This window comes from Alligator mississippiensis, chromosome 6 (assembly GCF_030867095.1).
Source record: "Alligator mississippiensis isolate rAllMis1 chromosome 6, rAllMis1, whole genome shotgun sequence".
Taxonomy (NCBI): Eukaryota; Metazoa; Chordata; order Crocodylia; family Alligatoridae; genus Alligator; species Alligator mississippiensis.
In genome coordinates, this window is record NC_081829.1 from 1,892,643 (window position 1) to 2,002,454 (window position 109,812).

Sequence of the window (109,812 nt, forward strand, 5' to 3'; positions counted from 1 at the left end):
GCAACTCTAACCATGGTCATACACAAGGGGGCTGGGAAAAGGATTTCTCCAAACCTAGCTAAATGTCAGAGCAGAAGAGACAAAAGCCAAAAAACACAGGGTTTTTGGGTCTGTTGCAAAAAAAAAAAAAAAAAAAAAAAAGAGGTGAACCCCCTCCCCCCACACTGGGACCTGGGCACCTCTGGAGTAAATTGGTTTTGCGGGCAGAAGTAATGCACTCAGGTGCCCATGTCTCCACCCCCACCCTGAAATAATACAGCATTCACAGAAATAGCAAGCAAGGGATTTTTTTCAAATCATTCCTAGGCTAGGGGAGAAAACCAAGTGGCATTTACCATTGTCATCATAGGCCATAACGTTATTTCCAGAGCAGACTGCTCTCCCTGGCAAAGAATCGAGTCCAAAATCATTCTCACTGGGGATGCAGGTCTGTGCCCCTGGACGGGCAACCAGGTAGGCGACTGCCCCATCCCCTTGCCCACAGGCTTGCAAATAAAGAATTTTTTTTGCAAATATCTAGTTTGTGTAATAAAAGGCATCACCTCTGTCACCAGTTCTGATTCCTTCTCCCTGTGCCTACCTGTACCCCGTCACCTTGGTGCAGTTTGCTAGGCAAGGTGCACAGAGACCTGTACAGTGTCCCTTTTCCTCTCCCCTTCCTTTAAGGGCTGGCGTCTCCCCTGGGATTGCACCCCGCTGACTCCCAGCTGAGTGGCTTCTGCGTTAGCCCTGGTGCTGGAGCGGATCAGACCCCAGCTCTCCTGATTTTGCCCTGGTGCTGGAGCAGATCAGACCCCAGCTCTCCTGCGTTTGCCCTGGTGCTGGAGCGGATCAGACCCCAGCTCTCCTGATTTTGCCCTGGTGCTGGAGCGGATCAGACCCCAGCTCTCCTGCGTTTGCCCTGGTGCTGGAGTGGATCAGACCCCAGCTCTCCTGATTTTGCCCTGGTGCTGGAGCGGATCAGACCCCTGCTCTCCTGCGTTTGCCCTGGTGCTGGAGCAGATCAGACCCCAGCTCTCCTGCGTTTGCCCTGGTGCTGGAGCAGATCAGACCCCAGCTCCCTGGTCTGCTCTGGAGCCCCTAAACTTTCTGAACTCAGTTCATTGCTTCCAACATTACAACCCCTCCCCTTTTATTCCTGTTTCCTATAAAATAAGTCTCTACACCCCCCTTCTCCCCTACACACACACACACACACACTCCCTAAATGTTTCCACAGTCACAGTTGCTGACCCAAATCTGTTTTCTCCATCGTAACCTCAGCTTTACCGCAATTAATTTTTTTTTTCTGGTCACAAGATAATTCCTGACGCCAGAAAGTCTGGAGGTCATATGAGCAGCAAATTGAGGAACAAGGCGGCACTAATTTCTTACAAGACCCCCCTTCAAAAAAAAAGTTTAAAAAATCCCTCTCTGCTGCTGGGGGAATTTATGGGCTCTGGAGCTGGCGGGGCTGCAGCCGGCTCGGGGCTTTTCTGGGCAGCCTTGGCCATCTCAAGCTGCTTTCCCCAGGAGGGGGGAGCACTTTTTCGCAACGCATTGCCCATGTGCATGGGGCTTTGCACCGGGGGGGCTGCTTTTGAAGCGGGGCCCTCCTCATCCGTGATCAGCGCTTCCTCATTCCTTTCATGTTCTCGCTTTGGTGTCAGCCCAAGCCGATGCAAGGCTGCTTTGCCATTGAACCATCTTGTAAAGGCTCCGGCCAACATTTCCCCGGCATGTCATCGCGGGGAGAGAAATTGGGGAGGGGGAGATTTGCATAAAAAGGGGTGGAGCCGCCCTGCTCCGCTGCGGTATATAAGGGGCGGCGGCGTGCAGCTGCGCCGCATAAGAGCAGCGCGGGGCGTGCGGAGGCGGAGCGGAGCAGGGGTGCAGCCGTCGGGGTGCGTGCGGCCGCCGTCGGGGTGCCCGGGGCTGCGCGGCCCGCCGCCGGAGCATGAAGGCCATCAGCCCGGTGCGCTCCGTGCGGAGCTGCTACGAGGCGGTGTGCTGCCTGTCGGAGCAGAGCCTGGCCATCGCCCGCGGCAGCAGCAACAAGAGCCCGGCGCTGGAGGAGCCCATGAGCCTGCTCTACGACATGAACGACTGCTACTCCAAGCTGCGCGAGCTGGTGCCGGGCATCCCGCCGGGCCGGCAGGTGAGCCAGGTGGAGATCCTGCAGCATGTCATCGACTACATCTTCGACCTCCAGATCGTGCTGGAGGAGCAGGCGCAGCGCCCGGCGCCGGCCCCCGAGCCCTCGCTGCTGGCCCTCAAGGTGCGGCCCCTGCTTGCCTCCCTCCCTCCCTCCTCTGCCCCCGAGCCCCTCTCCCGCCCGCCCGCCCGGCCTGACTCTCCCTTCTCTCCGCAGGCCGCCGAGCTGTGCTCCAAAGACGAGAGGAGTTTGTGCCACTGATGCCTCCCTCCGCGTGCGGTAAGCGGCTCGGGGCAGCCTCCTCCTCCTCCTCCCCGCCGGCAGGAAGGGCACAGTGCCGCCACTACAGCCCAGCCTGCCCTGCCTCCACCGGCCCTTGGCAGGGGGGCAAGCCGCGGGGGTTGGGGGGTTTCTTTTCCCCCTTTTTCCAAGCTGCTGAAGGCACTGGCACGCGTTGCTCCCCTTCCTACTTGCATCACTTGCGATCCCTCACGTCCTCCCTGCTGTAATCATTTAAGATCCCTTTGCAAGGCAGTTGGAGACAAGGGGGTGCCGTTTTGAGATGCCTTGCCGAGGCAGTTGCAAACGAGAGTGTCCCTTATACTCATTGGAGATCCCTTTGCAAGGCAGTTGCAAACGAGAGTCCCTTACAATCATTGGAGATCCCTTTGCAAGGCAATTGCAAACAAGGGGGTGCCGCTTGATCTCAAATGCTTATCTTTGCAAGGGAGCTAGGAGAAGGGGTTGCCTTTCCCTTGAGATCCATCTGCAAGGGAGTTGGAAACAAGGGGGTCTCCTTTAATCAGTTGAGATCCCCTGTGTAAGGGAGTTGGAAACAAGGGGTCAGTTCGGATCCCTTTGCAAGCGAGGGAAAACAGAAGGGGTTGTGCTTTGAGCTCCTTCTGCAAAGGAGCTGGAAACAAGGGGTGCCCATTTGAGATGTTTTTGGCAAGGGAGGTGGAAGCAGAAGGGGATGTCTTTTATTGGAGATCCCGGTGCAGGGGAGTTGGAAAGAAGGGGCTGGCCCCTTCCCCCTCCCTTTTGGTGCCAATTAGCAAACACCCAGCCGAGTGTTGGTTCCTGATTCGTTATCAGCTGGAGGTAAATACAAGTTTCCTCTCTGGCGCCAGGCTGTCTGCAGACCTGCCTCTGATCTGCTCTGGAGCTGACATGTCTCTTTCCTTCTCATCCCCCCCCTTCCCCTCCACCCTATTCAGGCTGCAGGTGTGGGATCACAACACTTGGAGAGAGGAGGGAGAGAGCAGACTTTAACCCCCTGCTTCCAATCCTGGAGAGCCCTCAGCCTTTATCTTCCAGCTACCACGTCTGTGCAACGCGTCTCACCAAGCATTGGAGGCTGCATTTGAATTTTCTAGCAACTCTGTCCATTCCACCCCCATGCCCCCGTTTTTTGTTTCATATTTTTCCCCTTTCCTCCTTACCTGCTTTGAAAAATAAAACTACACACAAGGAGCAAGGCTTCGGCTTCTTCCTCCCAAGCTGAAACGGAACTGGAGTCTGCATTTGAACTGCCTCGCTGCACAAGGACTCAAGGAAAACTGAGGCTTGGACTGTTCCCTCCTGAACATCAAGTTACCTGCACTGCAAGCTCGGGGTTATGTTAGTTAAAAGAAAAAAAAAAAGCTCAACTATACTAGACTTTCCCACTCATTGCATATATATATCTATTTTTTAATGTGGATGGACATAAATGAGACAATTCTTTTAATAGACTTGCAGAGATGAAGCTGTATGTATATTTTGGATTATAGCGTGGTTTTTTTTTTTAAGTCCTTTTTTAAAAGGGGGGTGGAAGGGGGAAGCAATGGGTGTCTGATGCCTTCAAGAATACAAAACTGAGCTGTTTTGGGGCTGTGGCCTCATGTTTATTGTTGAACTCTATAATAGAGTATGACTTTTGTACCTTTTTTGCAGGAAGGTGAATTTCTGCAGTCATGCATTGTACTTGCTTTATAAACTTTTTATAAAAGTTAAAAATTTTTACGGAATAAAATGTTAAGGTTTGTTCTTTTTTTGTTTTTGTTTTTTTTCTTTTGTTTGCTTTTTTAAAAATTCAGTCTGTTCCCTCCAAGAGGAAAAGCCAGTTGGGCATGTTTGGTGGTGGTTTCTATTTATTTCTCTATTACAAACTTTGGGGAGGGAAAAAGATAAATCAGTAGGCCCCAGGAATGAGACCAATCAATATTGTCAGGAGTTGAGTTGTTCTGTCCCTTTCAAACCGCCTGAAGCGGATGGGTGACACTGAAATACTGAGGCTAAGGGACCCAAATGGTTGCATAGCACCAAATACTACTCTTTCTAGCACCAAATATTACTGTTTGTCCCTACAATGTTAAATGATGTAAGAATTGAGCCCATGTTGCTCCATTTCCTGGGGCAGAAGCTCGACAGGCATTTCTTGGGCTGTGTTCTAGCAAATACAATGAAGAAAAGGCTTTCTGTTGGGCATAAGACTGCTACACAGAGGAGCAGCTGAGCTGGGTTGTGCCCTAGGTTAGTTCCAGCAGGATAAGCCATCACCCAGTGAGGCCTGAGGCAAGAGTGCGAACTATTTTAATTAACCCCTTGAGGTTTGTGGGTTTGGAGGAGGGGAAAAATGACACTTGAGATTTAGAAGACTTAAGGGGAACTCCCTCTAAAAAAATAAAGCCTTGTCTAGGACAGTGCTGGCCTTGTATTAGAAAATCCAGCCTGCTCCAGAAATGACTGCTCCATTGCTAAGGTCCAAGGGCAATCCTCGCTGTGCCCTGTAGGGTAGTCCCCCAGCCTGGGAAATCGCGTCTAATCCTGCCTCCTGCCTGAGCCCAGCTTCTTTCCCACTGAAGCTGTTCAGACTTGCCGCCTTTAGGCTGCTTGAGCCAGCTGGCTTGAAGTGCTACAGTGCTTTCCCTGCCTCCTTTCTTCCACCCCTTGTGATGGCAAAGAAGTCAAGCCCTGCAATCCGGCACGTCTTCGACAGCAGCTGTCACGAGATGCGTGTTCCAGGAAGCCAGTTCCCTCGATGGAACAACTCCGGTTGGGTGCACTGGAGCCAGCAGCGGGAACGTGTTACGGTGCTGCCTGGGTCTCCTGTTGGCCATGTAACGTTGCCCTTTCCTGGAGTAAGGATGCCTTTGGCCCGTTGTATGTTGTAGATTTAAAATGTGTTTCTTAATTAAAAAAAAAAAAATAGCCAAATTACCATGCCACCTGCCGCTAGACCAAGTCTGTGCTCTTGCGGTTCCAGTACGGGGGTATTAATAAAAGCATCCACTACAGGGAAGAAACCTGTGTTTGGGCCCAATTTTCCCAAGTACCTTTGTGCACCTACTTCTGCTTCCCCGTGCTAGTTTTGGAGAGCCTGGCTATCGATACCCTGCCCCTGTAGCAATATGTGGTGGCCTCCGGACTCTTGTGCGGCGCAGCTATGTCTGGTTGCTTTGCCGTCGGTGGATGGAGGCCAGGCAGCTGTCCTTGGAGGCCCAGCTATGGTAGACGGTCCCCAGCCTTTTCAAGGCAGTAGATGCGGGGTTAGTGATGTGTGGGAATTGCACAGCCTTGGAGGAGAGAAGCCTCAGCAGCTCCCTAGGCTGTCTCCAACCCAAACCAAAGGGACGATCTTGTACTATCAGTTGCCTAATTCCAGGGGAGTTTCACACCGCCTCCCTTCTCTGACTTCAGACCCTCTCTCACTTCACTCAGTGACAAGGATGTCTTAGGGTTGATCTCTTTTATTGGACCAACTATGTATATATCCCAGTTACATAGTTGGCCCAATAAAGAATACATCTTTGCCTCTCACATAATTCCTGGACTATCACAGCTCTGACATCACTCTTATACTCTGTGCAAATGAATTCACCGTGTACCCGCTGAAGCTGGGATCTAGGAACAGGGATCAGGGTCGTGCCCCAAGCAGTGGAACTAGCCCTTAAATCCAGGAGCTTGCATTACAATTACAATTATCCCTCCCAAGGTCCCAGAACTGAATACAGCCCGGAGCCTGCTCCAAGCCCTGGCCAGTCATCCCTCCTTGTCCAAATGACGCAAAGCTTCAGCACTCTTTGCAATAGCTGGCCAAGGCGGTGCGGTTTTCACTTGTATAATTTTACAGGTTTCCACTGGCCTTGACAAATGGCCTGTCACCCAATTCAGGTGTGGCCCTGTCAAGGGATGCCAGCTGCACAGGCACGTGGATACAGGCACAGCTGAGCTGTAGCTTGGGCTCAGATGGGTAAAGCTGGGGGCTGGCTAGATGGACAGGGCAGGCATGTGTTTGATGGGAGTGGGGTTGGCCGAGGCCAGTACGGTTGTATAGGGACTTGCATTCATTCACATCGCTGATCCACCAGCTAGTGCTCGCTCCTGCCTTGCCTGGGCTCCCCTCTCATGCTGGTGCCAGCAGGCCCGTGGCAGAATGAAGCCCCTGGCTCTCCTTTGCTTCCTGGGTGCAGCTCTGTTCCCAGCTTCTCAAAGGATGCAGGATGCAGGTAGCTCTGGAAATGCAACGACTGAGGTATTGCAATAGATGGCAGGTGATCTGAGGAGGATAGGAAATGTCTCCTGGCTGTGTTGTTTGGCAGGAGATGGATGTAGGCAACAGTCTTTCTCCTCTGGAGCCATGGTTGAAACATGGCTTGATGGGTCACTGCTGTTTGAGTGGGTTTGTGGGTGTCTGTGCGATGAACTGGGGCTCTTCAGCTGGTTCCCAGTTAGTGATGCTTCTCCAAGGCCTGGGAAAGAGTGTCCTGGCAGGCTGCAAACTGTGTATCCCAGTGGGTTGGGGACTTAGGAGACCTCAGGCTTTACTTTAATCAGTGCTACTGATCTCTCGTGTGACCTTGGGCAAGTTCCCACACCTCTCTGCTTTCCTCCTCTATCCCTTTCTACGGAGCTGGTCAGCTTTCCAGGGCAGGGGCTCCAACAAGCCAGTGCTGCACATCTGCTCAGGTCTTTCCGTTTGGCACCAACCCCAGCCCCTGTTCTCGCTGTCCCTGGGCCACCCAATCTGGTCTCTGGCTCTGCAAACAGCTCATGAGCTGCCCTACGCTTGGGTGGTCTGTGCTGTCTCTGTGTATAGGCCCTTTACTCAGCCCCAGAGCTGCTCTGGTGAGGGGTGACTTGGACATGGGGCTGGGACAGTCTCTGTCTTTACAGCCCACAAAGGGGATGCCTCCTGGTGAAGTCCAAACAGCCTAACTCTCAAACGGGGTCGGTGCTGGGAACACGCAGCCAGCCCAGGGGGAATCCAGTGGGGACCGGCTACTGCATTACACTCGCCAAGGACCAGGAGAGAAATCCAACCAGGGCTTCAGTAATCACTCGACACTCAGCTGGGTCTGGGCACCAAACATACCCCCCTCCCCAAGTCTGCGGTAAGTCTCCTGTGATCTGTAATGAACAGAGGTCTCGAGTTAAGGCCATTTTCTTTTCTAAGTTTTGTGTCTGGGGCCACGCCGGTTCCAAATTCGACCAAGTCCACAAGTCTGCATGGTGCTATCCTGGGTAAGTCTCCTCCTGCCCAGCTATTACATCAGATGCTCCCAAATCCATGGCAGGCATCCTACACGAAGGCCCCAAGCCTGGAGGCCTTGGAGTCCAGATGTGCTCTGGTCTCACTTGCCCTGAGCCAAAAGGCCAGAGGAGCAAGCTATAGGGAAAGCTTGAGAGCAATCCTCCATTGCCGTGAGTTGTGCGCGCCGCGGAGAGCCTCCCGTTGGGAAGCATTTGTAGCCCCTGGCAGGAGTCAGCCTCCAATGCAAGGGACCGGCACTACAGGGAGTCACTCAAGGCCCAGAAGAATGGGATGTCCTCCCCTGCCAGGCCAGCAAAACCACCTCAGGGCACTTTCCCTGCCCAGGACCTGAGCCATTTGCAGGAGGGCCAACCTGTCCATACCACAGCCCCCTGCCTACCTGGTCCAGGGGGAAGATTGCCTCCTCCTGAATTGCCACGTGCCTTTTCCACCCTGCTGCTCAGGGGTCACGCGAGACCCGTGGCGGTAGGTCCAAGGTAACCCCTTGTTCTGCATGAACCGGTTTCCCCTGGGTTTGGGGAAGAAGATGGGAGGATACACGCTCTTCTGACAGCGCTGGCACAGACACGTACCTCATCCCACAGGCTCCATCTCGCTTGTCTTTCTGGCTTCCCCTCCCACACCTTCCTTGCTATCAGCTCGAGCTATGTGGGGGAAGGATGGTGGGTGGAGCTGGAGGGGGTTAGACACAGATCCCTGTGTGTATGAGCCAGATGTCAAGGTGACATCAAGGTCACAGTGGAGGTATTCGAAGCCCAGCGCTTCTCATGCTAGGTTATTGTGTTAGCATTCGTGGCTGATGACGGGAATCCTGGATTGCAGGCCAGCCTCTGCCCCCAACCTGGACTGTAACCTTGGATGAGTCATGCGGGGCAAATTTTTCCAAGCAGGTGCTAGGAGTTAGGCCACTACCAGAGCTGTCTGCTTTCCAGCTCTCACGGGTTTCAGGCAGGCGGAACTGAGATACTCAGATACCGAGCCCGCTGTCTGACCTCAGGGCAAGCGCTTTTTCCTTTATCTCCCTGCGCCCTTCTGCAAAATGCAGGCTGTCGCCCTGACCCCAGCATGCTGGGGACTGGGAGGGGGAATTCGGCCTGGTTTGTGAAGCTCTTGGGCTGGAAGGCGCTAGGGTTATTATTTTGACACCCGTCCCTTTTATCTTCAGTCTGATTCAAGTTACTGGCTCCTGCTGCTCTGGTGCCTTTGGAGGGAAGCGATGGTGAGAAAAACAGCCTCGTGCAGGCCCTTGCATGCCCTCAAGGATGATGATGGTGGGGGCCCTGGGAACACAGACACAGACAGAGGACTGGGCTCACTTCTGTCCACGGCTGGGACTGGGATGTGAGCAAACAGGCGGCTCCTGATGGCTTTGCAGCGAGGCAGACGGCAAACGGGGGGCATTCTTCTGCCTGCTTGGCAAAGCATAGCCAGGGAAGCCCCTTCCTCCCCAGGGCTGGATGCTGTGGACAACATGCAAGCAGAACTCATGGTAGAGGTGATATCTTTAATTAGACCAACTAGAGTTTTGCAAAATAAATAAATAAATTGGACAAAAAGGGGGACAGGGCCTTGTCCCAAGCCGTCCTGCCCCGGAGCTGGAGGAGCCCATGGGATCTCGGCTGGAAGCCGGTCGCAGCGGGCCTTGTCTCTCGCTCTGTGCCCGCTACAACGGGACTTTGATCTCCACCAGGCCCTTGCAGTGCTACTGTCTGGCATGTAATGACAACGCGGCAAAGCAGCTGCGATCAAGCTGTCCTGACCACAGCAATCATTTGAAATGAATTTCTCCCCATCAGTCTCCGGCAGTGTCCTAGCAACGGTGCTGAGGCTGGATCCAGCCGACTCCTGTTGGCGCCTTCCTAACCAGTCCATCTAGTTTCTCACTCGGGCAATGCAGGGCAGGTCGTAAGAACCGCACGAGCCGCTTGCTTACAAGCCCAGGCCCGTGGCTGGGCACGGCAAGGGCACAGCCTGGGATTCCTGGCCCCGGGGGATGTTGTAGGGTTTAATCAGCAGCAAGGACCAGAGCGGGGAGCATGGGGGACGAGGAGCCCTGGCTCCCATGTCTGGTGCACAGCTGGAGGAAGGAGCTGAGATCTTTCGCTCTGCGGTGCTCTGTGCAACCTCAATTTAGTTGCTTCTCCTTTCTGTGCCTCAGTTTCCCCATCAACAGCATCGTTCCCACATGCCTCATGAAGGCCCTGCAGTCTCTGAGCATTGCTGACGTGAAGGGGGGTGGAGGGTGCCTGGCACCTTTGGAAATCCAGCCCTGCCCGCCTGCCCGGAGAGTTTTGATCTTCTCCTGGAACGTGCTGGGACGAAGTCAGGCGCAGCTTGGGGCTGCTTTCGGCACCGTCTATGGGGCAGCCCCAGCCTCGTGAGAGGAGCTCGGTGTGATTCAGTGTTCGTGTGTCCTGGTCCGAGCTGGGCGGTGCAGATGCCCTCCGCACCTTGCCTGTATCCCAGCATCTGCCCATCGCGGCCTGAGCACGGCTTGTTCTTTCCTGCACTTCGCACAGAAGGAAACCAGATCTGGGTGCGAGACGGGAACCGCTCGCTAACCCGTAACCCTGGGCCCAGCCAGGACAGGACGCTCCCTGCCCTCATGCATACTCATGAGCAGCTGAAATTCCCTCTCCTCTAGTTACGCTGCAAACCACGCCGAGGCCAGGGACCCTGCCTTGTTACCGGCCCAGTGCTCACGGCCAGGCTTGGCGGCTGCAGCGTCCAGGGGACCAGCATGGAAGAGACGGGTCAGAAAGGCCCTGGGGGCTTGACCACCCCTAAACCTGGGACGTTTCTCCTCCCTCTGCAGGGGTGCAGCAGCGGAGGGGTAGGGTGGGGAGGGGAGCGGAGGGATGCCAGGAGGCCGGACTTTTTGGGCTACATTTTGCCAGACTGTCTATGGTTCAGTGAAGGATGAGTTTTGGGTGGGTCATGAGACCTGGGTTGTATTCCTAGCCTTGCTGCTGGCTTTGGACTAGTTGCTCCCACACCCCAACTTCTCTCTGTGCCTCAGTTTCCTCCTCTGCAAAAGAGTCTCTCAGCAAAGGGGACCGAGGCCGGGCATCAGATGCAAGGAGTGCAAGGAGATGCACACGGACGCTCAGCAGAGCTCCAGTCCTCTCTGAAGCAGAGCCCCAAAAGGCCAAGGACCTCCAGGCCTCTTCTCTGCTTGCTGGGGGACAACCAAGAAGGAGTTTGGGGCTTGGGGTGACATCAGCTCTCCCTTCCCGCATGCGTGCTAAGCACTTGGAGATGCCCGGATGAAAGGCCCCTGTGCTGCTTGGCCTGGGAATTCAACCCTGCTTAGAAATGAGGTCTCGACCAGGGGGGTTGATCATTATTAGCCTTGGGAGCTATGTCCCACGCTGCACAAATACCTGCAGATGCTCCCTCCGTGCAGACGGTGGGGTGGGAAACATCTGTGCCACTTCTTTCCTTTGAATGGAAAAGAGTAGGATGACTGTCCCTGGCCATCCTGGGGGTGCCCCCTCCAGCGGGGAGCTTGTCTGATCACCGCAGCTCAGCTGGGCTGGGTCCCCGCTTGGGTGCAGAACAAGGGGACCACAGGCAGTGCTCTTCCCTCTGAAGCACTGCAGGGCCAAGGGCTTCAGCATGGTGGCAGGAGGAGCCCGTCCTTCAGACGAGGCCTGCACCCTGAACAGCCACTTCACGTCATGCACCGAGAGCAGGGGCGATAGACACCGCAGCTGGACCAAATCCCAGCTCGGGTATGCAAGCGCATGCAATGGGCCCCTGCACTTCCTAACCCGAGCTGTTGTGCCGGGCAACTGAAACAGCTGCCTGACGCACCCCAGAGGTGGCTGCAATGCTGGGACAGGCAAAGCAACCACCCCGGCCTGTACTGCAAGGTGTTGTGCGACTGACGGCCGGAGGGGTGAATGCGAGGCTGCGTCGCACAGGTCCCACTACAGCGACGGGAGTCTTTAGCACCTTGATCAAAGCCCGTTCTTCTGGTGGCAGGAAGGTGGGGATGGGGGACACTGTCCCCTGTGGACCCCGCTAGGCCGTGCCCTTGGAAGGACAGAGCTGAAGGCAACTGAGTGATCCAGGCCTGTAAAACTCTTCCAGGGCAAGGCCGGGGCTGCGGTCGCCTCCCCCATGCGAGCCGTTCCAGGCCGTTTCCCGGAATCGGGAGAACTCTTTCCAGGCAGTTGCAGCGCTGTGACGGCCTCTGCTCGGTGATGCTGTTGCTTCTCCCTGGCGGGGACGCTGGGAAAGCCGCTGGCTGGAATCCCCGCATCCTCCGCCACGCGTGCGCCCCTGGGACGTGGGCTCGTGGTGCGAAGCCGGGGGGCCTGCCCCCACGGGACACCCCGGCCATGCTTGTCCTCTCCCTCGGAAGCGGCACGACTGGTGCAGAGCAGCTCCCGCTTTGCAAAGAAACCCCAGGGGCAGCTCCGGCTCTGGGGCTCCCCACTCTCCTAGGCCTGCCCCCTCTCCCGGGTGATGGGGGCTGGCTCTTACAGCGAAGCGGGGCTGGCAGGCGGGAGACTCTTACTCTGAAGCCTTCCCCCACCTGTTTTTTAACTCCCCTTTGTGTTGCAGGGGGAAAAAAATATTTAATGCAAAGTTGCTTTAAATTAGCAAAATCCTGACACGGAGAACAACCCCAGCCGGCTGCGCAGGGCCTGCGCCTGCTGCTGCTGGCGGGTCTTGGCAGGGCTGGAAACTGATGCAATCAGCTGTGATTAACAGAGGGGAGAGGTTTGAGATGACAACACTCCCCCACCTGTGTTTGCCATTGTGTTCCTGTTAGCTGTTTGCAGGTGTTTGCTGGCGCCAGGCTGTCTGAGCTCCAGTCCCGGCTCCTTCCCCCTCCCTCCCCTCGCTGCTTTTCCATTTCCAAGTCCACTCTGCAAACAAGCCAGAGACAGGGCGAAGGCAGCCTCCTCCTAACACTTTACAGCCCTGCTCCCTGGGCCATCAATTACCCTTGAAACCAATCTGGGGCAGATTCCTGCTCTGGGCCTTTCTGCGGGGGGAGGGGGCCGCTAATGGATCTTGTTCTTGCTCTTTTTCTGTTTCCCAGAGATCCCCTCTCTCTCTTGCTCCAGTCCAAAGGACTTGCAAACATGAAATAGCTCAGTGAGCTCTTTGATCCGGCTGCAGGTGGGCGGCAGAGACCCAGGCTCCTAGAGGGGTCCACACTGGGGGTTCAGCCCGGGTCCCACGTGTATCGGGATCTCTTTTGGGGGGCTGGGAGTTTTGCAAACATGACATAGCTTAGTGAGGTCTTTGGTCCTCTGGCTGCAGGTGGGTGGTGGAGACCCAGTCTCTTGGAGGGGGACACATTGGGGGTCCCACGTGTATCGGGATCTGTTTTGGGGGGCTGGGACTTTTCCCAGCATGGGGTGGCTGACTCCTAGGAGAAAGGGTTAACGAACCCCCTTTCTTTCCAGGTCTTCCTCCCCAAATGTCTGGGGTCTGGATTTGCGACAGGGGTTTGCTTCCCCCGCGCTCTGGAAACTCCCTGCTCCCCCCAGCCTCCGGCCGGGCTTCCAGCGTGCCCTGGCCTGCTTCCAGCCGGTAATATTCCCTGTGGCATTTTCAAGGGAATACAGGATGCCTCATCCCTTCCTGTCCCGAGCGGTCGTGGGCTGCTGGGACGCAGCTGCTCGGTGCCACCCTCGGATGCCTGACTTCAGGCCCGCGTAACTCGCTCTGCTCGGGAGCCCTGCACGTTGTGGGTCCCGCCTGCTTCCCGGCTCCAGCGCCGGCTTGCTCCGGGCCACTGCCCTGAGCCCTGCTTTGAACGTCCCATGAGCCGCGGCGCGTGCTCGGCTCCAGACGTGCTGCCCTTCTGGAGTTCAGAGAGGGCTTTGTTATCCTCCAGGCTGTCACAGATGCAGCCAGTCAAGCCAATTCCCCGAAGCCCAAAGTTTCACAATCCTTTCCAGGGAAAATAACTGTACTAGGGACTCGTGAGGCCTTGTGCTCCGTCTCTGGAGCGTATGGATGGCGATCTCACACCACCTTCTCTGCCGTGATCCGTTGCCTGCTGTCATCCTCTGGGGAGGGAGGTGTGTCGTTTTGCTGGATGGGGAAACTGAGGCACAGGGCAAGGGAGTGACTTGCCCCCATTTCCCAGCAGGCCTGACTCTCCGTGCCAGCAAATCACCTGGGCTTGATTGAAGGCCTTGTGCAGCCATTGCCTGCGAAAGATGTGCCTCCTTTCTTGCTCCCATGCAACGGGTGAAGTGAAGGCACGCCGTCTCTCCTGCCTCTGAAGGGAAAGAAGAGAGGGGAAGCCAGGCGTGATGCAGAGCGGGGTTTCCCTGCATGGGTGGGATGCAGACCAGCACTCCGGGGGTGAAAGCCCAACCTTGCACTTTGGGCTGACCCCTGCCAGAGTCTGCAAATGCCTCCAAATGGGAGGATCTCGGCTACACAATTTATGGTGATAGGGAACTGCTTTTGGGCTCTCCCTCTAGCTTGCTCTTTTGGAAACGAGACTAAGGCGCATCTGAACCCCAAGGCGTCCGGGCTTGGGGCTTGCATGTAGGAAGCCTACCATGGGTTTGGGAGTATCTGAAGCCTCAGGCTGAAAGGGAGGAGACTTGCTGGCGGCAGTGATTTTTTTCCCCCTGAGTGCTTTGCAGGGGGGCTGGGAGGTGAGCCTCAGGGCCACCCGGACCTGATTCTTGGCCCCATTTCACAGGTGGAGATACTGAGGCACAGAGCAGCCAAGTGATGTTCCCAAGACCCCGCGGCGTGGAGCTGGGAAGGCAACGCAGGAGTCCTGGCACCCTGCCCTGCTTCCTCACCATTTGTCTGGCTTCTGCTCGCCCATGGGGGATTGTCACCGCTCCGCTCTCCTGAGCCCTGGCAGGAAACAAGGGACGCAACAGGTATTTCCATTAACGTGACGGAAATGGCAGGAAACCCTGTTACCCTCCCCGCCGTCTGGGGTCAGCGAAGCGAACCAGCCAGCAGGTTTCTACGTCTCCACCTTCCAACTCGGGGTCCGCTAATAATTGCTATTGATAATCATCACATCCACCTCCGTGGGATTAGGCTGCGCAGAGGGTGCCGCGCAAGGCACGGTGTGGCGAGGGAAGGGGGAGGTGGACCCTGCCCCACAGGAGAAGCTGCAGGTCCCATCGCAAAGCTCTTTGTCAGAGGCTTTGCTCCTTTCCTGTGCAGCGGCTCTAGTTGTTTCACGCCCTCCCCCAGGGTGTCACGATCTTTAGTCCCACTTCACAGACAGAAAAACCGAGGCACAGAGCAGTGGAGATGCAGGGCTGGGCACACCCCCTGCCCCCCGCATCTCAGGCCAGTGGCTCAGTTACAAAACTCAGTCCAACAAGGGGTGCCAACCCAAGCGTGTCTACCCTAGGGTCGGCGACTAGATGGGTGCAGGGTTACAAGGGTGCTGAGCACAATCCCAGCCTGGCCTGGGGGAGACTTCCCTCCCGATGCCCCGTGCAGCCTCTTGCCCTGCCCTTGATCCTGTGATGCAGGCCCGTCCCTCGTTGTCTGGGGCAGAAGCAGCCGGGTGCTGAGATCCGTAGAGCTTGAACCCCCCGTGGAGGTGGGTGCTCCTTACCGTGCATCCCCCTTGCAGCCTGCTCCCCTGCCCGGAGAGCAGCCTGGAGGCCTGGCCCTGGTCGCTCGGGGCGGGTGCGCGGTTCCCAGGCATTGCCGTGCAAGCGAATCCTTGCAGGGATCAGGAAGGAATTCCTCCCCCCGCCCAGCGTGGCTGGCATTGCACAACCGGCCAGGTGCACTGCGTGGGTGGCTGGTGCGAGATTCCCCGGGGCCTTGGGCAGTGCTGGAGATGGGAAAGCCTCCTGGGGCAGCCGGTGCCAACCCCGGTGTGACAACAGGGGTCGGGGTTAGGACCTGGCTTGACCCCCACTACACCTGCCCAAGCCACTGAGCTCTGCTACCACCCTCCATAATAGCTGTGCCAGGGAGATGCTGGTTGTCCCTGTGCTCCATGAGACGTGGGGGCAGCCTGTGCTAGTCCCGCTAGTGCTGTCTCCGCTACTCCCCCGAATACTGCTGGACCGCCCCCCCTCTCCCTTTGGTGCATGTCATGCCTCAAGCATCCAGCATCTGCCTCTCCCGGCTGCTACCCCCGGATGTTGCTGCAGGATAGCACCGGTCCCTGCCCCAGTGAGCAGGGATCCAGCGCTGGAGAGAAGCTGGAAGCCCGGTAACCCCAGCGGGTGTGGGCTTCAGGCAGTGGGGACTGCAGGTACTGGGGCTGGCAGCTCTGGGTTGGACCCAGACCGGGCCTAGCACCAAGGGCAGTATGCAGCTGGGCTGTGGGTGCTGTGTCTGTTGCCCCAGGGACTCTTGCTGGGTGCAGGGCTCCAGCTGGTATCCGTGGGGCACAGCTTTGGAGACTCCCAGCAGCCTGGCACCCAGGTCTGAGCAGGGCCCTCTCCCCCTGTTGCCAGCCCAGGGATCCTGGGGTCTCCTCCCAGCCCCCCGCACACCCGGAGGGACGTTATAGCATCACTAGACACAGCCCCCCCTCCCAGAGCTGCTGCCTGTATCAATCCCGTAACCACGGTTACATGGGCACGACAATTAATTGCCCCTTCAATATGCAGCTGTGGGTCTCGTTAACACAGCCACGGCAGGGGAGGAATTAGCTATAATTATAGGCCTGGGCAGAGTCCCAGCTGCACCGGGGCACGCGCGCCTCGAGCCAACGGTCTGCTGGTATTTACCAGGGTTCGAGCCGCGTCTGCTAAACCTCCGCTTGGGGCTGAGACGTGGAGCCTGTGGCCCGGGGCACTGGGCAGGGGAGCCAGCCCCCGTGGGTAGCTGCTGCCACAGCTGAGGGGTTAGGGTTAGGGTCAGGGTCCCGGGCATGGCCAAAAGGATCGGAGAAGAACCTCCCCTCGCCCCTTCCTTCCTCTGTGCCAATGCAGGTGAATGGAGGCAGCTGGGGGTCCGAGGATGCCAGCTTCCCACAGAGCCCAGGCATCCCAGCGACACCCTCCAGAGTTGAGCAGGGGCCGGTCTCCAGCACTGATTTCCAGAGGCAGCCCCGGACATCTGGGCATCCAGCAAGATCGTGTCGAACCCAGTGTCCCCTGTGTGCCCCAGCCCCTCTCTGCACCCTCGCTGCTCAGGATCAGGCTGCATGCCAACTGGGAATGCTTCACCCCCTCCAGCCTGCTGTGGGAAACTGGATGAACCAGGCCCCTCTCTGCCCAGCGGGACCGGTTCACGCGGTGGGCAGCCTCGTGTGCTCCGATGCTGCCCCCCCGTGGCATCTTGGAGACTCGGAGCCAAGCTGGGAGTTTGGTCTCTCTCTCGCTCGCTCTAGGTTTCATATCCAAACAGGACATGGCAGCTGGCAGAGCCTTTTGGCAGGTAGGGAGTGGAGGTGTGGGGAGGTGAGGTGACTTGACCAGGAGCATGCAGGGGATCAGTGGCAGAGGCATGTTTCTCCTGAGTCCAAGGCTGCTGCTGTGACTACAGGACAGTCCCTGCCTGTGGCAGGGGGCTGGCTTGGAGCCCTTGTTTGTGCTGCTGTGATGGATGAAATGAGCCCACGCTGAGGTTTATCTCCTGCCTGTGTTTTACATCCAGTAGATCAGGTAGGACAAGACCAGTCCGTGGTGGTGCCGGAGCAATGCGGCCGTGGTGGGCTAGGAACGCACTAGAGGCAGGGGGGTTTAGTGGGCCATCTCTCCTTTTGCACCCGCTGCGTGGTCAGGATGAGGCCCTGTCCTGAGGGGGCTCGAAGCCTCCCCGGTCCCCTGCCTGCCCGCTCCCCTAGGGCTGGGGCTGCGAAGCCCTGGGAAGGGGAGTGCAGGTCTGCAGGCATCGCTGATCCGTGCTGCTCTCTGCTGGGCTGCGGAGCCACTACAGCACTGACAGCCCGCGTGCTCCTTGCTGGGAGCAGGGCCCTGGGGAAGAAAGACCCCTTGGGAGGGACAGCAGGCCTAAGTGGTGTGAAGGGCAGGTGGCGCAGTGGTTAGAGCACTGGGGTCAAGGCCTTTCTCTGCCACAGACTTCCTGGGTGGCCTTGGGCAGGTCCCTTAGGGCTGGCTGTGCAGAGAAGCTCAAAATTTTCCACTGGGTGTGCAGTGCTGAAGCACCTTGGGCTGTGGCCACCCCATGCCTCAGTTTCCCCCCTGTGCATAGGGATAGCAGGGCTTCACTCCTTCCTGGGGTTGGGTCCTTGGCGTGGCCTGCATCAGACCCGCAAGTTCACACTTGGCACAAATACACGCTGAAGCATGGACACTTCTGGCTGGTCCTGACCACCCGGGGTGGGTCTCATGCCTGCGGCTCTCCAGGCTCCTCTGTGCTTGGACTTCTGCAGCTTGGAGTCCAGTTCAGTCCCAGGATAAAAGAGCCTGATGCTGGGCTGGGGGTGCGCATGCAGGGCGCTGACCTGGTGCAAGATGGCTTCCTGCGGGTACAGCCGTGCCCACCCCAAGGGCTGGGCTGGATACAACACTAGGAGGGGTTATTGCACCTTCCCCCGTGTGCCGGCCCCGCTGGTGTGTGCCGCAGGCCCCGCGGAGAGCGCACAGGGCCGTCTGTCGGTGGGGTGACCCCAGACTTGGGCCTGTCTGCTGCTCCCCGACCGGGGCAGGGAGCGGTGACCTCACGGCGAGCGGCACAGTGATGACGTGAGCGAGGAAGAGGCTTCTCTGGGGTTAGAACAGTGATGTCACAATGCGGGCAGCCGGCCTGGCGCCAGGAAGCCGGGGCACCGCAGCAGAGCGGAGATGTCTACCCGGCTGGGGACCACCCTGGTGAGGGATGGGGGGCATCGGAGGAATGGAGGAGGTTACCCCAGGAGTGCAGGCCAGGGGATGGGCAGGGCGGCAGGCGTGGGCTCCGAGCCAGGGGAAGCGTGCGGGGCTGGCGTGACCGTGTGTCTCCCCCACGCAGCAGCCGGACTCCCAGCTGCCCAAGGGGAGGAAGGTGAAGAAAGCAGAGATGATGATCAACTGGCGAGACATCATGCGCACCCAGGTAGGCCGACCCCGTGGGAACCTCCACAGGCTCTGGGGGGGAGCCCTCGCCTCGGTGGTCCCTGTGGCACGTGGCTTTGACAAGCCCCCGTTTCCCAGCCAGCTGCACTCTTGGGATGGGTCTGCACCCATTTTGCAGGCAGGCAGACTGAGGCATGGAGGCCTGAGGTTCTCTATCAAGTTGGTGCTGTGGAGCACTCTGCTGTAACCACTGCAGCACGCTGCCTCCTTTGCGCTGCACCCGCAGCAGCTGGCGGGCAGGGTGGTGCTCACGCCGGAGCATCCTGGCTGCCCGCTGGGGTGTGTCGGGGGGTGCCCTGCCCCGCTCCCCTCCGGCCCCGCTGCAGCTCTCGGGTCTCCCCCCCAGGATGACGGGGACATGGAGGAGTATGTCTCCAAGGTGTGCACGGGCCAATTCCTGAACCACTGGGCCTTCAAGCTGATGCTGGCCGGGCTCATCGTGAGCAACGTCCTCACCATCGCCAGCCAGACCGACCCCAAGATCCAGCAGGTACGTCGGCTGGGTCGGATGCGGGCGAAGGCAGCGCGGAGCCCTCTCCACCCCTTGCCAAGTGGAAGCAAAGCCCTGGTCCTCAGGGAAACTGTCCTGGCTTAGCTCTCGCTTCCCACGGGGCGGCGGGGACACGCGTACCCCTTTCCGCCCATCAGGCGTTAAGTCACCTCCTCTCCTTGAGCCTCATGCTCGTCCATGCCCTTAGTTGTGCAGGTAAGAAACCTCCCCTCCGCCCCCTGCCTCTCTGAGGATGGGCTCGTCTGGGCTTCAGCTGCATTGGGGTGATGGAGGGAAAGATCTGCCCCAGCGAGGACGGTGCCCGGGGAGTTTCCACGTGCCGTTCCTCGCGGCTGGGCATACTAAAGCTTGGAGCATGCAACAGCCCCCAGCTAAATACCTTCCAGTTGTATAGGGCATAAAGAAGCCCTACTCCCATGATGCCCTGCCCTCAAGCAGAGGGGTGGTGGTGCATCATGGGATATGTAGTCTGACCAGGGAGGCTGTGGCTGTGTAGCACCCAGGGGGTCGTGTGGCTGTTTCCTGGTCACCGCATTTTTGCCATTTGGGCACCTTCCAAAAAAAAAAAACCCTAATTTTTTTATTCATAGAGCAATGCACCGCCCCGCTGGTTTGCCTGCAGTTTCTTTTCTATTCAGATTCACCTGCTCTCCTTCACCCATTCCCACCCAGGTTTGTCTCCCCTTCGGCATTGTTTCTGAAAAGTACAGCAAATCACTCTTTCTCCAGTGCACCTTTTTGCTCCCTATTCTCTTTTCTCCCTTCAGCCTCCTGCCTTTCCTTTCTGCCTCTATTCCTCTTTTAAGCCTGGGGTCAGCAAAGCATTTTGAATTGGGTGCAAGCACATCTCAGCAGGGCTTGTGCATGCTCCAGAGCGGAATAAGGCCATCGCCCCCCATGCTGCGAGGCAGGACAGATTTGCTGCTAAGGTCCCAGGGGGACGCAGACCCGACGATCGCAGGACGCGAGCCGTGTCCCCTCGGGAGACTTTCTAGTTCTTTTCTTCTATTCTTTATTGTAGAACTACTTTGGGTTGTTCTCTGCCATAGATAACATTGTCCTGACTGTCCTTATCACCGAGGTTCTGCTCAACTGGTACAAAGGATTTTGGGTGTACTGGAAGGTGAGAACTCGACACAGCGGTCTAGGTTTGAAATTCTCTGGGCTCATTGCTGTTGCTGCTTATCGCTTCCACCCTGCTGGACCCTGTCCTCATCCTCTCTGTGACTCTGTTTCCCCATCTCAGCCTGTTTCCCGTGGCCTACATGCAGGGGAGGTTGCATGGCTTGGATGTCCAGCCTCATCTAAGCACAATTTATGACTTGTATTTTAGATGCTCTGCAATCGAATGAAAGCAGAGCGAGGGCCTGGCCCTTTGCTAGAAGTCTGTGCAAATTTTGCCATCTAAGGGGTTAAATGACTCATGCTGAGTGAACATTAGGGAGGTTTAGGTTGGATATTAGGAAAAAACTCACTCACTAGGAGGGTGGTGAAGCATTGGAATAAGTTACCAAACGAGGTGGTGCAATCTCCATCCTTGGAGGTTTTGAAGGCCCAGGTAGACAAAGCCTTGGCTGGGGTGATGGAGTTGGCGCTGATCCTGCTTGGAGCAGGGGTTGGACTAGATGTGCCCTCCTGAGGTCCCTTCCAGCCCTGATCTGTGATTTTTCTTCTGCGATCACAGTTCTCTACAGACGGGAACTGTTCATGAAATCCTTGGGCATTGCCAAGGGCTTCTGGGATGGGGAGTTTCTAAAATCTGCTTTTTGAGGTGCTAGGGGCTGTGTCCCCTGCAGACTTTGACTCGGTCCAAAGGATGCCCCCCACATTGATCCAGCTGGCAATGGCCCCTGCCCTTCGGGCTGGGGAATCAAAGGCAGTCCGCTGTTACTAGCCCCATCGCTCCCGGGCCGGTTGCAGAAACAGGCATGCATCAGTCTTGCTGGGCCGTGACGGGCAGGCCTTGACTTGATTCAAAATGAGCTAATCCAAAGCTAGGGATTCATTTAGCCAGGGCCTGATTGCCCTGCACCGTAGAGTCAACCGCGTCTGTGCAAACACCACAATTAAGCAGGGTTTACATCCATGTCGCCTGGATGCCAATGACTGCGTGAGGGAGAGCCTGCTGGGAAACCTTTAGCCACAGACCTCAGAGCACTCCGTCAAGGCACGGCGGCATCACTAAACCCATCTCACTCGCTGGGGAAACTGAGGCCCAGAGGGAAGAGGAACTTTATGCCATCTCACACAGCTCATCTGTGGGTGAGGTGGGACTAGAGCCTAGGCGTGCTGACACCAGGTCTGTGCTGTCTGCTGCCTCGGGGCAAAGTGGCCAAAAAACACCTTTGACTTTTCAGTTCCTGGACTGGATCCACAGCTGGGGTCAGACCCGGCATTGCACTGATTTCCCTGGAGAGCTGTGCAGCCGGGGGTTTGGCCCTGGCCGTCATTGGTCTCAACTGAGACACCTCTCACACGATGGTGGTTATGATTTGTATCACGGCTGCACCAGGAGGGCCCGTCGGACGAGGGTGTCCGGGGCTAGGCGCCTGACCGTGCTCCCGGACCGGATCCAGGTTTGAAGCCTGTCGAGTGCTGCTCCATAACGGGGCTCATTTCCTTGCAGGATGGCTGGAACATCGCTGACTTCCTCATCGTGCTGTATCTCGTCGTGGGGCCGGCTATCCCTCTGCTGAACGACCAAACGGTCTTTAAAATTCTCCGGTAGGGAAAGAGCTCCTTTATCTTTGGGCCTTTATCAAACCTCCGCGGGGCTGGGCCCATATCCCATTGCTTGGTCCTCATCCCACCGGAGCCACTGGCTGGATCTGTAGCTGCTTTTTGAGTTCGAAGCCACCCTCCCACCCAACCTGAGCAGCTCAGACTATTAGGTTGCACCCAGTTAACCCAGTACTGAATCCAAGAACTTGCATTTGCCTCTGGCATCCTTTACAGAAAAGCACTGAGTCTAGATATGAAACCATCCAGAGAGCCCCCCAACCCCCAGTGTTTTTGCCCCAATGGCAAATTGTCCTCCCTGCTATGAATCCATGCCTTGTATCTAGACGGCTGCAGCTGCCGGGCACGTGAAAGACCCCGCCGGTGCCTTCTCCCTGTGCAGGTTCCTGAATCTCCTTTCCTCTCCTTGTTCTTTGAAAGCAGGGGAGCGGTGTTAGTTGAGCCTCTGGCTGGGAGGTGTTGTCCAGCCCTTCGCTCGCTTCTCCGGCTTTTCCTCTGCTTCTTGCCCCAAGCTCTTAGCATCACTTTTAAACCCGCCGTGGTTGTCAGGGTGACCGGGGGGAGAAATCAAGGAGCCCCTCTCACCGGCGAGCCCAGGCGTCCGTCAGGGTCATCCAGGACCCAGCACCCCCAGGCTGCCTGTGCATCCCTCCCTGTCTGTGTGATGCGTCCCTCTGCCCCTCCCAGGGTGGTGAGGCTGGTGCATGTCTGCACGCTGGTCAAAGGCCTGGCCCGGATGATCCGAGTGATCCTGCGCTCCATCCCAGACATGTTCAACATCATGGTCCTGCTCTTTGTCATCATGCTGGTGAGTGAGCGCACTGGGTGGCTGAGTTTCTCCCTCCTCTGTCCTTTCTCATGGTCCCTGTGCTCTTCCCCTCCTCTCTTATATGGGCGCTTGTACTCTCCACGTGTGTTCCTGCCGCGGCTGACGACATCCCTGAGCTGGCCCCGGGGAGCTGCTATCAGGCACCGCAGCACAGGCATTGACCAAATAGCTTCTTGCGAGGTCGGGGTGCAGCCTGTGCAAGCTCTGCGCTGCCCCAGCTGCATTGCAAGCAGTTCCTGAGTGCGCTGGGCCCAAGCCATGTGTTGTGCCATGTCTTTCCTCCCCTGCTTCTCCTTCCCTTTTGTTGGCTGTGAGGCCTGGGGCCTCCCTGCGAGGCCAAGAGGCTCAAGCAGAGGTGAAGCTATCCCAGTTGGAAATGGCATCACAGAGCCTTCATCTGAGCCTGGGGGGTGGTCTCTGCAGGGACCACGTAGGGTTGCCTGTGGGCTCATCTGGGCATTGGAGGAGGGTCTCCGTGGGTGGGGGATGCCCCAGAGTTTAAGATGATGCCTGGCTTGGAGAGCATCTTGCCTGTCTCTTGAGCCCTCCTCTTCTGGGATGTTGGGAGAGGAGGGGTGTCACAGGCTGGGGCGGGCTTATGGCTGGGGCTGTCTCTCTGCAGGTTTTCTCGGTGTTTGGGGTGATGCTGTTTGGCAACCTGGTCCCAGAGCACTTCGGGAACCTGGGGAAGGCCTTGTACTCCCTCTTCATCTGCCTCACGCAGGACGGGTGGATGAACATCTATGAGGACTTCAAGTGAGTGGACCTGCCCCCTTTTTGCCCCCTGATCCCTGGAACAGACAGCGGCACTCACGTGCAAATGGCTGTGCATGTTGCGCACACGCGTACACCAGCAAGTGACACCACAGCAAAGGTAACCCCTGCTAGGTGTGTGTGGGCCTGGGGTCGCTCCCCCTGAGGGGGTCAAGGGCCCCAGTAGCACTCCTGGAGCTTGGGCCTTCTTAGCTGAGGGCCTGGGGTTCGGATCCTGCAGTGGGCAGCGTCATATCTGCTGACTCCCCGCGAGTCCTGGGAAGTCGGTGCAGTTAGATCGCGGCACTCCAAGTCAAACGGAGAGGGTCCTGAGTGCTAGGGTCCAGAGGATGGGGACGAGAATGACTTGCTTGCCCATGGGTGGAAGGTCCAACCCCAGTTCGGTGGGGACAGAGCTGCTTTTCCTTCCAGCTCGGTGGTCCGAGGGGCATGGGAGCTGTGCCCTGTATTTAGGATGTGGGTGGGATGACTGCCTTTCCTCCTCCTTGGGTGTGAGGCAGGGAGATCTGCCCCCGTGGGTCCCTCTGTGGATGCTGCGGTGGACGGTGCTGTCAGGGACCCTGGTGACCTGCTCCCTCCTATGCCCGCAGGAGCGCAGGGCTGACCTTGAAAGTTGGGGGCACCGTCTACTTCTTCATCTTCCTCACGGGTGGAGCCTTCATCTGCACCAACCTGCTGGTGGCTGTTGTGTCTTCGAACCTGGAGCAGATGCTGGAGGCCTACACCAAGAAGAAAGCCAGAGGCCTCAACCTGGCCATGGACTCGAGCTTGGAGGTGGGTGCTGGGCTCCAGCGGGGGCTAAGTCCTCCAAGCAGCCGAGCCCACGGAGCGGGGGTCAAAACGACGGCTCCCTTGAGACAACGAGCTGCTGAAGAGCAGTGCTTTGCTAACCCTGCAGGCAAATGGAGGGGACGACAACGTGTCCCCAGATGTGAACCTAGTGCATATGAGAGTGGCCGTGAAGGATCCTGTCGTGATGCAGAACCAGGAGCCGTGGACCCATGGCAACTTGGCTAACCTGACCGAAGCCACCTGTGATGATTTCTCCCTTGTCCTCGAAGCCATCCAGGAGAACCTGAAACAGTACAAAGAGATCCGGGATGAGCTGGATGCGTAGGTCCATCCACCCCCTCCACCCTCCCCTCGGCTGGCTTTGGGAGGCCCGTAGTCCTTGGGATGGGTGGGAGCGGCACAGCTGTTCACCAAAGCAAGATGAGCCCTCAACTACGTGTAGGCACATCCCCACCCGAGAGAGAGATTTTGCCTGGAGGCTGTGGAGGGTTTGAGCCCATGATCTTTTGACTTGTCGGGTGAGATTTCTGCATCTCCATTTGATGTGCCCTTGGGTATTAATGACACCCGTGGAAGTACCACATCTTGGGCTCAGTAGCAGAAGAAGAATTTGTTGATGGATGATCTTGACTTTGAAACACAATGAAGAGGGTTGATTGATAATGGGTGAGGCTCATGACCTTGGCCCTGGAAGGGAAAACTGCAGCGGGGGGGGGGGAGGGGGGGGATATTCAGGGATGGTTAAAGACTCGTGGTGAACAGTTTCCTCCAAGGTAAAACGAGGTGGGGTTTTGCCGTCATCATTGGTAACCGCCCGCTGCCCTCTTTCACTGAGGGCCGAACTCCTGTGGTTCAGTTCTCGCATACCGTGGGCACAAAGGACCACTGCCATAATGCCTCCCCTGCTTTTATCCCTCAGCAACTCGGTCATCTGCCTATATGCGAAGACTGGGCTGGTTGCATGTTGTTTAGAGCAGGCATAGCTGGGGGCGAGAAGAAGTTGAGTGAACAGAACTGAACGAGATAACCTCTGCTGATGCTTGATGGGGAAGGCTTGTAGGTCTGGTGCCCCTGGAGCACAACTACTTAGATGACAGCTCTTGGGGGGCAATGATATGAAAGAGGTGATGCCTCAGCCTCTAGCCTGGGGGATAGAGTTTGGCATGAGACTACCGGATCCAAATCCCAATGGAAAGACTTCTCCATGGCTTCCATTGGGTTTGGGGTCATCTCTGCAGTGGTTTAATGTCTGGAACCTACTGTTTTAGGGTCCCAGAAAGGCAATTTGGGGAATGTCATGGGCAGTTTCCTGAGCAAAGAAAATGTGAGGCAGTGATCTTAAACTTCCACGTCCTACTGATGAAAGGGATGGGAGAGCAGAAGACAAGGGCCTCTTGTGGTGGGAGCCCTAGAGAGGAGATTTGGGAATGAAAATCTTGGATGACAAATGCTTATGGCTTTGGGGCTCTGGAAGAATATCTAGGGGTGGATGGATGGATGGATTTGGTGATTTAATCTCATCGCTGCTTCTTTCTGTCTTGCCCCCCACCCCAGAATAGTCCAGGAAATGAGGTCCCTCAGATTCAACCAAGAGCAGGAGCACGAGATGGTGCTACGAAACATCCAGAATGCAAACCTCTCGGATGATCTGCTTGGCAACGAGTTGGTTTCTGGGCAGACTGGGGATATCTTGTCCACGCTGATCACTCTGGATAGGGTATGGTCCTGCCTGGAGACCCTTCCATGTTGGGCTGCGGCCTCGTTCACTGAAGACAAGGGGCCAAGCGTTCACTTTGAGCTGGTGTCTGTCGATATTGGTCCATTTAAGTCAATGGGCCAATCCCTCCCCTGGGGGAAACCAGCATTGCTTCACTGAAGCCTAGGTGCAGACAGCTGAAGTCAAGGGAACAACACTGATTTACCCCAGCCTTAGATGTGGATCGCACACTAGAGTAATGCACTTAGGCACTGACACAGGGACCACGGATCTCCTTAGGGGAGGCTCTCCAGGGTGGCATGGGGCTGAGCCAGCTGTAGACAGCGACCAGCAGTGCAGAGCTGATTAGTAATATCTAGATCCTTGATCTCACTTCCCACAGAAGAACTGCCAGTGCCTCCCAGCCGAGGTGGGCATAGCTATCCTTGTTTTACATGTGGGGACGTGAAAGACTTGTAAAAAGTGCATGCCCGTGTGTAGGCAGCATCTGTTTGGGCTCTAGGCCAGCTCCAGAGGCAGTTGCTGAATTTGCAAGTTCATTCCTCCCCGGAGCAGTGTCCTGCTGCCCGTCACTGTGTGCTTTCCTGGCACTGCCCACATCAAACTGGTAGCAGGAGTAGCGATGTCTAGGGGGAGGAGATGTAAAAGCCTTTGGAGGCAGGGAAGGGACTGCACATGCAAAGGCCGAGTGGTGTCCGGATCCTCACCCTCCTCCTGTATCCCTGTCCTAGGCCAAGATGATTGACTCGGAGCATGGTGTAGGATCAAGACATCACGTAGGGTCCGTGAAGAAGGCCTTCCTGAAGGCACGTCATCAGTCGCAACCAGTACCATAGCCAGGCTGGAGAAGAGCTGCAGAGCTGCTCGCATGAATCTCTCCTGGATTCTCCGACTTCCCCGGGACGATGGATGGGCTCTGACAAGGTGGCATGGCTGCCCCTGGGACAGTGAAGTGTGGATGTGGGTAGCAGGGCTGAGCTGCACGGTGTAGGTACAGGGAGATACGGACTTTCCCAGGGACAGACCCAGGAGAAGCAGGAGGCTGGGCCTGATGCTAGCTCTGTCCCGCTTGTCGGGCCCATTCGGGTGGCTCTGATGTGGTGTGGGCTGTCTCGTGGAGGGAGCTCCCCATGGCTTGCACCTCCAAAGCTCTGTTTGGGGGAGGAGAGAGGTGCCCCTTTCCAGAGGATGCCTTGCAGTCAGCCACTAGCTCGCACCCTTCTTTCCCATATGTCTGGCTGCTGGAGAGCTTGCATGTGTGCAGGTAGAAACGGAGCCCTCCTAGGCATAAAAGCAGGGGGCAGGCACAGCTAGAGCAATCATGTAGGCATGCTTTACAATGAACAGTGTCAGGTGAGGTGCTGGTAGGGTGTATTGGAGAGTAAGACTCGTCAAGAAATACGTATCTTGTGTGAAATGACAGTGATTCACAGGGGGTGGGGTGGGGGAAATATGGCATTGCTGCAAGTTCTTACTGGGACAGCTTGCAGCAATTAAGTGGGGTGGATAGGGCAGCCCACTTAATTGAACTGATGATTGAACTGATCTTATAGCAATGGTAATAAAGAGCATGGGACTGTGCCTGGATGGCTTGGATGTTTGTATTTCACCTGGTTTGGTGTAGGAGTCGAAAGCCAAACCTGAGCCCCAGCGTGGGGTGGGGAGAATAGGACAAACGAGGCTCACTTGCAACAGATGCTATAAAGTATTGAGACTCCTCCGCTCACACCAACGGGCCTGGAGCCTGGGGGTGCTCTGCTCAGTGAGACGAAGCAAAATGAGCTACTGGACTGCTTTGCAGAGATTGAATGAGCTTGGAGGAGGGCCAGGGGTCAACCCCCTCCCCCCAGGTTGACCTAGGGCCAGAAACAGGACTTAGGGGTCAGGGAGGGCAGCAAGCATGGGGCAGGCAGGCAGAGCAACACTCGTGCAAGGAGGGTATGACCGTTCTCCACCCTCCACCCACCTGGATTGACCTGGTGCCCAGGAAGAACTTGCAAAAATGTCCTGCCTAGACAACATAGAAATGCAGGGGGTGACCTGTTGCCTGGCTGGGGCTGCTGGGTACTGGGTCAACCTGCATTGAAATGCAGGGGTTGACTTTGTTGCCTGTCCCAGGACGTGCTGGTAGCTGATAGCAGAGGAGGAGCAATCCCAGACCTCGCTGCTGGGCCCAGTACTTGACTCCATCCTTTCTAGCTCAAAAGACAGCCCTGTTGAGATGCTATTCCAGCTATTGGGTGCCTCCATTGAAATCAGGACCCCTCTGCACATGCCCAAAGTAAGAGCATGTCCTCACAGAGTCTACAATTCAAAACGTGAGATAAGGGGACTGGTGTGAAAACTGGGCTGTGTTGTCTCCTTGGAGGTGAACCTTGACTGCTTGTGCAAATGTGAGCTGATTGAACCCCCCCAGGCATCAGGCCTGATAAATGGCCTGGCTTGGGAAGGAGAATACAAACCTCTTCTCTTTGAATTCAAGAGGTGCTTTGCTGGCTACACCAGCGTACAACCACGCTGTCTAAACCTGGGTGTCTTGCAACAAGCCCTGGAGCAGAAACCTGATTTCAAAGCAGCCGGGCGTTCCTATCTCCTGATGTCGGCAGGAGCTGGCTTGCTTTGTCTCGGGGATTTAGGACAGCTGAAGACAGCGGGATTTGCAATGTCTTCTCCCCCAGTCGGTGGGAGAGATGATTTCACCCAGGCGCTGACTTTTTTTGCATTCTGGATGAAATCGTTTCCAGGAGAGGGCAGCAGTGATGTTCACATGAGAAGGGGCCTCGGCCACTGCTTTTCCAGAGCTGCCGTCTGGGTAGGGAGCCCTGGCTTGGCTGGCATAGTAAGTTTGCTCGTACAAGTCAGTAGTTTCAGGCCAGGTCCTGCTCCCGTTGGACGCTGGTGTGGGCGCAGGCAGGTACAAGTGGTCTTGTTGCACCCCGAGAAACCACTAATGCAAAAGGCAAGCAAGTTGTTTCCCCTCCCTGCTCTTTGTGACTGGGCCGTAAGGCAAAGGTGATGGCGTATTAAAAAAGTAGAAATGCAAAAATCAGACCAACACGGCTACCAAATACACCCCTTCCTAAAAAAGTAGACATACTCATCACTTTTCAGGGACTTTGAGCAGGCTGGAATGGGCTTGCATGTAAGCACCTCTGTCACCTAATAGGTGAGTCTATACCTTCATGTCAGGGGCTTATCATCAGTTTGGAGAGAGATGTCCTGCCATGCGGTCCTAGGCTCTGTCTGGTGTCTTTGCAAGCTTTTGGGGGCAGGTAGTTTTCCCAGCCTGTCTCGGCCCCCTCTCCAGCTCGACAGCTCGCTTAATCTCCTGGTGCTACTGTACAGCAAAGAACAAAGGACGGGTAAACACATGTTGCCAAGGCTACGCGTCTCCCCGACGCTGAAACCACCTTTAAAATCCCATCGAAACGTCTGAAATCATTCCCAAAGGCCCCTTCCCTCACTAAGATTCAATGAGCCAGGAAGCAAGTAAGGTGGGATCTGCCCTGCGTCGCATGGGGTGAGGGGGAATTTTACAGTAGTAAAGCCTAGGCCATTTCCATCTACACGGCCAGTTTATAGGTCAAGGAGACCAATTGCCTGAGCCAATGCGCCTCACTTCTGGGCTAGTAAAGGGGTCTTGGGCTCTTGTTTTGCTGGGTACCCAGGGGGCCAGAAAGGAGGGAAGCCCTGGCTGTTATTCTCTATGCTATGGGGGTACCTAGAAGCCGTGGTGAGGATGGGGGGCTCCCTTGGTGCAGGAGCTGTACAAGGGGGCAGACTGGATAGGGATGTTATAGGAAAAGGAGCCTCAGGATGGAAAGGTTTGAGAAGCAAGAGCTCGAGCTCTGTGCAAACCTCACAGCAGGTACGTGCCTAGGAAGGGCCCTAGGGTGGAGCTGGGCACCCTGAGCTAGTCTTCCCAGAAGGGAGCACAGGTTGGCAGGTGAAGCTCTTTGGCCCCAGCTGCTGCCCTAGGCAGTCAGGAGATGCTGCCCTGCCCGTCAGCAGGTCCAATAAAAGTTAATCCTCCCTGAACAACTCGTGTGTCACATTCTTCCAGCAATCAAGTTGCAGCAAGGGAGGGTTAGGTTGGATATTAGGAAAAAACTTCCTCACCAGGAGGGTGGGGAAGCACTGGAACGGGTTACCCATGGAGGTGGGGGACTCTCCATCCCTGGAGGTGTTTAAGACACCCTAGACAAAGCCTTGACTGGGATGATGTAGTTGGGGCTGGTTCTGCTTGGACTACATGGGACCTAGAGCAGTGGTTCTCAACCTCTTTTATACCAGGACCCATTTGCAAGCATCGATGGCCAGTCCCAACCCAGCACCCCTCAATCCCAGCCCACTGCCCTCCACCTCTGGGCCCCAGCCCCAGTGCATGCAGCAATGGGTGGGTGTATGGGGCAGGAGGTGTGCTCCAAGCAGCCCCTTGCAGGTGGGAACACTGACAGCCTGCAAGGGAAAAGCCACAGTTTCCCCCGTTTTTCTTCATTTTTAAAGTTTGTTTGCACCTCTTTCACATGTTCTTGCGACCCTTTGCCTATTCTTGCAAAACATTGCTAGAGAGGTGGAGGCATCTCCATCCTTGGAGGTTTTTAAGACCCAGCTGGACAAAGCTTAGGCTGGGATGATGGAGTTGGGGCTGGTCCTGCTTGGAGCAGGGGGTTGGACGAGATGTGACCCCCATTTTCTATGGTTCTGTGACATGGGGTGCAGAGCAACACCCCCCGCACCCCTAAGGCAGGTGATGCTGTACCTTCTCCCTTCCCAAAGGGGGGACATCTCCCCCCCCCCCCAAATACCCCCTTGCAATCCGGATTGTACCCCTGCATCCACCCAGCTTCCGAGGCGCACCGACGCGGCCCCTTTAAGAACAGAACGCAGTGTAACCATTCTGTAGCGAACCCTGCGGGCGGCCAATCAGCGCGCGGCGTTTTCCGCGGGAAATCCGAATTTCGCGGCACGGCGGTTTGGCGCTAAAAAAGGAAGAAAAAAAAAAGCCCGAGCGAAGGAGAAAGGGAAAGAGAAAGCGGGAGGGAGCCGGGCTGGGGCGGCGCAGGCAGCCCCAATCCGGGGCCATCCCCGCCCCGCACCCTGCGGGGCTCGGCTGGGGGTGGAGGGGAGCACACGGCCCCGGGCTCGCGGGCTTTTGTCCCGCTGCCCCGGGAAAAACCTCCCCAGCGCGGCTCTCCTTCCCCGCAGCGGGTCGTCCTGGCATAGCCCACCCCCAGGATCGTGTCCAGAGGAGAGAGAGAGAGACCCCCAGCCTCCATTTAATCCCCGCAGCTTCCATCGTTTGATATTAAGGACCCCCCCCCTCCCCAGCTGATGCAGGGGGGCATTGCCAGTCTTCAGGGGGTGCCTCTTGCCTCAATCCTTCACGTCTGAGCAAATAATGCTGCACCTTGGTTTTTAGCCCTCCCCGCAAGCTGTGCGATATTCCCCACCCGCCAGCTGGGCTTCTCGGAAAGGACTTTGCCATGCTGAAGATACCTAGGGGAGTGTCTTTAGCTGCAGGAAGTGGGGGGTCCTGCTTTGCAGCTCTCCCCCCCCCCCACCAGCAGCAGCCAAAGAAAGTCATGCCTGTGATGAGCCCGGCGGACTTGGGGACTTCCAGCCGGAGCAGCCCGCAGATGCACGCCATTGCGACCAGCTATTTCAGCCAGTACCCCCAGACAGCAGCCGTGGTCCCCGCAGCCGGCGGCGGGTGCCTCTATGCTACCCCTCAAGGACCTGAACTCAAAGCCATCCGATCTGCTTCTGCGGGAAGGCTGCCGGTAACGTCTCCCCTCACCCCCTTCCCCCTTATTTGTCTGCACCCTGCAACCCAGCTTGTCTCTTGGGGGGGCTGTGGGGTGAGCCTGGGTGTCATGGGTGCGGGGCAGTGGAAACGAGCCCAGACCCCGGCTAGTGCAGAACTGTGTTTCCTGGGCAAAGTTGTAATGGCTTAAAATCAGACCTGAAGGCTCAGCAAAGTGGCTTGTGTGTTTCTCAACTTGCCGTAGCCCTGGTTGAATCCTGCTGGCACCTTCCTCTTTTTTTCAGTCGTTGCAATGAGCTCTTACTGCATATCAGAAACCCTCCAACTTTGAGAGCTGAGGCTGTAGAAAAGCTTACTTCATATTCAAGAAGTGAATCTTGCGTCTCAAAGCTTCCTGCAGTAGGGGCTTGATTCAACCTCGTCTCCCCCCACCCGGTACGAATCTCTGACTCGGTGACAGCCCCGGCAAGGAGTCGGCATCATTCCAGGGACCTGAGTGCAGCTGAACGTGCTTCTGGCTACAGCCTTGACCCTGACATGAGGTCTGGGTGGGGCCCTGTGCGGGACCTGCGCAGGGCAGGTGGGTGCGCTGTTGCAGGAGCAGAGCCGGGGGGGAGGGAGGGTTGGGAGAGTCAGACCTGCCATCTGGCATTCTCCACCTGCAGACCTCAAAGCATGTTCTGAGATTCAGGAAGCAGCATTATCTCCTCCATCGTAGCGAGGGAAACTGCCCAGCTCAAGTCATGTAGTTGGCAAGCAAGGCTGGACCTTGAATCTGCCCTCCTTCCAGATCCTGGGTTCTGCCCCCTGGACCACACTGTCTGCTTGGCTCTTAGCTTGGAGAATCATTTTAACCCCCGTTGCAAGGGTTTGCACTTCCCTTTGACACGTGGCTTCCCTGCCCTGCCCCAGGGAGGGCACTGGGGTAGGTGGAGCACAGCTGTGCTGTGACAGATGGGGCATCCTTGGGCTTTAAATTCCCCCAATGAGTGAAACCAGGCAGGGCTTTCTCGGTTATCGGTGCCGGGATGATGCAGGGGAAGCCCCACGGGACCTGCTGGGTGTCACTGGCTCCTGCCGATCTCCAGGCGCGGGCTCTGGGCTCCACGGCAGTGCTGGGCTCAGTGGGCCGTGGCTTTGCCGTCTGGGGAACGCTCCGTCAGGCATCTGCCTGGCCTTCTGGAGGCCCCGGCCGAGCGCCCGGTGAAAGCTTTGCATTTTGTTGGCAGAGCGCTGGCATCTTGCTCTTGCCTTCTGGAGCTGAGCACCTGGTGGAGGCTTTGCATGTCGTTGGCAGAGCGCTGGCGTCTCACTCCTGCCTCCCGAGGCCAGGACCGAGTCCAGCTCTCACTGTGAGGCTCTGTTCTCCCCAAGGCTGGGACACGTCCCAGGTCCCCCAGCTTCCCCCTCGGCCGCTGAAGCCTCCAAACAGGTGTGGCCCATGCCACAGCCTCTGGCTTTCCCTTTCCCTGCATGCTTCTTAGCCGTGCTGTCCTGACCGAGACTGATCTCTTTCTTTTTTTGCCCTGGCCAGGCTCTCTGCTCGGCTCCCCCGTCTGCTGCCAGCTCCACCTGTCTCCTCCTCTTCACGGGGTGTCAGAGCGCCTTTGTGCTCTAGCAACGGTGCCGAACGTGTGGCGCAGCCTGGAGATGCCTCGGGGACTCTCCAGGCCTGTTGTAGCGCTGCCAAAATCCCTTCTGAGCAAATGGGAGTGTGTTGCCTTCATGGATACTGCTTAGGCAGCAACCCACGGAGACCCTGAGCCTGTCCACGGGGTGCGAGTCCACGGGGCTGAAGCTAGCGAGGCTTTGTACAGTTGCTGCACTGAACTGCAGGCAGCATTATGGCCTGATCTTGCGTGGCACCTGCCCTTTTGTCTCCTTCCCTTCCTCTGAGGGTATTGAAGCTCTGCCAGCTCCCATCACCATGGGGAGGCTTCATCAAGGACAGTCCCAGAGCTGCTGTTCCTGCATTAGGAGCAGGGAACTGAGGGTTGTCCACTTCTCCCTTTCCTGATGCCCTGTGCTCGCAGGTTGGGAAACTGGGACTAGATGGACCGTGAACAGAGCCATGCAGCTGACTGCAGTTTGGCTTCAAACCCATGTTCTCTGGTCCCCGACAGGCTTGTACAAGCTCTGCCAAAATCCACGTTGCTGCAGCTTTGCTGCTGTGGGTGTCCAGACCGGCCCTGCCGTCACAGCCCCGACTGCCCTGTAGAAGGGAGTTAATCCCCCTCCGCTGTCTGTTAGGAGGGGCAGGTTTCACGCTCGGCACTAGCAGCTGGCTCAGGCTGTGATCACAAAGTCAGTTTGGCTTCAAACAACTGCAAGGCAGTTTCAGAGCAGCCGCATGCACCGTTGCACCAGTTTAACTACATCTTTTTTAAAATGTGCTTTTTTGGGAAGGCGGTGTAGCGCTGTGTGTAGCTCAGATGGTGAGTCTTGGCTTTTCTTTATATAATTAAAAGAAAAAAAATCTCCCTTTCCTGCCTGCTGGTAGATTTGCATAGTGCAGGGTAAAAAAAAATACAAGCCCAGAAGGCCATAGTGCACTCTGAACCTGAACTTAGCAGCAGTCACGAAGCGCGCAGGGCTCTGTGCTATAGTGTTAACTGACTGGCTTCCCATTTTCAAGGCTTCTAAGAGAGTTTCGGGGTTGCTGGCTTCCCTCATTTCAAGATTTCTAATTGCAGCCCTGAAACTGCCTCGCTCCCGTCAAGTTCAAGGCCTCTAATAGCAGTTCAGTGGCAGCTGCTTCCCCTTCCCAGTCTGTGCAGCTGAGCAGCGTGATGGCTCTGCTACCAAGTGGCCGGCGGGCCTGAAGGATGACGCTGTGCACTTGAGCAGCTTGTGCCCCAATGTGCTGCGTAGATAGATAACCTCCCTTTGTCCTAGTGGAAGCTGCAGATGACAAATTGTGACCCGCTTAGTCGTGCAGCGAAGTGAGTTCTGCACTTTGCTGCTCTGCACGTGCGCCCAGTCCATTGTGTCTTCTTTTTGGGGGCACCTTTGGCTGTAGTTGTGTCCTGCGCTTGCTTTCATTCAGAGGAGAGAGCACACGGTGCATGACTTGTGCTCTCACATTATGCCTCTGACCTGAATTCCTGCTCTCCACCGGGGAGGCAGGCAAGCCTAGACATGAGGGCCTTGGCCACGGAGGAGCGATTCTGTTGCATGCAATCAGGTTGGGCAGTAGCTACAGGGACATTTATGCACTGGGTTTCTGCTCAGCGTGGAGATTAAGGAGGTCAGTACATATGGATTTAAGAAACACATCTGCAATTTTTCTGCAGTTTTGTCTTGCGGCTCCCCCCTTCCCCCCATCCCAATTTCACATGTTCTTCCAGGCCTGGCTGTGATGATGAGACTACTTAACCCACTCAGGAGCAGCAAATGATCTGTGTCAAGAACTGCGGTGTCGTTTCCCTGCACTTCCTAGTGAAGCTCTTGCCTGGGCTCTTCTCTGTGGCTCCTGGAGCCCAGCAGCTTGCCCTCAATTGCCCTGCTTTGGGAGGCTGGAGGGTCAGAGTCCACAGGAGAATCAGTTTGATTGGAAACTGGGAGCTGGTCAGCATTTTCTCCTTGTACAAAGGGCACTTGGCAGCGGTGGGTATTGGGACAAAGGGTAGGAGCCTGCACCGATGGCATTTCTTCTCGTGGCAAGGAGGCAGGGCAGGCCAGGCACACGGCTTCGTTATCCTAAGTGTTGCCCTGGGTGGTCTCCTGGTTTGCGCGTCCAGAGGAGCCATGTGGACAGCTTGCAAACATGGCTCATGATACAGGACTCCCGGGGCTTGTTCTGGCAGGTCTTGTGGTCCTACCCCTCGGCCTTCCCGTCCCTCGTTAGCAGGATGCTTGCAAAGTGCTCGCTCGGGTACCGCGATGACGAGAGGCTTCCCAGCCCCCTGCTTTCCGTGTCCACCTTCTCCGCGACACCGAGCTCAGCACTTGTTGCAGGCTGCAGGCTTGGAGCAGAGCTGCTTGGCTTGGCTGGCGTGTGCAGCCGTGCCCAGAGAGCGGTTCGCTTCTGTGCCCAGCCCTGTGTGTCGTGTATGTCGGTGTCCTCGGGCTTGCCACAGAGCCTCACCCGGGAAGGCTTTAGGCATGATCTCCCTGGCTGAAGGATGCTGGGATCTCCATGCTTTTTTGCAGGATTTCCTCTGCTCCATCTCAAAGGCAAGGAATCGCACCCATGGGAGTTGGCCTAAGTGTTGTACCCAAGTTTCCCCAGCTTCAAGTGTGCTGCCCTCTGTCCCCTGCTCGAGGCACGATGGTCCCTATCTGACCCAGCCCTGCCAAATGCTTGCCTAAGCTGTTCTCTGGCTGGGGAGAGCCAGGGCGTAGAGGGCTGTGGGAAGAGCTTTGCTCATGTTCCCTGACTCACCTTGCTCCGCGACTCTGTCCTCCCTGCGTGTGTGCAAAGGGTGTGCCCGGCGCAGCTCCCGGCTCTGGGGCTCTGATAACCCCCTCCTGCGTTCCCACACCCGGGAGGCGTGGGGTGCTGGCAGGGCTCCGAGGATGGGACGGGGCCCAGACCGGCCTGGAGGCCTCAGCCCAGCACTGCTTGAGTGGCACCCTGCCAGCGTCCCGGGGCGGACGTGCTGGGGCTGCCCTGGGCCGGGCTCTGCGTGGCCGGAGGAGCGGGTGCTCCCGTCACGGGCGTCACCCACCTTGGCCCCTGGGGCAAGGGCAGGGCTGAAGCTGGGCAGGGCTCCCCCGCACCTCTCAGGTGCTTGCAACAGGGCTTTTCTTCCTGGAGCCGGTCCCTTCTCTACCTTGCGCTTCTGTCTCCTGGCCTGCAAACCAGAGCCGAGGGCCCTGGCTGCTGTGACGCTCCTCAGGTGCGGGGAGCATTGTGCTTTCTCAGCAGAAAATGGGGAGCCTCCCTTCTCCTCTGCCCACTGCAACACAGCCAGGGGCAGACCCCGCGACCTGCTGGACGGGGCTTTCCCCAGCTGGGTTTGGTAGATTAAACCCTCGGGGTGTTGCATTCCCTTCTGCCTTCTCCTCTGGATCCATCCCAGCCTCCTCCTGCTCCCCCCGCGCCCGAGCGCCGTGCGGCTGTTAGTGCGGGCTCAGCTGGCCAGCTGTCATGCAGCTAATCCTGCCCCGCGGGGCGGGGAGAGGCTGGACGGCAGCTCCGTCAGTGCTGGCCCAGGCCGGCAGCTGCGACAGAGCGGCCCCGGCATTCCCGCCATCCCTGCGCCCTTGGGGCCTCTCAAGTGTCCCTCTGTTCCCGTAAGCTTGGCCTGGCCCCGTGCACACGCAGCATATGTGTATGGGGGGCCGTGCATGTCATCTCCACCCCGCTGGGCAGGCGGATCCCAATTCCCTCTGCAGGGGGGGGCATCCCATGCTGTTCACCTCCCTTCCCTGCCCCCGGGGAGAAGGAGCCGCTGCTCCCCAGGGACCTTGGCATTGGATGTATCTGGGCATCTGGTGCTTGTCACCTGCGAGCTCGGAGTGAGGATCGGGGCCTGTGTCCCCCATCCCCTGCCTCTTGGCCTGGAAACCCATGATGCTGTGCAGGGCAGCTCTGCAGCGGGCTCGTCCTAGCTACTTGCCCCAGTGCTGTTGCAAAGCCAAGCTGGCCCCCCATCACCTTTGCTGCTTCCTGCAGTGGCTGGTGGGGAGCTGGTGTCTTGGCCCTGTGTCGTCTGTGCGTGGCTGCCCCAGCCACCTGTCACTGGCCCAAGCCCTGCTACCAACAGATGCCCCGGGGGCAGTGGGGAGGGGAGATTCCCCCCTGTTTCCACCCCCAATTGAGGAGGCAGGGCCCAGCAGCTGTGCCTGCGGTATTATATCTCTGGCAGGTGCCAATGCATGTGCTTCGCTTTAACCCTCCGGGTGCCGGGAGTGCCCGTGGGTAAAGCTCACGGATGCAGGAGACAGCTTTGAGTCCATCGGGGCAAGGAGTAGGGGTCCACAGGCTTCCTGGAGCAGGAGGGCAGCACAGCTGGCTGCGCTAGGGTGGGTCAGTCTTGCCCGGTGCCCTGTCTCCAGCAGCAGCGAGGGGCTTTAGAGGCACAGGAAGGCCATGGGCAGCTGGGAGCCCGGGGTGACCCCGAGGCTGCCGGTGACCTTGATCCTGCTTGGCCCCCGGCTTTGCCCAGAAGGGGAAGCACTTGGTAGAGTGATAGGCAGCGCCAGGGCCTGTCCCCAAGCCGCTCAGGAAGCCGTGTGGCAGCTGCCTTGCACCTCTTCCCCAGGCGCTTGTGCCTGTCTGCAGCGGGAAGTGCTTGGGGTGGGTAGCCCTGCAGGACTCCTGCCCCCTCCTTGCACAGGGCAATGCCCGTGACCCCCGTGCAGCCCCTCGGTAGGCCAGGACCGTGCTGACGGACCCCCTGCCCAGCCTCTGCGCCCCCTGCAAGGGGCCAAGTGGCAGCCAGTTCCCAGAACCGGCTGGCGTAACCGGACGTGGCTCTCGCAAGCTCCTTCCTGCAGCTGGCTGTCTCCGATAGCGCGCCCAGTGCAGGGAATGCTGCCAGCTGGGCAGCCCTGAGGCCGCGTCCCTGCATCAGCCACTGGGCAAGCTTTCCACGTGCTGGCCTCCGCCCTGGGCTCCTGTCCGGGGTGGGGGTGGAGTTGGGGCTTGCCTGGCTCCTTCCAGCAGTGGCCGACACGGGTGTGGGTGCCGCAGGCACCAGGCTGCGGTGAGAAACAGATGTTCCAGAGGCTCCGGCACAGCTGCCGCGGGAGGCTTACTTTGGCCTGCTCTGGAGAAGCTGCAGCTGGACCTGAAGGCACAGGGGGCCTTGGGGGTGGCAGGGGTGCAGCGGGGCCAATGCAGTGCCATTGTGCCACAGGGCTTTGCTGGCCTGGCTTGAGAGGGCCCGTGCAGAGCTAATGCAGCCTGGACTCCTTGATTGTGCATGGAGGTAAGGGTCTGTTTTGTGCACCGGGGGCAAAGCAAGGTTGGCCGTGTCCCCTGCCCAAGGCTGTCATGGTCAGCTTTGGGGTCTCCTGCATGGCACTGGATGTCTGACCCCTCTCCGCCTTTTCTCCCCAGGCCAAGAGGAAGCTTGATCTGGAAGGGACCGGCCAGCCGGGCATCCCCGAGTTCCGGACGCCCAAGGGCAAGGACCACACGGTCACCCAGATCGCCAGCCCCAAGAGTAAGTGGCGCAGGGAGGCAGTGATGTGGAGGCAGATCCAGGACAAGAGACCTGCGGCTCTGGTTCCCGGGGCTGCTGGAGGGGCTTGTTGGCCTGCTGGTCTCTGCAGGGAGAACTGCGTTGTGTCTGGTCTAGGGTCTTGCTGCAATCAGATGCCATCCCAGCATCCCTGGGTGGTGATGAAGCTAATGAGCATCCTGGGTGTAGGAGAGGGTGTGATCCACCTTGTTGGAGAGCTTTAAACCTGGGACCTTCTGGGCTCAGGGACAGAGCATCTGATGCAGACCAGGCACCAAAGAGGGTCTCCAACTCCCACCTGTCTGCACCATGCTGGTGGAGAAGGGGGTGCCCGTGCCCTTTACATCTCATCAGGTGGTGTCAGACATGGCTGGGCACCACTCTGGATGAGCTCTCCATCCCCAAGAGGCCTTCTCCTTCTTGGCCAGACCACCTGAAGTGTCTCCTCTCTTCTCATGACAGCCCCCAAGTCCCCCGGGGAGAAGACGCGGTATGACACCTCTCTGGGGCTCCTGACCAAGAAGTTCATCCGCCTGCTCAGCGAGTCGGGCGACGGCGTACTGGACCTGAACCGTGCGGCCGAGGTGCTGGAGGTGCAGAAGCGCCGCATCTACGACATCACCAATGTGCTGGAGGGCATCCAGCTCATCCGCAAGAAGTCCAAGAACAACATCCAGTGGATGTAAGTGGTGCCCGGGCAGGGAGTGTGGAGCCAGGCACCCTGGGCTTGCTGGGCTCAGGGCTCTGCTGGGGAGGGTCAGGAGGTCCAAAGGGGGTCGTTTGGCTCCTGTCTGGACCTCCTTGGGCTTTCCTGGGGTTCACAGGGTCAGGAGCTAGGTTCCAACGTGATCTCTGCACGCCTGGTTTCTAACCCTGTGAGGACAGGGCAGGCCCTGCTAAAACGGACCCTTCACGCCGGGTCCCCGGGTGTAAATGAGCCACCAGCTCCCTGAGCTTAGGAGAAGCTTCTCCCATAATTATCCTCTGGGGAAGCCTTGTTCCTTCCCCCTCGAGTGCTGGTTGCCATTGCACTGGCTGACGGAAGGAGTCTCATCTGCCGGTCACTAGCACACCTGGGTCTGTGCTGATGCTTCACGGTGTGCTTGGAGCTGCCTCTCTCCAAGGCACAGCTTGTCCTGCCCCAGTCTGGCACTGGGGAGAGCCCAGTCTTGCTCCCACCACGGGCTCTCACAATTAGCTCTGCTTGCCCTCTCCAGGGGCACGGGGCTTTTCGAGGACACCTCTATGGCGGCGAAGCAGCAGGCAATGCGCCAGGAGCTGGTGGATCTCTCCAAGTCCGAGAGGACCTTGGATGGGCTCATCCAGGACTGCACCCTCCAGCTGAAGCACCTGACCGAGGATGGGACTAACCAGAGATATCCTTCCCTGCAGGCCTGGGGTTATGGGGAAGGGCACAGAGACATCTCCATGGAGGGAGCAAGCTGAGGACAAGCCTCCAGGGGTGCGGGGCCCGAAGGAGGATCTAGGGGGAGGATGGAGTGGTCCCAAGGGACGAGCTTCTTCCCCAGGATGGGCTGAACTCCTGCTTCAGGGGCGAGGAAGCCAGATGCCAGGCAGAGCTAAGCTTGACCCATGCTGCCCGCGGGCTGTTTGAAAGCAAGCTGGGAAGGGAGCCTGCTCGGTTTGGCTGGGGTTTGTCTTCTCTCCTCTGCCAAGGAGCTCCAGAGCTCGGGCTCTGCAGCCAAGAAAGCTTTTCCTCTAGCGGCCAAGTCTTCTGGGTCCTGTCCAGGCACGCCGCCCCTCTGGTGCACACCTGTTCCCCGGGCACTGGGGTGCAGCAGGCTTTGGTAGGGGTGCAGCTGGGAGGTGGGGGATACGGGGGGTTGAGGCTCTGATGCCAGTCCGAGGCCGCTGTTTCCTTTAACTCCGCTCCCGCACGCTGGCATACATCACCTACCAGGACATCCATGCCATGAGCAACTTCCAGGAACAGACGGTGATCGTGGTCAAGGCCCCTCCGGAGACGAGGCTGGAGGTGCCGGACTGCCACGAGGTGCGTGGAGGAAAAGCTGCTCCTCCCCTTGCTGTTACCGGTGCACCGTGGTGCTAAGAGCTGTACATCCCCGTGGGGAGTCCCTGCCTTGCCAAGCCTGGTTGGACAAAGGAAGGAGGATGGTGCTGGGGCAACTCAGCGACTGGTCCTGTAGGGACCTTAGCAGCAGAGCTGGGCATGGACAGTGGCTCTCCTGAGTGCCAGCCCAATGTCTTCGGTCCAAGGCCACGTCCCTGCATCTGGAAATCCTCTAGCTGGGGGCACGCGCTTCAGTCATCACCGTGTGGCCATGACGGCTCGGCTGTGCCTCGAGGATGCTGGGCGCCTGCTTCCCAAAGAGGCTCTTCTCCAGCAAGCAGACCTTGCCCAGGCTTTTAACATGGGGCAGGAAGCAGGGTGCCAGGGCCCCCTCAGAGAGCAGCACCTCCCGGATCGGGGCAGACAGCTCGTGGGCTGCACCCACGAGACCGGACGAGTTGGTCTGGACTCTGCTCCCCGCAGCCGTGCTGCTCCGGACAGGGACGGCGCAGCTGGGCTGGGGCTCGTGCTCCCATGGGCTCTCCCTCTGCCGTGCCCGGCTTGCTCCCTGCCCTGCCGGTCTTGGGCAGGGGTGGGTGATGCCCTGGGCCAGCCTGACGTCCCTCCCTCTCCCTCCGCAGGAGAACGTGCAGCTGCACCTGCGGAGCACCAGCGGCCCCATCGAGGTGTACCTGTGCCCCGAGGAGGTGGCCGAGGACAGTCCCGCCAGCGAGAGCCGGTTCCTCGAGCCCTCCCTCCAGGACAGCCGCAGTAGCACCGAGCCCTCTCCAGCCAAAGGTGAGGCCTTTGCTTGCCTGCTCTTGGGCTCTATCTTCCCCAGTGCTTTGCCTTTGCTTCCTCTATCTAACCACAGCCTTTAGCTGCCGTCTGTCCTCTCGGCACCCCCTGTCCCCAGCTGCTGGCCCACCGCCACGTGGCGCCATGCAGGCTTTGCTTCCTGTACGGCTCCGGGCCCCCGCGCCTGCCTCGGCCGGGATGTAGGGCGGTAGGGCTGGAGAGCAGAGGGGTGCAGGTTGGCGTGGAGGGGGGTGTATCTGGGCTGGCATGGGGCATCAGCAGAGATGGGTGTGGGCTATTGGGGGGAACGCGGGCAGGACTAGCTGGACATGTGGGGGGCCTTGCCAGGGCCCTCTGAGTAACACAGCCAGGGAATGGGGAGGTGCAGGGCCACGGCTTTGCAGCCTGGAGGGGCCATGTACATCGTGGCAGGGGGCAGGACCACGCGCGCTGGGCTACCTGGCAGCTCCTTACGCCGAGCTCTCTGCTCTCTCCCCAGCGGCGTCCCCGACGGTGGCCCTGCCCGGCTCCCTGCTGGAGGTGGGGGATGGGCTGCTGGACTCCCCGCAGCCCTTGCTGCAGCAGACGGAGGACCAGCTGCCCTCCGCCTCCTACCTGGACTCGGTCCCCTTTGTCAGCTTCTCGCCACCCCTGGACCCGGAGGACTACCTGTGGGGGCTGGAGGAGGGCGAGGGGGTCAGCGACCTCTTCGACACCTACGACTTGGGCGAGCTGCTGCAGAACTGAGCTGGGGCCTCATCCCTCCTCGGCGTGGTGCTAACGACCTCCCCGGCGCCCGGGGCTTTGCCTTGAAGTGTCTGCCTCCAGCCAGGGGCACTGAGACCTCACGTGGGGCATGGTACATCCCCCTCCCACCCCAGCCTCCGGCCTTGGTCTCGGGGGTGTTTCCTCACCCCCTGTCCCTGCCGAGGGCAGCACAGACCACGTGTAGCTAATGGTGCAATGAAGGACCAAAGAGATGCTCCCCAACCCTGCACTGCGGGACTTGGACCGTGTCCATCCTCCCCAATGCCTCTGTCTTCTCCCCCAACTGGGGAGACTGGGACTGGACTGGAAGCCTGCAGGAGACCGGGGCTCTCACGGCAGAGTCTTGAAAGCACTGGGGGGCTGTGGAGCGCTGCACAGCCTTGCAGCACTGGGAGGTGGGGTGAGCACCGCTGCTTGATCCTGCTTAGGTCTGTGGTGGGGGTTGTGGGCACGGCTGGTGGCTTGGTAAAGTCCTCGGGACCCTGCAGTCGCTGGTGGGAGCTGGAGCAGCTGGGAGGGACCGGCAGCTTTGCACCAGGGGGTCTCGCAGCTCCCTGGGGGTCTGGCTGCTGCTCCTGCCCCGTGGTCTGGGTCTGAGCCCAAGCAGGGAGTCACCTGGCTGGTGACTGCCACCATCTCAGGCTTTGGCCGTGGCACCATCAGCCAGCTCAGGCCCTCCTGGAAGGGCTGTGGTCTCCAGGGACTTTGCTGGTGACTTGATCTGATGCATTGCCCAAGCTCGCAAGGAGTCAGGGCTGCATCAGGGCCTCTGGGCAGCAGCCATAGGCAGGGCAGGACACACGGCTCCTGGCTCCAGCTGTGCCCAAACCACCTCAGTCTGGGCACGCTGGGCTCCCAGCAGCTGCTTTGTCCTGGTGCCCATGCTGCCGGCTGCATTGCAGACTGCTGCCAGGGGACCCTGGAGCTAGTAGCAGGTCTGTTGCTCCCATGGGAAGGCTGGATTTCCCTTCCCTGCCCTAGGGTCACTGTGGCTCGGGCTCGGTGAACCCGGAGGCCCCCGTCATGGCAGGCTGGGCCGGGGCCCCTCGGAGACAGGCGGGGAGCAGGGTCTCTCGCCCTGCTTCCTTTAAGAGGCACAGTGTCTGCTTGGGGAGAGGCTTTTGCGGCAGGTCCTGCTGATTTCCTGGTTGGGGTGGAGGGTCTGGGGGGGACCCACACTGTCCCCCGCAAACAAGCCAGGGACACGACTCCAACATCCGGCTCGTTTCCGTGGCTCGGGTGGGAAGTCGTCTCAGTGCCGCGGGATCGAGGGTGGCAGGGCTTGCTTCTTCCGGGCAAGGCTCGGGGGGACCAAAGCAGACCTCACAGAAGGTACCAGCCCCCCGGGCTCTGAGCAGACGCTGGCCCCCGTCCTGAGCCAGGCATGGAGACCCTGTGTGCACTGGGGACCCCCGAGTTATTAACCCTTAACTCTGCTCCGTGAGCGAATGCAAAAGCAGCCTGGGGGATGTGCACGGCCTGGCTGCGTCCTGAAGGTGCTTCTCGGTGGGGTCCCAGCCGCTGGTCCCCTCCTCTCCCATCACCTTCGGTGCAGGTGTGGGCCGCGCTGCCCTTTTGCCTGGCTCAGAGTGAGGTCTGTGCTCATCGCTGTGCTACCCTGTCCTCTGCGAGGCGGTGGGGGAAGCCGCCCCTGGCCCTGCCTGCACCCACCATCAGCCAAGGGAGGCAGGGGATGCAAGTGTCTAACAACACGAATGCACTAATACAGGTTCAGGGCTCCCAGGACTCGGCCGCCCGAGCTTACCCTGCTCGCGAGGCTTTGATCCAGCTGAGATTGAGCGGTGCCGCATGGGAGCACATTGGGTACACCCGGCCCCTTCCAAAGCTCTGGGTGAGGCACGCGGCTGTAGCAGGCATCAGTGGGCCGAGTTCAATTGAGATGGAGCCAGCTCAAGTGATTTAAACCCCCACCTTCAAATCCCCCATTTGGACAAAGCCAAAGTGGTGCAAAACCAGACTGAATGGGCCAGGGGAAAGAGCAGCGCAGGGAAGCTGGCCTGCAGGGGCGGGGGGAAATAAGCTTTCTCATCTAGTTTTATGTTTGAAGCACGACTCTGTGCAGAAACCCGGCGTGCTCTGAGGGCGGAGAGCAGCCCTCGCTAATGCCTGCCGCCGCGGCAGGCTTTGAGTTGGGAACTGGTTCGCTGTCACCCTGTTCGCAGAATGATTCTCTGGCATGGCCTGCCTTCCTCGGAGAGGCTTTTCCACTGCAATTTGGGTGGATCATCGCTCTTAGCAGAGTTCAGGGAGGTCTTACCGATTCGGGGATGTTCGAGGGTCAAGGCAGGTGTGAAGTGCCCAGTGCTGCGAGCGTGTCGCTCTGGTCCCCCCGTATCGACACGCTTTGAGGAACCACTGGCGGTTGTGAAAGCGTCCAACACCTCCTAGTTTCCCCTTGCACGCTCTTTCCCCTCTGAAACCCTTTGAGGATTGCGATCCGGGCCCTGCAGCTGCCTTCTGTCTTAACGTTGTGAAACTGTACGTAATTATTGCACTGTATTTATAATGGAAACCACCTTCTTCCACGAGGGTTGTTTTCAAAGGTGGCCGTATTTAAAGTGTCCCTGGGGTGGGTCTCCTGCACTGGGCTCAGCCGCGTTGCGGAGGAGACCGTGTTTATTCAGGAAACGTATGACTTGTGATGTTTTGTGAGGGGGGTGGAAATAAAACTTGTTTTTCTGCTGATGGTTTTCTTGAAAAAACAAACCCAACCTGTGCTTGGTGCAGTTCTTTTGCCGCTATTCTCAGCGGGAAGATGTCCGCGTCCAGGCTCGGCGGAGATGCCGTGCAGGTAAGGGAGGGCTGCAGAGAGACTACCTTATGGATGTGGCTATGGGGCTGAGCCCTGATGCAGAAAGTGGGGCCTGAAGCAATCATTGGGTTCAGTAATTGCAGGCATCCCATGAATGAGAAGAACGAAATCATCAACTTTAACTGTAGAGCAGTTGGCAACCTCTGCAGACCCTTGGTGTCTAACTAGCTAGCTGCTCCCCAATTCAGGGACTATCTTCCAGTTCCCAAGGTTTTCAGTCTCTTGCACCTCAATGCCTCAATCCTTGCTCCCCAGGTTGCAGGTGCTGGAGAAGGGGCCGTCCCCATTTCCAGGTGCCATGGCAGCCTGGGGCAGGGCAGTGGTAGTCTGCGAGGTGGAGATAACCTCAGGGGACCGCGCTTTCTGGCTTTATCAGGGAGCTCAGCTGAGACGAGAGCTCGGAAACTCCCCTTGAGATAACCCCTGAGTCCTAGGCCAGGCTGGGGTCAGGGCACTTGGTGGCCACGTCCCTGCAAGCTGTCGGGCAGAGCTGGCCAGAGGCACGTGCCTCCAGCCCTGTGAGGAGGTCCTGGCCTCAGCTTTGGGGAAAGCTTAGACTGGCACGAAAGAGTTGGTGACCGCGGGCGCTTCCCCAGAGCAGGGTGGGGAAGCCTGGGCTCCCCCCACCCCCAGGGACGTGCCTTCCTCCTGGCTTGCCCTGTGGATCTTGCAAAAAACCAAAAAAAGTCATGTCTGCACATGGACCCAGCTCCCCCCTGGGAGCCAGAGCCCACCCACCACGCGGCGGGGAGAGGAGGGTGCTCCCGGGGAAGGGGAGCTGTGGGCAGAGGTGCGCCCCTTGCTCGCCTGCGGGGGCAAAACACATCTGCTCCCGCAGCTGCTCGGGCACTGGAGGGGTTAAGCAAGGTCAAGGGTCACTTTAGGCTTAGGCTCCACGTAGGCTAGGACCGGATCCAGCCTGAGCTCGTATTGCCACCTTGTGCCTTGCCGACGACACTGCAGTCGGACTGCAAAACGGCTTCCAGCTCCTCGCTGCCTTTGGGGTGGAGTTTCTCCCTTTCCTCGGTTTCTCCAGCAGCTGGGAGAAGTGTCTGCCTGGAGAGATGCCCCTGCTGCTTCCCCACCCGGAGCCGCCGTCATGCCAGCAGTGGGTGCCCGGGGCTGCAGCTTCAGGGGTCAGCTGGCCGTGGCCTACTTGTCATTCCCTCCCACAAATGCTGGGTCACCCCAGATGCTTCCCTCCCTGCTCCCCATAAGGGGGAATTGCCACGAAGAAACCACCTGGTGAGGCGTAAGCGGTCCTGCAGCCCCCAGGAAGCTTGGGATAGCCTCGACTGGGGTCCTCCAACTCTCTCCCTGCCCAGCGCCTAGGGTGCAGCGATTGGCATGAGATGCCCCCAGTCCTCACATTGCTTGCTCTGCCTAGGCCGCGAGGTCCCGGGTGCAAAGCCGTGCACGGCGGAAAAGCTCGACCTTCCCTGCAGTGGGTGCCCTGAGGCATGAGAGGGGCTCAGCAGTTATGCAAATGCAGGCCAAGGTAACGGGGTGGATCAACTGCTGAAGGCTTCCTGTTGTGCAGGGAGGTGGGTGCATGTCTCCCTCCCCCTGCCCAAGGGGCCAGGGCAGGTTGGAGCGCCCGGTGCTTTGCCCTGCAAGGACCAGGCACTTGGATGCACCCCCTTGCCGAGGAAGGGCTGGTGGGGGGCAGCACTGCACTATCACCGCCGTAGTCCCAGGGTGCAGGCTTTGCATCAGGGAGGCATTCGAGGAGGGGAAACAGCCCGGTGCAGCTCTGCCTGGCCAGGCTGGGCTTGCTCCCAGCCCCATGCAGAGCACAGACGGCTCTAGCAAAGCCCAGGCCCTAAAAGACAGTGAGTGCCCTCCTAGTAAGCAGAGGCTGAGGGACCAGTGAGTTAAGACCCCCCTTGATGCAGTCACCAGCCCCGCTTGTGCCATGAATCTCGATGCAGTTATAAAGCCAGGTGAAGGAAGCACTGTCCCCATTTCACAGCTGGAAAAGCTGAGAGTCAGGAGCCAAAAAACATGGCAGATGAGGACTGTGGGGCTGGTGTGGGTGGCTGAGATGGAGGGGGCTCTGTGTAGTCCTTGGCCTGGAGCGTCGTACCTGGGGGGGATCCGCGTGCAGCCGTCCCTGGGCAGGCCCCTGGGTCCCCACCGTGCTGCGTTCAGGCGTAGGGCACGGCCCAGCCCCCTGCTCTCCACCCCGTACCTCCCTCGTCCTGCCCCTTGGGTCCCTCGGGGAGGAGGCCCGGGAGGCTCCGCTGCCCCGTGTCATTAGGATCACGCCTGCTGCTTTGGGTACATGCCATGTTGCAGCTGCAGGGGCATCGATAGCTGCAGCTCTGCTACTGATAACTCAGCCCTGCCGGGAGACGTGGACTGCCCAGCCACGTTCCCCTGTTCCCTGCTGCACGTGTCCCCTTGGCCCCGCTCGCCCAGGGGCTGCTCAGCTTTGCATGAATCTCGCTGCCAGGGCAAAGTCTGAGACCCCGACTTCAGCTCGCTGGACCTGGCGCGGGTGATGGGCTTGCTTGCTGACCAGCAAGGGACAGAGCCAGGTGTTCCTGATGCCCAGGTCTGTGCTCAGACCCCTGCCCCTTTTAGGCAGCTGGGGGTTCAGCTGTTGTCCCCCCCTCCCCCCACCAAAAGCCAATGGCACCCAGAGTCGGGGGCTGGATCTTGCCGGGCTCGTGCACCCCCCAAGAGCATGGCTGGCGCTGAGGGGGCAGCTGGATGGAGCCCAGCCCAGCTGCGATCCTGGGAGCGGGGCCAGAGGGCAGCAAGGGGCCCCCTTCCCTGGAGGCAACAGCAGCTGGTCTAGCCCCATCTTGGGGGACCTTACATCCCCCCCCACTTGGGCCCCCATTTTGGCCTGTGGCTAGGTCCCCAGCCTGGCAGCAGGGAGGGGGCCGTGGTGGCTGGGGCTTGCGGCAATTACGGAGCCCAGCGGGTTTGGAAACCCCGGATTCATCACATTCCTCTGGTTGCAGCAACAGGGCTGGAAACCTCCATGTGCAACCCGGCCTCCCTCCCTCCCTCCCTCCCCGGCCGGTCCCCAGGGCCTCTCGGGCAGCCTGTTAACCCCTCCACTACCAGGCTCTGCTGTGGGGCTCGTGGGGGGGACCAGGAACAACGAGACCCCCTGAGGCATCTCGGGGCTCCCAGGGGCTCACGTCTGGTGGCGGCGGAGCAGCTGCAAGCCCTGGAAGCATAGCCAGCGCCTGAGGGGTTAACTTCCACCGTACCCTAACTGGGCTCTTAATAGGGACCTCCTTGCACCCCCACCCACTCCAGGAACCAAGGGTCCAGCCCCACCAGGCTCCCCTTGCACAAATGCTCCTTGCTTTCAAGCGCTCCAGGCTGGGCAGCCTCCACGCATCGTGTACAAGCGCCTCTTTGGGGGCAGGCGGGCCCCCCTGCCCCGTTCACGCCCTCCAGCCCCGCGCTGCCTTCCCAGAAAGATGTTGAGTCAGAGCAAGTCGCGGGGAGGCCGCAAGCAGCTGCCGGCCCAGGCGGCGAGTGAGTCAGCACGCCGCGCTGTGCCGCGTACAGTGCTCGCCCCCCGCCCCGGTACAGTACGGAGCTGGCTCGCGGGAAGCCCGGCGCTGCTCCAGGCTGCAACCGGGACGCGGGTTCACGAGCTAGCAAATGTCAAGGCGCTGGCTGCTTCCTCCTTGGCCAGGCTGGGCAGGGGGAGCACAGGCTGCGAGCCTCCCTGGGGCTCTCGGAGGACTCTGGTTCCCTCCACCCTGGGGGGTGGTGATGGGGGCCAGGGAATAATACCACCGGGGAAGCCCCAGTCTTGATGGGTGGCACTTGGGTCTGGTTTTATACTTTACTACGAGGGCTGAGGCTCTTCTATGTGCCCCATGGATGCACCGGGCCCTGCTCTGCTCCGTTCGCTCTCAGCCCCTCGGCAGCTCTGGGGTTACCCCCGTGCGGGCAGGGATGGGGCAAGGCCAGCGTGGAGCAGGGAGCTCCTCCCGGGTGAACCGGGTCCGCTGACCTGACTGCATTCCTGGGCCCCGGATCCAGAACAGCCAGCTTGCTGCCTCTGCAGCCGGGGCCCGGAGGGTCGCGAGAGACCGAGCCCTGGGGAGAGGGATCCTGATGAACCGGATCGCGGGTGCAGCTCTGGTAGGGGTTGTCCCTGCTTGAGCTGCAGCATGACGGTGCCCGGCGGCATTTGCCCTCTCACTTGTGCTTTGCGCTTTTAAGCTCTCTAATGCGCCATAAATGCTCTGTCTCCCCACACCCAGTGCCCTGGCACATGCTCCAGCAGTCCTGACTGCCTCCAGCAGAGGACAGCAGCATGCCCATCTGCAAACCAACCCATTGTGTCTGTGGTTATCACTGCCCGCCCTGGGGGGGCCCACGGGAACGTGCTGCCCAGATGGCACCAGACGCAGCCAAGGATTTCCTGGCCCCGGCCCTGCACTCGGAGCACGTGGCGCAGGGATGCCCCCCAGGCCGGGGCAGCAGGGAGGGGCAGGGTGCTGGAGCACGTGTTTTGATCTCTTCCAGTGACCGGGACTCTGGTGATGAGATCCAGGCTCTCTTTGTGGCCAGCGCAACTTGCTTTTCCTTGGAGCAGGGGTGTGGACCCCGGCACCCCCGCCAGATGCTGACGCGGGTAATTGGATCCGGCTGTCCATGCAGCGTTTCCATCTGGAGACGGGATCTGCTTCTTGCGCTTCCCGTCCTAAACCGCTGCGTCCTTGCGGTGTGCTGTTAAGCAGCTGCTGCTCTCCACCCCAGACCCGCCTGCAACCCTGCGCTGACCCTTACACTATTCCTACACGAGTCACGTCCCCGTGCCCTCCGGCCGGGGTGTGGCGAGGCCCATCTGGTTAATGTTTGCAGTGCAGAGCATGATTGTATTGAGGGCTGGAGAGGGGCTGGACCCTTTCAGACCTATTTTCATGGTCAAGGGGGTGAGTGGGACCCCTCAGAAAAGGGGCAGTGAGGGCTGACATAGCTTTGTTCAGTTTTTGAGCTCTGGTTTCATCGGGGCAGCTTGAGCCGGACTGGAGACTGGCAGAAACTCGCACAACTGGGGTTCTTATCTGATTTCCTGGGTGATCTGGGATGCCTGTGTGTGCCTCTTTTTCTGAGGATAAAGAAACTGGCTGTCCTTTGTAAGGACACGTCTATGCCGTGGAGGTGCTCTGGAGGAACGGCGGTATCGGCGCAACACTGCGTCTGGAACGATGCATCTCCCCCGAGGTTGTGGTCCGACCCCCTTTCCCTTTTCATACCCCAAGCAACTCCCCTTCCATCATCCCAGTTCCTCCTATGGGTCCTTTCAGAGCTCAGCCACCAAGAGTTGCATTCAAGGTGCACGGCCCCGAAAAGCTGCTTTCGGCTCCTTGCGTCCCATGGATCCGCTCTTTGCCATCTGCGTTCGGTCGAGACTCTGGACTGCCAGGGCAGAGTGCGTGAAGCCAAGCAGAAAGCTGTTGCTCGTGGTACGAGCAAAAGAGGAAGGAGCAGCTTGTGGCTGGGGCTGAGGACCTGGTAGATCCGGATCCAGCTCCAGACTCCTGTGCAGACCCCGCAAGCGGCATCGCTTGAGCTGTGCCACAATTCCCGGGTTGCAGAGCAGAGCACAGCTCCCTTTGGGCGCTTGTACACGTGACGAATTCGATGTTGCAGGACGGGGCCTCTAGGAAAGCAGTCAGGGCTGTCCTGGAGGATAACGCACGAGTAGGATCGAGAGCCTCGGAGAAAGAGGAACCCTCCAGCATCAGAGCCCCCCCTGCGGCGACAGGCCCCGAGCCTGATTTGCCGTACGAAGCTCAACCCCCAGTTGCAGACCTAGGATCTGTCTTTTCTCAGCCGACTGTGCTGTAGACGCGGGAAGAGCCCAGAAGGATTTTCTCTCTTGAGTTCGGTGTCGGAGGCTGCGCTGGCGAGGCGGGGGGTGGGGGGAGACTGCATGCACTTTGCCTTTAACAGGCTGCGGGCCAAGGCTCCCAGCTCGCAGGCATATATGCATTGGCAGTGTAACAATATCTCCACGTGATTGCAATGAAAGGCTTCGCAGAGAGGGAGGGAGGCAGGCAGGCAGGCGAGGAAGGCGCTCACAAAGGCTCCCAAGCGCCTCTAGGCACTCGCCCCGAGCCGGCACCAGCTGGGATGTGAGGCTGCCCCCAGAGGTGCGGGGTCCCAGCTCACTCGCCTCGCCTGCTCCCAGCCCCGCCAGGTCCAGGGGAAACCTGCCCAACATGCCCGAGCAGATCAGCGTGTCGGAGTTCCTGGCCGTGACTGCCGAGGACCTCAGCTCCCCGGCCGCCTCGGCCTTCACCTCCAAGATGCAGAAGTGCCGGGGAGCTGCCAGTGCCCTGGAAGAGGTGAGTCGAGGCGGGCAGGGCTGGCTGGGGGGTCCCCGCCTCTCAGCTGGGAAGCAAAACCCCCAGGAGCGGGCGTCCTTTTGTTTCCTGGGAGGTCTCTTCTTTCCTTGAAGTTTTCCCCCCAAATCAGGGTTGATGTCTACGCTCTCTTTGAGACCCACACAAACCTGCCAGGAGAGCCTCCGGCCAAGGGAGTTACCTGCCTCTCTCCCCCTGGGCTCACCGCCCTTCTTGCTGCGTTGGAAAGCAAGGCTGGCTCGAGCCCCCTGAAGAGGTTAGGAAGGCAGAAGCTTTTCCAGGGACGTTGCGGGCTGCATGCATCCTCTTCGCTGGGATGGGAGCCTTGATTCGGGAGCGTGAATCCACCGGGGCCACTTGCTCACTCTCTTGCTCTCTGGTTCTGGACCTTCAGGCCCCTCCATGGGAAAGGCGGGATGCTCACTTTCTAGCAACACCTACCAGGGCCCCAATCCTGCAGAAGCCCATGCACTCGCTTACCCTCGAAGCACGGGATTAACCGTGCTGGCTGCAGCCAGGGGGTTTCCAGCCTGACAGCGTTTGCAAAGGGGAACCATGGAGAGACGAGAACGGCTTTTGTATATAGACGGTTTCACTTCCAAGTCCACAGGGCTGTGAGGTAGAGCTGGCTCCTGCCCCTTGGCCTGGGTGGCAGGGACTTTCCCTCCTTGCTTTGAAAGGAAAATAAGTTGGGGAGAAGTTTCTGGTGCTGGTGGAGCTGGTTTGTCCTGAATTGTGCCCCCAGAGCCGAATTTGAGTGGTTCTTGGTGGTTGGTGCTAAGTCCATACGGGCCTTGGCCCTGCCGGGATCTGCAGAGACCAGCTCCGCTCTGCAGGGCGCTGCCCTGTTCATCTGTCCTCGGTGGGGATGTCCACATGAGCCTGACTCCACGGGGCGAGAAGGGATGCCCTTGGCTGGAGGTGGATCCCAAAACTGGATCCGTGCGAGGCTTATGCTGCGCCAGTCCGGCTGTACCAAGCAGTTCTTGCCCTTGAACCCCTCGCCCTGCTGCGTGCGAAGCTCAGGCTGTGAAGCCAGCCCCGTGACGGAGATGCGCCGCTGCAAACGGGACTGTTTTGGGGGCGGTTTGCACCACACTGGCTAGGCAGGGAGTTAGTGCTGGGACTGGTCCTGTCCAAGGAAAGGCAGCCTGACCATTTCTGTGCTCTTGGCTATATGGCCTTTTTAATAGCTGAGTTACACAGCCCTGCCTCTTATACAGCTGACTTAGTGCCTGGGTCGTAGTGTGGAGCGGGGACCCAGCTGGCGGAGAGTAGAAGAAACATCACAGAAGCTAGCAAGGAGGTGGGCACATGGTTTGGGCCAGCTAGGAGGCACCCGGGCACTTGACAGGCATCTCCATGTGAACGGGAACGACCTTGCTCCTGCCTACAGTGCCTTTCATCAGAGGTCCCCAAAGTGCTGCATAGTCTTTGCTGCCGTGGTGGGGTGTGTACTGGCTTGTTTGTGTGCTGCCCGCTGGTGCGGAGACTTTCTCTGGCTGGGTTGCACAGGGGAGGGCTGAGGGTGCCTCTCTGGTGTTTCCCAGGCATCCCCGAGGCCCTGCAGGGCAGAAAAATGCCCCATCCTTGCATCGAAGTGGTACAAGCGCTGCTCCCAGGTCCCTGGGCATGGGCCAGAAAGGGACCACACGGCATTTTTCAGCATGCAGAGGGAGCCCAAGTGGGTACGGTTTGCCCCAGCGGGCTGGCAATGGGCTGTCGTGCCCTGAGCATCCTCGGTGTTACAGCAAAGCAAACTCAGGCAATGGGTGTGCTGGGCCTGCGCCTGGAAAAAATCTGCTCTCTGGCCTACGTGGCTGGATACTCTGTCTTTACAATGCGACCACCTCTGGGGTGGAACCTGGGGGTAGCCATGCGTAACCATTCACGGGAACAGCCAGGAGGAAAAGCGACCAAATTAAGCCATTGGAAATGTGGGCAAGACCTTGGCCTTAAAATCCCCCTGGTCTGTCAGGTAACACCCCCGTCCCTACAACTGCCGGCGTAAAAGAGACAGCAGATGATTTGTGATGGGGGGAATATGGGAACTGGCACCACTTTTAAATGCAAATCACGCACACGCCTGGAGCTAGAAGCCCCGCAGCTCTTTGCAAGAATCCCGGGCTCCATCCCAGCCTGCAGCCAGGGATCAGCAGCTCTGTGTTTCGTGGAGGACGGATCCAGGGGCTGCTTCCAGCTGACTCCGTGCTGGGCTCTGACGAGCCCCAAGGCCGGTGCCATCCTGGGAAGGCTCTCGAGGTCCTATCCCCTCCGCACCTCCTTGCCCTCCGCTCCTCAGGGGCTGCATCAGGCTGCACCTCTTTTTCGGCTCGCACAAGATGAGCTTCCCACCCACTCCGGGATTTAACCTCGTGTCTTGCGGACTGGGGTGAAGGAAGCCCAAGCCCCCAGGCTGTTGCAGCAAGAGTGGGCAGGAAGAGCGGGTGTCATCCAGGGGCAGAAGTGATCTGGCCTTTCCTCCCCAGAGTGGGTTCAGGCATTGGGGTGAGACGGTTGTGCCCCCAAAAGACCTGTCTCCAGCCTCCGTGTTGGGGAGCAAAGGCAGTGTCGTAGGATGCCAGGCGGTTTGGGAGGACGGTGGGTGAGCGAGGCAAAACCAAGACCAGTGACCAGCTGCCCAATGGCAATTCCTGGCAGGGTCCTAACCCGGGCTCCCTACGCACGGGGTCTCGGCACAGCCACCGTGCTGCCTGCCATCCCTGCCCGTGCTGCCCGGTAGATGCCCCCAGTGCAGCTGCATTGGCAAAGCCGTGCTTCTTTGGGCACTGCTTGTTACACTTGTGTTTTCGGGCCCGGAGGAAAGATCAGCTAAGCTGGAACGGATGTGCCCGGGTTGGGAGCGGGCTGCCAACCTAATGGGCAGGTAAAGCACCCTGGACATGGACTGAGGCCAAGCAGTGGCAGAAGCAGGTTCCCTATGAAGAGCAACAGGAACCACTTATTCCTCTGAAACACGCCGCCCGGGGCCTGCCACCCGCACGTCGAGGCGGTTGAAGATCTGCTGTTTCGAGAGCCGCGTCTCCTCCAGCAGTGGAAAAAGCAGTGGAAATCTTTCAGAGGGGAAACAGGCTCTTTCGTTCCAGCCTCCTGGAACCGGTTGGCCTCGCTGCTCCGCTCCCGACGCTCGGGGCATTGCAGCGGCGTGACTCAAAGGAGGAAAATGAAATGTTTTCGCTGGAAAAGGCGACGGGAAGTTCTCCAGTCGCTGCGTTCCCATGAAGCATTTCTGAGATGCGCAGGCATTTGTTTCTGGCCTGCTCCGTGGACGGCCGCTGCTGGGTGGATGGAGCCCTGGTTTTGGGGCCAGCCGCGGCCCTGCGGTGTTCATGGGGATCGGGTTTGAAGGCCTGAACGCTGGACCCGTGCCCCTTCAAGTGCAGGGGCACGCACACTCAGAGCACCCCCAGCCCGGGCTGTGACCCACCGTCAGCCTGCTGGCTTTGTCCTAGGTGTCAACCCGCCTTTCTCGAGCCTCCTTGACCACTGCCTGTCTGCTTGGCTCGGGGCGAGATGCCCCCGTTGAGCCAAGTGGATGGGGTTTGTGTGCTGCCCTCGCCGTCAGGAGCTTCAGCTGGCATCGAGGCCACAGCGTGAAGAGCACAGCAGGCCCTGCCTGAGGAGCGAGCAAGGCAAACAGGTCCATTCTCTCCATTTCCCAGGTGGGGAAACTGAGGCACCGGCAGCAAGCAACCGGCCCAGCCCCCTGCCAGGAGTTTCTGGCAGGGCTGAGTCTTGAAGCCCTCACTGCAGAGTCTGTGTTTCCCCCCTCTGTGTCCTAGGAGGGTTTTTTTGCTGAAAGCCCCTCTGCTCTGGTGTAGAAAGCTCAGCCTCAGGGGTTGTCTCCGCCACCCCTTGCAGCATGAGGGACCTCCCTGGCCTGCTCCAAGTCTGCACTACCCCTCCCCGCTCTTGGCCCTCCCCTCCGCTCGGCTCCCTGGGTTGTGTTACCGAATAAACAGAGCTGGAGTTGGAAGGAAACCCCAAACACCCGGCCAGCGCAGCGGGGCTGGTCGGCATCTGGCTGACTCCTGGAGGGGGCCTGGCCTGGGGTCCGGCCTTTCCTCCACGGGGGCTGCGTGCAGCTATCCCAGGGCCAGGCTGGCTCGGAGGACCTCAGCACCTGGGACGCGGGGCTCTTTTAGCCGCGGCACTGGCTGCAATGCAGGCCCTGAAGACGGGGAGCTGGGGGTTGCGTGTGCCGGGTCCTTCCCAGGACTTGCAGCTCCTGGGCAGGGAAACCTTCATCCAGTCGTTTAGTGCCAGGGCCCGTTCGCTCCGTTCCTGTCCCGGGTCCCCTTCCCCGTGCTGCCGGCTGCTCGGGGCAGGGTGGCTATGGGGCTGGTTTTAAGGAAGAGCCCTGAAAACATGCAGTGCAGCTGCCCCAGGTCTTGGGTGAGTGCAGGAGTGCTACCCGTAGTGGGAAGGGTGAGGGGACCCTGGCCTGAGCAAGTGGCCTCTGGAACAAGGGCAGGTGCAACCCTGCTGACGTCCGACCCAGTCCCCCAGCTCCAGGCCGGAGTCCAAAGGACCGGGCCGTGTTTGCCCTGGGTAAAGCTGGGCTGCACGTGCCTGGAGTGACATAGCCCCTGCCCAGAGGGATTGGTCCGGCTGAGGGCATCTGTAACCGGGTGAACTGAGATTCGGGCTGGTCAGGTGATTTTCCAGAGGCCAGGCCATGCATCAGTGGCAAAGCTGGGAATCGTGCCTACGTTTCCGGAGTCCCGGGCACCTATTCCTCTTTGCTTGGGCTCTCTCTCTCTTCCCTGTCCCACGAAGACACCACCTCCTGCCACCTCCTTTGGGCCCAGGGCATGCTCTTGGGGAGCTGCTTCAGACTGGCAGCTAGTTCCCGGGACCACCATCCAGCCCCTTTCCTCCGCCTCGATTGCAGCATCCCGTGCCCTTGTCTCTCGGCCTTCGTTTGCTGCTGCCCGTTGAGGTTTCCCTCTGCAGCCCAGCACCGCTGCCCGTTGGCTGTGCCCGGGCCGTACCAGCTGACTCCTTCCCGGAGCGGCTGGTGTAAAGAAGGACTCCCATTGATCATTCACGCCGCGGAGGGGGAGAGAGGAGAGTTCAGAGTAGAAGCCCCCATCTGCAAGGCTCGGGGCTGAAATGCCATTAGCAGTGAAGTGCTTTGGATCAAATCCACTTGCTGTTGGGGTCCCTGGGTGGTCGCTGTGCCCGTCTGCAGGTGCAGACATCTCCTGACATGCTTTTCCTTCCAGGAAGTGCATCTATAGGGGACCTCTGCCTCTACCGAGCTGGTCTCTGCTGGAGAGGGGAGGCTCGCCTCAGGCCTGCCAGATGCAAGGGAAGGAGGGGGCTTCCAGCCCTGGCAGGTGCCCGCTCTTGCTTCTGACCTGAGCAGCTCAGCAGGAGGTCAGACCTCTGTTGCCACAATGCAGGCTTGATCCATGGAAAGGATCCCCCTCTCCTCTGCAGCATCTCTTTGAAAAGATCAAATGTTTTTGTTCAAGCACCAGATTTGCCCTGGGAATGAATCCAGAGCTTGTGCCCATGCAATGGGAGTGTCCCGGTGTGACTGAGTCTGGCACTTACAGTGGCCGCATGCCCGTCTGCAGGGTCTCGGGGGGGGGCAGGCAGGGGGTCTCTCAGTGCTTCAAGAGCCTGCATGGGATCTCCATGATGGATCCTGCACCCATATCCAAGGGGCTGTGCCCAGCACAGCTGCCCTGGTGCCGGGTTTGCTGGGCTAGCGGATGTGTTGTAGCCCCAGGTTGGTCTGTTGGTGCTCAGGACTAGGTAAAGCTGGATGCTGCCAGCGCCCCTCCATGTTGACTGTTTCAGTTCCTACCCGTCATTCAGAGAGCGGAAGCACATGCATGCACGTGTGTGTGTGCATGCACGTGTGTGTGTGCATGCACATGTGTGTGTATGTACAGTTGCCCCCTGCTAGCAGACGCCGGTGTGAAGTTCCAGCAGCGCCGGCTGGCAAGCAAAGGGCCGTGGGGAGAGAGCCGGGCCGTGCATCCACCACCTGGGTTGGGAACTGCCCTGAGCGTGGGCACTGATGTCTCTCTTCCTGCCCTGGGGAGGTTTTCGGAGGCTCTCCGCAGCAAGACCAGGTCCTCGTGGCACAAACTTCCAGCTGCAGGTGTTGAACTCGGTGCTGCGTATCTGGGTTGACATGGGGCATAGGGCTGACCAGACCACGGCAGGCAGGGCTTCTCGACGTGGCTAATAAAGCCCGTGGGCTGATTGCCCAGCCCTGTCAATATGTGCCGATGTCGCTGGTGGGTGCACGGCCTCTGCGCCTGGCTGCCTTGTGCCGTTGGGAACCTGGAGGTCTCGAATCAGCTTCTGGATCTGCTGTGACCCTTGTGCAAGTCCCTGCCCATGTGCCTCAGTTTCTCTGTGGCCATTTCGAAGGGGCAGTGAGTTGTTTGGAGAGTGGCAATGGCGGGGGGCATGGCTCCCATGTGTGACCTGAGCCGGGCTGAGCGCACAGGCTGCTTGGCACTGCCAGGACCAGCCCCCCCCCATGGCTGGGAGCCCTCCAACAACTCTCTCCAACCCCTGGCTGCGCTGGCAGCTGCCCTGCACATCTGCATGGGCTGGTGGCGGGCATTCAAAGGGGCTCTGTGTGGCCAGCTGGGCTTGGGCCAGGCGAGGGGGGTGCGGGGAGGATCTCCACCGTGCCCAGCAAGTCTGACAGTCTTTTGTGCTTGCAGAGCCTGGAGGGGGACCACGCCGTTCTCCAGAGGATCAGGAAGTACGTGAAAGCGATCCACGGCTCCGGGCTCAGTAAGTTATGCTGCCAGATGCTTCGGCAGGCCCCGTGACGGAGGGAGGCCTGTATCGCTGATACCCCTGTATCGCTGCCCCTAACCCTACCTGATCGGGGGGAGAGATGGGTCTTTCACCTCTGCTCATCTTCCTCTTAATTCCCCAGTTAATCTCACTTTTATTATTAGCATCCATCCACCATGCTCGTCTCCACCGTGCTGATGGCAGGAGGGGGCCTAGGTCATTGCTGCAAGCAGATGGAGCCGCACCCCGGGCAATGGGCTTGTGGGGCATGCAAGGGGCAGGATCGGGGTGGGGCTGACCCACGAAACAGGCCCAGACTTTGGGGCTGGAAGGGGTCCGGCCAGGTCCCCCTCTCTCCCCAGCAGCCGTCAGAGCGACCCGGTGCAGCGAGGCCTCGGAGAAGGGAGGGACCTGCCGGGAGGGGAGCTGGGCTCCGGGCAGCAGCAATGCCCTTTGGACCTTGACGCTGGTGACTGTTGTGCTGAGCAGCTCTGGATTTCCCTGCGCTGCGCTGGCTTGTCCCTGCCCGGTTCCTGCTCCTGGCAGATCCCCTCCCAAGCAAACCCGTGCCCTGCCCTGGGCTCTTCAAGCTGCGCGCTCTCCAGGGAGGGATCGGCGGCTTCCCTCTCTGTCTCCCCTGGTCTGCCTCTAAGGACCAGGTCATCAGCAGCAATTCACTGGGGCTCCTGGGAAAGGTCCCATGGGGGTGGCTGGCACTTGAATGCTTTTGAAGTGACGGATGAGCTCAGGACCGAGCCCGGACCCCTGAAGCACCTGTCCTAACCACTGAGCCGCCCTTCCTTTCCCCCCGGTTGATGTGAGCGGTGTGGCCCTTCTCCCGGCATGCTGGGATGAGGCAAGGGGTTATTAGGGGCATCAGGAGTGGCATGGATCTAATCCAGAACTGCAAGCAATGCCCTATTCCTTTAATGTAGTCCCACGTGCGAGTCCACCCTGGGGCAGTGTGAATGACTCCAGAGCCAGGTCTGTCTCCTCCCAGCAAGAGGCGCTGCGGGAAGCGGCAGGAGGGCCGGCTGGGTCGGCGTTCGGCGCCGTTGCAGCCGTCACAATAGACGGCGCTGCCGGGGGCCAAGAGCGATTTCAGCAAGGGCAAGAAGTGGCCAGTCAGTGCTACGAGTGGCACAGGCAGCCTCTGCGTGGCACGCGGCAGACCGGGGAGGGGACAGGCAGCACGGTGGTAAAGAGAGCAGGGAGCGGAAAGCAGAGCAGTAGACAGGGCAGGGAGCAGAAAGCAGAGCAGCTGATTGGGCAGAGGAAGGGGGTCGAAGCGGCACTCTTGAAAGGGTGCAGGATTAATTTGTGGCACGCCTGCCCACAAGGTTGGCCCCCGCTGAGCAGAGGAGAGGCTGCTCCCTGCCGTGCCCACCTCCCCGGACGGAGGAGGGCCCCGGCCGGTGGGCATCTTGCCGCAAGAGGCGTCTCCACCGGCCCCCCGCCCTCAGCACCGCCGCGTCTCCTGTCCCCCGCAGCGCACGTGGAGAACGAGGAGCAGTACAGCGAGGCCCTGGAGAACTTCGGCAACAACCACCTGACCCAGAACAACCACGAGCTCTCCACGGGCTTCCTGAACCTGGCCGTGTTCACCCGGGAGGTGACGGCGCTCTTCAAGAACCTGGTGAGTGTGGGGGGGGTAGACCTGACCTCTGCCTCTTGCAGGTGGCCCGTCTGCACTCCTGGACCAGCATCGACGTGGCCTTCCTAGGAGCCTACAGGGAAGGGAGGCGGTGGGGCTGGGGGTCACCTTGAGAAGGGGGTAGGAGCAGGCATGGTGGGAGGGCTGGGCTGCCTCTTTTGCAGTCTCCCTCCTCATGTCCCCTCTTGGTCCCGGTGCCGGGCAGCATCTGTCTGGTGGGATCCCCTGCAGCAAACCCATTGCCTGTCCTCCCCCTTGGCCGGGCATGCCCCCGGTGCATGCAGCAACCCACGTGTGCTCTTCTCTGCATAGGGAGAGCGTGTGCACACCGTTGTCCGGTGACACGTGTGTGCTCAGGCACAGGTTGGCAGCTCTTGGACTTGCCTAGAAAGCGGGGGCTCCTGGAGCAGCGTTGCATGACCCCAGGCTCTGCTTGCTATCACCTTCCCTCTGCCTGACCGTACGCTGAGCCCAGCTCCCGCCAGGCTGTGGCTGAGCGGGGAAAGGCAAATAACAAAGTGCCGACCGGAACGAAGTCACCGGCTCTAAAGCTTTCGTGGTCCAGCCACGCTGCCAGCCTCCCGTGCGTGGTCAGGGGAGACCTCCCAGCCAATTCGGAGATCCACAAAGATTGCAGAGCTGATGGCTGGGGCTGCTCCCTCGCTTGCTAAATTGAGCAGGTCTTCGCCCAGCGGAGCCCACCAGAGCAGCTCCAGGCCAAGCAACGCATCTCTTCAAAGCGTGCCTGCCTCGGCCGGCTGCAGAAGAGCCAGCGCAATACTGGCATCTCCCTTCCGTTCTCCACTGGGGGCTTGTTTCTGACACAGGGTGGGACCCGCACATGGTGCATGCATGTCCCCCGTCCCTTGGCTCTCTCACCTTGTTGGCCAAGAAGTGGATTGAAGCCATGCGGAGAAACGCACAGCAAGGCTCCTGCGAAGGCCCACGGGGCAGGGCATGGTGCGGGCATGTGACAGAGCAGCGGCCTGATAAAAGCCAGGAGTGAGCATTTCCTTGGCATCTCTTGTTTGAAAGCAGCAGGGCACTGCTCAAGGGGCTGAATGACCCTGAGAGCTGGTTCCCTGGAGGCATTTGGGTCGTTGCGGTATAGCAATAGGGTGTTGAGAAGGGGCCTGGGAGCAAGAGCCCTCGCTCTGGGGCCTTGGAGACTGCCAAGCCCTTGGGAACCATCAACCCTAAAGCCCTTGGGAATGTCACCCTGCAGCCTGCGCAGCCCTACGTCGAGCGGGCGCAGGGGGCAGATCAGCGATGTTTGCCCTGGGTCTGCTCAGCAGAAGGCTGCTTCGATGGCTCCTCCTTGTTCTCTCCGTGTCACCCCAAGGAAATTCCCAGCCCCGAGCTCTCTGGAGCTGTCTGCGAAAAGGAGTCGAGCCAGTTCCTCCGGTTCCCGTGGTCTCTTCTCTGCGGTGCTGGCGCAGGTCTCCCCGTTCACGCACATGCCTGTACATGCCCTGCACACGCCCTGGTGCAGCTGTCGGCATGCACGCACGTCAGGGGCGTGAACCCTGCAGACGGTGGAAACCTTTTCATTGCTTCTCCCCCGAGGGCGGCTTCTCCGAGCAGGGTTTTCTGGCCTGCTTTGTAAGCGGGTGCCTGACGAGGGCAAAGGCTGGCTGCAGTTTGCTCCTGGTGTTCGCAGGGGACCTCCGTCCCAGTGTACTCCTCTATCAGGGCAAGGCAGCTGCTCGCTCTCGCTGTCCACTGCCGGAGGCCAAGGTGGCACAGACATTTCAGGAGCACACAGCCCACCTAGACTGTGCGTCCAGCCCCTTCTGCATGAGCCAGCGCCCTGCTGCAGAGCTGTGCCAGGGGAGCCCTCCTCGCCGCAGCGCTCTGCAGTCCGGGCACGGCGTGTGCCTGCAGGGCAGCTCCTGGCTCCAGTGACCGCAGTGATTCGAAATGGTTCTCGTCCCGTCCTGCCTGGCCACCCAGGGGGGAAACCCAGAGCGGGGCCAGCTGTTCTGCCTCCGTGTGCCAGCTGCTTGGGGCAGAGCTGCCAACGTGGGCAGAGAGCCTGGGGTTCCTCCTGCGGGGGCGGGGATGCCCTTGCAAGCACACGCATCCTTTTGCAGCAGGAGAGGACAGGCAGGGCCAGGCTGGGTCTCCCCATCTGCACCCGCCCGGACCCCACCGCGGTGATCTGTAGCCCCCTTTGGTCTTCCCAGCCAGGGTCAAGGGTTGGGGTGGAGGAGAGGGAAGGGGCAGCTTAAGGCCTGAGCCCGGGGAGTGGTGGCATTGCCAGGGCTACGGCAGGGGTTTGGAAGCACTGCCCTGCAAAGGGTTAAGCATGTGTGCACCAGGCTAGCTCTGGCCACCCAGGGGGGCTGGCCTGGGTTCAATCCCCTCAGGCAAGGGGGGGGCTGACAATGTGCAGGACGGAGCTCGCGCCCTTGCTGGCACGGCCGGACCACAAACCACATCAGTGCTTGGCCTGCTCAAGCCCTGCTCTGTTCCCCGCCTGCCCCAGAGGCTGCGATCAAAAGCAAGTCTCCGGCATCGGAGCGCGCTACAAAGCACGGCCGGAGACTCGTGAGATCGAGAGCAGCTGGGAGCACTCCACCAGCGCAAGTTGCACCGGGTTAGGTTTCATCTCTCCCAGGGCAGACACCCCTGCCTCCTAGCCTCCTTGGGCCCCTGCGAAGGCCCACGGGGCAGGGCATGGTGGGGGGCATGTGGCAGAACAGCAGCCTGATAAAAGCCAGGAGCGAGCATTTCCTTGGCATCTCTTGTTTGAAAGCAGCAGGGCACTGCTCAAGGGGCCGAATGACCCTGAGAGCCGGTTCCCTGGAGGCATTTGGGGGCTGCACACGGCCCATGGCATTCTCCCCAGCTCGAGTTCCCACTGCAGCTCCCTTGTTGACCAGCCAGTCCTGACAGCTGCAGCACACGAGGATGCCTAGTGCAAGCAAACCCAGGGTCTCGGGGTGGAGCCATGCTGGGTGGCATGAGGCGCTGCCTCTGCCACTGGAAACCAGCCCTGGTATCTGGCTTTTCTAGGTGCAGAACCTGAACAACATCATCTCCTTCCCTCTGGACAGCCTGCTGAAGGGGCAGCTGAAAGACGGCCGGCTGGTGAGTGTGTGGCAAGCTCGCTGTGGGCTCGGAGGGTGGAAGGGGACTTACTTAGGCAGGTTTTGGTCCGGTTTGCCGTGTCCTTTGCTGGGGGTGAAGGTGGGCCCTGCTGTCCACAGCAGGTGCTTCCACACGGTCCCTTCTCCATCCCAGTGTGAGACCTGCAGGCCTGCCCTGTGTCTTGGAGGGTGTCTCTTCATGCATCGCTTGGCTGTGCTGCTAGCAGCAAACCCACGCGCCAGCATGCCACCGTCCGTCCCCTCCCCAAAGGCTGTGAGTCCCAGCCAGGATGCTTACCCGCCCAGCTGTGTCATTGCAGGCAGCCCAGGAAAGAGGCACACGACAATTTAAACTCCAGAGACTCTCCCAGACCAGACTCCACACTGTTAGGTGTATCATCTGCATTGCAGCAGTGCCTGGAGGTCCTGCTTCAGCTCCAGGCCCCACTGTGCTAGGCGCTGTACAGAGCAGGAGAAAGGCAACTCCTTCCCCAAAGGCCAGTGGAAAAGACAAACAGGAAAGACTGATGCCCATTTTATAGAGTGGGAAACTGAGGCACACAGCCATTAAGTGACATGCCCACAATGGGAGGCATCCATGGCAGAGCTGGGCTGCTGGTCCGGTGCCTTTATGAAGCAGCAGTGCTGGGCTTCGGTCCAGGGACCCATAGGCAGCAAGGGGGCTTGTCCTTTGCCCTCTGCCCAGCTGGCACAAGCTCCTGGACGAGAGCAAGCCCTGCGCAGCAGGGTCACGACAGTCACCGGGGCTGGCTCAGGGCTCCTATGGGAAAGGCAGATCTGAGCCGTGCCCCGAGCCCGCGACAGGCAGAGGCGACGGCCCCCCGCTCACCGCGGCCACTCTCTCTCTGCCCCGCAGGACTCCAAGAAGCAGATCGAGCGCGCCTGGAAGGATTACGAGACCAAAGTGTAAGTCGCCCGCGGCCGCTAATCCCCCTTCTCCCAAACAACAGGGCTTTATGTGGGGGCTCCCGCCAGCCCGCTGGCTTCCCGGCTGCACCTAGCACTGTCCCCCGGCCAGCGGGGCCCCATAGCAGTGCTGGTGAAACACTAATAGGACACTGGGGTGCCCTGCTACCCTGCTCTGGGAGCGGGGTTCAGCTGTTCCCATTGAGCTGTTCCTAGGTGTTAGCTGTGCACCCCGCCAGCATTGCTGGAGGCAGGCCTCTCCCAGGCCCTGGGGCTGGAGCCCTTCTCAATAGCACCCTCGGCCGGCCTGTCTCCCCAGAGCAAAGCTGGAGAAGGAGAAGGAGCGAACGCGGATCGCGGGCGTCATCCAGACCGAGCTGTCGGCCGTGGAGATCACCGAGGACACGCAGAAGGAGCGCCGCCTGTTCCAGCTGCACATGTGCGAGGTGCGTGTGCCGGCTCCAGCCTGGGGTCCCCCAACCATCCCCTCCCCACCACGAAGGGATGGAGCCAGCGGAGGCAGAGAGGGAGACATGCCCAAGGTCCTATGGAGAATCTGTGTCAGAGCCAGGTATTGAACTTGCATCTTAAAGCCTGCAAGGCATGGCCAGCCTTCCTGACCCCTCTCTAGGGCTCTGCCAGCTGAAGTCCAGCCCTGCCTGACTTGACGTAGCTGCCATGCAAAGCTTGTATGCTCAGGGCATCACGCCCCAGGCTTTGAGCTAAGCCTCCTTGAGACAGGCTAGTAGCCACTGTTGCATCCAAGAGGCGCTATGACTGTGAGCAGCTGCTCAGGACTAGCCGTGTGTAGCAGCGCTGCTTGCCACGATGAGCACACGTGTGCCATTGGGCGGGCAGATCTGTGTCTTCTGTTCCTTCTTGCTCTGCTCACCCCATTAGAAGAAGCCTGTAGGGCTGCAGAGAGCCCTTCTCCACCCAGGGGAACCCCATTCAGAGTCGCCGTGCCATGCCACGGCTTGAAGTGTGCTGGAGGAGACCCCCCAGTGACACGACACCGAGCCCTTGGCAGGCTGGAGGTGCCCGTCCGGCTGGGCTGGCGTGCAGGGGAGGACTGGCTGAGTTGCTCGGAGCTGGACAGGGAGGAGGAGGGTTAAGGCGTAGTGGAGCCGACAGCCGCTTTGCAGCCTTGTTGTGGTTTGGGGCTCCGGCCAGGAGCCAGGCAGTGAGTCATGCCTTTGAATAGCTTCACTGTTAAATAAATAACAGCACATGGAAGCACTCGGCGCAGCGCCGGGGAGGGGCTCTGCGCACTGCAAGCAGAGCGGAGAGGTGTGGACAGGACCTTGCAGTCTCTTCCAGGCCCCGGTCTGGATTGTGCCAAAGGGGTTTCTCCCCTTGTGAGGTCCCCCAGTGCACTTGGGACTTGCAACTGTCTCTCTGTTGCCCTTGGGATCACGCCCCCAGCCCCCATCCATGCCAGTCTGGGGAATCCCTCTTCTCTAGGAGCAGTGCAGGGTCTTTGATCCCTGGCCCAGCTGTTCCCATTATCCGGGGCTTTTCCAGCCAGTGATTTATAAGCTGCTGTGCCCAAGTTTCCCAAGCTGCTGCCTGCCTGGGGGTGGGTCAGGATGGCTGGACCCTGTTCCAGCAGGGAGCTGCGTGCCCCCGACTGCAGCCAGCTCCCCACGGGGTGCTTGTGCCACCGGGGCCCAAGGCAGGCTGCTTTCGGCTGCTGGCTGCTTCTCCAAGCGAGGGCAGGACCGTGACAGCCTGGGGATGCTGGGGTCTGGTCCTGATGGCAGCTGGCTCCTGGCAGGTCTTAGGGCCTGTGCTGGCAGCTGCTGCTGTGTGCATAGACTCCTGCTTGCATGGAGCAATTTATTGAGTTTTGCATGGAGGAGATATGCTCAGAGTGGGGAAACTGAGGCACAGAGAGGTGACGGGACTTGCCAGAGGTCCCCCAGAAAGTCAGTGGCAGAGCTGAGACTAGAACCCCGGCGTGCTTTACAGCTCTGGCCGGGGCACGTTGCACCCCCGCTTCGCGGCCCTGTTGCTGGGCCTTCCCCACGTCCATCCAGCCGCTGGGTGCCAGAAGCAAAAATATCCTGTCCCTTCCCGGCTGGGAGGCCGCGTACAGGGAAAACACAGGGAGTCAGGCAGCCCCCTTGTTCCAACAGACATGGCATCTTCCCAGCTAAATCCTAACCCCCTTCTAGCTGCCGGGGCCAGGGAGACCCCCAGCCAAACCGCTGCGAGAGCTTGCATTTGGCTTGGACCCGCTACAAGGGAACGGAGGGGGTCGCGGGGGTCAGTTTAGGGTGGACGGAGCTCGCTCGCAGAAGCTAAACCCCCGGTTAAAGGGTGTAAACAGAGCGGTTCCACCAAACACGGGCGGTCTTGCTGTGCTTACCCACCACTGCCTGGGACCGGTTTGGTTGAGGGCCGCTCTGATTCATTGGCGGGTCTCTCGTCTGGTCCCAAGCGAGTTTCTCTCAGCTCAGATCTGGCCCCAATCGCTGACTTACCTGGCAGGGGAAATACCCTGACCGCGATAGTGGCAGGGGAAATACTGCGACCGAGGTAATGCAATTCAAATGGCACCGTGTAGCGGAGGGTTGCACCCTTGCCCGCTTGCAGGCAGGACTCCCTACGAGAGCCTCATCGTTAGCGTCCCGCTGGCCAGCTTCCAGCGGGAGGATCTCGGCTCCACGCCGACTTGGTGGAAATGGGAGACTCCTCCCTAGCTTGCTCCTGCGGCCGTACGGCTAAGGACACGCGAAACTCGGGGGCATCCAAACCCCAAGTCTCCGGACTTGCACGTAGGAGGCCTGCCAAAGGATTTGGAAGTATCTTGAAGCCCCAGGCTGGGGTGGAGGATGCTTGCCAGTAGCAGGGCCACTTATGGTTCTTGGATGATTCACACAGATTTGGACCTGCTCTGGTTAATTTGACCTGGGACATGAGACATTTTCCTCAAAAATAAAATAAAGAAAATTGACCCCAATAGCTCTGCTTTGCACCCAACACCAGGAGCTGAACCTGAGCTCTGCAGCTCCTTGCACATGCTTAAAAGCAGGGCAAAAGGAAGCAAGAAGTCCTGGGTTTCTGCAAAGCCAGGCCTTCCCCCTTGCATGGCCCAATGCTAACAGAGCCCCTGCCCCCAGCCTCCTGACTCTGGTGTGTCCTCTGCGTCTCTAGTACCTGCTGAAAGCCAGCGAGAGCCAGATGAAGCAAGGCCCAGACTTCCTGCAGAGCCTGATCAAGTTTTTCCACGCGCAGCACAAGTAGGTACCACCCGACTCCCCGCAGGAGCTCGCCCCTTCCTGGCACCTGGAGATGTAACTGCAGGAGATCTTGCAAAGCAGTGAGTGGCCAGGGTTAGCCTTGCAAAAACCCAGCTGACTTCAGCGACTGTGAACGTGCAGGACGAGGCTGTGGACCTCTTCATTCCTTAAAGACCCCAATTTAGCAAAGCACGGAAGTCCCAAGGGAGCTTGAATATGCGTGTTTGTCGCATATGGGTGAGCTTAAGGAGGTGTGTTGAGTCACAGCAAAGGATATTGAACTAGCAAGATATCCGGGAAGCGGTCACTTTGCTCAGTGTCACAGATCCATTACCGAACCGGTCTCTCTGCAGCAATACAGCACCCTGCAAGTTGCAATAGTGTGTATTTTTTCCCCTATGCGGTGCATTGGTTCCTCACCCACTGCATCAACAATACGTCCAAGCCCCGTCATGTGAGGACCTCAGGGTGTGTTTGGAGAAGCAGCATCCTGCATCTTACCAGCGGGCACGCTGTGGCACAGAATTGACAAGAGTCTCACCCAAGGTTAGACAGTGGTTCAGTAGCGGCGCTTACAAGTGAAAGCCAGGAGAGGTGACAGCAAGCGGTTGGACCTGAGCAGTAGGCGAGAGAGGGGTTTCTTCCAGCCCAAAGTGCGGACGTGCTGAGACCTGGGGCTCCAGGTTTAGTGCTGACCCGATGCAGGTGCGGGCATGCCTGCACTGCACTCGCTGCTATGCCACGTGGCCATGCCAGGAGAGAGCCAGCGCTGGCAGGAACTCCAGTGGGAGGCTGGATGCGAAGGACCTGGTTGCATTTGATGTATGGCGTTGCAATGCCTCTGCATAACTGTCCTCTCTCTCTCTCTCCTGCCCCTTTCCTCATTTCTCTCTCGGTTACGATGACCAGCTTCTTTCAAGACGGCTGGAAGGCGGCGCAGAACCTGCACCCATTCATTGAGAAGCTCGCTACCTCCCTGCATGCAGTAAGTGACTGCTGCCAGGAGCTGCTGAGGGTTGCAGCTGCTCAGCCCTCTGTAGGGTCATGCCCTTGATTTTGATTTTGTTTCTCAAAGTGGACTCCAGTGCAGGGTGCAAACCTGCCAGGGGGAACCTCCTTCGAAGCCGAGCTGGTCCTGGGCATTAGACCAGTGCTTTTCCCTTGCATGGCAGGGAGATGGGAAGAAGTGACGATGATTGAAGTGTGCTGCGGGTAGGGTCCCTGGCAGGGACTCGCTGCTGGTGCTGGGTACATGCACAGCCCCGGCTCTGAATTTGAAACCACCCAACAGAGCCTGATGAAACAGCATCGACCAGCACAAAGCCGTGCTTCCCTAATCTACTAGACCTCCCTGAGTGCATCAATGACCAACTGGGGTTGTATTTGGTAGTCAGTAGAGGTAGCCAATGACCAATGGTAGCCAGTGACCAATTGAGGCTGTAGTTAGCCTGAGACAAAAAGAGATGCAAAAATCTAGAAGTCCTGGTTCAGAGATGATACCTTTTATTAGACCAACTAAGAAATCGCACAAAAATGATCTTTTCCGGCAAGCTTTTGGGCTCACAGATTTCCATCTTCAGCTTCCTCTGTGCAAAAACAAAGTTTATTTCCTACCTATGGCGACTTGTTAGCATCTTTAGTTTTCCCTGAGCCTGATGAAGGACGTGGGAGTCCGAAAGCTTGCAGAAAAAGATCATTTTTTTTGCGATTTCTTAGTTGGTCTAATACAAGGTCTCATCTCTGGACCAAGACTTCTAGATTTTTGCATTTCTTCAATGACCAGTTGCACACTCCCGAGCAAACACTGCTGCCGGTTAGCGGTAGAGCCAAGGTGCCAGGCTGGTACGTGTTGAGCCCTTGCACTGCTTTTCCATGGGTTCCTTTGCTTCCCCGGTGTCTGATGCCTCCCAAAAGCCACGTCTCGTTTGGGAGCATACCTGATGGAGTTTCACACGTGTTGCCTGGAGATGCAGCTCTCCGTTTGGCTCCCCTGTAGACCAGCCTCCAGCTGCCCTTCTCTCTCATCTTGACCGCAGCATCCGTTGCTAGCAGCAGGGTCCCCTCCTTCGCTATGCCTGGCTTGGCCTGGCCAGTTGTGGAGCTCAGGCGAAGCTCGGCCCCTTTGGTGCCAGGCGGGCAGTGTGGCCGTGGCTGGGGTGATGGGCGTGCTTGCACAGGTCCCCTCCAGCAGCTGCTTCTCTTCCCAGCTGCAGCAGGCCCAGGAGGAGGAGGTGAAGCAGCTCACGCAGATCCGCGACTCTCTTCGCAGCACCCTGCAGCTGGAGAACAAGGAGGTGAGGCTGCTGAGCGTGGGATGACCTGGTGCCTCTGCCGAGAGACCGCTCCTGGGGCTGGACAGGAGCGGCCTGCCTTGGGGATGGGGGTCCCAGGGTAGGGTAATGCTGGGGCTCAGCTGCTCCCAGTCCAAGAGGCTGTGCAGATGCCCAGCATTGTCCCAGAGGATGCTGAGGAAAGGAGAGTGACGGGACCAGGAAATTAGCCACCTGTGTGGGACATGGGGTGCAAGGTGGCAGGAGCAAGAGGCAGAGCGCAGCTGGGGAGGGCTTTCGGAGGTAGTAAGGACGGGCACTCGGAGATCTGGGGTGATCGCTGCAGGCCCGGTCCTGCTCGGTCCTTGGAGGAAATGCTCGGGGCTTGTGAGGATGAGGTGGCTGGTACTTTGAATGTCTTTCTCCTCTTCCCCTCGGTGAGCTCAGGAGAACCTGAGCAGGAAGAACTCGGGCAGCGGCTACAACATCCACCAGCACCAAGGGAACAAGCAGTACGGGACGGAGAAATCGGGCTTTCTCTACAAGAAGAGCGACGGGTGAGCGTGAGACGCCCCCTCCTTGCTCTGGTTACCAGGACGTGCTGCTTCCTGGGGCCTGAAGCTATTAGTGGCCCAGGGGCTCTTTGTGGAAGGGGCAGGGGCAGGTCACCGAGATCAAGAGGTGGAAGAAGTGGTCGGGAAAGGGATTTTTTTGCCCAGTGCCCTCCAGCAGGTCCCACTAGAAGCCAACAAGGGTCCTTTCTGGGTTAGTGGGGTTGCCCATTTCCTAAAGGCCCCACTTACCTCCTGCTGGAGCCTCAGCAGGGAGAACGGGACCCAAGGGAGATGTTGCCCTGGGTCAGGACTAAGGCCTGTTGCAGGGGGACCTTGCCTGCAAGCCGTGGTCTTTGGGGTTACCAACATTGTCCCAGCTTCCTACAAAGGCAGAGAGAGAAGAAGCCTCTTAAGGGTGTGCATGGGGGTTGATGGGGAGTGAGGGACGAGGCCCTTGCAGCAGAAAGATGGAGACCTTGGGAGCGTCTCCACCTAGGCCAGCGGGCACAGCTCTGCTGAAACCATTGCTGAGAGGAGGCAATGGAGGTGGGTTCAGCCCTGGCTTTGGGGAGATGGTGACATGGGGGGGGCACGGCACACCCCCTCACTCCCCGCTCTGCCTGCCCTAGGATCCGGAAGGTGTGGCAGAAGAGGAAATGCGGCGTGAAGTACGGGTGTCTCACCATATCGCACAGCACGGTAAGGCTTGGCAGCAGCTGGGGCAGCCTCCGAGCTGGTCCCCCAGGGCTTAGTGTATACAGCAGGACCTGGGAATGATTTGCCTGGAGGCTGCAGGTTTCATCTGTTCACACCCTCCATCCAGCCACCCTTTTCCTTCCATCTCCCCTGGATGAGCGCACGAAGAGCCAGCGAGGCGGCGGTCGCAGGCTCCTACGATCATAGGAAAGTCAGGCTGGAAGGCACCTCCTGACCTCCTCTAGTCAAGCCTCCTGCTCAAGGCAGGATCATCCCTGAGCAAACCCATCGCACAGATTTCATAGACATTATAGCCACTGGACATTAGGGCTGGGAGGGACCTCGCGAGATCATCTGCTCTAGCCCAAACTAGAAACCATGCAGTGCAGATGGAAACCCTTTACAATATCCATCTCTGCCTCATCCTGTCGTGCTCACCTTGTGTGCATTGGTGGGGAGGGAAGCCACCAGCTTGTAGCCCCAACGTATGGCACGGAGCAGTGCAAAACAGCAGTTTTGTTTCCTAGAAACCCACCAAAGCTGAGGACTGAATCCTTTATAGGTTGCTGTAGGTAGGGTTGTACCCTCCCGATGCAAGTCTAGCACTTGGACAAGATCAGCTGTTCATGAAATGTTGGGCAAACCCAGCCCGGGTTTGGGTTTTAAGGATGCTTAGATTGGAGACTGCATAAAAACTCCTCAGTTGTCAGTGGCTCATTGGAGAGCGAGACTGTGCCTACGAGAGAAACCCTTCAGTGCCTTGTCAAGCAGAAAGAGGTAGCTCATAGACTGGTAGAGAAGCAGGGCTGGAAGGGACCTCCATAAGCCACCGAGTCCAGCCTATCCAACCCAGCATCGCCCCTAGCCAAACCATCCATCATCCATTAGCAAAACGACACAGTCAACCCTGCTGCGGTCTGCAACCAGTTAGCCCAGTCCATCTGAAGTCAGGCAGGAGGCGGGGTGGGCTGAGAGAGTCAAGAGCCCCTTGAGGGTGCAGACAGTAGACAGAAAATAAGTAAAAAAGAGGGCTGCCCTCCCAAGGCAGACGGGGCAAATTGCAGCTTGAAAGAGGGAAGCTGCACATCCGCTGCAGCAAAGGTCCCATGCTTTGGCCCAGGAGAGCAGAAGGAGGCTTGGGTATTGTCCGGGGACAAGGTGGAGGAAGCTGTGGCCCTCTGAGACCACGGGGACTGGGTTGTTCCCCACGGGGAGGTCTCCCTTTGCTCACGGTTGGAGAGGCAGCCTTGGGGCCAATGCCTGCGTCCCCTAATAGTGACCGGTGCCCCGGGAGGCCAGCGTCCCCTCTCTCCGCGTCCCGTTTCTACCTATTTGCTCGGTTCCCTGCACAGATAAACCGGCCTCCCGTGAAGCTGAACCTGCTGACGTGCCAAGTGCGGCCGCACCCCGAGGAGAAGAAGTGCTTCGACCTCGTGACCCGTGAGTGGGGTCTTGCCTCTGGCCATGCAGCTGCTCCCATCTGGGTCTGGGTCTAGGAGGCCATTTGGGCTCTTGAAGCCCTCTGCATCTGGTTAGGGGATGCCTTCCCCCCTGCAGCTCCGGACACCCTGTCCGATGGTTACCGCCCGTCAGACCGCAGGGATTTCGTCTGCGTGCAGGCAGTGATGAAAGCAAAGCTATTCCAGCTAGAAAAGTTCCACCAAACTCCGAGGCAGCCGCCTCCGAGAGAGATTTCTGCCCTGCTCCTTCCTCCCACCTCTTCCCCGCCAGCCCCCAGCTCAGCCCGTGCATCTCGGTGTTTAAGACCTCCAGACACTCTTCCCACAGCCTCTCCCTGGCTGAGGATGCCCATCCCGTGTTCCCTTGCTGATGGCTGCGGATGTCCCTTGTGGAGTTTAAATGAGGTCTGCCAAACCCGTGATTCTCAGGGCGTAAAGTAAAAGCCAACAACTTTACGCTGTGAAAAAACAGCTGCTTGGAACATCTGGAGCTGGGGGCAGATCCTGCCGGGAGAACTGAGGCATCCTCAGGTGCTGCAAGCTTGCCTTCACCTCTTCTCTCCTTGTCCCTGCAGATAACAGGACATACCACTTCCAGGCGGAGGATGAGCAGGAATGCCTCGTGTGAGTGGCTGCGATTAGCCTGTGGCTCTTGGCCTCGTGCAGAGAGCAGGCTCCTTTGCACATGCAAGCGGGGAGGTGCAGGTAGTCTGTGCCTCGGCTGTCAGCAGGAGAAGAGCACGAGGCCTGGCCGAGCCCCGTAGAAGCTGTCCTGTAGAGAGCAGTGGGATGGGGAGACATGGGCTGGTGCATTGTAGCAGGGGGCCGGGGGCTTACTGGGGGTCACTTCTGACCCCATGCAGGTTGCATGCAGGCCAGGTAACCTAGTGGCTAGAGCATGGCACTGTTCCTACTCTGCCACTGTCACGACCTCAGGCAAGTCGCTTAAGCCCTCCATGCCTCAGTCTCCACCTCTCTAAAATGGGGACAATGAGGGGGCACGTCTGCAACTGCTCTTCTGTCTAGAAATGGTGGGGGGGGTCTTTTGTTCCTTTCTCTGTGTCCCCAAACCCTGCCACTGACCCCTGCCCCCCCCACCCCCCCCCAGCTGGGTGTCCGTGCTCCAGAACAGCAAAGACGAAGCCCTCAGCAACGCCTTCAAGGGAGACCCTGGCAGCTGCATGGCCTCGGCCGGGGGGGCGGCCGACGGCAGCCTGCAGGAACTCACCAAGCTGGTCATCGGTGAGGTCAAGAGCCTGCCGGGCAACAGGCAGTGCTGCGACTGCGGGGCCCCAGGTAGGTCCTGGCACCACCGATGCATGCGGAGGGGGAGAGGGAGCCGTCGTACTCTGTGCCCCTCGGATGAGGTGCCATCCCCAGCATCAGCAGCTCTGCTCTCTCACCTCTAGATAGATGGGCATCGGGTATGGGAGGAGACGGGGGGAGGGTCCCAGGGCTGGGAGTGCCTGGCAGAAGCAGGGGAGCAGGACAGCTGGGTTTCTCCAAGGAGCAGCCCTTGGCTCGGCTGTAAGGAGGTCGGGACTAGAAGGGGCTGCAGTGCACTGGGGGCTGCGACAGTGCTAGCAAGCAGGGCATGCTGCTGCCTTGCAGATCCCACGTGGCTCTCCACCAACCTGGGCATCCTGACGTGCATCGAGTGCTCGGGCATCCACCGCGAGCTGGGCGTGCACTATTCCCGCATCCAGTCCCTGACCCTGGACGTTCTCAGCACCTCCGAGCTGCTGGTAAGCGGCTCCCATCTCCCCGCAGAGGTGTCCCCTTTGGCATCTCTGCCTCCCCTGCTGCTCTGCTCTGCCCATCCCCTCCCAGTCCCGAGCCCTGGCTAGAGGAAGGGAGGGAGGAAAGGATGGAGTAGCATCCCTGTTCCCTTGGGATCACTCCTAGGAGGGTCCGAGGCACGTGGCTAGTTGCTGGCGCTCAAGCCACGGTGGACCCCCACTGCCCGGTTTCTCCTCCGTCCCGCAGCTGGCAGTCAGCGTTGGGAACGCTCGCTTCAACGAGATCATGGAGGCCACGCTGCCGGCGCAGGGGAATCTGAAGCCATCATCAGGCAGTGACATGTGAGTAAGAAAGCTGAGATCCCTGCCCCAAACCCGCCAGCCCTCGAGGGAGATGGGGAGTCGGGGTCTCTTGCTACAGCGGTGCCTCGGGGCTGGCCGAGCCTTTCCCTCCAGGTGAGGATGGTTTGATTCGACGTGCCTGCCTTACCCTTGCTTCAGGACCCTGCAGCCAGGCACGGGCAGTGGTGTCTGCCATGCCCCGGCTGAGATGGCACCTCTATGCCCCCTGCCCCGCAGGAGCGCCAGGAAAGAATATATCGTGGCCAAATACATGGAGCGCAAATTCGTGCAGAAGACGGGCAGGGAAGACCCTCACCGGCTCTGGGAGGCTGTCCGCAGCCGGGATGTCTTGGCGCTGCTCCAGGCATTTGCAGAAGGGCACGACCTAGGCAAACCTCTGGCAACCCCCGACGGCCAGGTGAGAGGCTCTTGCTTGCACGGTGCTGGCTAAGGGCACCGTCTCCTCGAGGCCTGATGCTGGCTGATTCCTGGTGTCTGCATCACAGGAGACTGTCCAAAGTGCATCAAGGCCATTGCGGGCCTGGTGGGGGGCCCAGCTCACAGGTTCCCATGGGACCTCCAAGAAACCCAGTTCCCAGTCTCCCATGCTGGTGGGATCTGACCCAAAGAGTGCGGGGTTGAGCATCCAAGGCTGGTAGATGCCTCCCAGACCGTTCCCATTTGGTCCCAAACCCCGTTTTCCCCCAGAGAAGCGGTTTTAAGGGACATTCTGCTTGGCCCAGCCTTGCTGTGCTTCAGGCCTGGGACAAGGTACCCCGTTCGAGCTGAGCCCCTGGATGTGGCCACCTCAGGAGTTGGTGCTGAGCGACACCAGCTGTTCCCTTTCCTCCTGGGCTTCAGGGACCTGGTTTTGCAGGGCCACGAGGCAAATGGCAATGGGACCCATATACTGGTGCAGCTGGCTGCAGCTGGTCTCCTGAATGGGCAGAGCAGTGGGATAAGGCTTAACCCTGCTGCTTTTCCTCCCGTGGCAGGACCAGGGCGAGCTGGCTCTGCACGTGGCCGTGCGATATGCAGACAAGTCCTCCCTGCCGCTGGTGGACTTCATCATCCAGAACGGGTAAGGCTCAGACCGAGGCAGGCAGGGGATGGGGCACCCACATCAGAGCTGCACATGCATCAGGTCTTGGGAGCCATGTGCATCCAGGCCAGGAGCAAGCCAGAGACGGCACTGGACAGTCAAAAACTCTCCTGCCCATGAAACCCAGCACGCCAGGCCATTGGAGGGGTCTTCCCAGGTGTGGCCCAGCCTGTTTCCAAAGCCGGGGGTGGGAAATGCATGAGATTGCAGCTTCTCCTTCCTGCCTCTTGAGAGGCCAAGCAAAAAGCAGGAGAGAAAATGTCACCCCAAGGGGCCCAGGATGGCGAGGACAGCAGGGAGATTGGACGTGGCAGGGTACACAGGCAGGGACGCTATGCCTGCAAGGGAGGGAGGCATGTGGGAGTCGGGGATACAGGGCAGGTTGGTGGATAGCGTGATATGAAGTCCCCGTGCCGGAGCAAACAGGCCAGTGCCATCCTGGGCTGGGGACATGGCAGGACTTTCTTGACCGGTTTCCCCCAGGTTCATCTGCTGATCTCCTAGTGGTTATCCAGCCAAGGGAGGCTCCTAGTGCCCATGCAGGGCAGGCCAGCAGCCTTCCTCCCATTTTACAGATGGTGCAACTGAGGCACCGTGCGGTGAAATGACTTCCCCATGGTCTCATGAGCAGGGCAGCACATCCCATGCTCCATGTGTCTTGTTCTAGCTCGGGGGAGAGGTCCAAGACTCTTCTTGGAGGCCTCCCACATCCTTTAACTGCCTCTGCCTGCTTGCACAGGGGGAACCTGGACAAGGCGACCCTGGATGGGAGCACGGCCCTGCACTACAGCGCCCAGTACAACCAGCCCAACTGCCTCAAGCTGCTGCTGAAAGGGAAGGCAGCTCTCAGCCCAGGTAGGCTTCAGGCCTAACAAAAAGGGAATTCCTTCAGTGTTTTTTTTGCAGATAGCTTTCCCCTTTTTAAATCAGTATTTCAGCTAGAGATTATTGACCAAGTGGGTTGTTGTATGCAGTGTGTGGATGGAGCGTGGTCAGATATGTCCACGTCTTCACTGCAGTCAAATGAGTTCTGTAATCAGGTGTTACCCCTAACCCGCCCTCTGTCCGCACCCACACGCAACTCTGAGTTCAGTCCTGTTCTCAATCCTGGCCAGGCTGGGGGTCAGAGCACAGGTTTAGATTGCATTTGTGCCAATAACTTGGTAGTGAGGACACAGATTTAAGTGTTTTCCCCTGGGACACCCAGGCAGAACAGCCCAGTTCTCCCAGATTTGCCTGGGATGGGATCGGAGCAGTTCAGTGTATTGTTATGATGCTGTTATCATCATTAGCACAGCTTCAATTACTGTTCCTGTGATTACTACTAATCGTCTCTTTAAAAAGTCTGTGGCAGCGGGTGTATTGTGGGTGCATGGCTGCGGCCCAGTGGCACCCTCTGGGCACCGCTTTTGGGGGGATTCCCTGAGCCTGGGAGAGGAGCGGGCATTTTCTGGGGGCTCAGACCTGGTGTCCTTTCTACCCCTCCAGTGAACACGGCCGGAGAGACAGCCTTGGACGTGGCAAAGAGACACAAACACACTGAGTGCGAGGACCTGGTAGGTTGGGTCCTTCGTGGTGGGGTGTGTATGGAGGGGAGCAGTGGACAGCCCCTCGTGGGATGGGGCAGGGGTGCCTGGCATTGCCATGGGGTCAGCCCAAGGGGTCTTGTCCCAGGACAGAGGTGGGAAGAAGCAGGTTCCTGCTGGAGAGGAAGCCGGGGAGGGTCCTGAGCTATGAATTGGTGTCATGCACGTGGCAGGGGTGGCAGCCGGGCCCTGAGTTTGGTGTTTCTAGCCCTGTTTGACTGGCCAAGGTTGGGGTGGGGGTAGAGCGCAGGTTGAGATTTAACTTTCCCTAGTGACATGCTTTACAGTGAGAGTGAGTCCTCCAGTGTCTTCCCACAATTCCCCTGGACCCCCCCAAGAAAGACCGGTCCAGTTCCCCCACACTTGCCTGGAATAAAATCAGAGCAATTCAGATCATTGGGATGCCTATTATTATTATTACTGTTATTCATTATACTAATCCATTCAGATTCTTGTTGTTATTATCAGTGGGACAACTATTATTTTTATTACGGTTATTAATTATACTAACCATCTCTTCAAGGACTCCGAGATAGGTCTCCCAGAGTGCCAGTCCCGCACTCGCACACATGCACACGCTACACGTGCAAATCCAGTAACTCGGGGCTTTGCACCATGCTCGCTCCCAGTGGGGCACTAATTGCCCGTGTTAACTCTGCGGTGAAGACGTGTCCTGTTGCACGTGGGATTGGGGTTTGTAGCAAAATGCCCCTGCAGTAGACCAGCGTCCTGGCAACTCAACCGTGTGCTGGACGGTCATAGGAAGATGGGTCACGGGGCGATGCATCCAGGTGGTGAAGTTCAGCCCCGAGGTGTGGATGCCGCTTGGCTGCGTGGGCCTAACCGTGGCCCCGATGCCACGCGTGGCCCTGTTTTTCCTGGCAGCTGGAGCAGGCGCAGGCTGGGAAGCTGAACCTGCAGCTGCACGTGGACTACGACTGGGAGGCCCCGCAGGAGTACGCCTACGACAGCGAGGAGGAGCTGGAGGAGAAGGTACCAGTCGCTTTGCTGGTCTGGTCTGGGGGTGGGGGCACAGACTTCGCTGGCATCCCCAGGTCACGGCTCGCAGCGCCCTACCCTATGTCATGCCAGGCACGTAGCCCCCTCCTTATAGACTCCCATCCCCATTGCCCCTCGGCTCTGGGATGTGTTCGCTTGGGGTTAGGGCTCGGATGCGTCTGCATCCCTGTAGCTCCCCTTGCAAAGCGAGGGGTGGGAGGGCAGACCCCTGCGGGGCTCCCTTCCACTGACGGGCTGCGCCATCTGCCCTGCCCAGGTCAGCCCGCTGCAGCGATCGTTCAAGTCCACGTCGTCGCCCACCACGGGCCAGCCCGGCCTCGCCTCCCAGAACCGGTGGAGCTGCACGGGCATGGACATCACCAACAAGACCTACGAGACCATCCTGGTCCCCTCGCGGCCCAGCCCCCGGCGCTCAAACAGCGAGGAGATTCCCCCGCCGCTGCCGGTCAAAAACCCTGCCAGGGGGGGCCCCCGCACCAAGCCCGGTAAGCCCGTGCAGGGCGGCAGAGGGGAGGCAGAGCTCTCGGCTGTGGGGATCGGCTGCGTCTCTAAACCCCCTGGGCAGCAGATATGGGCTGAGCTTGCCGGAGCATGGACGCGTGCCCCAGCCAGGGGGTCTCCGGGAGCCGCTGCAGGTGGAAGCAATTGTGATGGAGTTATTTGGGGCTCTTGAACCCCAAACAGAGCTGGGGGGGGGCTCCAGTTGGTTCATGCTCTATCCCACCTGGCTCCCCCATACCTGGGAAGGGCTTTACAGCTTACAGGGGCCACAGGTAGGCCCTCAGAGAGCAACCAAAGACCCAACAGGCTCCCAGTTTGACCAGCAAACCCACTGGGACACACACCCCCTGATCTCCCAAACCTTCCCTGCCCAGAGCTCCCACGCCAAACCTCCGAGCCCCAAGCCAGCAGCTCACTGGAGGCCCCCGCCGTCCGAAACCTGTCCACATCCAGCGCTCCGGCCACCTTGGACAGTGGAGCTGGCCGGCAGCTCTCCACCTCCCTGAGCCCCACGGAGACCTGGCGCGCGGCCTACTGGGAAACCCACGTGGAGATGGAAAGCAGCGCCCAGCGGAGGGGGGCTGAGACCAGCCAGGCCACGGTGCCACCGCCGGAGGCTGGCACGTCCCCGGAGCAAGTGCAGCTCAACCCTGTCAAGTTCAGGTAGGCGGCGGGGATGGGGACACGGCTGGAGTCACTCCCAGAGGTGCGGTACCTTCTCTCCACATGTCGTGAGCGTGGAAGTGGATGCTTTTTCATGCATGCAATGAACTGCGCAGTCCTCTGAGCCCGTGCAGCGTGCGTGTCAGGGCACAGCTGCCGTCTTGCGGGCTGCTGGTTGTACAGCCCCAGGCGCAGCTCCTCCACACTGGGGACTCCGGCTGCAAGGACAGTCCAGGCTTGTGGCCTGTTTGGAAGAAGGAGAAGCCCGTGCTTTGGAAAGGAAGATCCTGTGGCAGTATGCACAGGAGCGGGGGGAGCTGGGGGCACAGCATTGCCGCTTCCCCAGGTTTCTTAAGCAGCCTCTTTTTGCCCCCCACAGATCAGAGAGCACCCGCTCCTACCGGCGCATCAGCGGCAGTGCAGGGGGCAAAGCCCCCAGCTCGGCCCCCGCCCCGCACAGCTCGGCCACCCCCGAGGACCTGCCTCTGAGCAAGGCACCAAGTCCTGCCCCTGTGCCCATGCCCAGGAGGTTTGCTCCGGTAGGTACCCGGTGAAGGAGGGCTCCCTCCCATGCTTGCGCGTTGGGGGGTGCCCAGTCTCCTCCCAGCACCCTTGACCTTGAGGACCCCGAGCTCCTTGCTCCGAGGGGGACGCTCCCTGCTTTCCACTGTGTTTTTGGAGGGGAAGGGGATCCCTGTGCCCTCTCCCCCGCTGACATGCACTGCTTGCTGGGGCAGGCCAAGGTGAGGCAGAAGAGGGTGAAGGCTCTGGTGGACTGCAAGAGCGACCGAGCCCGGGAGCTGACCTTCTCCAAGGGCGAGGTGATCGTGGTGACCCGTGAGGAGGATGAGCAGAGCTGGGTGAGTGCCGCGGCGGTCCTCGCCTCCCTGCCCCTTCCCAGCACTGGCGCCAGCACACCTGGGTTCCTCTGAGCCCAGCTCCCTGGCTGTCCCCCTGCCCAAGGCAGGTGACCCATTAGATCAGGCACTTTTGGAGGGCTTCATGTGAGTGCAGGGGGCATCTCCACCAGCCCCTCCAGCCTGCTGCTGCACGTAGCTGGAGTCCTCCCATCCTCTGGGGTTTAGTCCCCATTGGGGTGCAGAAGCTGCCCACCCCTCGGCCCAGCATCCCTGTGGCTTTGCACTCTCCAACTGGGCAGCCTCCCCGCGTCCCGGCCTCAGAGATGAGAGCCCGTGGCCGTGACCCCCCTCTGCCTTCTGCTCCGGGTTTGCAGGTCGGCTTCATCGAAGGAGACGGCTCCAGAACGGGCGTCTTCCGGGCCAGCTCCGTCCACCTGCTGCAGGACTGAAGGGTGTCCGCCTCCCTTCTCCTGCAGCGCAGAGGGGCGGAGAGCTCTCCTTGGACCTGGCTCGCTGCACCCTCACCCGAGCCCTGCGTGCTCCTCACTTTCCTCACCCCCTCCTGACCTGGCCCGCCGGAGACTGGGCACTGCAGCATGTGGGGCCGGAGCCGGAGCTGGGTGGAAACCCCCCGCTGTGATCCTTCTCTTGGACAGCATCGCTTTAGGACCAGCGTGGGTCTCTCGTGCTGGGTCAGGCCGGCTCTGCCCAGCCTTGCAGCTTGCTGGAGGAACCGGACCACAGGGTCCCGTGTCTGAATCAGCCTGGGAGAAGCCCCCTGGCCCTGGCACAGCTGAGGGCATGGGGGGTGGTGAGCTGACCAAGGGGTTTCAGACTCCTGCCGCAGCTGGTTAGGAAGCAGAGAACCGGCAAGCTCAGTGCACAGGTGGGGTAATAGTTTTTCACCTCTCCATCCCTCCCGTCCTTCGCCCACTTTGTGACTCCAAGGAGGAATGTGGACTCCTGCTCTCTCCTCCGGGGGCTTCCTTAGGGTTGTTTGAGGTGGGGTTCGCCTGCCTCTTACCACCCTCCCCTGGTGCGAGCGTGAGAGCCCTGCTGGGCCTGGGGGCTGCTGGGGGCACCTCCTTCCCCTGCCCCAGTCCTGCAGCACCCCCGGCTCATAAAGGCAGGGCAGGGAAGGTCCGTCCTGCCGTGGGAGTCCTTCCTGTGGCCACCCGAGGGGCTACCCCCATGCTCCTGATTGCTGGTCCCCTTTCCTAGCGACCCCCCCAGACAGAAGAATGTATCAGCACGACCGCCCCGTCCCGACTGCCTTCCCCACCGCCCGGCGCGTCCCCGCGATGCTCCAGACCAACGTGCCTACGGGGGCTACAGAAACCGGTGTGCCCGTAGCCACGTGGGCTGCTAAGTTTGGGGCACCCGACTGTGACCCTCGTGCTGAGTCCAGTGCCTGGGGTTGGACTAAAGCATTTCAATTCCTATGAGACCAAACTGTTACGGGGGAGGGCATGGCTCATGTCATGCAAAGGGTTAATCCCCAGGATCGCCCCCTTCCCCACTTCTCCAAATAGCCCAGGAACTGCCTGTGGCCCTTTCTGTTTCCTGCCGCAGGAAATGAGGTTGCGATGTCTTGGCCCCGCGGCTCTGCCGTTCCTCCCTGCTCCGGGACGATGGAGACGCCGGTCTCCTCCGGCGGCAGCCCCTCGGTTGCCCTTGAGTTGTCCGTGCCCTGCCTCCTCAGTGCAAATACTTGAAGGGAAGGGAAGGAGCTGGGCAGGTGCCTCACTCCTGATCCTTACCAGAGGTGCCCAGATGGCCCTCTGCCCCGTCGGTGGCACGCACCCAGGAGGAGCCGACCTGGGCGTCTGGTGGCACCGAGGATAACCCAGCTTCATGTCTCCCGTGCATCTCCTCCACCCACCCTGGAACTGTGAAACACTATTTTTTTTAACTAGGAAAGTGCTATTTTTGGTGCTCACAGCCACGTCCGTGTCAGGCCGGGCTCAGACCGGAGTTGGGGGGCGGCTGGATTCAGACACAGACGTCTTTCAGCCCCGTGGCTGGAGGAAGTTGTTGGGTAGCGGAGCCTGGCCCGGGTTTGAGAGCCGTGGCTGGAGCGAGGCGTCTCTATTGAGGCTCAGGGGGAGATACAGACCCAGTGGTTCTCCAGACATTCAGGTACAGATTTGGATCTGGATTATGACCCCACTTCCCAAAGGCCTGGGGCGCTGGTTGAAGGCCCTTTTGAACGTACAGATTTTCCACCGCCGCCTCTTTTCAATCCCACGAGGCTCGGAGACAGCCAGGGAGTCTCTGTCCCTTGCCGAAGAGGGGTCAGGCTGCTACTTGGTTCTGCAATCACTAGGACCAATGCTTCCTACTCGTACGAGCTTCCCTGGGGATATGTGGGATCAAACCGCCTTATGTTATCATTGTAAAGGGGCTTTTTTTCACTGAATATTTCATTGCAGAAGGGGCATTTTATTGCTTTCCCTTTTGATTTGGAATAAAATTGATTTTTAAAAAAATAAATACAAGGGGTTCTGCTAATGCCATAGACAGAAATAAGGGCGGAGATCTAGGCACGTCCCAAGTGAGCGCGCGGGATGATGTTGTATGGACGCAGCGCCTCATCCCAAAGCGCGGAGCAGGTGACAGATCCGAGTTGCTTCACCCACCGCTGGAGGGAAGGACGCGCTGTCTCCCAGCAGCTTCAGGCCGAAATGTCAGAATATGGTCTTGTCTCGATGCTGCTGGGTGAATAAAGGTGGCTCGAATTGCACCTGGGCCGGGGGTTACTGCCATGAAATGGGCCTTTTAGTAACCGATGCTGGGGTTACGTCACCTCCATCACGACAGCACCCCACAGCTTGACGCTGGGGTGTTGGGTCCGGGAGCGGCACCCCTGCTGTATCTCAGCATCGTTTCCTAGAGCACCCGAGTCCAGGGGCTCTCACCCGGCTATAGATGTGGCAACTCTTTTGCTTCTTGCTCTCCAAAAGCTGCATCCTCTTGGCTCCTTTGATGCAGTCCACATTGGCGAAGGTTTTTTTTTAAGCGAGTATCCAGGTTACTTTCATTCTGGAAGTGGTCAAAGTTTTCCCCCGTCCTCCTGCCAGGCTTCTCAGTGGGAAGAGTTGAAGGCAGTCCTGAGCCATCGCTTCCCAGTGGCGGTCGTGGCATCACAAGATATTCATGTGCGTTCCCACCTGGCCCTTGGCATTAATTGGTCGCTCAGCTCTCCCGAGACATCGTTTGTGTGTCTGTCCCAGCACGAGACCGTGGGGTGCAGCCTTGCTCAAAGGTTTGAGAAAGCAAATCCCCATTCCCCAGAGCCCATGAGCTTCTTCCACCTGGGAGACCTCAGCAGTGGGCTCCCGGGAGCTCAGCCCCTTTGCATGGCTCTGCTCAGCCCTGGATTCAGCCAAGCTTTGAAGCATGTGCCTAAATCCCCTCCACTTCAAGGCAAGCTCAGGGACACGCCGAGCTCAGCAAAAGGAAGCCACTTCTTTGCCATCCTGAATGTGGATGCTCCCGAAACGCGGGCCCTCCTGTCCTCTGCAGCCTTTGTCTTGCCGTGCCCTTGCCTGGGAGAGCACGAGCCGGACACTCGGTTTTTATCGGTTTCCTTTTCAAAGTGCTTGGCTTAGTTTCACTCTCGATTCTTTTGCAAGAGCGCAGTGTTGTTCTAGGCCTGGTCGAAAGTTGTTTATTCCCCGGAGATCTTGGACAAGGAAGTTTTTCTAGATTGGAGGGGGTTTTATTCCGCCTTTCCTGCCCCCCCCCCCAGTCTCTTGGCAGCGGTTGTGTGTTATCAGCCACATGCATATCCTTCTCTCCGCCACCCCCAGCGCTGCCTGGCAGCCTCCTCCCACGTGAGCTGCACTCTCGAGTAGTTTAGAAATACACCGCCTTGTTCTGAGCTTACACTTAGCAAAGAAACCGGCAGGTAAGTCAAACCTGGCGCTGACCTCGGACCTCCGCCCAAAGGTGTTGCCGGACGTACGTGAAGCCCCGAAGGCTCCGGTTCTGCACACACCAAAGACCTTGCACGCTCGCAAGTGAGCCCAGGCTCCCTCCCTGGCACGTCGGGCCCTCGTGCCCATGTGATTTTGTACGTGCTTTGCCTCCAGCTGACCCTCGGAGCTGAATTCACGACATCCACCAGCTGGTCTTGGCTCCGCGCCCGTGATGAAAAGGAGCAGCGGGCAGACAGCTCGTGTTTTCAAACACCTTGAATGCAAACTTGCACCAGGCCACCATGCCTGGCTGGGATCCTGCCCGCACCACGAGCCTGTGCTCGAGGCTTCACGCTGCCTGTAACGCGGCCAGCCCAGCTGGGCACAGGGGATGCCTTCCTGACCCCTCGGAGCTGGTCGGCCTGGGCCCTGAAGCATGGGGGTGGCTCGCTAAAGCCGGCTGAAACTATTCTGTCCAGCCTTTTGGGAGGGTTTTGGCTAAATGAAATCCCTCCCCAACACACTTCTGATCCAAACAAGCTTTGACGCAAATAATGTCCCAACTAGCCGGAGGATTTTTCAGCACTTTAAAATACTGCCTGCCCAGCTGGCGTTAGCCTGACCACCCCCCAAGGTGTTACTGTAAGTATTAACCTTGGAGCTTGTTGCAGCGAGGGGGTCAATTTAATACCATTTTATTTGAGATGCTATTTAGAACGAAAGCCAGGAGCTGGGATAGGGACATCCATCCCCGAACCCTCACATTTCAGGGCACGCACCGGTCTCCAGCTGCGGGCAGGAAGAAATGACCACCGACCGGGCAGGAGCGCCGCACGAGTTGTGCTCTGCAGAGCTGGGCACCGGGCAGGACCGTGCCAGCAGATCCGGGGAAGGGTTTCTGGGTGAGGTTTCCAGCCTGATGTTGCACCCGAGAGGCTGGCTTTAGATGGAGCAGCCGAACATTTGGGGCCCCTGACCCCAGCCCAGCCTTCATGAAAGGCAGCAAGACCCTACGTTGGCACGAAAGGTAGCAAGTCCTTACACTGGCGTGGAAACCTTCCCTCTGCTCCCAGTTCGGGGTGCTTTTAGGGAAAGCCGGTCCTTCCCCAGGGTGGGCTCCGATTACAAAACCCTCCGGCGAGGTGGGGCACGAGCTGGATTCTCCGAGGATCATCCTGTGATCCCTGCTGCCCCTGAAAGCCGAGGGGCATTCCCAACCCTGAGCAAACTCCCACCCGCCTGCAGCCCCTTGGCCCGGCGCAGCCTCTCCCCACCTCCCTGCAAGCTCCAGGCTGCTTAGCCTTTAACTCCTATATTTAGTCCAGCCCCCCTGTGCTATTTTGACTGCATGGCAGCCGTGTATAACTGGTCGGGGCCGCCACGCCTCCTTTTCTGCTTTCTCTGCGGCTTGCCTTCGCTCCCTTTCTTGTTCTCCCCTCTGCCCCCCCTTTCCTGCCAACTGCCCCCAAAAGCAGGAACAAAAGTCCCACCGCCCCTCCATGCCCGAGCCCCCCGTCCCTCGCCCCCCAAACCCAGATGAAAGCAGAGCCAAAGTCTCCCTTCCGTGAGCGCCTTTCCTGCCTGTTGTTCACCGCCTCGCTTCTCTCCCCCGCTCGCGAAACTTTGGAGAGCTCGGAGCTGGGATTATGGGGCAAGCGGAGGAGCTGGCGCGGATTGCCAAGAAGCTGGATAAGATGGTGTCCAGGAAGAACCTGGTAAGATCCCCCGCTCTCTCTGTGCTCGGGTTTAAACTTTGCAGCCTGGGTGTGTGTGCAGAGGAAAAGAAACGGGAGAAACTCCAAGCAGGGCCTGGCGGGGAGGGCGGCTCGGGCTGTTTTGTAGCTTGACGGCCTGGAAACGAGAGGTCCCGTGTTCGGGGTGCTTGCAGACCTGCAGCTCGGATCGGCCCCCCACCCCAAAAGGCAGAGCCCGCCTGGCTTTGCTGCCAAGACTATTCACCTTGGCGGCTATGGGAAACCCCTTATGGTGCCACGCAGCCGCGCGGTCCCCAAAGGATGCTGCTTTCTCCTTCCGCCCGGTTCACCTGGGTTTTGCCGCTTTCCTCACTGTATTCAGGGTCGACCAGGACTCTGGGCGCACGGGAACCACGCGAGCCCGTCTTCTCCGTGCATGTGCAAGTCGAGGCGGTCGAGTCCTATTGGAGTCGCCCCGCCACCCCCAGCTCCGGGGCCGGCAGGGTTTGGAGGGGGAGCGACAGGTGTTTGGCACGAAACCAGTCTCGGGCAGGGGCTCGCCCAGACACAGCAGGCTGGAGAGAAGGGCATGGGAGAGAAAGAGGGTTGAAAACACCCGGGTTTGTTTTTTTTCACAAGAGTGTGCAAAAGTGCACAGCGGAGCAGGGTGGATCTGAGCATGACCCAGGGCTCTTGCACGTCACGGTAAAGTGGTTTGGACTCCGGGATAAGCAGTCCTTGAGAACAAACAGGACAGGTGTCTCCACCCTCCCGGAGCTCTTTGGGTGCCCTGGGAAAGCAAACAGGTTCCTGTAGGTGGGCCCAGCCCGCTCCGGCTTTCCACCCGCCTTCCCCGAGGTGCCTGCTGGGCGGTGGGTTTGTGCTGCAGGGGCCAGGGTCTCAGCTGGTGTAAAGGGGCGTCTTTCTGGACTGCAATGGTAACGCCCTCCCAGGATCTGACCCTTGCAATCAGGATCAGGATCAGGTCCAATGTGCAGCAGAGGAGAGGCAGGTCCTTGAAGTTAATGTTTTACTCTCCTTCTCGTGGCCTTTGTCCCAGTGCAATGCCATTAACCCTCTGCCGTCCCTTGCAACCCGCGCTGGGCTGGAAAGCCGTCGGTGCTGGAAAGCCGTGAGCGCTGAGCTGGCTGCAGGGCCGCCTGGCATCCCTGCCCTGCCGGGCACTGCTTCTCTCCCTGGGGCGCGGGCGCAGGCACAGGGGAGGGCATCCACCTGCACACCCATGAGGCCAGCAGCTCCGAGTGCGCGCGTGTGTGTGCACATGCATGTTTAAAAAAAAGGGGAAGGAGGTTAACAGCTTCTTCACGTGACCTCTTTGCAGCACAGACTCGGCCCCGGGGCTGGGTCCCTTGCTGCAGGGGTGCTGGAGCCTCCCCTGGCACAGCACATACATGCACCAAGCAGTCTGCTCTTCCTTGCACCTTGCGCTGTCACGAAATGCCAGCCTTTGGCCTCACTGCTGTCTACGGCCGCCTGCCGCTCCGCCTAGGCACCTCTTGCTCCTTGAGGTTGGTCTGTCCAAACGGAGCCATGCTGGAGGAGGCTGCGGGCCCTGCACGCTCACCAGGCCTGGATGGTTTCCAGCTAATGACTGACCACGAGGCCCTTGACCTGCTCCCCAAGAGCAGAAGCCTGGACATGGTGCACCATAGGTGCCAGAGTTTGCACATGCGTCTATAAGCCTATTGCAGGTTTGCCAGGAGCTCCCCAGGGGCACCCCCCTTGCACTCCCATAGCCACAGCTTCACCAGCGGCTGCTTCATGAAATCAGAACGGGTTCAAGCAGGACCGGTGCTGACACACACCCACAGCCCGTGTCCACGGCTGGACCTGTTACTTCTCCAGGTGCCACTTCCAGCTCGTGACACCTATACAGCGAGAAGTTGCCAAAGCCGGAGATCTGATCCCTTGTTCGGGGCAGCGTGTGGAAAGGGGTACGTGGAGAACGAGCGGTCCTTGCCGAATGCCGAGAGTGAGCTTGAATGAGGTTGGGTTGTTGGTCACCTATGAAGCAAGACTGGAAACAAAAGGCAGAGTCACGCATACCTTGCAAAAGAAGCCTTCCCAACCCAGGGTTTAGGCAGTAGGTCCTTGAAGCGGATGTCACAAGTGCTGGGAGGCAAAAGCAGAGGTGCCTGCCTGGGATCCATTGCCCGTCTGCAGGTCCGTAGCAGCCTTGTGCCTCCCTAGGTGACGGGAAAGGGTCAAAAGTGTCTTTGCTCATTTTTGCAGGCACTGACACTAGGCCAGCTCTGATCCCGAATTCTCAGGGGACAGGGATTTCAAGCTGGTGACGTTCAGGCTTCCCGAATGGGGCGTCTTGCAGCATAGACAGGTCTCAGGCCTGCCACTATAGGATTTCTGCTGGGCTCTGGGACACCCCGAATTAGCCCCCAGAGTGAGTTTGTTGCTTGTGGGTTGATGGACAGGAGCAAAACTGCCAACTTGGGAGGTAAACCTTTGTCTTGAATGGCCAGGCCCAGGAATGCCAGCTCTGAGAGGCCTCAGGCTTTCTTCTTTTAACCTCAGGAACAAAGCAGAGGATTTAACCCAGCTTCACCCACGAGGCACAGCAAGACAGAATGGGGACAATCCCTGGATAACCCCCGCTGTTGTCCCCGAACTTAAACGCTCCCAGGCCCAGACTGGTCCAGGTGCTAGAAGAAACCATCCTAAGAGCGGTGGTCCTTTCAGGGCATGCACGCACTGGGCACTTCGGAGGCCAGGAAATGAACAGCGACTTGGATATCTGGAGCTATATAGTTTGTGGCTAAATCTGAACTCTTCCTAAAGGCAGTTCCCATAAGGACAAAGGAGGGAAGATGGGAGCTGGCATGGCACGCTCTCCTTCCTGGCAGCCATCTCAAGGACCCGGACCAAAGCAACTCAAAGCACTGGTAGCCCCCTCCATCAATAGGAATAACTCCTGAGTCTATCCACCCCCTCCATCTCCTTGCTATATTTCTGGGGGATGGGTCTTCCCCTTGCACCCAGAGGTGCGGCTGTTAAAGCAGGGGTGGCTTTGGCTAAAGGCTCTGTCCGGCCCCAGCGTCCAGCTCTATAGAGGGGGACTAGTCCCAGGTGAGTACTAGCAGCCTTCCTGTGCTGCTCTGCACATGCTGCCTCTACGACCCACCCTTCATCCTGCCCTGGGCAGGGCTGGACCAGATGGCTTCACAAGGTCCCTCCAGCCCAACTTTCCAACGGCCCTAGGATCTCCTCCGCGGGCACAGAGCTGCTACAGCAGGACCCGTGTATATACACATACACATACACATGCACAGACGTGGTCTCTAAAAATACCAGGGGATGAACATTACACTGAGCTGAGATCTGGGACTATATTTAGCCTTAGGCTAGTGCCAAATTGCTGCTTGACCGAAGCACCGTTGACACGCGCTGTCTCCTGGGCCAGGGGCTCGGGAAGCCGGGACCCCGGCCGGCCATCTGTTTTGTTCCTCCCCTCGCTTCCAGTCCAAGGGAGCGCTGGCCTCCTTTTCCCAGGGGAAACCAGTGCTCTGGGCTGTCTTGTTAGCTGGGAGTCCCCCTTTCCAAATGGGCCAAATTCAGCTGGCTCTCCGGCGCGACGCTGGGTGCAGCTGGCGGCAGAGTCCGCTTCGCTGTGTCTAGCTCTCGGCCCCTTGCAGGCGCTGCCAGCCCGCGACGGGCACCTGGCAGCTGTCTCGGTGCTATAGGGCTATGGCTCGGCATCAGCTGCTGCCCTGTGCTTTCAGCAGGAGGGTTCCCACCGGAGGCAGCTCTGCTTGGACCATCCCTCTCCCTCTCCCTCCTGCAGCCCGTCTCCCTCCTCTTCTGCCCTTCTATGGGTAACGTTCCTCGAGGAAGGAGCGAGCCAGGCCCCTCGTACATCCAGCACAAAAGGGATCCTTTGTTCTGGCTTCTGGACCTGGAGTTCGCTCTGGCTCTCGGTTCTCCGCGGCCGAAATCCAGGCCTGGACTTCGCGCGTGTGGAAGGGAGCAGGGAGCGTTGCAGCTGGATCTCCCCGTTTTGGGGTGGGCTGGGAAAGCTCCCAGAACCGCGAGAAGGCTGGGCCCGGGCTCGCCCTTGCATCAGCCGCCGCGGGCGCTCTCCCTGCATCAGGAAATCCAAAACACGAGCGTTTAAAAGCAAATGTGGGTCAAAATGTGTTTTCTTTTGACTCCTGCCTGCCAGGGAATGCTATTAACTCTTCCCTTCCCCCTTCCTGCCAGTGCCTAATCCTATAGGAACAGCTTCGAGGTGGTTGTGCCCATGGGGGTGCATGTGTGTGGACCAGAAGAGGAAGGGACAGGTTGGCCCCAAAGCGGGGATCTGTTGTTGTGTGAATCCAACTGATCCCAGCTGTTTTAAATCGCGGTGGCTCCGTTGGCCTCGGTGGAGCAGCCCGGGCGCTGCCTGGTTTTGTGCGTCCTGTCCTATGTGAACTGGGTCCACACCGCCCTGTAAAGCGCTGTAAGGAAAGAGAAACCGAGGCAGGGAAGAGCGGGGTCCCGCAGCCAATGTGTGGCATAGCTTGGAACAGCTGGCTCTAACCACTGGGCCGCCCTCCCTCTCCTGCTGCTAAGTAGGCAGAGACAAGGGCCGATTCCCCTCCGTTTCGGGCAGACACACGGCTTGTTCTTGCCTTCACCCCCACGGCCCCGAGGGAGGCGATGGCTGGCCCAGCACTGACCCTCCAATGCTCACTGTGGCTTTTGTCCATGCTAGGAGGGAGCGCTCGATCTGCTGAAGGAGCTGAACAGCTACACGATGACCATCCAGCTGCTGCAGGTGAGGCGGATGGGGTGCAGGGGGAGGCATCTAGGGCTCCAGCCTACGAAGGGTTACTTGGATTTGAGGGACGAGCCAGCCCCCACCTCCCCTCTCTTTTAAGCCCTGCACAGGTAGGCTGGCATGGAATTAAAGGCATTTTAAAAGCAAAGAGGAGGCTGCTCCCTGGATCGTAGGAAAGCCGGTCCAACCACCTGAGCGTAATACCTTTCGGAGAAAGGCTGGAGAAAGACCCATCCCTTAAAATTCACCCTCCAGTCCCTTGAAATTCACGGCCGCTCTCCTCGCTGGTCAGGAGACACTGGGGTTTCTGGGCTGACTTCAAAAGCCCGCAGCGTGGGGTCTGTGAGATCTCCTGGCAAGGGCCCTCCTGGAGCTTGTGCCACCCCCAAGGGTGGAGCGGGGCAGTTTGCATCCGTCCATTAAGGTTTATGTGGCCCATCTTACTATACCAGCTGTGGGTCAGACTCCAGCCCAGCTATTAGGCACATAAGGGAACGTGGGCACCAATGCAGCACCCTGCTCCCCCTGCTCAAACTGACGAAAAGCCATCGGTGCAAGAAGCTAGGTGGGTCTCTCCTCTCCTCTCCTCCCTTGCTTTTCAGGGGCTTGGTTATAAGATTCAGATGATGGTGTGTTAATGAAGTAGAAGGGCTCCTGGATCAGAGCAGGGTGGGATAGCATCCCACTTGGGTGCTGGAGTCTGTGTAGATGCTCGCTAGGTAAATGCGTGCTCCTCGTGAGGCTGTCGGTGCTCTTAGGACCATTCTGTAGGTGGAGACGGGAGGCATCGAAGGACTGAGGACTTCCCCGAGGTTGTACAGGGAATGGGCAGCGGGGCAGAAAACTGATCCCACATCTCTAAGGCCCCGTGCCCGTGCCCCTGCTCCCCTTCCTCCCCAATCAGCCTTCCTCTCCAATGTGCTTTGCAATAACCGGCTGTCCTTGTGCGCTCCCAGACCACACGGATCGGGGTGGCTGTCAACTCCATCCGCAAGCACTGCTCCGACGAGGAGGTGGCGGCCCTGGCAAAGCTGCTCATCAAGAACTGGAAGCGGCTGCTGGGTGAGAGACCCCGAAGGCATCTCTGCTTCGAAAGTTAGCCTCCTCCCCCCAGATTTCCAGGGGCGTCTGAGCCGAGAAGTCCTGACCCCCTTTTCAGCCTTCCCTCCTCTCGGTCCTCGGGACTGGACGTAGCTCTGTTGTGGCCAGTTTGGGAGGAGGGTCATTTTGTGGCTTACTGAAGTCACAATTAGGTGCAGCTGGAGTGATGGGTGGGGTGGGTGAGGTGCCGGAGGTCCGGGTCTTCGTCCCGCCTGGCGGCACAGTGGTGTGGGCACTGCAGACTCTCCCTGCTGTGCCACAAATGGGCAGCTGTAGCCCCTCTTCCCTGCCCCAGCCCTGGTCTCCAATGCCCTGCACCTCGTCGGCGGTCATCCTTGCTATTCCAGTCCCGGGACTCTGCACAAGTCCTGCCAACGCGGCACGGACTTGCTACAGACTCCCCTAGGTCTCTCCAGCCCAGGGCTCCTGGCTTAGTGCGACCGGGATGAAATCGTTCCCAAATTAGCCAAGTGCCATCCCCCTTCTCGTGTGCTAGTTTGGTCACTGACGGCCTGGCTGGTTTGCCCTCAGACTCCTCGGGGACCCAGAAGAAAGAGAAGGACTTGGAAAGTCAGAAGGATAAAAAGGAGAAAGAGAAAAGACTCGACTTTTCCAGCTGGCAGCCCGAAGGAGCCAACTCCCACGGGCTGGAGCCCTGCAAAAGCCCGACCGAGAAGCACAAGAAGAAGCACAAAGAAAGGTCCGAGCCGCCGCCCGGGGTTCATAGTCCTTCTGCGGCTGTCATGGTTGGACTACATGTCCCAGGGTGCACCACTTGGAAAGTGGGGCATCATGGGACTCACTGGCTCTGGTGCATTGTGGGAGTTGCAGTCTGCCCAGGGTGGGGAGCACATAGCAGGGCATGGACATTTGGGGGGGATGCTCCTTGTTTCCAATGCAAACCCAGAATGGCCGAGCCAAGCAGGGCGCTGTCAGGGGAGCGACGAGCCGTCCCGGGCCCCACATCTCATGGCAGAAGCTGTGTTCGGATGGCAGCTCTTCTCCCAGCCCTGGGGGCTTTCTCCCCCACCCGCTGCATGACTGGGATGGGGAAAGCACCCGCCGCGCTCCATCCTGTCTGCTTTCCCTATGCAGACTCCAGATGCACCAAGACAGGGACTAAGGGCCTGGCTGTAGGAGCTGGGCAGCCTTTGCTTGACGACCCAACCCTCTCGTGCCCTGACTGCAGAGGGGGTCCAGACCCACCCCACATCCATCTCCTGGTCTCCGGCAGGCCAGTGCCAGAGCACCGATGAGCTGACAAGTCTCTTGCGTGCCCTATTCACCTGGTCCTCACCCCTGTAAGAGCTGAGCATCTGCCTATGAGGCAGGGCTGGGCTATTCACCCCATCGCGCTGAGATCGAGAAACCAAGTCATTGCCCCCAGGTCTGTGGTGGAGCACAGACTTGAACCTGGCTCTTTCTAGTCCTAGGAAACTGCCTTCCTGGCTGTTTTCGTCAAGGCCATCAGGTTTTCTAGCTGCATGCAGACTCCCGGCAACTCATCATCTTGGTCTAAGGCAAAGTTCCCCTGAAGTGAATGGGATTAGGGTTTGGCCTTGCTGAAAGATCATCCTTGCATTCAAGAGTCATTTCTGCATCTTGTCCTTTTCTTTTAAAGAGACTTGTCTGACCGCAAGGCTCTCGATGCACTTCCGGGCTCAAAGAAACATTCATCGGAGCAGAAGCAGGACAGGTAAACGCCCCCCGTTCTGCGTGGGCCTGGGCAGGGGGATGAGGGGAAAACACGTTAGCATAAGCTTCTCCAGTGGGATGGATGTGGTCTCTCCTGGCATGGCCTGCTTTGCACTTTCAACCCAACCCTTCTGCTTTCTCGGCAGGCCAGTGCAGCCTTTTCTATCCCCAATCCCTCTGTTTCACAGAGAAGAGCAGCCAGCTCTTCTCAGGACCCCACTTCTCAGACCTCCCCTCTTTCTCTCCAGGAAATCCAGCAAGCCAGGCTCTCACCCGGTGACCCCAAAGAGCCACTCTATGGACAGCAAGCACGACAGGTACTTGCTCATGCACCCATAAGCCCTCCCTTCGGGGCACGGAGCTCAGAGCCACTTTTCACAGAGCATCTCTCTGTGTTTGAAGTGTGTTGTTTGAAGTGGATTCATGAACTAAGCTTCATGATGGCCTGTGAGTTAGTGAAGTAGCAGGGTCTGTGTTTTGGAGATGGGGAAACCGAGGCACAAGTGTTACGTGGCTATTTCTGGGTCACCTAAAGCCCACTGAGATCGGTAGACTTCCCTTCGTCTTCGGTGGGCCCTGGATAAAGTCTACACGTGCAGTTAGGGACAGAGCAGGGAAGGAAACCCAGGAACCCCCCGATATCCACACAGGCACCTTTGCCCCTGCATGAACACGCAGCACAGGGAAGGCAGCTGGACACAGGTCCCTCCTCTTTGTCCCACCCCGTTATCTCATCGGTGCCATGGCTGAGACCTGTTCAGCAATGGGAAGTGATGCAGCAGGTTCCCGGGGGCTCGTAATCAGCTACTTAGCACATGGCAGGGCGGGCAGGAGCTCTCACTGCTGTGACGCTGTATGCGGGGGTGTCTTGAGCCCCCGGCGTCGGCAGTGGAGATCGCTTGGCGGGGACATATCACTTGCCTCCAGCGCTCATGAATGGCACTGCAAGGAGGACGGCGTCCTCTGCTGCTGGGGGAGGCTACGGGGGCCGGTGCAATGCAGGAGGCCGGACTGGATGGCCGTGCGGGTCACTTTGGGCTATTTCTGCCCTTTACGCATCTCTGCGCCAGGCAAGGGGAAAGCACCACAGAGCAGTCAGCACGTGTGCCCAGGCAGCAGCGGGCTGGCCTGATGGACACTGGCTTTGCGCGAGGAATGGGGCTGGGGGCACAGTGCTGGGGGTGTCCCTTAAGCTAACGTCTCTCCTCTCTGTTCTCACCGTGCAGAGAGTCCGGCGACTCCAGGGGCTCCTCTGCTGCCTCTAAGAAGTCGCCCTCAGACAGCAAGAAGGAGAGGTGAGTGTTTCCTGGCTTGCTTGTGGCTTCTCCCTAGTGCAGCGGTGTGCCCATCTCAGAAGACCTTTCCTCCCACGTACAATCACAGAAAATGAGGGTGGAAGGGAGCTCAGGAGGTCACACCTAGTCCACCCCCCTGCTCCAAGCAGGACCAGCCCCACTGCACCATCCCAGGCAAGGCTTTGTCTAGCCAGGTCTTGAAAACTTCCAAGGAGGGAGACTCCACCATCTCTCTGGGTAACCTGCTCCAGTGCCTCACCACCCTCCTGGTGTGAGAGTTTTTCCTAATATCCAACTTCGACTTTCCTTTCTGCAGCCTGAGCCCATTGCTCCTTGTCCTGCCATCTGCCCCCACTGAGACCAGTCCAGCTCCATCCTCTTTGCAGCCCCCCTGCAGGGAGGTGAAGGCTGCTATCAAATCCCCCTCAGTCTTCCCTTCTGCAGCCTAAATCAGCCCATTCCCTCAGCCTCTCCTCACCAGTCCTGTCCCGCAGCCCCACAACCATTTTCATTGCCCTCCACTGGACTCTCTCCAATGTGTCCACATCCTTTCTGTAGACGGGGGCCCACAGCTGGACACAGGACTCCAGATGTGGCCTCCCCAGTGCTGAATAGAGGGGAAGAATCACATCCCTCCGTCTGCTGGCACCGCACCTACCCATGAAGCCCAGGATGCTGGTAGCCGTCCTGGCACCAAGGGCACGCTGCTGGCTCATATTGAGCTTCTTGTCCCTTGTCCCCCCAGGTCCTTTTCTGCAGAGCTGCTGCCCAGCCCGTCACCCCCAGCCTGCCCCGGTGCAGGGGATTGCTCCCTCCCAAGCGCAGGACTTTGCACTTGTCCTTGCCGAACCTCAGGAGATTTCTTTTGGTGCAATTCTCCAACATCTCCCTCCCATCTCATCTGCATGTCTCCCCTCCACACAACAAGATGCCCTGTGAGCCAGCTCGGGCACGTGGGCATCTGTCTTGTCATCCATGGATGACCAGAGCCATCGCCCGCCCTACTACATCTCAGCTGCAGGGAGTGTTTCTACCCTAAACCCTTGTTCTCAGTACCGTGTCTTCTCCCCAACTTCTCTTCTAGGAGAGACTCTGCAGACTCGAAATCTTCCACCAGCACAGCTGCCTCCTCCTCTTCCACCCCTCCAAAGAGGCTGTCGTTGGAAAGGTAGGGCTGCAGTTCCCCATCTGGAGCAGGCCCACGCCGAACCCTGGGGAGCTGAGGGTGTCCCCTGGGTGGGGGATGTGAGGATCCAGGGCTTTATGGAGCTCTGTGCTGTGGCTGCTGAGGTCCCAGGGTTTAATTTACCCTGGCAGAAGTGAATACCTCACTGCCACTGCTACCTGCGATGACTGAAGGGGGCTGCTGGGAACTGAGGGGCCCCCTTGCAGCTCCAAGGTGGGCAGTGTTGCCTGAACCTGGGACAAATTCACAACCTGGGACAACCCTAATGAAAGGCAATGGGAAGATTCCCATAACTGCAGCAGAGGCTGGGCTGGGTGCTTCGTGCTGACCGATAACCCATCAGACGTTCATCCAGCACTGTCTCTGCCTGCTCCAGGTCCTGAGACGGAGCCCATCACCCTGGTACCCAGCCCAGGGCAAATCTGGTGCTGTGGTCACCAGAGCACCTTGTCTGGCATTGCATTCACTAGTGCTTCTCCCTGTTTCAATCCCAGGAGGCCGTCTACAGGCTCCAGCCCGGTTGCTGCTCGGAAGAACTCCAGCGACGGCAAAGAGGAGAGGTACAGGAGTGCAGGGATGCCTGCTAGCCGTGGTGGTGCTGGAGGGCACGCAGCCTCCGTGGCCCAGTGAGGGAGGGTGTGAATGCCCTGTGCAAGTGAATGCTGTCCACCCTCCGTGGCCCAGGAGCGAGAGCAGTGATTCTCAAGGGGTTTAGACTCAAGGGACCCCCTTGTTAGACTCAGGGCACCCCCTGGAAAATGCCAGCTCTTAGCCTTCCCTTGGGTAAAACCGTTCTGGACTTTCTGGGTGAATCCCGTGTAGCCGTTTGCAGACCTAACAGGGATCATGTCACGGGACACCCCTAAAAGGATCTTGCATCAGCCTGGTTGAGAATCACTGAGTCCGAGCATGAGCCTGGAGCTCGAGATACGCAGGTTCAAGTCCCTGCCTCACCACAGTCTTCATGTGTGTGTCTTTGGGCAAGTGACTTAGTCTCTCCATGCTTCGGTTTCCCATCTGTGTTGCATGGCTACCATGAGGGTGAATCCTCTAGCGATGGAGGGGCCAAGGGGACACTGGAGGGAATCGTGATAGCCCCAAAGCAGGAAAGGGGCTGCAGGGGAGGAAGAGGAAGGTCCAAGCAGTATTGCTGTCCCAGTGGGAGATGTATAGGACCCAGCATGGGTGGGAGGTGTGCATACAGCCCCTCTTGGCATTTGGAGAGTGGGAGCTCTGGGGGCTTTGTGCAGAAGCAGACATGGAAGTAGCCCTGTCTCCTCCATTGAGGTGCACAGGGGAGCTGCTGGGAGCTTTGGTAAGCGCAGGGAGCCCACCCGATCCGGGCTCATGGGGAAGGGTCCTTGTGTCCTTCTTTGCAGGCAGAACAGCAGCAAATCCAAACCGGAGACCCCCAAGACACCCACAAGCCCCTCCAGCCCCACGTTCGTCCCTAGCACCTGCCTCCTGGCCTCCTGCTACCTCACAGGAGACTCCATCCGGGACAAGTGCATCGAGATGCTCACAGCTGCCCTGAAGATGGATGGTGAGCAAGCGCTGGACCCACGGACGGCCCTGCCCTCATGCCAAACCTGAGCCCAGCCGCTCCCCCTCTCAAGGTCCCTGCCTCTGGCATGCTAGAGAGCAGCCGTGGGAGAAGCCCTCAGTCTGTGTTATGCCCTCTACCCTGATGGGGTTGGCATGGGTGGACCATGCCTCTCTGAAGCTTGCCGGGGTGCCAGGGAAGCAGCGCAGACGTGACCCGAGAATAGGAGCTGGATGAGGGGAGCTGTGTCGCTCTCCGAGTGCAGCATCTGGAGAGCAGGTGGCAGCTGAATGGCTTTAGTCCTTGGTTTGGTTGCTCATCCATTGGGCCAGATTCATCCCTGGTGCAAACTCATTGACTTCTGCCACGTTGCCCTTTTACAATTACATGTCTTATTTGCACAGACACTGTCACAGTCAGGAGGGCCAAAATGTAACCTGCCAGCTTCTTCCTTGTCCCCGCTGCAAAAGCCATGTCAGCCGTTCTCTGCATTTCCAATGCAGCAGATTGTTGCTAGTAAGAGCAGCCCTACGATAGCAAAGCAGTGCGAGTGGGCCAGGGTGCCCGAGTGGGGAAAAAACTGTGGTTAAGTCCAGTTTCCAGCTGACTGGCTGGGACCATTTTTGTTTAAAAAGTGCTTTGAAGATGCTTTTTCCTCCCCACCGGGATTCTGAGTGTTTCATGCCTCCCCCTCTCCTCAGATGACTACAAGGAGTTTGGCGTCAACTGTGAGAAGATGGCTTCGGAAATCGAAGATCATATCCTTTGCTACAGGGATGCCGGAGGCTTGGCCTGGGCACGTGGTCCGGCAGCAAAGAGCTCCCACTCGGGTTATTCGCATAGGTTCAAATGACACAGCAAGGGCCCAGGGATGCCACAAGCATCGGCTGTGGTCCAGCAGCCACCTCGACGGCAACACCATCAACCAAATGCCTGCACAGACCCCCTCCAGCGTTTGCTGCCCTAGAGAGTGGCTGTTTTCAAAACCGTATCAAGCAGGTGTCTCTTGCAGGGTGCCCAAACCCAGGCTATTTTGCACCCCAATCGCTGCAAGGGACTGCAGCTTTAGGCAACTTGTTCTGTGAGCAGGCACTGCTGCCTGACCAAGCGGGTTCCTAAACCCCGGCGGCTGAGGGGAATGCCCAACACACTGAAGACCAGGTATCCAGCAGTCAGCAGGAGCTTCCCAGCCGTGAGGCTTTGGGTGCTATTGCTTCAGCTCCCCTGGCTGCAAAACGTGGCAATTCGCCTGTGCATTGGCTTGTCATACAAAGGCTCTTTGCAAGCCAGGAGCTTTGAGAAAACCCCAAGTTAGTTTCCAGCCTTGTAGGAGCTGGTGCAAAGCAGAGTTAGGGTGGATAAACTGCCAGCCCTCCCCAGGGAGAGGCTGGACCACGGAGGGAGACTGCAGCATGTCCTATCCTAAGCCCCGCACGAGACCAAAGGGGACTAGATGTCAACAGAACTGGGTCAAAACATGGCCTGGGTTAAATGGAAGTAGCTCTAGACCCTTTTCCCCATGAGCCTGGCATCTGTCTGGGTCTCTTGGTAGGCAGAAAAGCTTTGCTCACTTTCGGGGGGCTTGTTTGAACCCCCATGTCCAAGCAAAAAGGCAGGGAGCAGGAGCCCTGGGGAGCCAGAGCCCGGTGGGTGCCACCCAGCCCCCTACAGACGTCTTGTTCCCAGCGGTTCGGACCCGCCACTGCCGCACCTCCGGCTGTTGTTCCTTGACGGGGCCACATATCTTCCAGGAGCTGAAGAGCACGGACATGAAGTACCGCAACCGCGTCCGGAGCAGGATCAGTAACCTGAAGGACCCCAAGAACCCCAACCTGCGGAGGAACGTGTTGTGCGGAGCCATCGCGCCCAGCCTCATTGCTAGGATGACCGCCGAGGTAAAGAGCGGGGTGGGGAAGACCCTGGAGACCGATGCGTGGAAACAGTGGCTCTGGGAGAGACCAGTTCCCTTCCCGGCATCCCCGATGCCAACCGGGCAGAGCTGAGCATCGAGGGGAGGCGATCGTGGACTGCAGGCCAGCAGGCACGGGGAGCTGGTGGCAGGACTGGATGAGCCATTGCCATCAATGTTGCATCGTGAGAGACCGGCAGAAGCAACTCCCCTGCAAGGGTGGGAGAGGGTCCTCACGTCGGCCAGTCTGGGAGACACCCGAGGGGTTTCTGATCCGACTCCTGGTGCAGGAAGGGTGGTTGGGCTTGGGGGGCTATAACCTGCGTGCGCTGGGGAGGGGATGCCTATGGGTGTGAGAGATGGACCCAAGGGAAGATGCTAGAGCACTGCCTCCAGCAATGTCACTGCTCATCACAGGAGATGGCGAGCGACGAGCTGAAGGAGCTGAGGAATGCCATGACCCAGGAAGCCATCCGGGAGCACCAGATGGCGAAGACGGGTGGCACCACCACCGACCTCTTCCAGTGCGGCAAGTGCAGGAAGAAGAACTGCACCTACAACCAGGTGACGGGCGTCCTCGGGGCATTGTGTCCGTTCCCTCCTGGCCTGAGCCCCGGGGCAAAGCAAGCCGCCTCTCCTATGCATGTTCCCTGCTGACTGCGTTGCTGTCTCCTCCTCAGGTCCAGACCCGCAGCGCTGACGAGCCCATGACGACCTTTGTGCTGTGTAACGAGTGTGGGAACCGCTGGAAGGTCAGTCCCCACTAATCCCCCTTGATGGTACCACACGGCAATTGCTTTAGATTAGGGCCGTGGGCCACAACGACCCATAGAGGAGTGGGGGCCAGCACCTGGCCACTGCCACTGCTTCTCCCCGCGGCAGCAAAAAGAAAGCGCCCATAGCCAGATACTTCTGCTGCTGAAAACCTACATCTGCAGCCTGGATCCAGAGGTACCGTGGGCCACAAGCTGCCGCCCCCTGCACTCGGTGACAGCATCCATGACACCCAGACCCACCGTGGGCTCTAGACCACCGTGCGTGCTTCTCCCCTACGTGGTCCATGTGTTGCAGATAGTGCAGGGCCTTCGTGCCACTGTCCTGCAGAAGTCCATGCACATTATCACTCATCCCTCAACCATGAGCTCCCTTTCCTTGTGTAGGACGTGCTCGAAAACTCCAGGCCCATTTCCATCGCAGGCTCTTGGCTTCTCTGTCCAAGAGCCTAAAAATACAACAGCATTTGCCCTTCTGCATTTCCAAACTGGCCTGCTTGAAGCTTGGCATGGTTCATGCATCAGTCAAGCAGCTGCCTCTGGCCCCAGCGGGACAGGAGCCGCTAACGTCTTGCTTCTCGTGTGGGCTTGCTTGTCTTCCAGTTCTGCTGACAGCACTCGCCTTTGCCGCCGAGCGATGAGTAAAGAAGATAGAGCCTGACCATCAAGGCGAGTGGAGCGTCTTGGACTTGTTCCTTAGGGACTGCCCCCGCCGGCCTCAGGGCCAGAAGGCTTGGGGCAAGAGTGCCGCCCACTAAAAGACTGCTTTTTGGCTGTACATACTTTGAACGGAGTCATCCCTTGGAAGCCGTGGGCAGGAAGGGCCTCGTAGACCCTTGTAGCGCAGCTCCGGGAAGGGAGCGCATGCGTGGAGCGTGGTCACGGTGAAGGCAAGGACTCCGAGGGCTTTGGGGGGGTTTTCCTGCCATCCTTGACCTCACCGAAAAGAGCCTCGTGGGATCTGGGCTGCAGGGGGTCCGGGCCTGTCACTTATGCTCTTCTTGTTCATTTCCAAGCTTCAGCTGAGCCCTTTTTTATTGGTAGGAGCTGGATAAGCCCTGGCTTCCAGCTGCACGCGGGGAAAGCAACTTCCCTTGAGATACATGGGGGGTGGGTTGCAAACCCAAGCTCCAGGCACTTTTTGTTTTCAGTGGCTGAGTTTTCCCTGTCCCGGGGACTTGTGCTTGTTTCCCAGAGTCATCCTGGGTAAGGGAAGCAAGCTTTTCACCTCCTACCCTGCCTCCAGCTAGGAATAAGCAAAATCTTCCACGACTGCAGCAAATGTCTTGTCTAGCATGAGCCACCCGGGGGCACCGACAGCACATCACAGCCGGCCCCTGAATGCAGCGGCTGAGATGAGCTGGGGTCTTTCCCCGGGTGGATCTGCTCCAGTCCCGGGGGTCGAGCCTCTGACTTCTGTTCCAATGAGCCGACGACGGGTACCAGATGCCAGGAGATGTGGTTTCAGCTCCGGGATGCCATGAGGAGAAGCCGGCTCCGCACCACCGCAAGGGACTCTGCAAGGCAACCCGCCCCGCAGCCATGCAGAGAATGACCCTCGCGTGCCAGCACCCCAGCTGCCCCAGTGGGTGCTCTAGATGACACCCCCGTTGCATATTGCTCCCCCTCCCTTTGCTGTGACCTAGGGCTGCAGGGGGGACTTATCCCCACTCCCAGCCTGGTGACAACAGCTATGCAGGGGAGGCAGCTTGCAAAAGCCTTGTTTGCAAAGGGGTGTCTACAGGTGTGGTGGGGAGATGCTAGTCTGCCCACGAGGGTGATCCTAGCCGTCCGCTGCAAAGCTCCGCTTGCTAACGTAGGCTGGATTGAAGCACAAAGCTTGTAAACCGTGAAGGAGGGACCGGCCTTTGCTTTGCCTCTCCACCACCTCTCCAGTCCAGCGCACTGGGAATACCCCAGCAAGGCAGGCCAGCCTCTATGGGACAGCGCAGAGATCCTGGTAGCATTAGACAGACCCTCTTTCTGCACAAAGTGGGTGCCAAGTCAGGCTTAAATACCCGTGTTGGTGGGTATCTTTGTCCCAGCAGTGATGGGATGTAATGTAATGTCTAGCTTGGATAAAATAAGCATTGTCCCTGCTTCCTGGCACCTAGAGCCCCGTCGGAGCTGGGACAGCGGCGCCCCCCCCCCCCCCCCGAGCCACTCAGCTGCTCTTTGCTGTAAATAATTGCACCCCTTCTTTGTGGTTGCCTTTGCATATCCTAATGGAGGAAGGGGAGACCCCAGGAGAGCCAGGTAAGGAGCAGGAATCACATCGAGGCGGGGAGAGGGCTGACCCTCATGGGGGGAGACCGGAGCTGCCACCCCCTCCGTTCTCAGGCCTTGCATGCCAGCTCGCCTTCCTCCTCTCTCCATCAGCCAGGTGCCCTCTCCCATATGCCGCGTGTGGACTGCCCCTCTGGCTTTCTCCAACTATATCCTGGGGGAAAAAACGAGGGAGAAAATCTTTAGCCTTTGAGCAATAAAAGTATACCGAGCACCTGCTGGCTGTCTCGAGTGTTTTCCCTTCTGTCCTGCTGGAAAACGGCTCGCTGGATCCCAGTCTGCAGCTCCGTGGTGCTGGCGGAGAACGGGGCGGTGGCGTTTCTCCAGTCTCCTCTGGGAATAATTCACATTACCGGTGTCTGCTAAAGAGCACTGAACGTGCGGGTCTGGGTAAGAGCCCAGGATTGCATTTGACAGGCACGTCCGGGCACAGCCTGGGATCTGCAATCAAATCCACTATTTTCCAGCTGGTTTGATGACTGAGAGGGACCATTAGTGCCAAGGCTGGGTTGTTTGGGGCTAAAATAGAAAGATGGGTGTGCTAATCCTTTCTACACATAAACTCCCAGGTAGCTAACGAGATTTATTCATTAAAAAAAAGAGAAATATCCAAATGACTAGACCCTGTTACTTTCCTCTCCACTAGCCAAGGCCTGGCATGGAGGGGTTAAAGTCTCAGTCAAAATGTGGTAGATAAGAGAGGGTCATTCATACCTCGATGGGTGCAACTGGGAGGAACTTGGCCATCCAGTGCTCAAGGAGCAATGATCTCAATAGCAGGAAGGGAAGTTTTAGGTTAGATATTGGGAAAAACTTTCTCCTGTAGTAAAGCACTGGAACAGGCCACCCAGAGAGGTGGTGGACTCTCCATCCTTGGAGGTTTTTAGGACCCGGGTAGACAAAGCCTTGGCTGGGATGATGTAGTTGGGGCTGGTCTTGTTTGGAGCAGGGCGTTGGACCAGATGTGACCTCCTGAGCTCCCTTCCAGCCTTAATTTTCTATCAGAAGTGGCAAGCAGGCTCTGTGTCAGTCGCCCAACAGGTCCAGGGATGGTCCAGGGATGCACAGCCAAAGCCTGAGGCACGCAGAACAAGCACTCACCTTGGAGCAGGCACCCCTAGCACCGGCGGCTAGCAAAGCTGCCTCCGTGCCTGGCCAAACTGCTACCCAATTTAAAACAAAAATAGGCACTCCCTTAGAGATGTCATTTTGCAGTCCCTGCATTGCGCTGACTTCTCCAGCCACTAACAGAAAATGCAATAATCCTCCAAACAAAACCTGTTTTCCCTCCGCGGGAAGCTTGGCAGTGATGGGGATGGGGAAGGGGGGGAAGCTGAGCGTAGTCACCTGGGAAAGGGGCAAAATCCTCACAGATAAATATCAAACACGCAGTGGACCTCGCGGGGCTCTGCTGACTTGGAGAGAGACAGCAAACATGGCCAGTTCAGAGGTGCGAAGAAACTGCTGAAATTGTGAATCGCCGCCTGGTTTCTTGTCGCTCTAACAAAACCCGTGCCTCTCAACTCGCACACCGGCTGCTTTTTTTAGAGCCCCTATTTCACGTATCTGCCGGGGCTAGAAGCACAAAGCTGTATTTCCACCTCTCTTTGGATGTAAATCCCTAGGACCTAGCAGAAGGCCTGTCTGGTTGCTGGCTTTTTAGACAGACACGGGCAAGTTCAAGTTCATTGCCAAAATGTCCTCTTCTCCTCCGTCCCCCCTCAAGAAAGGTGGAACCAAGACGGTCCCCAGGCACTGTCCCATCTCCCCCGTGGCAGGATGGTAAAGGAGCACACCGTACCCAGAGAATCATGCGTGTGCGTGGCAGCTTGGTTACGTGTGCAAGGCAGTGTGGACAGTCACCGCTCCAAGGCCTGGGGCAGCGGCGAGCTCAGGACTCTGTGGTGGGAAGCTCGGTGCATGAGGACATCGACTTGGCGTCCCCAGGGAGCTGCTGATGGTCTCATGCACAGCATCCTCCATGCTCACCTGCTGCAGGAGAGGGACAAAGCCCGTTCACCAAGCAGCCAGGACTCGTCTCGGAGGGGCCGTCGGGGATGTCCAGCCTTTGCAGAGGGCAGTCCTGCCCTTTGGAGAGCACCGCTGCAAACAGCTCCAAAGTCCCTCATGCCGCTTTGGCTCCAGCGGGTGACAACTCTCCAGGTCTCCGTGCCTAGTGGTTATATCAAAGAGCGACCCAAGCAGAAGGGGATAGAGGCAGGTCTACAACCACAGCTACTCGGAGATCGATGCTAGCAGGAGGTGGGGCTGAGCCCCGCTGTTTGAATGGGAGCCGAGCCCTCGCCAGGTCCCACAGGTTCTGATGCGGAGCATCAGCTAGGAGCCAGGCCTGGGGACCGGGGGTTTTCCCTGCTCCTCCAGCTCTGCATCCCCCCCATACCTCCTCCCCAGCTCAGGAGACAACGTGATGCATCGCAGACGGCGCTCCCCCTCCAACCTTTCCTTTAGGCTGGGAGGAATCTGCAGCCGGGGCGCGCTGCGCGCTTTGCACCCAAGCTCGTCTCTCCGTCTCTTCCTCAGCCAGCTCCCGGGACGGACAGACGGAGAGTTTGCAAGCGAGAGCAGCGGGAGGGACTGAGCCCTGCGCTCAGTTCCCAGGCGAACCAAGCACCAAGGAGGCTCCAACGGGCCGGAGGAAGAGAAAGATAGGGTTTTCTCCACTGATAATTTGGCTGCTCTCTGATGCCCACCTTGGCTGTATCACCCGACACATCCGAGGGGAGATGCAGAGCTGTGAAGCCGAATGCCTGGCCCTGCCAGCAAGGAGCTACGAGCTGCAGACAGAAGTACCTGGAGCACGGCCCTGGATTAGCTGCTGCTGCAGCCCTGGCAGAAGCACCCGGGTTGGGACCGCAGTGGGATGCTGGGCTCCCGGAGGCACTGCGGGTCTCGGGCGGCCTTCCCAGAGGGACCGGACTCCATCGCCTGGCAAGGAAAGGAGAGCAAGGCTGCAGAAGATCCCCCAGCACGTGTCAGACCCAAGGGATCATAGAACCAGAGATCTAGGATGATCTAGGCCGGCGGTGAGCTCAAACACCGAGGAGGACGAATGGCAGAGCCGTGCAGGTGCTGGCAGTGCTGCGAACTCCCCAGGTGGGTTGCAAAAGCAGGAGGCTTGCAAAGCACTCCCCGCTGGGCTCTGCCCTTTGCCGCCAGGTGCTGAGCCAGCACACCTGAATGGGGGCCAGTCTGGGCCGGTCCAGCTAGCCCAGTAAGCCGTCTCCAGCAGCGGCAGGAATGGACGCTTTAGCGGGACAGCATCTGAACAGGGAAGATCAAGGGCGATCTGTTTTACCCTCCCTGACATCCACCATCACAGGTTTAGAGCAGCGGTTCTTGACCCGGCTTGACTCACGGCACCCCGTGGGAGACTCAAGGCACCCGTGGAAATGTCATCTCCGTTTCCACTCTGGTTTTGACTACAGAAAGATCCTAGAGCAATTCTTCCCTTGCAGAGACCTCCAAAAGCCCCAGACAGGTCAGAACATATTTAACACAGTGGATTCTTATTTGAAATCACTGGATTTATCTTGTAAGCCACCCTGCCGTGCTAACATTGCGTGGTACCCCGCGGCACCCTTGAGAGGATCTCAAGGCACCCCGGGGTGCTGTGGCACCATGCCTGAGGGTTGCTGGGTTAGAAATAAGGTTTCCCAGCAACCAGAATGGGGAGCAACTTGCTTTTTGACAACCCGAATGCTGCCGTTCTCACGTCATCCCAGGACTCCAGGCGCTGGGGATTGAAGGGGAACAACCGTGGTGTGAGCTGGCAGCACAGCTGCCCCCTTGCCTTGCTCCTCCCAGCTCCCTGGACCACCTTGCTGGAGACCAGCAATCACAAAATTGTAACCGTGCTGCCAAAAACATCGCGCCAAAGCTCCCCGGGGCCCAGTAGGCCCCCTCTCCCCTTCTGGATCTGCAGGTGAAGCCCGGCACGCAGCTTGTGCATTCGGTATAATAACCATGATTAATCACAGCCCTCCCACCGTGCAGCCTGCTGTTATGATGCATCGATCTCCCCGCCTGTATCGCAGCGCGGCCGCGCTAGCCTCCAGCTGTCTTCACCGCCTGTCAATTCAGGTGCAAAACTCCAGCGCTTCGACGAGACAGGCCCTTGTCACGGGCACTCGGCAAGAGGCCCGTCGCCCACGGCTGACAGGAGGGAGGCCTGGCGAACGGACGTATTATTATAATGTAGCTGTGTGGCTGTGGCATGGAGAAGCCCCAGCCCAGGAGTAGGACCTCGCCGCGCTAGGGGCTGTACAGACCGAACAAAAAGCCCATCCCCACTCCAAGATAGTTTAAAAGCTTCGTATGGGGCCAGTGGAACATTACTACCCTCTGGGCAGCGTCCAGGCTGCTTTTTCACTAGAAAAGCAGGGTTTTCAATGTCCTAATCACTCTGGGGAAGGAAAAGCCTCGGGGCCAAATTCCTCTCTGGCACCATGGCACTGGCAAGGAGTGACCACACCAACCCTCTGCTTTGGGGAGGGATGCCGGAAGAGGTTGGAGAGAAATCCCTGGAAGGCATCCCATCCACTCCAGCTGGGGCTGAAGGCAAGTTGAGGAAGTGAAGGGCAGGGCAGGAGCGGGCTCGGGACCCTAAGTACCCCATGCTGGGCAAAACGGTTGTGGTCTCGAAGTTCCCACAACTTTTGGAGATTTGGGTGGGGTGACCATGAGGCTCGCACTGCCGATGCCTTCCCCAAAGGGCAGTGCAGAGGCGCCTGGGGAGCACCCCCCAGGCAAGACACTGCCTGCTCTATGCACCAGCTGGGCTGTCTCCATTGCTGCCTGGCCACAGCCATCAGATGGGGCTCGTGGACGCGTGGTTTGAGAGTGCAATGCAGTAAACCTCATATCAGACCCAGGAAGTGTTCGTCCCTGGGCCCAGGGGAGCAGCTGGTTCAGGTCCAGCTCTAATTCTTTTGGAAACCAGGAGGCTACAATTGAGCTGTGCCCTCAAGAAGGGCTTTGCTCTGCTCCCCATCCCATGCTGCCCCATCTTGCATTGGGTACAGGTCTATGAGCTTCAAGCAACAAGGTCATGTGCATGGAGCCTGGCAGGTCCTTGCCCCCAACGCTGTGGCATTTCTTGGGGTAAGAAGCCAGCAATATGCCCTGTGCCGAATCTCCCCCGTGACCTGGGTTCAAGCCAAGATATTCCCACCTTAACAGACTGACTCACAGACCACCCAGCATCCCTGCGTGCCCTTCGAACGCAAGCAGGTGCTGGGCAGGGAACGTGGGAAGAACCTGAAAATTAAGATGCAGAAAGAAGAGGTAGAGATGAAAGGCTTGTTGGGGGCTGGGAAGTGGAAGAGAGAGATCGCTGGGGTATGTCGGCAAACTTGGGACCCCTCCGTTCACCTGGTATATGGCAAAGGGATTGCAATTGCTGGACCACCCCTGGGTTGGGCCGAATCTATAGAGATGGAGCAAAACCTGTTTTATTTGATCGAACACATTCCCTGCCGCGGTGGTGGCCAAGGCAGGTGGGTCCCCACTGTCTCCCCACATCTCTTCCTGAGAGGGATCTTATCAAGGGCTTCTTAGCTGTGGTGTGCAAGGAGCTGGACTAGCTGCTTTCGTGGCCCTTTGGGATAAATGGCTGGACCCAGAAGTTCCCTTCCAGACACCCTGTCCCCAGACAAGAGCAGGCGTTGGCTTCATGCTGGCAGATCACAAGGGCAGCAGTCACTGACTCCAGGCGTTTGCATTGAAGTGTTTCTGAATGCAGAAGAGCCATGCGACAGATTAGCCAGGAGATCTTACCCCGCTGGCACGTTGCACGAGGTATAAGACGGCATTGCAGAAAGCAGGGCCGCAAAGGAAAAGTGGTCAGCACCCATGGCGCTAGCAACCTGCTCTTTTCCCCATTACCCCTGGAAACGGAGGGTCTTTTGGAGCAAAGCTGCCCAGGACGCTGCTTTGTTCTGCTCAGGACGGGCTATTACTGCATCCCCAGAAGCATTTTTTCTGAAGAGCCCCGTGGACGGTGCAGCCCATTTGTCTAGTTCCTCACTGGAGACAGAGTGCAAAGGGGATCGTGGCTGGGATCGTGGGACAGTTGTACAGGGAACAGGTCAAAACCCCTCAACACGCTCTCTGACAACAGATGGTGGTGTAGATATTTTAATTGAATATTGCAACGCAGGCTGCCAAAGCTCATTAGCAGCCCAAAAGCAGACGAGCAATAAGCTGGCATTGATGCTCTCTGCCCATGCAGAAGTAGCTTGGGTGTCAACAGGCTTTTGGTATCCAGGTTGTAGCGGTATTGGTCTAGAGGAAAAAGCAACCAGGACTTGTAGTACAGATGCAATCAGGACCAATGAGATTTTTGCAAAAAAACAGGCTTTTGGGCCATTTCTGCAACAGGCAAGTACTGTCTCAGCGAGGAGCCCTAAGGCAGTGATTCTCAGCCAGGGATTGACTGCCCTGAGATCCTTTCCAGGGTGCTGCAGGCTGCCATGCAGCATCAGTACTGAGAGGTGTGCAAATATGATTCACAAGATAAACCCAGAGATTTCACACTGAAATCCATAGCTGTGCTATGAACAGAAAAAAACCCCGCTCTATTATTTTTCTGTAGGCAAAAAAGAGTGAAAACAAAGAGCTGGCGTTTTCCCGAGGGGGCCTTGAGTGTCTCCAGGGGGGTCTTGAGTCTAAAAACGGTGGGGAATTATCGATCTAAGGAAAGCATGGGAGAATGAGGCTGCGGCACTGGATTGAGTAGCTAGTTATGAGAGGTCAGCCTTTAGGGACCTGGGAATTGGCTCAGAAAAAAGGCTGTAGGGAGAGCCCAGAAAGCAGAGGGTGCAGTAGGATTGGAGCAAAAATGCGGGGATTTGCACCCTCCTGTCACCCTGTGAGGAAAGCAAACTGTTGCCCAAATGGCACCAGCAACTTAAGGAAGAGGACTCAGGAGGCAGATCTGGTATCCGGCCATGCTCCGGGAACAGGGAAACCTCAAAAGAGTCTCATGGTCCAGGAAATCCCGGGGGGTTGGACCGCAGCGAAAGGGGCTGGCTTGGCACGCAGAGGGGAGAGGAGCTGGGTTGTTGCAGGAACAAGGAAATCTGCCCCAAGCCCCACGCGCCACGAAAAAACCGGGATTAGCAGTAAACACAGACGACTCTAAAAGGATTTAGATTTAGGGAAGGGGCATCGCTCCAACCCATCTGCCCCTAGGAAGCACAAAGGACTCTTTCTAGAGCTCACCGGGCGTCTGGGAGAGCTTTCCCACACCGATCGCCAGTAATGAATGGCCACAAACCCATCAGGAGCTGGACAAATGAATGTGGACAGGCCCCCGGGCCCCGGAGACAAGCTCTGTGCATGGCCAGTCATTCAGAGGCAAGATTTTGCAGCT

At 58.7% G+C, this 109,812-nt stretch overlaps 5 protein-coding genes and 3 long non-coding RNA genes across 16 annotated transcripts; 5 read left to right on the forward strand and 3 right to left on the reverse strand.

The window, feature by feature from the left end:
• Positions 1-1,818: 1,818 nt before the first annotated feature.
• Positions 1,819-4,167, forward strand: ID3 (inhibitor of DNA binding 3). The gene is made up of 3 exons (XM_006262490.4): positions 1,819-2,257; positions 2,351-2,413; positions 3,352-4,167. Exons 1-2 carry the CDS (start codon positions 1,937-1,939, stop codon positions 2,393-2,395), a joined length of 366 nt encoding a protein of 121 aa, XP_006262552.1. The 5' UTR covers positions 1,819-1,936; the 3' UTR covers positions 2,396-2,413; positions 3,352-4,167.
• A 4,993-nt stretch (positions 4,168-9,160) lies between these two features.
• On the reverse strand, positions 9,161-15,503 carry LOC132251109 (uncharacterized). Its single transcript, XR_009462905.1, has 2 exons — positions 15,244-15,503; positions 9,161-14,519 (listed from the first exon to the last, which is right to left on the reverse strand). It is a non-coding gene; the product is annotated as an uncharacterized LOC132251109 (long non-coding RNA).
• CATSPER4 (cation channel sperm associated 4) lies at positions 14,455-27,613 on the forward strand. 7 transcript variants are annotated; one of them, XR_009462903.1, is made up of 13 exons: positions 14,455-14,545; positions 15,034-15,228; positions 16,583-17,030; positions 18,567-18,650; positions 19,017-19,160; positions 20,203-20,304; positions 21,808-21,905; positions 22,608-22,728; positions 23,372-23,505; positions 24,114-24,297; positions 24,422-24,636; positions 25,875-26,032; positions 26,764-26,853. XR_009462903.1 is itself a non-coding variant. In XM_059729469.1 (13 exons), the coding sequence occupies exons 3-13, from the start codon at positions 18,401-18,403 to the stop codon at positions 26,866-26,868; spliced, it is 1,377 nt and encodes a 458-aa protein (XP_059585452.1). In that variant the 5' UTR covers positions 14,455-14,545; positions 15,034-15,228; positions 16,583-18,400; the 3' UTR covers positions 26,869-27,613. The 7 variants fall into 7 exon arrangements, 5 of the variants coding, with proteins under 5 accessions (XP_059585452.1, XP_059585453.1, XP_019345807.1 ...); XM_059729469.1 differs by having other exon boundaries at positions 16,583-18,427; positions 25,870-26,032; positions 26,764-27,613; XM_059729470.1 differs by having other exon boundaries at positions 16,583-17,257; positions 25,870-26,032; positions 26,764-27,613.
• Positions 24,510-30,984, reverse strand: LOC109283793 (uncharacterized). The gene is made up of 3 exons (XR_002091063.2): positions 30,863-30,984; positions 29,211-29,369; positions 24,510-24,598 (listed from the first exon to the last, which is right to left on the reverse strand). It is a non-coding gene; the product is annotated as an uncharacterized LOC109283793 (long non-coding RNA).
• A 44-nt stretch (positions 30,985-31,028) lies between these two features.
• Positions 31,029-45,257, forward strand: E2F2 (E2F transcription factor 2). Its single transcript, XM_019490263.2, has 7 exons — positions 31,029-31,815; positions 38,809-38,914; positions 39,395-39,614; positions 40,150-40,308; positions 40,832-40,946; positions 41,606-41,762; positions 42,262-45,257. Exons 1-7 carry the CDS (start codon positions 31,519-31,521, stop codon positions 42,507-42,509), a joined length of 1,302 nt encoding a protein of 433 aa, XP_019345808.1. The 5' UTR covers positions 31,029-31,518; the 3' UTR covers positions 42,510-45,257.
• Positions 45,258-50,857: 5,600 nt separating this feature from the next.
• ASAP3 (ArfGAP with SH3 domain, ankyrin repeat and PH domain 3) lies at positions 50,858-82,720 on the forward strand. Of its 3 annotated transcripts, none has more exons than XM_019490231.2 (26): positions 50,858-51,698; positions 58,433-58,505; positions 60,002-60,147; positions 63,184-63,258; positions 64,135-64,184; positions 64,504-64,630; positions 67,344-67,429; positions 68,339-68,414; positions 69,637-69,723; positions 70,147-70,256; positions 70,883-70,952; positions 72,302-72,389; positions 72,985-73,033; positions 73,518-73,705; positions 74,021-74,154; positions 74,396-74,490; positions 74,650-74,908; positions 75,486-75,571; positions 76,332-76,447; positions 77,081-77,148; positions 78,064-78,171; positions 78,455-78,683; positions 79,074-79,362; positions 79,742-79,901; positions 80,100-80,222; positions 80,597-82,720. In XM_019490231.2, the coding sequence occupies exons 1-26, from the start codon at positions 51,573-51,575 to the stop codon at positions 80,669-80,671; spliced, it is 3,093 nt and encodes a 1,030-aa protein (XP_019345776.1). In that variant the 5' UTR covers positions 50,858-51,572; the 3' UTR covers positions 80,672-82,720. The 3 variants fall into 3 exon arrangements, with proteins under 3 accessions (XP_019345776.1, XP_019345778.1, XP_019345777.1); XM_019490233.2 differs by having other exon boundaries at positions 50,859-51,698; positions 74,728-74,908; XM_019490232.2 differs by lacking the exon at positions 50,858-51,698 and adding an exon at positions 57,368-57,855.
• On the reverse strand, positions 63,777-66,819 carry LOC109283788 (uncharacterized). The gene is made up of 2 exons (XR_002091061.2): positions 66,671-66,819; positions 63,777-64,160 (listed from the first exon to the last, which is right to left on the reverse strand). It is a non-coding gene; the product is annotated as an uncharacterized LOC109283788 (long non-coding RNA).
• A 2,155-nt stretch (positions 82,721-84,875) lies between the features above and the next one.
• TCEA3 (transcription elongation factor A3) lies at positions 84,876-102,638 on the forward strand. The gene is made up of 15 exons (XM_059729472.1): positions 84,876-85,857; positions 90,566-90,628; positions 91,588-91,693; positions 92,264-92,432; positions 93,354-93,428; positions 93,676-93,744; positions 94,654-94,722; positions 95,807-95,890; positions 96,403-96,468; positions 97,288-97,451; positions 98,153-98,208; positions 99,191-99,346; positions 99,778-99,924; positions 100,041-100,112; positions 100,737-102,638. Exons 1-15 carry the CDS (start codon positions 85,789-85,791, stop codon positions 100,743-100,745), a joined length of 1,374 nt encoding a protein of 457 aa, XP_059585455.1. The 5' UTR covers positions 84,876-85,788; the 3' UTR covers positions 100,746-102,638.
• Positions 102,639-109,812: the final 7,174 nt, after the last annotated feature.

Bases quoted from the DNA above. Each gene is read 5' to 3' on its own strand.
- ID3 (XM_006262490.4), top strand. From the start codon at position 1,937: ATGAAGGCCATCAGCCCGGTGCGCTCCGTGCGGAGCTGCTACGAGGCG. The intron at 2,258-2,350 runs GTGCGGCCCCTG...TTCTCTCCGCAG, and splicing joins CCTCGCTGCTGGCCCTCAAG to GCCGCCGAGCTGTGCTCCAA.
- CATSPER4 (XM_019490262.2), top strand. From the start codon at position 16,911: ATGCTGCCCCCCCGTGGCATCTTGGAGACTCGGAGCCAAGCTGGGAGT. The intron at 19,161-20,202 runs GTACGTCGGCTG...TCTTTATTGTAG, and splicing joins CCGACCCCAAGATCCAGCAG to AACTACTTTGGGTTGTTCTC. The intron at 23,506-24,113 runs GTGAGTGGACCT...CTATGCCCGCAG, and splicing joins AACATCTATGAGGACTTCAA to GAGCGCAGGGCTGACCTTGA.
- E2F2 (XM_019490263.2), top strand. From the start codon at position 31,519: ATGCTGAAGATACCTAGGGGAGTGTCTTTAGCTGCAGGAAGTGGGGGG. The intron at 38,915-39,394 runs GTAAGTGGCGCA...TTCTCATGACAG, and splicing joins CCAGATCGCCAGCCCCAAGA to CCCCCAAGTCCCCCGGGGAG. The intron at 39,615-40,149 runs GTAAGTGGTGCC...TGCCCTCTCCAG, and splicing joins AAGAACAACATCCAGTGGAT to GGGCACGGGGCTTTTCGAGG.
- ASAP3 (XM_019490231.2), top strand. From the start codon at position 51,573: ATGCCCGAGCAGATCAGCGTGTCGGAGTTCCTGGCCGTGACTGCCGAG. The intron at 64,631-67,343 runs GTGCGTGTGCCG...CTGCGTCTCTAG, and splicing joins TCCAGCTGCACATGTGCGAG to TACCTGCTGAAAGCCAGCGA. The intron at 76,448-77,080 runs GTAGGCTTCAGG...CTACCCCTCCAG, and splicing joins GAAGGCAGCTCTCAGCCCAG to TGAACACGGCCGGAGAGACA.
- TCEA3 (XM_059729472.1), top strand. From the start codon at position 85,789: ATGGGGCAAGCGGAGGAGCTGGCGCGGATTGCCAAGAAGCTGGATAAG. The intron at 97,452-98,152 runs GTGAGCAAGCGC...CCCTCTCCTCAG, and splicing joins AGCTGCCCTGAAGATGGATG to ATGACTACAAGGAGTTTGGC. The intron at 99,925-100,040 runs GTGACGGGCGTC...TCTCCTCCTCAG, and splicing joins AGAACTGCACCTACAACCAG to GTCCAGACCCGCAGCGCTGA.